The sequence below is a fragment of the Dunckerocampus dactyliophorus genome, chromosome 1, assembly GCF_027744805.1.
Source record: "Dunckerocampus dactyliophorus isolate RoL2022-P2 chromosome 1, RoL_Ddac_1.1, whole genome shotgun sequence".
Classification (NCBI taxonomy): Eukaryota; Metazoa; Chordata; class Actinopteri; order Syngnathiformes; family Syngnathidae; genus Dunckerocampus; species Dunckerocampus dactyliophorus.
Window position 1 is genome coordinate 41,997,745 of NC_072819.1, and position 116,394 is coordinate 42,114,138.

Sequence of the window (116,394 nt, forward strand, 5' to 3'; positions counted from 1 at the left end):
AATGTATGAAAACGGCCAGTTCAACTAAAAGGTAATGCTTCTTGGGTAGACTTTGTATAACCTCCACTTAGTCTTGCACGCACACACACATTTAACGCTGCTGCTGTTGTGTGAAACACTGGAGGATACTTGATGTCAGTCAGTCCATGTGTTTCACTGTAGCGTGAAGAAGCAGCAGTCAGTTGTACACAGATTGTATATAACTGTGCTACTTGCACCAGTTGGGTTATCTGTTGTAGAGACAACGCTGAACGCTTGTGACACTGTGTGTGTGTAAAATATGCCTGTTATAAAAGACTTTTTTTGACAGCATCTAACTTGTACTGTACAGGAACTGCAAATGAGTTGGAAGCACTGGCTACATTCCCACGTGGTTACATTCCTTTTTTTTTTTTTTTAAAGTCTTGACTTTTTTTGTGCTGTACATGGGCCAGTAGTGTATGATGATGATGATGATGATGACGACGACGCGCGGCTTGTTGAGCGTGTGTGACATTAACAGGACCACACCGCAGTCCAGCTTTTATTTAAATTTGTTTCTTACACTCACCTCAAATCAGTTAGTAGAAAATATACAGTACATTGTACCTTATTACATGTAATGGTTTTTAAACAAGGAAAAAAAAAGACCAGAAAACCAAATGTGGTGTTATGTGAATTTTTAATAATGTACAGTTTTGGTGACTTCAAATTTTGTTCCTTTATATTTTTAGGACCAATTCATTTTTAAAGAGGAGGTATTACAATATTCAGTTGTATTAAGGTGATGTAACACGTGTGCATCTGTAGAATGTACTGTTGAGTTGAATAAAAAACACATCTAGTAGTAGTATAGTCTTTGTCTTCTCTAAATGTTTCCAATACGTCCTTATGCTTAATGCATATTGGGAAGGAGATCATCCTATCTTTGCCAATTTTAATACAAGATTTTAGATGGCCAGGTTAACATAAGGCAAAGGTGAAAATACTTATAGTTAAAACCATCATTCACATGTTTTAGCACAGCTCAACCCATAGAGGTATCCACGCGCCTCATTGAACGGGTTGGGCCGTTTCTACATGGGGCACATCTATCCCGTTAACTAATTTATGGAAATGGGCCGTTAAGTGCATTTCTTCGTTGTTGGAATGCTGGTTTCGCCGCGTGAATCCACAGCAGGCTATCATGCGCGGACTTCATTGTATTAGCCACAATGTCAGCTAATTATGTTTGTAAAACTATGTTATAATAGCCAAGTACAGTCAAAAGTATTACCCGTGAAAGGCTAGCCCATGAGATTTGATGTGGACTATTTTGATGTAGACTGTCGACCGGTTGGCTACTTGGTACAATTCAATGCAGCGCATGAATAAGGAATCCACCCTGTTCGCGCTTGCCACATCCAAAATGGCGGCGACATTGACATATGATTCGGCGCCCAATGTGGCGTCTAAAAGCACGGTACGTCTGTGTCAACCGGTGGTAATTTTGCATGAGCAAAGGACAGTTGCTGACCAACTCCAGCAGATGGCACTGTGGCGATAAAAGCGTTTTACTTTTTCCTATAAAGTACTGTAGTGATTCAATCAATAGTGAACTATCCTAAATTGCATGAATATACTTGTATCATTATACTTTTGCGTCATAGCTTTTCCTAATATGTGTATTTCTCTTTGTATGACTCTCTTCCTGCTGGTTCTCCATGTTCTTTTTCTGCTGCATGGAGCAACACCAAGATGACAAGGAAAAAAAGCAGGGAATTATTCCGCCAGGCAACAAGTGGCGAAACAAAGTGTAAAAGAGAAAATAATCTGCCATAATAATCTATCGATGTTGTGCCTGTTGCCTGGACAACATTACTTTTTATATTTGTTGTCATGTTATTTGTCACCATTTATTTTCATATAAATAATATCTTTCATCTTTTTGGACATTTTTATGGAAACACAACCTCTTGAACCACTGAACCAGGGGTTTTCAAAGAGTGAGGCGGGCCTCTCCCGGGAGGTTGCAGATAACCTCAGCATGAGAAAAATAAAGAAAACTTTCTCAAAATCTGCCACCCTTAAATTAAAAAAATTAAGTGAGAGAAAATACAGATTGGGTTGAGCAGATGTGATAAGAAAATCCATAAAATGTCACATGACCTGCTTGATACGTGCTCGAAACAGTACACTCCTAAAACAACATTGCAAAAGATATGAAGTATTTGCAGATCCTGGAGCACCTCCCTGGAGACTCCTGTCGGAGGCACATGCTTCTCGGGAGGTGCTGCCGTCACTTCCAGCTGCTCTGCGCTCAAGCAGGACCCCCTGTCACTTTGATGGTCTTCCCTCACATGCACACACACAAACAATATACATAAGATAAAACGTCTCTCCTATACATCTCACCCCCTTTCACTCCCTCATATTCCAGAGCTGGCACTTTGTGTGTGGGTGAAATTGTGTTAGTGTCAGCACTTTGGGTGGAAGGGGGATGAAAACTCCCCACGCTAGCGGGTTCCAGTGAGCTGTCCCCACCCCACCCCACTCTACCCACCCGCCGCACTGACTGGCCTGCTGCACACATTTCAGCTTAGTTTCACAAAAGGGGGATAACAGTTTAACAGTTGTGGTGATAAGAAGTGGCTAATCCACCTGATAATGGGCCATCTCTCCCCCCCGCCAATGACCAGTTCATTCTGGACCCCTGACGCCCAGAAGGTCCAAGTCCAAACACCCCCAAATGTGGAGGCCCATGTAAGACCATCCTTTACATCTTGCAATGTCTATACCACTAACAAAAACAGTGTGTCTCTTTCAAGGCAAAGAAAGCGTTTGTTTGTTTGATATAAAAGGTGAAAAAACAGAAACGCATGTCCAGATGCAGCAGCACAATAGGCACCATGACAACAGCATCATGAAAGGGTTTGTCTCCTTGGAGATCAGAAGGACGCTGCACGGGTAATTTGGAGAAATGATGGAAATGGATGTTGTGGAGAGGGAGCAGATTTGGACTGTGCGCCAAAGCCGGTATTTAGGTGCGTTTAAAAATACTGCTCTTGAATGCAACATTAAGATTTTCCTCATAGCACTGTAATAAATAACATATTATGATTACTGGAGAATAATGATTAATTATTGGATGCTACCAAATCTGACAAAATTAATTTCAAGAAGGGTGACCGGAGGGTGTGTTTCAATTATAGGGGCATCACACTTGGGCTACGGGGGGTTCAATGTGGTTTCCGTCCTGTTCACGGAAAACTCGACCAGCTCTACACCCTTATGAGGGTAGTGCAGGGTACGTTTGGCCAAATGGTCTACATGTGCTTTGTGGACTTGGAAAAGGCATTCAACCATGTCCCTCACGGTGTCCCGTGGAGAGTGTTCTGGGGGTACGGGATTGGTGGCACGCTATTACGTGCCATTCAGTCCTTGTACAACCGGAGCAGGAGCCTGGTTTGCATTGACAGCAGATCGTAGTGAAGAGAGAGCTGAGCCGGAAGGCAAAGCTCTTTAAAAGTCAATCTATGTTCGTACCCTCACCTATGGTCATGAGCTTTGGTGTCGCGAACCGAAAGAATGAGATTGTGGATACAAGCGGCCGAAATGAGTTTCTGCTCTGATTCAATGCTTACTTATAGTTTCATGCTTGTCACCTGGGGAGGAAAGAATGGCGTAGTAGCAGATCATTAAGAGGCTATAGTATATGTATTTATTTAAAACAGGGAGGCAATATGTCATATTGTAGCACCAGAAATAATTGCAGTGTAAAAGTAGAGTTTCTGTGAAGCCAAATGTGTGATTGGACGATTGGACCCTCCAGTGTGATTCAGGCACACTGTGTACAAGTCTCTGAAGAGGACACAATCACTCCACGTTGAAGCTCCTTGAAGATATAAGAAATTGCTCAAGGTCGCCAACATGTGTGAGGAGGAATTTGTTGGACGAGACAGATGAGACACTACACACGCACGCACACAGTCCAAGCTTTAATGCCCACGATGACTCATGTGCACACTTTACAGACTGAGGTTTGTCAAAAGGAGGAGAGATGAGGGTGGAGGGTGGAGGGTGCAGTGTGGGAGGAGGCTGCGCTCATCAAAGGAGTGCTCGGACTCTAACGAGGGATGGAGCAATGACCCTGAACGCCTCACAGCCCGACAGGCGGACAGACAAGCAAAAGACGGGGCCCCCTCCTGACCGCACCTGAAGAGACACTCAGCGGGTGCGAAATGATGTGGCGTGAGGTGAGCGTCTTTACTTATTTACCGTCTTGCTGTTTCATTTCATTTCAACTTGCTTTTGCTTTGTGCTTTGATTTGTGTGAAGAATGCTTCAATGCAAGTAAAGTAACAAGCATTCTCTTTCAACTTCACCTTTAAAAGCACACTTTTCAGTATGTACTGAGCTAAACACCCCCCCACCCCCCCCCCCCACCCCCCTTTGTTTGTTTGCGTCTTTGCTCCGAGGAGCTGCGTAGTCGTCAGTTCTGGAGGGCCATGATGGCGGAGCTGCTCGGCACCCTGGTGCTGGTGAGCGCCGTGTTGGGTGCAACCGTGCCGGGCCCTGGAGAGTCCCCAGCGGGACCCTTGTACCCAGCGGTGGCGCTCGGTGTGGTGATTGTTGCACTGGGACACTGTTTTGGGGAAATAAGCGGAGCACAGGTCTCGCAGTCGACTTTATATTTTTGTTGGTGACCTGTGACCTGTGAATGTGAACTTGTGTGTGCGTGCTGCCTTCTCAGGTGAACCCTGCAGTCACTCTGTCCCTGCTGGCCACACGGAGGCTGGATGTCCTCAGGGCCTTTGTCTATATCACAGCCCAGTGTTTGGGGGCGTCTTTGGGGGCTGGGGCCCTCTACCTGGCTCTACCACTAAAAAGCACTGCAGACTACTTCGTCAACAAGGTTTGTTCTCACACAACATCGTGTAGAACCTCTGACGCTGAACATGTTATTTCCTGTGAAGCCTGTTGCCTTTGGGGTCAATAATATTAGAAATAACTAAACTGTTACCATCATAAATTATTATCTACCGTATATAGACGATGCTTTAGCACTGTAGAAAATGAAAACAAAGCAAAATGCCCCATTAACCTTCTTAACTGTCATACAAGTGTATAAATAAGTTAACTGCTTACCAAGTACTCACATAACTTTGATGATGCATTGGAAAATGTGGAGGACATTCACATGAAGCCCCCTATAACATTGTAAAGACACTCAACCCTTGGTTTTCCAATGCACCACTTTTTGGATGATTAAGTTGGTTTTCGTGCACCATCTCAGTTGTGCAAAAACGAGGGAGCCGCGGAATCGAGTGGCCAAACAACACCCTTCGTGTTGGTGACTCACTGTGTGCATTTTTTGACTGCGAAATAACTCTTCGAGAAAGTTGCGAGTGCCAGCAATTTGATAAAGAAGGTGAGAATCACTGCTGAATTTAAGTAATCTCATCACAAAGTACGAAGATGGCATCCCCTCCCCCCTTTTTCGCCGTCTTTGCCAAACAGAGGGATTCAGGTAAAAATTTGGTTAAATGTTCTTTTTTTTTATCAATTTCATTCATCATTTATAATTATTTTGTCTTGTTTTCTGCATGTAAAAACTATAATTAGTCACTATAACATTTATTTTGTTAATATTTTTGGGTGTCTGGAATGGTTTTATTGGATTGAAATTATTTTTTATAAGGAAAATTGCTTCAGTTTTTGGTTTTCATGTGACCTTTTGGAACAGAATTAATAAGGAAAACCGAGGTGCCACTGTACATGACATTTTTTTTGTATGAATGAAACTGGCTTACTGTCACTGTAGCAATATAGCATTTTGTTCACTAGCCAGGACAACACCGCTTTCTTGCATGGCACAAAACATTTCTATCACATTTTTCTTCTTTGCAATACCTCTTTGGTACATTTATTTGGCGATATCCAAAAAAGCCAAAGAAAAGCAAAACACTCTGGTGGAGTTAATCCCTCAACAGTGTTGTTCTATTGTGGTCAAACCATCAATATGTACCATAGCCTTGCCATGTGACAGTAATGCCTCGTTTATCACCGCGATAAGTGAATTTAGGATTCCTTCTTTATAAATGGAATATTTTCATAGTTATAGTATAGAAAACCTGTTTACAATCTACTAAATATGTTTTTTTTAACATTATTAGAGCCATCTAGACATGAAATAACAAGCATATAGTCAAATTTACATTCGTATTACCCAGCATAGTACATATAATCTGAGAAAATAAGCCGTTTAAGACAGTTTACCTTGGTAATGGTGACGGTTTAATCCATCCTGAACATGCATACGAGTCACACGGGAGCACATCCATCCATTTTCTATATCGCTTCTCCCCTGGAGCACATCACATAGCACAATTCACAATTTTGCATGTCCAAAAAGGAGTAGGAAGAAGCAAGGCTTATTTAATCCTACCCCTCATCAGTTTCACATCAGCTGCAATACATTTATTCACCTCTTGTTCCTCCAAGTGTACTTTGTAAGACTACATAACAATGTAGTGCAATCATAGTCAAGGTTTATACTTACTGAAAGGAAGCTACAGACTTAATGATAATAACTGATAAAATGGTTGACGGAATCAGAAAAGACAGAAAAGAGTTCCTTACTCAATCCGTTCCACAACTTGATTCCACATACGGAAATGCTGAGTAAGTGTTCAGTATTGTCCGTGCATATAGTAAGTGTTTTAGGTTTAATATTCCCCTAAGATCGTGTTTCTCCTGTCTTGTTGATAAGAACTGTTTGACGTTTTAGGGTAGATGGTTAAAAATGAAAAGAAGAAACAAATTTAGAATGAAAGATGAAGAAGTCAATCGTCTATGTTATTTCCAAGTTTTTGCAGGCCACATTAAATCATTTGCCCCGGGGGCCTTGATTTCGACACCCGCGTTTTAGATGCTCACCAAAAAAAGAAAGACGCTCATCCAGCTGAAGTTTTGTGTCATCTGCTGACTTCTCATTTGCATTATAACTGCTCGAGAGTTTTCCGCAAAGTTTGTTGCATATTTTTCCAGAAAACCGAATTCCAAATTGTACAACCTAAGAAGCATTTGACCTTGGAGGTTCCTTTTTATGTACTCCTTCTTCCTCCCTTTCTTTCCACTCAGGTGCCCATTGAGTTGAATGCAGCTCAGGCCCTCGGCATTGAGGTCTTATGCACCTTCCAGTTGGTCTTCACTGTCTTCTCAGTGGAGGACCAGCGACGAAGGGAAAGCCCAGAACCGGGAAACCTGGCCATTGGCCTGGCACACACTGCTGGAGTGATGATAGGGGTGAGATGAACTTTGGTTATATGAGCATCTTATAAAAAAAAGACGAAAGAATTTGTCGATAACCAGGCATCTGTTATCAAAGATGTTATCATCTGTACCAATTATCAGACTTTTTAACCTGGCAGGCGCGGTTCTCTGGTGCCAGTATGAACCCTGCACGATCTCTGGGTCCAGCCATTATCACGGGATTCTGGGAAAACCACTGGGTAAGTGTGAGAAAAATGTGTTATATTCACACTTATAAACTATTTCTCATAGTTGGGATTATATTCCTTATTAGCATCTTTCTTTGTGTCGTCCCTTGATATCATATGATGTCCACATAAGGTCCATATAATGTCTTCCTGGCAGCCTTCCTGGTGTTCTATAATATGATGTCCTTGGTTAGTAGCCTTCTTTGTATTATGTCATAGGATGTCCTTAGCCTTCTTCAGACGCCACCATGAGATGGTATGTTTTAACAAAGCCATTTGTTCAAGATGTCCTCCAATAAAGATTGTCTCCCGATCCATATAAGCCTTGGATGTCTGAATATGTGACAGACAGCTTGAACATCACTTTTGAGTACCGGTACCCCTCCCCTCACATATGCACACCCTATATCATGACATCGCACTCTGCAGAAGTAAGACGTTTCTTTCTTGAAGCCGTCCATTCAGGTTGTATTGATTTGTCTCCTTGCATGCAAGCTTTATTCAATTGTACCTCTCATTATTATCAAGCAACTTGTCTCTTGTCCATTTGGACCCACATCTGTAGAATGGCACCACACTGTGCCTAGAGATCTTACCACAATAAAAAAAAGTGTCTGCTCGTGTCCACCTGCAGGTGTACTGGATCGGACCAGTGCTGGGGGCAATGCTGGCCGGCGTGTCCCATGAGTTCTTCTTTGCGCAAAGCGCCCCCCGCCAGAAGCTGGTGGCATGTCTGACCTGTAAGGACATAGAGATTGTTGAGGCGACCAGCATGACCGGCTCGTCTCTGTCCACCGTCACCCAGAACGCCACCAGAGGCAAGCAGGCCCACAAACAAGACAACGCCTGAGCTCCCAGTCCGTGGAATTGATGCTGCCTCTTGTTTGTGTTAGTAAAAACGGAGCCAACGTTGTGCGATTGTCCGCATTTGCACATCATTAGAATACGTGGTGAAATACTCATTGAAATCCTGCTGCAAACAATCCCACGCTTGCTGTGTTTTTTGTTTCGTTGCATTCTGTAGCTTTGAAATGCTAAGAGGCCTCGGTGATGCTCTTAGTTGCTGCTCATGAGTGTTCGTCTCTTCTCTGAAGCTTTTTGTTCACAGTCAAATAGACCAGACCACACTAATGGCTCCATGGAGGGAAACTCATTCAATGAAAATAATCCTCCTGTGTTTGAGCATGTGAACCATTGGTTATGAATATTTTTGCAGTTTATATGTAAATATATACAGTGGTGTGAAAAAGTGTTCCTGATTTCTGATTTGTTGTAATGTTTGTCACGCTTAAATGTTTCAGATCATCAAACAAATTGAAATATTACTCAATGACAACACAACTGAACACAAAATGCAGTTTTTAAATTCAACTTTTTATTATTAAGGGATAAAAAAAATCCAAACCAAAACCAAATGGTCCTGTGTGAAAAAGTGATTGCCCCCTAAAACTAATAACTGGTTGGGCCAACCTTAGCAGCAACAACTGCAATCAAGCGTTTGCGACAACTTGCATATTACTTATATAACTTGAATTTTGGCCCACTCATCTTTGCAGAATTGTTGTAATTCAGCCACATTGGAGGGTTTTCCAGCATGAAGCGCCTTTTTTAAGGTCATGTCACAGCATCTCAATAGGATTCAGGTCAGGACTTTGACTAGGCCACTCCAAAGCCTTCATTTTGTTTTTCTTCAGCCATTCAGAGGTGGACTTGCTGGTGTGTTTTGGATCATTGTCCTGCTGCAGAACCCAAGTTAGTTTCAGCTTGAGGTCATGAACAGATAGCCGGACATTCTCCTTCAGGATTTTTTGGTAGACAACAGAATTCGTGGGTTTTATCACAGCAAGTCTTCCAGGTCCTGAAGTAGCAAAACGGCCCCAGACCACCACACTACCACCACCATATTTTATTGTTGGTATGATGTTCTTTTTCTGAAATGCTTTGTTACTTTTACACCAGATGTAATGAGACACATACTTTCAAAAAGTTCAACTTTTGTCTCGTCAGACCACAGAGTATTTTCCCAAAGGTCCTGGGGATCATCAAGATGTTTTCTGGCAAAATTGAGGCGAGCCTTAATGTTCTTTTCGTTCAGCAGTGGTTTTCATCTTGAAACTCTGCCATGCAGGTCGTTTTTGCCCAGTGTCTTTCTTATGGTGGAGTCATGAACACTGATCTTAACTGAGGCAAGTGAGGCTTGCAGTTCTTTGGACGTTGTTGTGGGGCCTTTTGTGACCTCTTAGATGAGTCGTCGCTGCGCTGTTGGGGTAATTTTGGTTGGCCGGCCACGCCTGGGAAGGTTCACCACTGTTCCATGTTTTCACCATTTGTGGATAATGGCTTTCACTGTGGTGCACCGGAGTCCCAAAGTTTTCAAAATGGCTTTATAACGTTTTCCAAACTGATAGATCTCAAGTTACAGTATGTTTAACTGGAGGCTGGGGGGGCAATCACTTTTTCACACAGGGCCATGTAGGTTTGGATTTTTTTTCCATCCCATCATCATTCCCATCATCCTGATACTGAAGTTGACGAGGGTTTTGTTTGTCCAAACAACCTGATACTGGAACACAGGAGGCTTTTTAAGATATTTTCAGTGGACGTGATCCCACCAGTGTTTTCTTTATTTCTAACAATATATCAAACTCTTGGTTTGGTCCCTTTTTTTCCTTCCATGTAGCTTGATGTTGTTTTTTTATGCCCTCATGATGATGTTCTTCACTTACTCACTTGAGGCCTCATTGGACTTCATATTGGTAGCTCCAGTCAGACATCTACCAAGCTGACTGACTGTTCCTGACCAGCTAACCTCGTATTTTTTATCAGAAAAAGCCCTTGTTAGTAGCCGGTTAGCTTGCTAATACATGGAAACAGGAACCAAAAGTCAGCTCAGTCGCCCCGTCAATGATGTCATCAGCGGGTGACTCCGTAGTTCTTTGCTAACTCAACACAGTTACACCACAAGACTGTCATTGTCTTTTGATTACAGCTGCAAAATAACCAAACAATGGAGCCAAAGAAAGTTGCAAGCGCCCGCATTTTGATAAAGAAGGTGAGAAACACTTGAATTCAAGAAATAACTCCTAGCAGACAAAGTTGGTGTCCAAGTGGCTCTTGCTGCTGCATTGCTGTCTTAGCCAACAATCACATCTTCAATCAAGGTGGAAGTTAAGTTAAATGTTCATCCCTTTCATTTGTCATTTATGTGCATTTTGAAGTGTTTTCTGCATATAAATAATTCTAAAACAATGAAAAGGTGTTTTGTGTTAACATTTTTGGCTTTCTGGAACAGATTAATTGGATTTACATGATTTCTTATGGGAATAATTGATGTGCTTAGAGTCAGCCCTTCTGCAGACGCTAACCAAGTTTCCACCCGGTGACAGTGCAGTCACGGGAGGCAGGTGAGGCAGCGCATCACCCGTATTAGTATTTGAAAACAATTTGAAAACAATTTGAATTTTTTTTTTTAAACAAAAGTTAATTATTGTGTTATTTTTCTTGCTATCCTCTTAATAAGCAACTTGCATTAACATAAAATAAAAAACCTTCCAAGAGAGTCAGCGCCTCACCAGCCATGGGTCACTAGTTCCACTGTACACTAAATGGGAGTCGTCTTCTTCTACTGCAGTTTCATTGTGACACATACACCTCGCACGAGCGGAGGAAGTATCGCATGAACAAGCACCTCTCTGGTTATACTGAATGGTTTACCTTATTTGGGTGATGTTTGGCGGGTCAAATGAAAACCTTTGGAGGGCTGGATGGGACCTGCAGGCCGCCTGTCGAGTCCCCCTGGTCTCTGGCGGTTCTAGAGACATGTGAATAAGTTCACTGACAATATCATTTGTCATTGCAATTATCATCATAAACTTTTGATAATGTTTTAATCGTGACAGCTATTAATAACAATACACAGGACGCACACTTACTTATCACGCTGCCTAAATGTGAAACATCCTAGAAACAAAACGACACCCTGTTTATCAATATATTTGCATCATTTATTGACATTTCTATAAACAAGACCACACTACAGGTCTGGTCAAGTCCCACAAAACAAGTTTGATCTACAGTAAACCATCTCCACACACACACACACACACGCACACACACAGCACATGCACAATAACCACATTGCTGCCAGCATTTTACATTGTGTGTCTTCTTTCCATAAAAGCTAGTTGAAATGGCACGCTCAGCGTTCTGCATTCAACTGCATTCACTCGCCCCCTCCCTCCAGCAGAAAGAGGGCTCTCGACTGGTCAGCGCCGCGGCCCTTGTGCTGCCCGCTAACCCCAGCATGCACCCTCCGCATCCCCAGTGGCCCAGTGCTCCTCCGATTGGCCTGCAGAAGCTTCACGGCTCAAGCAGCAGTTACATTGCAAAGCCATTTGGTGCAAAATTGTGTTACCGACTTTTCGGAATTGCTTTATGAAATGAGCTCGCTTCGTCCCCAAAGAGAAGCGGCGAAATCGTTGATAAGCTTTATTCTGCAGGCCAATGTCGTCTTTATGCGTGTGTCTTGTCTGTGCCTGTGCACAGCGCTCATGCCTGCTCCACACAATAGTTTCACAGGGTCAGGCTTTTCTCTGTATAGGTCACTTCAGCGCTGTTAGCTTTGGGCTCTTCCGTCTGGGGGGCCTCAACTGTATTATCTACATGTGTGTGTGTCTGTCAGCGTTTGTGTCCCCTGATTGTCACAGTTATGATAAGTCAACAGATGACATACGCCCCTGAGGAAGCCTACTTCTGTGGGCGGCAGCTGCTCTTGAGCCTGGTTGTTGTTCCTTCAAAGAAAGAAGACTTACGTTGTGTGGGTTTTTTTGTTCTCCTCACACTCATTCTCGTTTTTTCCTCACAGAGACAAACACACCTCTTTTGACCCTTGTCTATAACAGTGGGGGTTACATTTGTTTGATTTAGGATGTCCACTGATGCCTCCCCTCCCTCCCTTGTCCCTTCAGGGGGGATTATGGCGTCATTTGGGGGCCCCTGGGGGGCGTATTATAAAGCCCCTGTCTGGCCCTCTCTGCTCCGTCAGAGCTCAAGGTTTATCGGACACCGTACCACTCCATCCCTCAATCTCGACACTTCTTCACAGTTGGCGCCCACCTGCGTTCTCCACACACACACACCTGACACCTATGTCTTTGCAACAGGTGGACGCAGGTGGCAAGCGAGCACAGCAGCGTCACACCACTTGCTGAAGATCCCTCCAGTGGATTTTCCCAATTCCGCTTTCATTTTTGAGCTGACTTGAGGAGGACTGAAGAGGTTCAAGCTTCGTTTTCACTGCTGCCGTCTTCTTCTGGTGGAGAGCCTCAGCTAAATCGCAACCATGTGGGAGTTCCGCTCCATGAGTTTTTGGCGGGCAGTCTTTGCAGAGTTCTTCGGGACCATGTTTTTTGTATTTTTTGGCATGGGTGCCGCCCTCCGTTGGAGCGCCGGGCCTCATCATATCCTACATGTGGCCTTGTGTTTCGGACTGGCAGCTGCCACCCTCATCCAGTCCATCGGCCACATCAGCGGCGGCCATATTAACCCTGCCGTTACCTTCGCCTACCTTGTCGGGGCGCAGCTGTCTCTTTTCCGCGCCTTTTTCTACATCATCGCCCAGTGCCTCGGCGCTGTCGCTGGGGCCGCTGTGCTGTACGGGGTCACGCCTGGCAACATGAGGGGCAACATGGCATTGAATACGGTAGGAAGACAACATGGAGGTTTGAACTGGTGGGAGAGGAAGCTCTGAAGCTAAAAACGAGCAAAAAAAAACATCTGAAACCAACTTCTGACATCAAAACGGTTCTCCTGAATCCATTTTTCCATACACAGCTGCAGCCTGGCATCAGTCTGGGAATGGCCACCACTGTGGAGGTGTTCCTTACCATACAGCTCGTGGTGTGCATCTTCGCTGTGACGGATGAGAGGAGAAATGGCCGCCTGGGTTCCGCCGCACTCTCGATCGGCTTCTCCATCACCATCGGACATCTCATGGGGGTGAGACAAACACAACACGCACATGAGCTCACCCGCATGTCCATGTAGATCACACCTGTAGTGTGTTTCAGATGTACTACACAGGTGCTGGCATGAACCCTGCCAGGTCCTTCGCGCCTGCGGTGCTGTTCAGAAACTTCCTCAACCACTGGGTAAGACGCTCTCCTCCGTTGTCACCTTCTACGAATGAGACAGGGCGCGCTCACGCATAATTTCTGATTCCTTTCAGGTTTACTGGGTTGGACCCATGATCGGCGCTGCCGTGGGTGCCATCTTGTACGACTTCATGCTGTTCCCACGTATGAGGGGTCTTTCCGAACGCCTGGCCATGCTGAAGGGCACTCAGCCCCCGGAGAGGGAGAACCAGCAGGACGCCCGCGGGGAGCCCATCGAGCTCAAGACACAAGCCTTGTAAACCTGCCCTCTCGACACGCGAGGGACAAGACCCTGCACCGTTGCTCCCCATTAAGCCTTCACTCATCATCACACAAGACTTACATAAAGACTGAGAACACAACAGTCAGGTCCACAACAAGAGTTCTCCTCCCATCCCAGACCATACTCTGTGTTCAGACTTGGTGATAAAGGCTGCTTCTGTGATGTAGAGGAACATGCAAACTGGCAGAGAGGTTTTGGGAGTGGGTGGTGTTGGAATAGGGTGGGGTAGGACGCAGGGTGATAGGTCACTGTGGGTTTGTTTTCTGGTTAGACCAGTGAAGATGGTTTCCTATACGCATCACATTTATAATCTCCATTTTCGTTTTTTTTTTTAAGTTTTATTTTCATTTCTGCACTTCAGACGCAAGACGTGGATGTATGATTCAATTTGACCAGGATTTTTCAAATAGCTACATTTTATCTGTGCGTGTGTGAGAGACGGCATTGTTGGTTGCATGAGAGTAAACGTGTGTGTGTGTGTGTGCGTGTGTGTCTTTGCAGGAGTGTGTGTGTGTGCGTGTGTGAGATGACGATTGCTGATGCATCATTTTTTTTTCATTGCAGCTCTTCTGTTTTGTACCAATCACCTTTTTCGTCATCATGTTTTTAAGACACGACCATCTCCCCTCACTGTGATATTTGCTATGATATGGAATTTTTACATAAACCATCGCTTTTTTTCCTGTGAGCCAGCGCAAGCAAACAAAATGTTGAATTAGTCAATTGGAGAAACGTGAGGTCTCGTCACTGGAGACCAGCTGTTGACAGCTTCAGATTGAGTCTATTGCTATTTTTTCATCCCCTTACTGGGATTAAAAAAACGGTTTCAATAAAATTTCAGTTATAATAAATATGCAAGTATGATACCGGGCTTGAGTTATTTTCTTCTCTTGAAGCAGGCGTATCCAAAGTGTGCCTGCATACAAATTTAAAATGCATAGGCAAAAATGAAAAAACAGCAAAATGATGTGATTAACAAAAAAAAGTTAAAATGTTGATGCTTATAAACCTAATATAAATGCATTTTGTCACCTTTAAAAAACAAGGCCTGTTTTAACTTCAGTATAAATAACTTCTTAGCATATCTACATTGGACAAGTTTTAGCCTTTTTACACTATTAAAAGTACCAAGGTGAGCTCCGCATCCTTTCATTTTTCAGTATGTGGTCGTCAATGGAAAAAGTTCGGACACCCCTCCCTTAAAGAAAAACTGCACTTTTTGGGGGGAGTTTTGCCCATCATCCACAATCCTTATGTGAGACATGTGCGTCCTAAAGATATAAAAACAGACAAAAACAGACAGCTCAGTGCTGCACCTGTGGGACCCACTTATTCCGCCTATTACGAATTCTGAAAAATACTCCAAAAAGTGCCAACAATGCACCATTTTCATATAATGTGATGTGCATATTAACCAAGCTACAGCGACATTATTATTATTAACATTGTTACGCTGATCGAACTACGTTACTGGCGCATTGACACTTAGCCATACCACACCGAGTTGCCGGCTAGCGACGAGCTTCACCACAGACTCGCCCGCAGCGCATCAGTGCAGCGATCACAACGCCTCACACCACTACCAAAAGGTAAGGCTACATAGTCGAGATGCCACCAGCGCTGTTTTTATTTTAGAGTTTGTTAACGTTAGGTGTAGGTGTTCATTTCTATGCTGCTATGTGAAATCAATGCGCCGAGAAAGGAAGTTCCGGCAATCAACAAAATACACAAAATACTGTAAGTATTACGTTATCATGAATGTACCTGTTGCTACATGGTCACAGCATGTATATAAAACCATAAAACGCCGTTGGACAGCTCGAGCTATCTGTTTTGATCTGTTATTTTAGAACGTACAGAAAAGAGAAAGACGTACGTGTTTCCAAAAAAAGTGCAGTTTTCATTTAAAGGTGCTGTTTGTCGTGGTCATGTATTGCAATGGGGGCGCTAGCGCTCGAACGTAAACAATCCCGCCCGCTTCCTGCTCAGCGCGTGCAAGCCACACCCCACGTAACGAAAAGGTGACTTGTGCGTCTCTGTCTCTATGTGCGCCGTAGCCGTGAACGACGCGCCAACCTTTCCTTCCCGTAATTTTGAAAAAATATAGACATTTTTCATGTACAATATGTTAGATGAAACCACAGTTGGTAACACATGCTAGTCAATGGTGGTGTACTTACATATTTTGGGTGAAAAAGGTGGAATTTGGAGCCAAGCACGGTAGGATAACCTTTAAAGCAATGCAGCATATGAGTTGGTGCACTTTACACTTTAGCCAGTAGATGGCGATAAGAGTACATCCCTTATCAATAATAATGTAAGCGCATTCATTGTGGGTTGCATTTGTATAAAGTGTAGTAGCTACAGCTGTGCCTCGAGTTCATGGACTGCATTTGAAAGCTGGTTACAATCTTGAAATATGGCCGTATTACTGTTACTACTTCCTCCCCTACCCCAGTTTGCTTAACTTGGCCATACTTCCTTCCTTTTTACATGGCTCATTTGTTTTACAATATGACCTTTACCTCAATACATTTGAATGCATTAGTGTCCTTCTCAAAAAGAAATGTCTTCATGAGTCATGTGTGCCTCCTCAGGCTCAACATCATGCAACATTCATCCTGCACTGATACTGACCTCAATAAGCAAAAAAAAAAAGATCATCCAGCCTCAATCGTAATAGGAAACATTGCTTTTATTTTTGCATATTGGTACTAAAGGTTGATGTATGGCTTTGTTTAAGACAACAAATGTGGTTCCACATAAACAAGGGACGCCAATCCAGCTTGGCTAAAGCATCAGTCTGATTCTGCAGCTGGAAAAACAAAAGAAGAAACAAAGAAACAAATCTGAATAGGACAACGGCTTGCAGGAGGAGCTCCATCCTGACACTGCTGCACTCTTCTTTAACAATAGAACATTTACATCCAAAGTTAACAGCTTTGGAAGCGGTGTATCCAACAACAACTTTCCTGCTTTAAATGTAACCAAATGATATTATATTGACGATTTTATTGATTGACCAGAAAGATAATCTTAAAGAGGAGGTAATAAGAACTGCATTGGAGGAACGGAATGTTTCTAAACCTGCAATAAACTTTGCAGCATATAATCTAAGACATTTATTTTTCCTAATTTGCTGTGCATGAGCCATGTGATCGCCAGTCTCTGGGCTCATTCACTCCAGTCACTTTTCTCTTAGAAGAACATTCAGGTTGTATGAAGAAACAGTAGCAATAACATTTGTATTAATTATTACATCAAAATATACAAAAAGTCAGGAGTGCTTTCTATCAGCCCTTTTTGATTACAGCATCACCTCTTGTCCAGTCTCATCCTGATGATGTCACAGTCACATTGTATTGGCTCATCACTGTGCACGGTGGAGCTGTGGCACAGAGTAAGGGACCAGGGCCTGTGGGGGCACAGGAACCGTGGAGAGCGCGGCCAGAGGTGGGTGGGTGTTAGCCGGCGGGGTCGGGGATGCGGCGAGAGCGGGCACCGGCGTTCCAGGTGACAAGCTGTAGCTGAGGTAGCCTGGTGATGGACTGTACGGGTAGTGCTCCAGTCCTGAGGGAGTGAAGTGGGTGTAGGCGGAGCTGTAGTCCAGGTAAGGAGAGGGGAGCACCAGGTTGGGCTGGAGGAACGCTGGGGGGTAGATGTAAGGATGACCCAGCCTGAATGGACAGAAGGGACAAACAAGATTAGCATTTTTCTGTCCTACATTTAAAAAAGAAAAATTGTGACTCATTGCGTTGAATAACTGCTATTGTGAACTGACATGTATGCACGCAATAGATGCAGTGTACAACATGGTCACTGTTAGCACTCTTAGCTACATCAATGAAGGGAGAGGGGGGGAGAAAAAAAACACTTGAATTCAATGGTGCCCTTGCCCGAGGCTTCCCACTTAACCTGAATTGCCTGGGTTTCATCTGGCAACAGCAGCACAGATCATATCAGAAGAACTAGGTTACGCCCGCTGTGCTAAAATAGAAGCAACAGAACGTGACAGTAACACTCCTGTGACCAGCACCTGCAATAACGCCGTTTACCGGATGCTAACCTTTGCTGCTTACCCCTAAACACACTGAAGCTGGCGTGCATACACAACAAACTGGACCACTCTGCTGTATACACAACACACACATACAAGCATGCATGTCTGGCTGTCACACACAGTGTTCTGTGCACCTTTTAAAAATGACAGCTGCAAAATAAGCCAGCAACTTTGGTACAGAACAGACAGAACTCGTAGGGAAGTATGAAGGTTACATCGGTTCCAATAGGATTAGGAACCTTTACCACAGGTTGCCGAGGGAATGGTTTAAAAGAGACATAACATTAACTGATGGATAAAGGATGATTGCACCTGCTGTGGAAGCTGACAATAAAGTGAAGTGAACAAGTTCACAGCTCTAACCATCCACTCTTTAAAGTTAAGTTTGCAACGGATTAAAATGAAAGTGTCCGCGTGGCTCTTCCGTCCCGCCCTCCCACTCATCTATGTGCTTGCTGGTCTTCAATAAAGGTAAAAGTGATGTTAAATGTTCATTTATTCATTTCATTTGTCATTTATATGCATTTTGCATTGTGTTCTGCATGTAAATCTGGGAACGACACCGTGGAGGTGTTCCTTAGCATACAGCTCGTGTGCATGCTCGTGGTGTGCATATTAATTATTGTTTTGTGTTCATATTTTTGGGTGTCTGGAACAGATTCATTGGATTTACATTAATTCTTGTGGAAAAGCTTCCTTTGGTTTTCGTCAGACCTTTTGGAAAGGATCAGTGACAAAAACAGAGTTCGCATTTGATTGCCTTACTTAGCTACACAATAATATTCAAACTTTGGACACAGTTGTCAGTATAATAGAGTGTTCAGTTGTACACGGTATGTTGCAGAAAATATGTGAAGGACTAGTTTGCACATTCTGTGGTCCTTCTGAATGTAGTTGCATACCAAATATACCCATAATATTCTCTGCACAGCAAAGATGAGCGAACTCCCATTGTGTTTATTTGGGCTGTCAACTAATGGAGCACACGGTACATCATTACACAGTACACCTCTGGTAACTATTCTTTAAGACATTTTGGACAATTGTATGCTTTGTAGAAACAGCTTGTGGAAGGCACTTTTCTGTTCCAGCATGACTATGCCCCAGCGAGCAAAGCAAGGTGGGTGTAATTGTCAGGGTATTCACTGAGGTTCTAACCTCACTATCCATTGTTCAATCCCCCAAATGATTGTAATTTAAAAATGTTCAGAATTTCTTTTTTTTGTATTCAATTAAATTGTATTATATTCTTGCTGTCCAGATTCCGAAAGGTTCCAAAAATTTCCTTGCTGCATTGCATAAAGCCTTTTGTGTCAGTGTAATGTATTCTTAAATGCCACCAGGCAGAGATGTCCAAGCGGAGTCTTTTGAGTGGGCATCCTTGCCACCAGTTATACCACCTTGAGGTCACTTTGTGCTGAGGGCTGGTGTTGGTGTCAAGATGTGTTGAGCTGGAAACAAGCAGGGGTATCAGATCCATGTAGTTGTTCAGCATCTCTGCTTGTGGATGGCCCTGCACAACTATTATGTCTCTCAGAAGCCTGGGACCAACATTACCCACAATGCCCCACTGGGCTCCTTCTGCATCTGCTTTATGAGTCTGCTGCCTGACTGTCAGTTACATAATCTAAGTGGATAGTTGTGTTTACGTGAGGCCAGGACAAAAAAAGCAGCAGCGCAAGTACAAACCTAAAACTTGGAGGAACATGAAATCCAAACAACTGTAGTAAATGATGCCTTCGCCCCAACCCCACTCAGAATCCTGCGTCCCCTTGATTGCACGGCGACTCTCCCAGAGCAGAAGTGCAGTGTCATTCTCGAGGCCGCGTGCTGCCGTCTGACTTATCCAATGTGACAGCCGCATCGTACGAGAGAGCACTGCGCCTCGCCTCGCCTTTCCCCCATCCCGGGCATCGTTGCTAACTGTCAAGCGCACATTACTACACACACACAATATTAAAAAGCACACACGCATGGATATACTGTAGTCATCTATTTCATATATTTCAAAGTGCAAATGCTTCGACGAGTATGTGGATAGCAGTGTGTACTTGTATGTGTGTGTGACAGGCTCAGGCTAATTGGCGCAGCTGCATGGGTGTACGCTAACAGACCCATGAGAGCAGAATAACCTCCACAGACGGCACTCAGCCTCCTCTCTCGGTGGGTTCACTCCCTCACAGCCAGCTTCCTCTGTACTCCCACTCTACACTCCTCCCTTCAAAAAACATAAAAGATCTGCAGGATGAAGTGAATAGAGGGAAGACATAACAACCGTCGGGACTCCTTGGGCGAGTAAGCAGCATGAGAAGAGCGGGGAGACGTTCAGAGGTGAAGGATCAGCCATCATATCCCTCATGGCATAAGACAGCCACGCTTTTAATAGTTCAGATCCGGGATGTGAGGAGGGTGAGTCAGTCAGAGGAGAAAACACACACACACTGGAGAGGCACACAAATAACCCCCCCCGTCCTCATTCAACAAACGCACACTCAAAGCTTGAGGGAGGGAGAGAGACGATAAAGGCCAACATCTGAGCTGGACACTCTGCTGGCTCTGCTGTCAACATGCAAATGAATTTTAAATTTGACTCAGGGGATTCAGAATGAGAAAATATCCAACAAAACTGATCTTGACACAGGATGTCATAATAGCTGTGATGCATCTTAGATTGAAGTGCCTGCAAACCATGCAGAGGAAGAAAGGACAGCTTCATCAGCCTTACGCGCTACGTTTAACAGCTACATGATCCTGGCCTTTTTCCCACCAGTAGCAATGCTAATTTCAGCTTTTGAGGAACACACAGTATTTGTAAGTGAGTCACATCATTTCTGCTGTTAAACTTTCATACCTGTACTTGCATACATTTTTTGCATTTTTTGATAGACCGAATGTGGAAATTTATAAAGAAAAACACCATTTATTGTTACTAGTTGTCACAGATTGGTCATATAACAGACAAGTGAACAACATGGGAGATTCCCATGTTGTTATGTAACGCTACTCATCTGACAGATGTTACTCATTGGGGCCCTGGATGAGAGGAACAGACACCTACACTGAAAGCCCTCAAACAGTTCAAGCTAGTAGCTGAAAGCATCACTAGCTTTAATTTAATACAATGGAAAGTCCAAAGTGGGACGACGCTGAAGTCCTATGACCTCATTTCTTTTTTTTTTTGTTATTATTTAATGTGTATGATTCAAAAGTTGCACAAAGGCGACCAGTGAGATTTCAGATTATTGGACATCGACATGATTAACTCAGGTAGGGGTTCCTTTGCTTTTTGGTGTTTTTTTTTGTGGTGCCACCAAAAAATGGGTATAAGTGACGGCATAGAAGTTTACTGTACACCAGTTAACTTACTTGTATGCGATGTTCCCTCTGAGCATACATATAAACGACCTGAACATTCATTGGATCCATCCAAATCCTGAGAACTTCAGGTAGTCCAACTTCCATTGTGTGGTATTTTGTATATGAGAACAGCAAGGCGTATGTCACAATGTAGCTTTCTTTATTGTCAACCTCTGACAAAACAAGCTGTAGAACTATCTCATCCAATTAATGATCTGAATCTTGTAGGAAAACCCTAGCTTCATTTTTTCCTTGTTTACCATCTATTTTGTTAATGATTTCATTTCCTTTCTGTTTTGCAACAGCCTGTTGTGCCACAATTTCATCCTGGAAATGTACGTGAAATCGATTTACTTTAGTCTAAATAAAAAAAAATGTCAACCAAAAAACACCCATCTTCCAGTCTCTTCAGCAACACTCGGAAAAACTAGGCTACGCGTGACATTGAGTCCACACTTGCTACTTTTACAAAGCAGCCCTTTCTCATTTCGAAAAAGAGAACATCTCACCCAGATTCACCTCTACCAGTCCACCTTAAAAGAACCGCTTTGGCTTGGTGTGTAGATGTGCTGCTGCCCGTTTGTTTCGCCATAACAGGGGTTAGCGAGCACCTTGCAACTCTCTTAACTCGGCTGGCTGCCCAAAACAGCGGCATACACTACGTAACACAATGTTAATGCATTGATTGGCTGCGTAAGTAAAAAATACATCTTATCATATACTGTATGTTGTTACCGCTTGTTGTCGCCTATTATTCACGGAGTTGCACTGCAAACATGATTTTATTTACAGTTCATGTTGGATTTTAGAGGGAACATTGCTTGTATACCAGTAAAAAAATTTTTTTTTTTTTTTTTACAAATGTAAAGAGTGCAAAGTTGACTCATCTTCAGCAGTCCCCTAACTTCCATGCCTGCTCTCCCTTCGTCACATATCAAAGTTAGCAATTTTATTGTAATTTTAGTGTTATTATACAGCAGTTCATAGTTTAGAATTCATGAATTCATTTAGTACACCACTTGCCCACCCTCTTCAAAAACACCTGCAGCCATCTTTAAATTCTAATATAGTCTAAAATCGCCAAAAATTGTAAAAAAAAAAAAAGGTGAAAACATTAACCTAACGAATAAGAATGGGCGATATAAATGATAGGCCTCCGATAGATTGTAATTCTATCGCCCTATCACGATAATGCATTTTGATGATGGAATCTAGCAGTGACCCGCAAAAATGAGAGCGACAAGCTGCTTGGCTAAAGTATGTTCTTCTGCGGTGCAGAGCTACTCCTCCACATGACTTATGTTCACCTCCACGGCGGCAAATGAACTACATTTCTTTCAAGTATCATTGTTCCAGCCAAATGTGTGTTACATTTGTTTCTGCATTTTTGTTTTACTTGTCACTACTTTGTCTGGTCAGTAGAGGATGTTTTGGGTACACTGAATTGTTGATTAAGGGTCATTGTGATGTCTTTCCTGTGACGCTACTGTAAGGAATCATACAGTCTTACCGTTCGCGGGAAAGATGCCTGGTGTGCTTTATTACTTCATGGTTGAGCACTAAATTTTAACCAATAGGATTTGAATGGATGTTCAACAAAGCTGTAACCGTGATGTTATACTCAAGTACATGCCTGGACGTCCTTGATTGCTCACAGACACATCTTCCAGTAGCAAAGAAGTGTCCTGATAAGGTTTCAAAACAGGACAATAGAATCGTTATCACTGGAGGACAAGCAATAGCTAACCATGTGACAAAAGAGCTGGAGTTGACAGAAGCTATGCTAACACCTAAGCTAGTGTAATGGATGCCAACTGGTGTGGCTGTGCAATAATAGTTGGTAAAGCTTACTCCCTGAGGGCTTAAGAGCTGCGCTGGAAGAGTTGACTGCCCAAGGCTTTTCGCTCAATGGCTAGCGCTGCACTTAACTCTCATTCGGTGGGGTTCCAACCCCCAACGTGTGCATTGCCGGACTGCGCGGGTGTCCACTCTTTCACAAGCTTGAATGTGAAGTGACGACACAACAGAAGATTAAAATGCTAATGACACCAAAAAACAAATAACAGAATGAAAGTAGTCACTTAATAAAATTTTTTTGTCATACCGCTGTCATAGATAAACAAACAACTAAAAAATAGGAGGGAAATTAAGTGGTGATTTTGACACAATTTTGACACGGCCCCCCAGCAGGTTTCCTGAACCGACACCATCTTGGTTGTGACGTCACTGCCAGACTAAGTTCCGGGAACCAGATTCAAACACATGAACTCACAACAAAGCCAAGAAAATGACATATTCACAACAATAACACAATAACATTTACTGATGTTGTGTTGCGATAACTATAAGATAACACAAACAAACAAAAAAAAGGCCACGAGTATGTTTTTTTGTCAGTGACACAGACCACTGGAAAATAAAAGACCACTTAGACCTGGAATGAAACCCCATTGTATTATTCTAACATTCACAGAATAGATTTAGTAAAAAATATGTATTTACTTACGGAAATTGACACATAAGCTGCAAGATAGGCTAGAAAAACAAGTGACAGCAAGCAACTCAGGTCTACAACACTTGCGGGTGACACCGGCAACCAGGTGCAAACAAGCACAGCCATGAACACACGCAAAGTAAGCCAAATATTCCTAACAATAATACATTCACTGATATTGTGTTGTGTTTTACTGGCAGTGGTAGCTACGAGAGATAGCACATTAGCCACCTAGCTAGTGCGCCAGTTGGGAATCCACACTGCATTAGCCGCCATGAACTCTCAGCTGGATACTATGAAGCATTTCAGCAGGAGAAATGTGAATTGAATTTCTGCCACCTTGGCACGCTTTTCCACGGTCGAACGTCTTTGACTTTTTATTTCCATCTGCAGGGCCACACGGAGACTCAGTGGTTTAGCATGTTGGCCACACAGTCAGGAGATCGGGAAGACCTGGGTTTGAATCTCCCTTGGGCATTTCTGTGTGGAGTTTCCATGTTCTCCCCGTGCGTGCGTGGGTTTTCTCCGGGTACTCCGGTTTCCTCCCACATTCCAAAAACATGCATGTTTAGCATAGCGGTTAGCATGCGGCCATACTACCTTCCGGGGGAGTTTTCACATGTTATTGCTATGACTGTGTACATCCACATCCACACCATCGTCTCTCAACTTCAGAACCAGCACCCCCAATCCCTCCTCCTCATCTCCGGTGACTTCAATCATGCTTCCCTGTCCTCTGCTCTTCCCACCTTCACCCAGTACGTCAAATGCCACACAAGAGACAATAAAACTTTGGACCTCCTGTATGCAAACATCAAGGATGCATACACCTCATCCCCCCTACCCCCGCTGGGTCGTTCTGATCACAACCTCGTCCATCTCTTCACAGACTACACTCCAGTAGTGAATAGACAACCCCCTGTGAAGAGGCCTGTGAAGCAGTGGTCTGAGGAGAGCAGTGCTAGGCTCAGAGACTGCTTCCAGACAACAGACTGGGAAGCGCTCTGTAGTCCCCCTGGCAGTGACGTTGACAGCATGACTCACTGCATCACAGACTATATCAACTTCTGTGTGGAGAACACTGTGCCCTCCAAGTTGGTGCGGTGTTTTCCCAACAACAAACCCTGGGTGACCTCTGAGATTAAGGCCCTGCTGAATAAGAAGAAGAGGGTCTTCAACTCAGGGGACAAGGAGGAGCTGTGCAGAGTCCAGAGGGAACTCCGGCATAAGATCAGGAAGGGGAAGGACTGCTACAGGAGTAAACTGGAGAAGCGGCTGGAGCAGAATAATGCCAGGGAAGTCTGGAGAGGCCTGCAGACCATCACAGGCCATGGTAAAAGAGTGGGGAGAGACCAAGCCAGTGGGGACAAGATCTGGGCAGATGAACTCAATCTGTTTTTCAACAGATTTGAGTCTGCCCCCACTCCCTCCCCTACCCACTCACCACTCTTCACCCCCACATCCCCATCCCAGCCATCCTCTACCCCCCTCTCCATAACTGATGATCAGGTGAGGAGTCAGCTGAAGAAGATCAAGGCAAGGAAGGCCCCGGACGGCATCAGCCCTAGAATCCTCAAGGACTGTGCTGACCAGCTCTGTGGAGTTCTCAGGCACTTGTTCAATCTCAGCCTGAGCCTGGAGAAAGTCCCGGCCCTGTGGAAGACCTCCTGTGTGGTCCTGATACCAAAGACACTGCGTCCCAAAGAGCCTAACCACTTCAGGCCTGTTGCCTTGACCTCTCACCTGATGAAGACCATGGAGAGGATTATCCTGCAGCACCTGCAACCCCTGGTGGACACTCAGCTGGACCCCCTGCAGTTTGCTTACCGGCCTCAGATCGGAGTGGACGACGCAGTGATCTACCTGCTGCACAGATCACTGCTACAACTGGAGGACAGCGGGAGCGCTGTGAGGGTCATGTTTTTTTACTTCTCCAGTGCCTTTAACACCATCCAGCCGTCACTACTCAGAGTGAAGATGGAGAGTGTGGGAGTAGACAAACACCTGACTGCATGGGTTATAGACTACCTCACCAACAGACCACAGTATGTGAGGCTCCGTCACTGTGTGTCTGACATGGTACTCTGCAGCACAGGTGCCCCTCCGGGTACGGTGCTCTCCCCTTTCCTCTTCAACCTCTACACCTCGGACTTCATCCAGAAGTTCTCCGATGACACAGCCATTGTGGGTTGTGTTTCAGAGGGGAATGATCTGGAATACAGGATGGTCATCAAGGACTTTGTCAGCTGGAGTGAGCTTAACCAGCTACAACTCAACACCAGCAAGACAAAGGAGATGATCATTAACTTCCAGAGGAAAACATCCCATTACATACCGGTGAACATCCAGGGAGCGGACACAGAGTTGGTAGACAGCTACAAATTCCTGGGTGTTCACCTTAACAACAAACTGGACTGGTCCGTCAACACCCACGCCCTCTACAAGAAGGGCCAGAGTCGCCTCCACCTGCTGAGGAGACTGAGGTCCTTTGGTGTGTGCAGGACTCTTTTACGGACCTTTTATGACTCTGTGGTGGCCTCAGCCATCTTCTATGCTGTGGGCTGCTGGAGAGGGGGCAGAACGGACAGGGACAGGAGCAGGATCAATAGACTGATCAGGAGAGCGAGCTCTGTCCTGGACGGTCCTCTGGACTCCGTGGAGGAAGTGGGGGAGAGAAGGATGTTGGCTAAGCTGACATTCCATCATGGACAACACCTCTCACCCGCTACATGACACTGTGGTTTCCCTTAGCAGCTCCTTCAGCAGCAGACTGGTACACCCACGGTGTAAGAAGGAGAGGTTCCACAGGTCCTTCATACCGACCGCTGTCAGGCTCTACAACACCTGCACCACCTGAACCATGTTGTAGTCACTATGTATTCTTTACACTGTATTCTTTACTTGCGTATCTTGCTTGCTGCTGTAACAAGTGAATTTCCCCGCTGTGGGATAAATAAAGTACAAATACAAATACAAATGTTAGGTTAATTGGCGACTCTAAATTGTCAATAGGTATGAATGTGAGCGTGAATGGTTGTTTGTCTATATGTGCCCTGCGATTGGCTGGCGAACAGTCCAGGATGTCCCCCGCCTCTCGCCCGACGTGGGCTGGGATAGGCTCCAGCATACCCCCACGACCCAAATTAGGATAAGCGGCACAGAAAATGGATGGACAGATGCATTTCCATTTGCCCCACGAAGTTTGCCGATCTGATGAGGCAAATGTAAGCTTAATCCGTCTTGAGTGCTTCAGCAAAAGTCTTCAACACAACAAGCGGACATAATATAAAAAATATATAACAAACAACAGCAATTCATCCAGAACTGGACCACAGCATAGGACTGAGTTCCGGGTAGGACCGTCTAGTGTCGACATCACTTGCCCCAACTCCTCCAGACCCGGAAGAACTGCTGAGTTATTTAAAAAAAAAATATGATAAATGATTTAAAGATAAATACTTCAATATTTGAGTACACAACTAACACAGGAAATATGCTTTTCAATGTTAAATTTCATGGCGGAAATAAAAATATCAACATGTGTTTTGGTGTCATGAGCACTTTAAGTGCTTAGTACAAATAACGGACACCTTGCTGGAACCGTGTTACAGCTGAGAGTAAGCAGCTATGAACAGGAAATTAGCAAGTAGATTAATAAGATTCTAGAGAGAGAATAATAACACAACCTCATACTTCACAATTAATTTGACGGGCAATGTTTTTTGTGAAGGATTTGTCTTTGAGCTGTTCTCTAACAAAAGTCTTTCAATCACTCAAGAAATGTTTGGCTGTGGCAGTCACACTGATCATGTCACATACACGTGGCTTCAGAGCTCGGTCAGATCTACACTTAGTTAATACTAAATAGCAACTTCTTCTTCTCCTTTCGGCTTTTCCCTTCAGGGGTCGCCACAGCGAATCAATTGCCTCCATCTAACTTAGTCAATACTAAATAGCAACAGTCAGATTTATTTTAAGGTGCCATTGTTCGATACATTGCATCGCGATATCAAGTCACCGTTTTCTTTTGAAACATCTGTTTTAATTTGGGTTCTCACATTCAGAGAGGGGCTCATATACTGTACACCGTGTATGCCTGGGTCAGGCTCAAAATAAAAGTTACAGGAATTCCTGCCATTTGCTCGGTGCAGCTGTTTTCTCCTCATCTCCTCATCGCATCTCCTGAAGTGAATGAAGCTGCACATGAACAGTAACACTACGCCTTATGTAACACAGACCCATGTTTGCAGTCGCTCCAAAAACTGATGCCAAATGTGAAAAAACTACATTCAAGCTGCCTTTTTTAATATGGTGCCTGAACATTCAGGCACGTAGACAGTGAAACGAGGGTGAGCCGGAACTGCGGATTGAATGACTGGCTCATAAATTGTACCTTAGTTGCTCTACGTACGCTTTGCTGTATATTAAAGCAATATTTACTTACTTTACTTACTATGAATGGTGTACAGGCTGGTCTGCCAAATTCATAAAGCACTGAAGTATGTTATCCAAGGTCACCAGACGGACAATATTTTCGTTACTACAAGCCAGTGTGCCATCACATTATGGTACACATTATGATGACCACATGCCATCACGGCGCTGACAAGGCTGTTTCGGAAGTGCTGCTTAAAGGGATAGTTCACATTTTTTGACATTAAGTTGTACGACATCCCCATCAGCAGTGCAGAGCATCAACAGTGACTTACCCAACACTTGGTCGCGTGAGCAGAGTTCTAGTCGGATTTCGGTGATGAGGAAAGTAGTTCCGGTTAAAGAGTTTGCCTTCTCAAAACAATATGCGTTCAAAAGAGTCATACATCTGCAGCACAAAAATACCTCCAAAAAAACCCCCCAAAAAACTCAGACCTCACAATCGCTTGGCGTTACTTTCTCTCACTGTGCACTGCGTTCCTCAGTGACTCATAAGGTCTTCACCCGACCAGATAAAAGTACACATCCCATATTGAGTTGACAAAAGACATCCCTTATTACCGTGAGAATAAAAAAATAGTGTAAAATGTGGAGTCAATTGACAAGAGCTTGTCACAGTCTAAGCCTGTCATTGCCAGCGTGTGTGATGGCTCAGGTTTGAATATCATTGCAGTTCGACTTTTCTGAAATCTTTGTTTACACATTTTGCCGAGCTCCACTGTCTCTCTGATGGTAGCTAGCTAGCTAGCTAGCAGTACAAATTTCTATTAGAAAATTAATGAAATTCTTATTTTATCCTATTAATTGTGTTACTTTTACCTAAAAATATATTACTGAACAATGAATTCCCATGCATTAGTATTACTCTAAAAACAGGCATCAAATTAAATTCAGGTTTGTGTCAAACAGAACATTTGTTTCGCACAATTACAGGGCAAAAAAAACAAAACAGGTTGGTTGGCAACAAGATGTCCCTTATTTATTTTTGCAAAAGTTGGAAACCCTACCCGTTAACTTACCAATTTTATTTTATTATTGAATATTTTTGTTGCTGACAAACTTCTACTCAACACTTCAGCCCAGTAGTTGCAAGTCACGCGCAAATGAGCTACTTTACCAACCAACATTAACTCCCAAAGAAGAAGACGAACACCAAAGAAGAGGAATGAGGGTGGTATTGAAGCTATAATTTATATGATGTCACCAATGAAGCCTTCCAGAAGCTGGGGACAGAAACAGGATGGTTAAGGAACACAGTTGCCATTTAATGTTCAAGTATTTATCAGTAATACAGTGAAAACAATAGGCAATGTGAATATTTACTTTGGAAGTCGATTTCGGTGTGCTCCTGTAAATTATCTGCTTGCGCTTGTAAAATTGTAAGTAAAAAAAAAAAAAAAAAAGTTAGTCTGGAGCCCTGACAGGACAGTGGCAAAGATTCGTAAGCAAAAAAAGGGGCATTGTTTCTAAATAACAGCCTGGGCCTGTAATAGGAAGCAGGATTTCTCCTTATCCTAGATGACTTTGAGGATTAAGTCCGGATAAGCCGTACTATAAAACAGGATATGTGGCCACGGTAATGAGCTCAGCTGAGGTTAGGTTTCGAGATACAAGAGCCATAAACAGTACAGCCCACTGACCAATAAGAGCTCACATTCTATAAAAGCCCCGCCTACTGACCAATCAGTCGTCTCTGCAGGGTTTCGCCTAGGATTTTTTGAAGCTGTGGTGGTGGGCTGCATGGGAGGGCAGATTGCAGATGTGTCATGCCGCTGCTGTATCTGCATTTTTTTTAAAATGACAAATAGCAATTTTTTTTATGACTTATTTATTTATCAACTTATTTAACTTTTTTCAACAACCAGCAGAACATGAACTGAGAACATTGCAAAACTGTTAATTTCATGGAAAAGTTGCTGCGAGCACTTAAAGTGAGGGTCTAAAATGTCGAGCCTCCTTTTGTTAGTCCAATAGTACTATGTGAGTAGTACAAAGGTGCAACATTTTGTACTATTTGACACAAACCTATATTTAATTTGATGTCTGTTTTAGTGTAACACAAATACAATGAATATACATACAATGAATTGTTCAATAATATATTTAATTGAAAATAACAATTAACTTAAATATTTTTGTTATCAAAATCTATCTATAGTTGTATCCAAGAAGTGTATTCAACTTTCAGCACTATTAAAACTACTTTGACAAAAAGAAAGAAGAGGTGAGCTATGTGTTTTATGTGACTGCCAACATTTAAACTGCACTTGATTTACAAAGCACATCTCCACTCAGTGTGCTTATTTGCCATTAAATACAGGTGTCAGGTCTGAATAGAACACTTATAAAAATACTACAATGTGAAGCAAACATTCTTTGGTGGACTACTCAACATCAGCTGGTGAGCTACCTGTTGGAGACCCCTGTGATAATGTCAGTCTAAAGCTGTACACACTACGTGTTTCTTCGACAAAACAAAACTAGTGTTTTCAAGACAAGCCATAAGTATTTATAACGATAACATGAGCGCAAGATTGTTAAGTGACACTTAACAAAAAAGTAAGTTGTGATGATGATCGATAATTGATGTATCCCATAAACGTAATAGCCACTTGTAGCTGCGAGCTAGCTAGATGCTGCCAGCCAGGCAATATGTGTAAACAAAAATGCCAGAAAGTCAAATCAGATTGAAATGTCAGCGATCACACACACTGGCATAGATAGTCTTAGCATGTGACACGTTGTCGTCAATTGACTACACATTTTACAGGCTATTGCTCATTCTCCCGATAATGAGAAACAAAGTGAAAGTCAACAGTGTCGCGTATCTGGCCATACTGTATATGCGAAAGTGCCAGCAAGGCAGACAGGCGATTCCGGTGCATGCTTATTAAAATAAAGCACAGTGAAACATTTTCAGGATATTTTAAATAGTTTTCAAACCAACTGTGGTCAATATGTGCTTAAATAATGAGCTATATGTGGTTCTACATAGCATATACTGTATAGCCATTCCTACAATATATTACAGAAAATTGTTCTCCAAGTTTAAAAAAACACCTCAAAACACCTCAAACCCTAAGCTTTTATTTTGTTGTGGCGCACCTCCACGAACAATTACATGTAGTGGAATGCTCTGAAAAAATGACATCATCATGACAACGAACGTGCCAATTTAGCGCAGATAGCAAGACTAATTCAGTCTTTAAAAACAAGGATTTGACGAGATTGGGCTACAAAATCCTTTTCATTTCCTAGATCGTCCTAGGAGGGAATGGCTTATAGCATCTGGGCTCGTATTTTAAAGTGACACGTTGAAACTGTGCTGCTTGCAGTGCTCATGAAAAAGGACAGACAGTTTCCTTTCAAGTATTTTATTTTATTTCACATATCCAGCATCTGTTTTGTTGTTCCTCATTATTGCTGTTATGGCAGCTACTGAGCTCCTCTGCTGTAGGGTCTTTTCTTTATTATATTTTTATTTCTGTTAGCCATGTCAATGTCCACGTCATTTAAGTTTTTAAAGTGTGACCACGACCACCGACATACATAAGCATCATGCCATCATGACACGACTTTGAATATTATTTTTATTTAATTTTTATTTGCTCCCACGTTCACCTGACACCACCCGGGTTGCAATTGAAAGAAGAACAAAAACAGCCAATTACACAGTTAAACGTATAGTTCATATGTACAGTGTGTTAATGCATGTCACTAATGACGTGGCAAACTTAGGCATTCAAGTAGTCAGTAATTCACTGCCAGCCTTTTTCTTTTGCATTTAGCAGCTGCAGCCTTGTTTCCTTTAGCAAGCATAATATCTTTATATTCTTCATACTATCATAGATTGTTCTTCCTGAGTGAAGGCCCTGTGCTGCCGTTCATTATGGTTTCGCATTCGTGACGAGACAGAAAAATGGCACACAAAAGACTAATCAAGTTGGTATCCAGCTTTGTAATACCGCTTATCCTATATCGTCAATGTTTGGCTTGGTTAAGCAGGAAAACAAAGAAGAGATCCTGGATAAGGTAAACTTCATTCGTAGTACAAGCCCCAGGTGTAGCCCTAATCACATCACTGTTAAAGAGCAGCTATGTAGCATGGACAGTGAGCTACTGGCAGTCACCGTTCGGCCATACTACATCCCGCGAGAGATTTCACATGTAATTGCTGCTGCTGTGCGAGTGCCTACAGAGCATGGTGTCACAGCTGCAGACAAACCACCCACAAGCCCTTATTCTGATTCCTAGTGACTTTAATCATGCCACTCTCTCTGCAACTCTGCCCACCTTCACTCAGTATGTGAGGTGTCACACAAGGGACAATAAAACTCTGGTCTTCTTGAATGCAAATTTCAAGGAAGCATACACATCCACTCCCCTCCCCCCCTCTGATCACAACCTTATTCATCTGCTCCCACACTACAATCTCGAGAGGAAACAGCCACCGCAGAAGAAACGTGTGATGGATTGGTCTGAGGAGGCCTGTGAACGGTTGAGAGACTGTTTTAACACCATAAACTGGGACATGCTTTGCAGTCCACATGGGGAAGACATCATCCTGACAGAGTGCATCACGGACTACATCAACTTCTGTGTGGAAATCACTGTGCCCTCCAATAAGGTACAGTGATTCCCTAACAATAAACCCTGTTTCACTGCTGCCTTTCATCTCAGGGGACAAGGAGGAGCTGAGGAAAACTCAGTGGGAGCTCAAACACAAGATCAGGAGATGTAAAGGCACCTCAGCTTTGGTCAAACCTCGCTGACTTTCTCTTGACGGTACCAGACAGCCCCCACAACCCACCAGCCCACGTCAACCCTTCAGCCACCACCCTCCCCCTTCTCCATCAGTTCAGATCATGTGAGGAGGGAGTTTAGAAAGACCAAGCACAGGAAAGCTACATGTCCGGATGGCATCAGTTCCAGGCTGCTCAAGGAATGTGCGGACCAGCTCATTGGTGTGGTACAGTATATTTTAAACCTGAGCCTCTGTCTGAAAAAAGTCCCCATTCTGTGGAAGACCTCCTGTGTGGTCCCAAACCCCAAAATATCTCATCCACTTTACAGGAAGTGAAGAAAGTGAATAGATGTGAAGTGAATAAATGTACTGCAACAGATGTAAAATGGATGGGGAGAAGGATTAAATAAACTTTAATTCTTCCTACTCCTTTTGGACATGTGGAACTGTGAACTGTACTATGTGATGTATTCCATTGTAAATTGTATGCATGTTCAAATAAAATTAAACCATTACCATACCATTACCATCCTAAGGAGCCTTGACCTCCCACCTCATGAAGACCACAGAGAGGATTATCTGCCACATCCACCTACAGGCATAGTCAGCTATGGACATATTGCAGTTTTCTTATCATCCAGGCATCGGGGTGGGTGGATGATGCCATCATCTACCTGTTGCATGGGGCCTTGTTCCATCTGGAGACCACTGGGAGGGCGAAGAGAGCTCTCTTATCCAGCTCTTTTAACACCATCCAACCATCACTTCTGCGGGGGAAACTGGAGGAGGCAGGAGTGGACCATCAACTACCTTACCGACAGACCCCAGTACGCAAGGCTGCACAGCTATACATCAAGTGAGGTAGTTTGCAGCATTAGGGCTCCCCAGGGGACGGTGCGCTTACCCTTCCTGTTCACTCTCTACACCTCAGACTTCAGACACAATGTCAACCACTCCCCCCTGCAGAAGATCTGCATAACTTTTCAGAGGACTCCGCAGTGGAGGGTTGAGGGGAATGAGCAGGAATACAGGCATCATCTCTGCTGTCTCTTGTCCATTTGGACATTCGAAGAAGTGCAGAAGAAATTTGAAACAGTGACAAGAACCAGGCCAATACTGGAACACAGAGGCAAGATAGCTGCTGTGGGTTTTGTTCGGTCTTTCGAACAAATAAACTTAAGAAATTAAAGAAGGACCAAAAGAAAGACCTAGGCAGGAGTGGCAGTGGTCGACGGAGAGTGATGCCTTATTATGAGGAGCTCGACAAAGTTTTGGGCCACAGACACCAGTGTGCCAGCTTGCTGGTGCGTTAAATACCACAATGCTGGCAATTACAAAACAAAACCAACAAAACCCTGGAGGCCATTACAAAAGAAGACCCAGGCACAGTCAGGCCTGCCAGGACTCCCGTAATTTGTATTTGTTCAATTTAACGTTGACCAGACAGTTTTGGGTGTAAATACTAGCCTGCTGTTAACGTTAGAATGCTAGCTTGCTATTGTCGAATGAATGAAAGCCTCGCCACCCTCCCTTTCTCACTTGTGCGTACAGCAGCAAACTAGTTTAATTGTAAACCTATAGTCATGTAAGTAACATTCATTGTGCAACTGTGTTCTAGTTTAATATGTTTTTATTTTTCTGTCAGAAAACAGTGGCGATGAGATGGATCATCATCCTCCCCTCACTACGAGCTCCCCACAAACCCGAAGCCTGCATAACACCCGACAGACCCGAAGTGGAAATATTACATTTTTACCTGGAAATAGTGTGCAGTGCCAAGGACTATAGTGAGTTGTGTTTATAAAATGTTTTCATTAAAAAATGGTCAGCACTTGAAATTTCCTTATCGGAGGTCATTCCTCCCCACAGCCATGAGACTTTGACACATGATTGTAAATACTGTTATGTGCAATATGTGTATTATTCTAGTTTTATTCTTTTTTAATTTTATGACTTTTTACATTTTTCAGCACATTTGTATCAAGTATTTTTAATTTTTTGTCCTGTTTACATTGTATCCTTTTCCAACTGTATGTCAATTTAACATTGCAACTGTGGAACTTCCCCAATGTGGGATAAGTAATGTCTATCCTACCCTATTCTATCAACATGATTTAAAAATTGATAATTAAAATATGATGACATATTGTTGCCTTAAAGCATGAAAGTACATCTGCTCCACAGACCTTAATGCTTAAATATGAGCGTGTTTGTACACGAATAAACACAGAGCTGCCTCCTGTGTGTTTGTGGGTCTTTTGGGTGTGTGTGTGTTCTCTCCTCTTTGTTTCAGTGGAAAGTGTCAAAGCTGCAACTGAGATTCAGAAAAAAGGCGACTCCCGCTTTTACGTGAAAGTACACCCTAGCTGTAGGAGATTTCCAATCAACCCATCATCACTCATTCAAGGACTCATCTGGGTCAGCCTCAGTTCCCTCATCACTCATTCAGAAAATGAGGACTGCAATATTAATAGCACTTGGGGCAGTTGAGGTTTTTAATGGACTTTTTTTTTGTAGCCTCCAGATCAGAACTTGGAATCTAGCAGAAAGGATGCACACGCAACACAAACACTGCATATACTGCTAGTTGCTGACCAAAGAGCGTTCTTTTTGGTGAAATCCAAAGTGAAAATGCAACAGCACCTCCTTAAAACGTAAACCGACAGTTGTGACCGTGGTCAACCATGTCATCACCAAAGCGACATGAAGCCATGTCAAGTCAGCGTATCGTCTGACTCATCTGTTCTCAGCTTACACAACAGGACGCCACTCTGTGCATTTTCTTAACAGCTCTGGCAATGAATCATCCTCCTTGTTTCACTGAGTCATTAGTGTTCTCCATTGGATGTGGCAGCCTAAACCCTTTCCCCCCCATCAAGCAGGACAGTTTGGTTCAGTTGGGTAAGGTATCACTTTGTGTGAGCGTCCGTTGTCAAAAGCTGCAAAGGGTACCAAAATGCTCAACCTGTGCTGTCACACATATCCTATTTGTACTAAAGTACCTAATGATTTGAGCATCAACACAAGGAACAACTGAGCATCTATCCCTTTTTCTCTCTGGACTAATGTATTGAGAGGCCATTACAGTTGTTCGCCATTTGCAGCTATAGCTAGCGAGTTGATACAGAGTTCAAGTCTGCCAGGTTAGCATAAGCACAAGTTAGCGTCGTGAGCAAGGGAATGCAAAAATGAATGAAGGAACAAAAGCAATGGTTTCTAAGACAAACGCCACAGCCCCAGTGTGGGAATATTTCACTTTTAAACAGAATAAACAGGTGAGTGCATGAACACCGACGTGCCATTTGTTGGAAAGTAGACGATGAAGAAGGGCAATACGAGCAACTTGCATGCGCACCTCAAACATAACCATCCTGTCCAGTTTTCCCAACTAGGAAAAAAACTACCGCAGCAGAGCCTTCGTCCCGACTGTGATTTCTATTAAAGTGCCAGATGCCATACAAGTAATGAAAAAATGGTCTCAAAATATGTTGTCAATAATATCGATTATCGATGATAATTTGTGGGACAATTATCATCCAGCAAAATTTGTTATCGTGACAGGCCTAAGTACATATAAAACATTGAATCAAATTGGGATGTTTTAGTGACTGCAAGAGTGTGATTGGATAATAGCAGCTGTGTGAGTGTGAGTGTGCGTGTGCATGTGCATGTGTGTGTGTGCAGGGACGTTTAACTAAGTGGCTTGCTGCATCAGTGAAGCCCAAGTCAACCATGAGTGAAATCCAGAACCCAGTGTCTCGTGTGTTTAATAGACCAGAAGAAGAGAAAGTCAACATCGCAAATACAAGTATTGAGTCTTACCCGTAGTGCCTCTGAGCCCATGCAGGGTGGACTTGCTGAACCCTAGCAGAGAGACCTGCGGACAAATGAGAAGCAGTCGTGAGGCGAGAGGCATTCTGTCACTTTCTGCTTGTTCAGATACAAGCTTGTACACAAGGATATTGCTGACTGACTGCCAGGCCCTTGACACACAACGTCTGTGACCTCGCTGCCTCCAAGGTTCATCTGGAATGAGCTGATTCTGAGTAAGAAGGGGAAATGCATCCCTCGCTTCATTCCTCCAGCCAAATGTCCTTCTGTTGCTTCTCCTGTTCTCCATCATTTCAGCATCCCTTCTCTTTGGTCCAACTTAAAACAGAAATCTTTTTTTTCTTGCTTGCACAAAACACAAAGAGGCAACAGACCCATCCCCACTTGCTCTTCTTATTCTTTCCCTTTCACTCGTTGCTCTCAAACACAAATAATACCAAGCACTGCCATGTCCCATCAGCTGCATGCATCACAGCACTGGCCCACCGACGAAGACACACACTCAGTTGTTGTTGGCTGTTAGTCAATCGCACCTACACGCAACTGTTTTAGCCGGAGAGCTCCAAAGGGGGGCTGTCAAGGTTTGGTGTGCAGCAGGACGTTGGAGGGAAAACGTGAAGCATGTGCTCTGGTGGTTCACACTGAAAATGCCCAGCGGCATGCAAGCTGTGCATGAACCCGAGTGGAAAACGTACGGACAACAAAGACTGGATGAATGGTGGCCATGAATGTTTTAACTTGATTGTTACACACGATTTTACTGCTTTTTTAGGTTAATCTCTTCTTTTGATTCAGGCTGTGTCCTTAAAATTCCAGCAGAGGTTAAAAACCAACACATACTTTTGTTATTTTTGTTAAGTTTACACTTTGTTAGCAATGTCAGCAGGAACACTTTAGCTTATTCACATAGTATGCCATTTAATATTATCATATAGCTACATTTTTTTCTGTAGTTTATGCCGCAATGATTAAATATACTGCATGTATATACACTGTACAATACAGTAAATTCCGGTGTACAAGCCACTACTTTTTCCTCAAACTTTGAACCCTGCGGCTTATACATCGGTGCAGCTAATTTATGGCTAAAAGCTACATTTCCCATGATGCTTGGTGTGGTCGTGTTCTATTCTTGGGAAATCTCCTATAGTTCAGAACTACTACTAATCCTTTAAATATGTATCTCTAAGCGCAAAAAAAAAAACGTTCAGAAAACAACCATAAAACGCTGAGAAGCCACCATTCTCGGCGTTTGCTAACCCTCTGCTCTCGCTGAGTGGAGCTGGTTATGCATGCACACACTCCAGTTTACAATGAGCACAATTTATACTGAAATCAAATGTAAAACATTGTTGGATTTTGTTTATACCAAAAATACCATAAATATACCGCCAATTAATCACGACATCCTAACAACAAAATTAGAAAGGTACGGAATCAGAGGATTCATTTTGAAATAGGAAGCAATTTCTAAAGCTAGGAGAATACACATCTGCAAGTTTACATGTTACGTGTGGAGTACCACAGGGGTCAATATTGGGACCAAAACTGTTCAATTTGTATATCAATGACATCTGTAAAGTGACAAAAGACTTAAAGTTGGTATTATTTTCGGATGATACTACTGCCTTTTCTTCTAGGGAAAGCACACAAGAGCTAATTTAAAAAAGTCACGTGTAGACGCGTTGTGCACATTCGCAGTGATAACCCAGTAGTGACAAGCTTCCATTCATTCCATATTTTAATATAATATCTGAAGAATGTTCGTCATTGTTACTCAGCCAAAGATATGAGATAAAGATAAAACAACAAATTCAGATGGGGTCAAGGAGCACAAACAGGTTGATGAAGGTTGGTGACAGTAAAAACAGAAAGTTGTTTCCAGAAGAAAGAAGTGTACAACAGTTGACAGGGAGGAGACTGAGGGCATAGAATGTCTTGAAAAACACACTCACTTGTCTGTGAGCTGCGTGGTTTGGCTCCCAAGTACGCCAGGTTGACATTGGCCTTCCTGCCATCAATGATGGGGTTTGCATCCTTGCACGCCTGCTCTGCGGCCACTCTGTCCGCCATGGTTACCTGTTGACACAATATCCCGTGGGTTAAAACCGCCCCAAAAAACAGCCTTAAGTGGACTGGCCCAAAGGGAGCTGCTGTCCTTGTCTCTCTGCAAAAGACAGGTACAAATATACGATGGGGGGGTTATTAATATGTTTCCAGCTGAAGTTCAGCTGCATGTTAAGTTAGCGTAGGCTGCTACAGTATGTGGGAGGGTTTTTTTTTTCCCCAGAGTGGGATAGCAAAGATGAGCAACTGGAATCTACCTTGAGGGAGTGAGTTTGAGGAGTGGGCAGATAGCGTGGGAAGGGGAGAGCTCAAGGTCAAGACACAACAAACACATCACACTGTACTGCAGCAAACACAAATAGATGCTCAGCGCGAGACTTTTGCAGCATCCTCTGCAAACAAGGAAACACAGTTTGAGATCTGCTGGAGTTCGCCATGCTGCTGCAGGGAAGCAGGCTGCTTCGGGATATCAGGAATGAAATGACCATGCTATGGCTCAGTATAAACACACACACACACACACACACACAGCATCCTGGCAGTGGGGGAAGTAAAAATGAAACTAACGCCACATTTAAGCAGTACAGGAAGGGTAAACCCTGATCTGGTTTATGTTCCCCCACAGCGTAAGCAGGATGGCCATAGCTGTTTCTGCTATGTCTCGAGACGCTGCCAATGAATTCAACTAGGAAGTATATTTTGGCAGGGAGCAGAATGCTCGGTTTCTGTGTAAAAAAAACAAAATAAGCAAAAAGCATCTTGATGTCTATAGTATTGGTTTTTTTTTAAATAGTGCTCTTTGTGTTCTTCTCAATGTTACACTGAAGTGATTATTTCTATCAATCAGTGGAAAAATTACTGTGGGGGGCAGAATAGTAGTATGTTTACTTTCCACTGATATAGTCACCCATACGGGAATCACCACAACACTTGTGTACTTGGGCGCATATATACAAACAAGTGTCAAGTGTAAAATATATGGCGTGAATGAATTATCAGTAATAGATATAGGATGAAATAAGACATGGTCAATTGTGCAGATGTAACCAAGTGATGCTCCTTAATGTAACTTGTTAAAGCAGGGATGTCCAAACTTTTTCTAGAGAGGGCTGCATATGTTCAATTCAAAAGGATGCGGGGGGCCAATTACATATTTTTTTGCAAAAAGGCTAAAAAAAAAAAAAAAAAAAAAAAAGAGAAGTTTTATATGTATTTAAAGAAAAAACTTTGTGTTAGCTTTGTGTTATAGGTGACATAGCATGTTATTATTAACTATTTTTACACCTTTTAGGTCCTTTTTCCCCATTGTCGCTGTTCTTTTTTGTTTGTTAAATATCTAGAATGTGCCACAAGCCAATAAAAAAAACAAGCTGCGGGCCACAAATTGCCCCCGGACTGTAGTTCAGACACCCCTGTGTTAAAGGAATCATTTGCAACTTGCTCCAAATGGCATCTTTTTAAGCCAAAAAGCTAGTATAGGATACCATTAGTGGTTTAGACTGAACAAAATCTAAACCACCTTAGACTGAACAAAATCTAAACCACTAATGGTTGAACAAAAATGTCACAATTACTAATTAAATTGCATACAAATTGTCATTCAGTCCGAGTAGATAAAATGACTAGAAGTCTGAGAGATGCTACCAACAATTTGCAATCATGCTGTTGTTACGACAGGCTACACATTCAATTGAAGCAATGAGTATATTCAATTAGAAGCTAAACTTTGTCAAATTGCTATAATTAGCTGACGACTATCATAACTAATGTGTGTATGCTTGAAGCACGTTCCAAAGTCAGTGCCTTCAAAAAGTCCCTTTGAGCATGTGTGAAACAAATAAACCAAACCATACACTTTATGGAGATTACAATTAAACTAACATGCATGTTTTGGGGATTTGTGAGGAAGCCAGGGTAATCAGAGAATAAAAAAAAAACCCACCCACACACACACACACAAACAGAAAGCACATGCGAACTCCACACAGAGATGTTCCAAAAAGAGGATTCCAAATCGGATCTCCACACTACTATGCCCCTGTGCTTCTTTCAGTGTTTCACAATATTTTTTCCAGTAAACAATGTTAAAATGTTGCTTTAAAAATGCATAGAAATGTTTTGGGATGGCCACAGTTTGACTTGGGAACAAATTATTTCTATCACCATACTTTCTAATGACAAAACCAGTTTAAAAGCAAAACAAATCTAGGGTCAAGCAGCATCCCTGTTGTGGTTAAGGGTCAAGGGTCCCGCCTGCCGTACTAAGGTTCGTTTGTTAACATGACAATTAAGTTTCATTCAATTTTGATATCCTCCCATGCACAGAAAGACATCTGTCCCCTACTGCAGCACTGGTTCCCAAATTAACACACAAGAGCATAGTTTGTCGTCCTCGGGTTAATGTGTAGATAATGAATGACACACTTATTAAAAATAACCTGCTTATACGAGCACGTGACTGGCACCAGCACACACAGAGACGATGCTCGGGACTCAAAATGTACAAAGTGAAAGTAGCTTTAGCGTCAGAACATGTAGGCTACTTACAAAGCCGTATCCCCTGGACTTGCCGGTATGTTTGTCCGTGATCACCACCGCCTCGTCGATGTCCCCGAAAGTCTGGAAATATTTCCGAAGTGAGGTGTCGTCAGTGTGATAAGGTAACCCACCGACGAAAATCTTCGTGTAAGTTGTGTCTTTCTCCGCGGTGTTGGGCTCCATTATTTCTAAAGGAACCCCGAGCAGCTGACTAAAGAAGAGGGGCGATGTCATTAGTGTGGAATAAATGAGGACAAAAGAATAGAAAGACAAATCCAAAAAAAGAGGAGAGGAACACTCGCCGACACGGAGATGCTACAGTAAAATAGCCATGGCTACGCATGTAGCAGGACACAGCTTTTGGATGGCAAGTGATAGTGTGTGAGCGGAGTGTTCGCTTGTCTCCAGTTCCGTCAAAAAAAGACAAAATATTGAAGCGTGGCGAGGCGGTGAGGCGTGTTCTTGTGCACTTGCTGTCCAATAGACGAGCCGTGCGTCTCCTCCATGCTAACGCCTGCTGCTCCACCTATGGAACGCCACACTCAGTCACTTCCTGTAGACGAGGCCTTGATCAGTTAATCATTCAGTTAAGGATTCAGTTAGTTAAAGGACAAAAAGACAACTTTTCTGAAAAATAAACCTATTGTAGCATATTTCTTGTATTTTCATTCCCTGGGTCTGAAATGAAAACATGAAAACCGTAAAACACTCAGTTTAATTGACAAAAGGTGTAAGTGTGAATGCAAATTTTATGTATAAACCCCATCCATTTTCTGGTCCTCTTTTGGATCACAAGTCAGCTGGAGTTTATGGATTATAAACCAAAAAATCGTTTTTAAAGTGACTTTTATTGGGCCGACTAGCAGTGCTAGTCCTACAGTTCAGTGTGAGATCTTCTCGCGTGGGCGCCAAGTCATTAACAGTAGGAAATAAAAAGGGCTAATTCATGACAATGGGCCATATTGGCGGGGGTATGACCATGCAGATACAGGAAACAAATAGATGAAAGCCAGCCTGCAGACGGCTCAGCAGCCAGTCTGAGAGGAAGACCTTTCTCAGCTGGTTTCTTCTGATGATTTGGCCTGACAGATGTCCTTCACACTCTTGATCCTTTCACACAAACATTCATTTCCCACATCACACACAGACAGACAGTCTCCAGGCATCAACACATTACATTTAGTACTCACATCAGACCGGCTTTCCCGTCCTCACACTTGAAACATTTTAAGGTCAAAAGAATATAAGAGTTCAGTCCCAGGTGCCTATTTATTCATTTAGAACATTTGATTAATTTTAACAGACAGACTATTGTATCACTTTGTTTTTAAACTGTAGAAGACTGATTGACAGGAAGGGAAGTTGATTGAATGGTATTGACTGGATGGACTGAAAGATAACCTCTTCTGCCTCCAATTACCCGTTCGCAAGATTTGATTCATTGATTCGTCCATCTTCTATACCGCTTGTCCTCATTCGTGTCATGGATGAGCCAGAGCCTACCCCAGCTGACTTAGGGCAAGAGGCGGGGTACACCTTGGACTGGTCCCCATAGTCAGTCGCATGGACCCATATAAACCAGTCACCTTTTAAAATTCATTTTTCAGCAAGCTGAAAAGGTACACGTCTACATCAAGGATGACAAAACACAACGCTGACATCGCCTAGAAAGCACACAACTTAAGGAAGCGGTGGGAAATTCAAGGTGCTTGGATCTACATCAAGTTGGAGGAAGCCAAAATACATATTGCCAAAGACATCAAAGAACTGGACAAATATTCATGATGACAAGGAAATTGTAGACAGAACTCACATAGACTTGATGCAGCTGGAAGTCATCAACAGGCGACAATAACAACTCCACAGTAACATGAATTAAGGAGTTCCAGGCATGCCCAGCCGAGAGGAGGCCCGGGGCAGACCTAGGACACTCTGGAGGGATTATGTCTCACAGCTGGCCTGGGAACGCCTTGGTGGAACTGGAAGAGTTAGCCAGGGACCGGGAAGTCTGGACTTCCCCACTGAGACTGCTGCCCTCGCGACTCGGACCCGGACCCCGGATAAGCAGAAGAAAATAGATGGATGGCAAATTCACCATTAAGAAACACATTTACTGGTAATTTAGTGACTGTCATCAATAGGTTCTTGCTGAATATATATGCAGAAATTACTTGTAAATTGTGAGATTCGTCATATATTTATCCTCAGTGTTTTGGATTTACTTGTCACACTTAATGCCTCCGCATATTTCTATTCACGAACGATGTTCTCATATTTTATCACTTCAATTACATTTTAATTTTATTTTAAATGTGATTTCTTCCTTGTCCTTAACACCACACAAGGTTTGTAGCGTCATTATTTTAACCCTTATTTCATCTTGATTAGGGCTGTCAAATTATGACATTATTTAATTTAATTATTTAATCCGATGAATGAGTTTTAAAATTAATCATGATTAATTAACATTAGCCACTGTCTGAAACGTGCCCATTTTTACCGCATTTAATGAACAGAAAGATAAATGACAGGACAGGATTAGATATACAGTATATGTGTACAGTATGTATTAACAGCTCCAAATGAACTGAATATGTCAATCAAGCAAAAAGACACCACGCAAGTCTAAAAATCTATTTGTCTAACGCCAGTCTCTTTAATAGTAGCAGAACGTCTGAATCTCACATTAAACCTTGTTATTATGAGCAATCAGCGGTTGAGTTTCAAGAAATCACATAATTTAAGATAAATTGTCTTGTTTTCAATGTGTTTTCCAGCATACTTAAATGTAGCAAATTGTACATCCGGATTATTACAAAGTGAGTGATAAGAACGTCCACTGTTTTTCTGTGTATTTACACACACAAACACGCATTATAAAGTCGTTTTTATGATGTTCGGAGTGCCCCTGAATGCATCTCACGTTCTTGTAATGAGAACGAGGAAATGTCGTTCCCGGGATGAATGGACAAGAGACGTGTGTGAGTTGGAGATACATACAGCATATGGTGTTGGAATTGTACTGCTGTTGATGTGTTCAGGTCAGAATGAAGTTACAAAAGAGCGTCAGACTCTGTGTGACTGTGTGGGGACGCTCGGCTGTGCTTATGCTGTCATCACAGAGGCGTGCTTGCTCTGGTGCGCATGCGTTCAGTACACACACAAAACATTGACGTAATTAATGAAATAAAATAGTTACCGCCGTTAACGGGTTACTTTATTTTTGACAGCCCTAATCTTGATATATTTTTCACCTTCCTGTCTTTTCACACAGGAAGTAAAGCAAATGTAAATGATAAAATGCGTCAACATGTACAAGTTATGGTGTGAATGAATTATCAGTAACAAACACGGAGAAGGGCGATAGATAAATAAGCTCTGCTTCTTCCCTCTCCTTTTCAGACATGAACTGTGCAAATGTAACCACGTGATGTTCCACTTGCTTCAGCATGTCTGAAACAAACCAAGCCATACAACACTAATGACATATTATTAGATGATGTTGCTGTGTTCAAACAGCTTAGCATGTATTGACTCACATTGGATTGGTTTTAGCATCTTTAATGCACAAAATGTGTAAGAGTGATGGGTTAGAGTTAAGTTCATTTTTCTGTATGTGGCCCTCGCTGGAAAAAACTTGCCCAAGGGATTGTGGACCACCTGTTGACTACCACTGTAGACAGAAACAGAAATATTTCAAAGACAGTGGAACCTTGGTTAGGGTCATTAAGAAGGTCCAAATGTAAATGAAACATACGCTAACCAAATACATTTTCCCCATAAAAATATCACATAATAATAATAATAATAATAAATCATGTAAATCTAATTAATCTGTGCCAGAAAACAACACAAAAGACGTTTATAGTTTTACATTTATTGTTTTACATGCATAAAACAATCCGAAATGCATATAAATAATGAATGAAAGGGATAAATGAACATTCAAGGTTACTTTTACCTTCACTAAGGACGTGATTGTTGCCAGAGACGCAATGTGGCAGCCAGCTCAACACAGACATCACCTTTGTGTTTTGCTACGAATTATTTCTTGAACTCAGTAGTGTTACTCACCTCAAGTCTCTGCTTTGCGTTTGATCACGGCTGCAAAATAACCCAAAATGAAGCCAAAGAAAATTGCAATGCCAGCATCTTGATAAAGGTGAGAGACACTATTGAATTCAAGAAATAAATCATGGCAAAACACGAAGATGGTGTTCATGTTGATCTCGCTGCTACATTGTGTGTTTGTCAACAAGCACGTCTTCAATGAAGGTAAAAGTAACCTTAATGTCCATTTATCTCTTTCATTCGTCATTTATATGCATTGAGGATGGTTTTATTAACGAAAAATTATAAAGATCTGTTCTGTGTGAACATTTTTGAGACTTGTAGCGTAACCGTGTCATGAGTCAACTACTGATGACATCATAGACGGGCGACGGAGCTGACTTCCGGTTCCTGTTTCCATTGTAGTAGCAAGCTAATAAGCTGCTAACAAGGACGTTTTGTGATGAAAATACATTAAGAACAGAGTCGCACTCACGCAGCGTATTAACATAACAAGTCGGGCACCATATTGTACGCCAACTGGCAAATGTATGCAAAATTATGGCAGAAATTTCTTACCCTAACCGAAAAACACTAACCGGAGCGGACGCTAACCCAGGTTCCACTGTGCTAATAAGGAAATCATATCATAATCAATATGTGAAAACACTATTTGGCACAGGTGAAAAAGACAGCGGAGACAAGCGTTTTAAATATAAATTTGTATTTACAACAATATTAACATCAAGAACAAGGTAAGAAAAGAACAGTATTTTACATCCTGTAATTTCTCTTTTCGTCGCTCCAACCATGAACTGATAGGAGTTTCTCGTTTTCAGATCAAAACATTGTTTGAATAATCTTCGTTTGGACTGGGACAAAAACAACTCCAATTTAGATCAATCCTAACAATCTCTTGTGAAGTAACTTGCATTGCAGTTCTGGCCAGAACAGAACAGAAATTCAGAAAGAAAGGAAAAATCTGAAAGAAAGAAGCTCAGCAGAACCAGACTGTTACTCTCTACTCTAATCTTTTATGAGAGGGGATATCATATATGCAATCATATTCAAGGAATATCATAGGCGCAACAGTAAAAGCCCACATGAGTACAATCTAGTACAGGAAGTGTCTCTAAGCAGTGCAGAACGACAAAAACAAAAAAACTCTTTGGACTGAGCATGTCGTCATAGGTAGATTACTCCAATAGAAGCTTCACAGGGACTAAAGAAAAACATTTGAAGAGGGACCAAGTCACACATTTAAAAAAGACTAACATGAGATTTACCAGACTTGTGTCACTTCTAGTGGATTTTCAAATCAACAATCCAAAAAGGTAGCCACAGGATGAAACATTTGGAGGCAAAAACCAAGGAATGCAGTGTTAATCCCAGGTGAGAATCACATGGAATAATGGCATTCCGTTAAGAGAATATGAATGAGACATCTAAGCGTAAAGTGAAGCCTTAAATAATCATGTGTTGACTTTGTTGGGATATGTTTTCCCTCCGAGTAATTCCTTTGAAATGAACATGTTTGTTCACTAGCACCTCTATATGTCCTCATGAAATAAAGAGAAATTATTGTAAAATTACAACAAAAAAGTGCTTTTTTTGAGAAGAGAGAAGTGGCAGTATGAAAGAAGTTATACACATACTGCTTAAAAAAAAAAAAAAAATCGGAGGCCCTTTTCTCTCAATAAGAAAAAAGCTGACCTATGATGGAATGCGAAAAATTACACTTATTAAATATTAAGCCTTGCAATCTGTGCAAAAAAAGTATGTGACCTACAAAAGCATATATATATTTATATATAGTACATTTGAAGCCTATTTACAATTTCTATCAACAATAAAGGAAAACATCTCCAAACAACACATCGTGTCTAATACTGCAGTACCGCCGCTATGAGGAAATGTTGCTTCAACACAGACGAGAACCAGGAGGAAGGATTATTGCTAGAAATTGAGTTATCTTACAGTGTGAGCTTATACACACACATCTGCTTCACACTTGGCCAGTTTTCTAGTTCTGTACTTTGAAACATCGAAATTTGTATTTTAGATAACCAAAATATCTTCAACTTTCTGATTTAAAATATTTCCTCTGGATTGATAAAACAATCGCCTCTTGAATCTGTATAAATATACGTCAGTTGAGTTTTTAAAATGATCTTTTTTTCCCCCCTCAATTACTACTCCCATAATAAATCACTGACGACAAGAGTGTTGGATAAAATCTGTGCTTGCTACTTTCCCACTGGTTCCCACATTAAAGACCACAGACCCTTTTCCCATGAACCCCCCCCCCCCAATTTCTCCACAAATCCTGGAGAAAACATGTGAAAATAAACTGTTAATATCTGCTGCTATTGGGTCATTCTTGGGTAAAGGCCTCTTTTGCCACAATCCTTTCAATATTGGCCTCTCCTTAAAGTGCAATCAGCCAACGAGTAATTCATTTGTACGCTAGCCCGCCCAGCCTTGGAGGTCAAAACAATGTGTTGCTGCTTGCTGACATTCATCTGAGTGTCACAATCTGGTGGCTTTCTTACAACCATCTTCACTGTCGGCACCTCCTCTGGGAGCGAGACGGCCGAGGAAACATGAGAAAGATCGGGAATGAGAACAAATGCACATTTCTAATGCAGTTTCATAGTACATTCGACAAAGGAGGCTTCGCACTCACACACAAACACACGGGTCTCATAGCACCTCAAGCCTAGAGACAATGGTATGACCCGACAAGTGCAGCCACCTGTTAGGAGAGCACGATCTAACGGCAGTCAGCAAGAAGGACTGCAAACGTGTGTGTGTGTGTGTGTGTGTGTGTTTGTGTCTCTCACGCAGTGTTTCTGAGTTTCATCAGCACTGTTATATTTCCACATTGACACTTCTCCTTAGGTGGCTAGATTGCCAAGGCATCAATCAAAGGGAATCTTGCGCCCCCATGTGGCGGGTATCAAGCACACCAACATGTCCTCCTGCAGGTTTCACTGGGGATTACAGCGAGGAAAATGCTTCCAGCATCAGGTTCAGCAGTATTTCTGGTTTGAAGAAATGTGAAAAATATATTAGTCAAGACTCCCGTTGTGCATTCAAATAAGCATCTCTTTGAACTTGTGCACCTACCTGATCTGGTCCCATCATGCGCCCCATTACCATTGGATTCATGCCCATCTGACCCATGTGACCACCACCTCCACCGGTGGCCATGCCGCCGTTCATCATCATGCCCCCGTATTGGCCTGGATTTCCTTGCTGCCCAAACTGCTGCTGCCCTGGTGGAACTTGTTGGCCAAACTGCTGCTGAGGGTACGAACTGATGTGAGAGCAGACAAGATGGAGACATGTCAAGTGAAATGTTTTTAACCGATACCGTCAGACAACAGTGGCAGCATTTGCAAACCTGTTGCGTCCCATGCCTCCCTGTGACCAGCCCTTCATATCCGCACCCTGGTACATCGGACCACCCTGCGGATGCTGTTGCATCATGGGATTTTGAGGCCCCAGGCGGCCTGGCATCATGGCGTTTGGAGGACTGTTGCCAGAAGGGCCAAATGAGGGGTCTCCCTGCTGGCTCATGCCTGTAAAGATAAAAGTGTAGTGGAAAAAGTTAGCAAAATCCCTACAGTTCAGAGAGTCACCACCAGAGAGCAGCATTGTTCTGCTCAGTAAACTCACCATAATTCCCTCCATAGCCGAACTGCTGGGGACCAGGCTGAACCATGTTTGGCCCCCCCACAGGATTGTCCATGCCGCCAGGAGCTGTGACGTTTGGTGGGGGGCTGAATCCACCTGCGGCCGCCTGCTGCTGCTGCTGCTGCTGTTGCTGCATCAGCATCATCATGCGCTGCCTCCTCATCTGCATTGTCACCATCTCCCTGCTGCGCTGAGCCATCATCTGAGCATTCAAGAAACCCTGCTGGGGGGAAAAAAAACAACATATTCTGAGCATTAGACTTTTAAACAGATAAACCTGCACACAGACTATTACCTACTCTTAATTGCCATATCTTTAGAGTTGCTATTGCCGTTTGCACACATCCTATTTGCACATTGCTTACTGACACATCTTTAACCACTGCATATACAGTGGTGTGAAAAAGTGTTTGCGCCCTTCCTGATTTCTTATTTTTAGTCACACTTAAATTTTTTAAGATCAGACTAATTTAAATATTAGTCAATGACAACACAACTGAACACAAAATGCAGTTTTTAAATGAAACTTTTTATCATTAAGGGTGAAAAAAAATCCAAACCTGCATGGCCCTGTGTGAAAATTTAAACATAACTTAACTGAGATTAATTGAGATCTATCAGTATGGAAAAGGTTATAAAGCCATTTCTAAAGCTTTGGGACTCCAGAGAGCCACAGTGAGAGCCATTATACACAAATGGCGAAAATATGGAACAGTGGTGAACCCTCACAGGAGTGGCTGGCCAACCAAAATTACCCAACAGTGCAGCGGCGACTAATCCAAGAGGTCACAAAAGACCCCACAACAACATCCAAAGAACTGCAGGCCTCACTTGCCTGAGTTAAGGTCAGTGTTCATGACTCCACCATAAGAAAGACACTGGGCAAAAACAGCCTGCATGGCAGAGTTCCAAGATAAAAGCCACTGCTGAACAAAAAGAACATTAAGGCTTGTCTCAATTTTGCCAGAAAAGATCTTGATCATCCCTCCGCAAGACCTTTGGAGAAATACTCTGTGGTCTGATGAGACAAAAGTTTAACTTTTTGGAAGGTGTGTGTCTCAGTACATCTGGTGTAAAAGTAAGACCGCATTTCAGAAAATGGACTACGATCCAAAACACACCAGCAAGTCCAAGTCCTCTGAATGGCTGAAGAAAAACAAAAGAGACAAAAGAGAAGACTTCGGAGTGGCCCAGTCAAAGTCCTGACCTGAATCCCTTTGAGATGCTGTGGCATGAACTTAAAAAGGTGCTTCATGCTGGAAAATGTGGCTGAATTACAACAATTCTGCAAAGATGAGTGGACCAAATTTCCTCCACAGCGCTGTAAGAGACTCCTTGCAAGCTAGTCAGTTATTAGGTTTAGGGAGCAATCACTTTTTCACACTGAGCCATGTAGGTTTGGATTTTTTTTCTCCCGTATAATAAAAAGTTTCATTTAGAAGTTAAACTGCACTTTATGTTCAGTTGTGTTTACATTGACTAATATTTAAATTTGTTTGATGATCTGAAACATTTAAGTGTGACAAACATGCAAAAAAATAAATCAGGAATCACACCACTGCACATTAGCGGTGGGAATTTCATGATTCGATGCGATTACGATTCAGAGGCCTGCGATGTGATGATAAAATGATTATAAATGCATCTCGATGCATCTTCTTTTGTGATCAATAGTTTGTCAATTTTTTCATGCACAATTTTTTTCTATATAAAATTTATTTTTACTCACTGTGTACTACTATTTATTCACAAATAAATAATAGACTTCTAAATTCAAAAAAATTAGTTATCACCTGCTCGATGGTCCTGTGGTTGGCAGCAACTTCAGCTGGCTGATTTTCCTAATGGTTTGGGTGGAAACGTGCTATGTGGTTTCACATATTTGTCGAGTTGCCAAAATATTTTCAGCTTGTATGACAAAGCTTGCATATTGTCTGGCTCTTGTCCAGCTCAATTTTAAATGCTTCCTCGCTTCAAATCCAGCGGGTGCGGGTCGGAGTTTTCACTCAGCCATTCTGGTAGAGTCTTACACTCAGGTACACCACCATGAAATGTCTGGGCTGCACGTCTGCTTTCCGTCTTTTTGTTTCATTTTTTTGTTCCGTCAGCATCGATCATTGACATTTATGAATCGATTAATAATCGTCCATGTCCGCATCGCAATGCATCTAAAAATCAATTATTTCCCCCACCCCTACTGTACATACATACATACATACAGTACACTTTGCACACAGATGTACAGAGTGTATGTGCAGTGTATACATAGTGTATACATCATGTATACATTTCTACACTGTTCATTTTATTTTTCTGCATTTCTTACTGTATATATATTTACCTTTTTTATCTTTTCAATTACTTCTTGTGTTAGTGGCATTCATTGTGCAAAGCAAAGGAAGAATGTCATTGGAAAATTGTTTCCTGACTGTGCATCCGGCAATAAACAATATCCTAATCCTAATTTGAGGAGGCTCACACCATGCACTGATATTTTTGTTTGAAACCTTTTTTTTTTTTTTTAACAGTCATAAAAATGGTGCCTACCTGTCCAGCCATGCCTGGTTGTATGGCGGGCCGCATGGCGGGATTGCCTCCAGGATTCTCCATCTTCATGCCCATGGCCTGGCGGGTCTGATTCATGAACTGAACAAGGAAAAAGGAAACATACATAAAAACTGTATTAAAGGCTGATTATCAGGGGTGTCACGAGACACTCAGTTCACGAGACAAGACGATACAAGAGATTGGGTCTGCGAGGATGAGACTGAACGAGACTGAACATTGAACATTACTTTTAAGAAAAGTACAATGAAAAAATACAAAAAAAAAGATGACAATATATTGCGATCTACTGATTTAATTTCTACTACGTTATACTCTCCTGCACTCTGTGTGTATGCTAGGGGTCCCGCCTCCACCCACCGAGACAAAGAGACTGACAAAAGGGCTCACTCCGTTCATGCTGCTGTTCTATGGAATGCGCCAAGTTGCTGAAACCAATGCACACAGTGAACCCTCTTCCTGCCTGTTTTGAGGCAGGACTTGAGGAAAACAGACATGCATGCACATGGCAATATATTGAGGCCAGCAAAATTATCAAGTTCATTTTCTGTGTGATAAATTAATTTATTTATTATCGTCCCAGGCCTAGTGCCCACGGGACAGTTTTTCCTGAACGAGAAATCTTGTCTTGTATAATCTCGCAAGATCTTGTGACACCCCTACTGATTACGTATAAAAATGCTTGTCATATTTGGGTCAAACCTGCTGTCCCTGCAGCCTCTGTTGCAGCTGGAGCCTCATGGGCTTATTAGCACTCATCATCCTGGGCCTCATCATGTTTGCACGAGGATGCCCCATGCCCCCCATTCCACCCATGCCGGGGAAGCTGTTGCTTTGGCCCATTTGAGACAGCATGGGCCCAAATCCTCCCTGCTGAGGTTGTCCCTGCATTGGGTTCCCTCCGTAGCCAGGCTGCATGGCCATGGTCGGGGGTCCGGGATAGCCTTGTCCATAGAGAGGCTTCTGGTCCAGCACAATTGATGGTTCCTGTCCAGTAAAAGGCTCCAGCTGCTGCTCTGCTCCCTGTGTCTGCAACAGGCAGGGAGGATGTTAGCAAACTTTTTGATCTTACTGATACATTTTCAGTGTGTTCATGCAGTATAACTATATCTCTATGGGCTAATTTATGTACTTCATCAAAAGAACAGCCAATGCACCCAGAGTACATTTTAATCACAGTTATGAGTCATAATTGTATTACTATTATGCAGAGGGATCTGTCTCAGCTCAGAGATTCTTTCATCTATTCTACCTGGCTGACAAGGTCTGGGATGCCAAGAGCCCTGTCTATCTCCTCAAGGGCGATGCCATCTGTGTTGTTCAAAAGGGAATCCAGCTGGTCCAAGAGTGCCCGCTCGTCACTTTGACCCTCAGTGGTAGTGGGTGGCACCAGAAGTTCATCCAGGGTGTTGGCAAATTGCCGTCTACAGTAAACAAACACATACCAATACATCCATGATGGAACAATTTGTTTCCTAGGAAAGAACTCAAAGGTGGGCTGTGCTCACCTGTTGCCCTCCATGCCCATGAGAGTGTCTGACCATGAAGGGGACTGGTTGGGCTGACCTTGCTGGCTGAAGGAGTTCACACCCATCATGTCAGCGGAGCCACCTTAATGATAGGACACCGCAGAGTTATTTTGAAACTTCCAAAATCGTTGTGATGGAATTGACAGGCAAGCATGAACACTGTATCATACCCATGTCCATCAGCTGCTGCTGAAGGATAGACCTGGATCCTGGAATGCTGTTGGAGCGGCTCACCATGGAGCCTGTCATCATTCCCTTGCTACCGCTGTACTCCATGTTGGGACGCATCATGGAGGGGTGGCCAGCTGAACCCACTGGACTGGTACTGGATCGAGGTATCCCCCAGTCTCCAGATCCAGCCATGGGGGATCTCTGGGGAACCATTCCCCTATTCAGCGGTCCTGGTTAAAATGAATATGTGCACACATCAGTCATTAAATGTGACATGGTGTATTTCAGCCTTCTCGACGACAAAAAGAAGTGGAAAAATTGGAATAGTACATATACTGTTCATACATGAAGTAACAAAAATGTCCAAACACACACCCATGTTTCCTGAGTAACCATCTGGGCTACCAATCATACTCTCCTGCTTGACAAGCATGGGGCGTCTTCCTGGTCCTCCAAGCCCACCAGGAGGCTTCCCCTCAACAGACAAGGCCTTCTGGAAGGGCCCTCGAGGTCCTGAACCCATACCTGGACTCCCTAAGTAAACAGAGAAAGTCTTAACCTCCCATATCTACACAAGGACAATTAGAACAACAAACGTCATGACAGTACAACCATGGTAGTGGGGAGGAAATAGAAAGTCAAGATATGGTGTTTGACGGTGACTGATGAACTGATGTCTTACTCTGTAGGTTGTCATCAAGGCAACCCTGTGGTTTGTTGACTGTGTCATTTGGCCCAGCACCTCCTGCCTGATCAGAGTAAAAGTCAGAGCTTGACCCCCTCAGATCTCCCAGGATAGACTCAAGGTTGTGCAACTGGTCAAAAAATAACCCATATTAGTTATTATGTAAAGATCCAACTACCTTGTGTGTATTTAATGCTACACACAAGAACTGAACTTACATCATCAGGTGGCTCTGACTTGATCTTGCTCTCATGATGTTCAGGTGCATGGCCAGGTCCAGATCCAGATCCAGGGCCTCCCCGTGGAGGACCGCCAGCGGTCCCAGAGGGTCCCTTGCCATCTAAATCCTCCAGTTTGGGCTTTACATCCAATGGCTCTTTAGAATCATCCTTGTTGAGTAGATAGTGGAGGAGGGCGTGGGTTTTCTCCTTTTTGGGGCTAAGCTGCTCCTGCTTGGGCTCAGTGATTAAGCCGGGCCCACTCCCTACACCCGATCCTCCAGTACCTACTTCACCACCCTCTTGGTTCCCGAGTGCCACCTTTCCCGTAGCCTCCGCTGTGATCTTTGCTACTTCATCAGGTGTATTGCCATTCTGGAGAAGCTTGTGAAGGATTTTATGCTTTTCCTGCAGTGAGCCTGTGTAGCTAGCTGATGTGGACACACCCGCAAGCCCACTTGTCTGGCCTGAATTGGCACTGGCCGAGGACGAAGAGGACACGCCAGTGGATGAGGGGCTAGTCATCCCCCCATTGGGGTCCTTACTTTCTGAGGTCACCGGAGTACTGCTGTTGGTTGATGGTGGTGGAATAGGAGGCCCTGTTGGTCCACTGCCTCCTATTGCGAGCTCCTCGGTTGGCGAGGTTAGCAGCTGGAGCAACTTCTTATGACCCTTACTGTCTGGTAACCTTCTAGTGGGCTCTGATGTTGCCCCACCCGCCTCATTGCTTCCCTCTCCAGATTCTTTAGGTGCTGTAGTTGCTTGGCTGTCAGGTCTGTCCCCAGAGCTCTCAGCCTGAGGATGCTGATGATTGTGATGATGGTGCATTGGGTGGTGATGTTCACCAAGCCCGAGCCCCAAGCCTCCCGCTGGGCTTTTGGATCCATCCTGGGCTGGTTTGGCCATTTGGTTTGGCTGGGAGGAAGAGGAGGAGTGGACACTAGGAGAGGTATCAGGTTTATGTACTGGCGAAGGAGACATCAGAGTGGTGGCGATGGAGTTCCCTACTCCTTCACTGATGGCTTGTAAGGCATTTAGGGAGCTGCTGGAGTAAGTTGTCGTGTTCCCACTGCCTCCTCCACCACTGCAAATGCCACTCATGGGAGAGTGCATGCCTGAAGACAATCACAACACCATTTAGCAAACATGTTGTCAAATTAACAACTGTTACTTATGCTGGGCTGTTCAACAATGACAGACTCACCTCCTGGAGAAAACTGATTGGCGCCCATCTTTGGACTACCTCTATTTCGGGGTGACATTAAGAGTCCTGATTGGGGACCGCCCATCCGGGGGCTTCCCGAAGGGCTGTTCAAGCCACTCAACCCAAAACCACCACTGCTCTGGAAGGGGGGCTGCTGTGGGTGCTGCTGCATGCCTTGGCCTGGGTTATTCATGGCACCCATTTGATTCGTATGTCCCATCTGGCCCATCTGCATCATGCGGTTGGCCATGCCTCCGCCCCCTCCACCACTGCTTCCTCCGTATGTGGAGCAGCCGCTCATCTGGCCCATATGACCCATGTGGCCTTGCTCGTTCATACCGAAGCCCCTGTTCATTCCACCCATGCCCCCCATGCCCATCCCCCCACTGGCGTTCATGTTGATTTGGGCATTGGGGTTGGGACCTCCCATGGTTTGCTGTCTCATGGTGTTGGGCATCATGTTCCCACCCTGAGCTGAGCGGTAGCCATTTGGTTCTCTGGTTGAAGGTAGAGAAAATACATCAGAATAAAAGCAAAACCTTGTAATTCATCAAGTCACATTTTTTTGTAAATTGCAGAAGCACAGTATGAATATAATAACATCTGTTGCTGGTGCCGAATCTTCTCTCTGTTCACATGCCTTTGTTATATAAAAAGCTACATCAGCTGCTACGTCAGCTTCAGAGAATGCCTGATATGTCTGACATTAGATGTGCTAGATGTGCTTTTCCTTTTTAAGATGATAAATTACATATCCGCTGCCGACTGTTTTCAGTCAAATTTTCAGTATCTGACCTCTGAAGGAGGTGAGTGGAGATGAAGCCTTGCGGCTCGTTGTTCATAGGGTGACGGTACAGTTTGCTCTTTGTCTGCGCTGTGACCGGAGTGCCATCGGACAGAGAGAATCGATAAAGTGGCGTCTCTGCATGACCCTGCAAAAAAGCTGTGCAAAAGAAAATGGCACATTGACACCGTGGTACGACGCTCTGATGGTACATCATTATCCTTAATGTCAAATCCACCTTTGATATTGATTTGAGGAGCCCTATAACAGCAAAAACAAAGAAAAAAAAGCAGTTTCTGGGTTGGCAATGCACCTTCGTGATAGTGGCGTTTGTGCGACCAGGGTTGCCCGTCACTGTGCTGAAGGAACATCTGAATGCATCGCCTCAATAAATCCTCCCAGCCTGGACGCATCGATGCTCGCAGGGAGTTCTGGTCAATCTGGATGAGTTTACCTGATCGAGGGAGGGAAGGGTTAAGTGGGACAAATGCGAAGAATACATTTCACTTAAGAATTTGACTTGTGCTGTGTTGGTCCTCACCTGAGAGCTCATGCCTCGTATTGAAACTCTCTGTTCTCTCCATGGCTGTAACCCGACGGGCCACACATATCATACATGACTGCAGATCTGCAAGTACAGAGAGAGTAATGTGTTACTTTTTACACAGTAGTGTGACAAAAGTCACCAGTACCGATCTTACTGTTATTATTAACTTTTTCACAGCAATCATTTAGGCATGTTACAAGAGTAACACAATTTGCAGGACTCCACTAGAAAACAAAACCAAAGTTGACTTTACTTCGTAGAGGAGGCGCACAATCTGTAGACCAACAATACGTGTCATAATTGCGTTTTTAGTTCAAGAAAAACTTTTTTTTTTTTTGCCCATCATCCACAATCTCTATGTGAGACAAGAACACACACATTTCCCTTTTGTATGTGTTCTAGACGGACAACTGTCCATCAAGTAGGTCACCATTAAATTGATTCTGATACATGGAGCACATAGTGCTTGATATCACAGCTACAGTACTGTATATACACAATCCATCGACCTACGCACTACAGCAGAAAAGTAGTTCCTTGGTATTAGCTCACACAAAAACAATGCCGCTATAGCTTTGCTAACATGCAGGACACGTAAAGTAAATGGAGCATTGTTGGTGGTTTTTTTATGTTTTATTAGCGGGCTTTATAGGTGGAATGGGTAAACCCCAATTATGTCCATTCTTAGTGGAAAAACTGCCAGCATGAGGCAGCTATCTAGCAGAAGATGTGTGGGACTGTGGATGATGGGCAAAATTCCAAATTCCAAAATAAGTGCATTTTTCTAAAAAGTCTAAAACTTACATTTACTGAAGGCTCTAGATTTTTTGTTTGTTCCCCCAAAATGACTGATTTTTAAAAATATTTTTTTAACATTTGGTAAGATGACCTATCAATAGATTCATTGGAATTTCTATGATGTAGCACATATTCATGATTGTACTAACCAGGCCAGAAATCAAAGAGAAAGGACCATTTTTTCTGATGCGTCGATTTGTTAGGCTTCACTGTTGTGCCTGAAGTGTGTGTTCTGGCTCATTTTTTTCATTTTTTATGTTTTATACAAATTTTAATCCAAGTTGAAGTCTTTTTCGTGGTAGACAAATTTAGTTAAATCTTTTTTTTTTTTTTTAAACTCCATTCTGACAGTGGTGATTAAATCATACCTTCCCCCTCCTCAATCATGGCCTTAGGCTGTGTGAGGGCAAAACACTGCATGGTCTCATAGCGTGGCCCTCCTGGCCCCTCCTCCATGGCTCCGTGCCCGTGGCCAAATTTGACAAGCATTCGGCAATTGAAGGTGTGACTCTTCTGTCTGGTTGCCTCATTTCCCCACGACACTCCATTTACTAGAGGGCAGGACAAAAACATAAAACCCATGAGAATTGAAACAACATTGACCCAAATTCTTCCAACTCCCAGTACCGAAAAATAGCACACAGGTATAAACTGACAGCTTGAAATTAAATGTCACAAACCGTATCCTGGCACACACGCACGCCATACTGAAACATGTATTTCCCCACTCAGATTGAGAAGCAGGTGCCTCTACTGCTATTCGGTTTCCCAGCTAAATGGACCATGGGATTATTGTAGCTAAGGTGTCGATTTCCGATATCTCTCCTTCTAAGTGTACTCGGGCGGGCAGAGGCCAGGGACACTCTGCCATCTATTCTCATTAGGGTCCTGGCTCTTCATTACAATGCACACACACATTACACACATACTGGACAAGGGTCACCTTCAGGAGAGCGGAGAGGCAGAGCAGGAGAGTGAGGCAACCTTAAAAGTGAAACCAAACTGTTCTGCAAGGTCTGTGTGAAGTCTCATCAAGGCCTTGAGTTGTTAGCAGGTGGATTGTGTTTGGCAAGTGCAGGGAGGATACAAGACTCTGGGGATATGTCAGGATAGCGATTTGTGGGGTTGACATGGCCTTGTTTTTTCCACCTCAGCACAGCATAGCCACAAGAGAAAACGATGACCCTCATATAAAACTAGTCCAAAAACAACATCACATATGCACATGTTATTGTTGCTGAGATTTAGTGCATTTTACTGTTAGTGGCGTGGTCAGTGGCAGTCATCCTGCAGGAATGTGCAGCGAGAGCTCGTTTCATTCACGGCTCCAAAAGCCTAATGATGTGAGGAGCAGCAGAGCGAGACACAATGAGGGGTGGGAGTGTGGACACAAGCATGTTGAGAAACACACAACTGTAAGAGTCAGCTCATTTGGCAGTCATCTCAGGCAGGAATGAGGCCGAGACAGTTTGGAGAGGCGTAGGAGGAAAGGTATGATAGGGACGGTGTAGGAGAAAAGGAAGAACATGTGAGATGTTTCAAAGAGCAGTTGGAGCCTGTGCTGTTTAAAAGTAATGTTGTGGTGTTTATGGAGTGGGGGGCTCAGTCAAACACGCATTCATATGCCATCAGCTTCATAAACAATACAGTGTGCATGCTCATGGGGCTTAATGGAAAAACACCAAAGACACAATCCCATGTCTGCCTTCTAAATATAAGAAGTGAGACACATACACAAACAAACTCATTGATGTGAGGGGGAGGAGCGTGCGGAGGTGCATTATTCAGCACTAAGTACTTTCCAGATGGCTGCCATGGGATCTGAAATAGAGCTCAGGCCTGTTTTACACTGTCTGGACCACTGAGTGTGACTGGCAGCTGTGCTGCGCTCTGCCTGCATCGCACCAAGTGGGCGGGTGCTTTCGTGCACATGTGTGTTTGTGTCAGGTGTGTTGTGTATCTCTCTGAAAAGATACTTCCCCGGAGCACGTCATTATGTTGGGGAGTTAAACACAAAGAAGGATAATACATAACTGAGTGAGTTTACACTGGTGCTCAAGTGGAGGTGGCATATTCGCTTGTTTTATACCGTTGCTCTGTGGAAGATGTTGTGATAGGTACTGTAAGGTCTGTGTGTGTGTACAGTGGGGCCTCCAAAGTCCAACCCCAAAAAAGTATAATAAATGTATAAAAATGAGTACTTTAATGAAATTAAAATAAACATGCGTGTCCTGTGACTGACTGGTGACCAGTTCAGGGTGTACCCTGCTTCAGTCAGCTGGGGTAGGCTCCGACCATAATGAGGACAAGCTGTGTATATAATAGATAATAGATGGGTAGAAGTCAACCAGCACCACAGAACAGGTTGTGTTTGACTTTGGAGGTTCCACTGGATCAGGTACTTGCAATGCCGTAACATTCATCTCTGAGCTGCTGCTACTATATACGGACTAAAGTAAGAGAACTGCTGCAGGAAGGGAAAATGGAAGAAAATTTGGAGTGGATCCTCCTTAGCAGCAAGCTTTCACTCTTCTATGAAGACTTGTGTGTATCTGCTAAAAAACGAAAAGGGCCTTCCCCAAACTGTTCCCACAAAATTGGAGGCATGTGATTGTACAAATTATTCCTGTCAGCTGCTGAATTGGGATTCAGTTGGTACTGCTAAGCTGTCGTCCTAACTCTTATTAATTTGTCCATATGGAAGAAACTCGGCTTCTCTTAACCAGCGAAAAGCTGGTTTGCGTCATCATAGTAATATCGGGTTGGAGAGAATGCATCAAAATAAATCCCACAAGGTCAGTGCCTAAGTCAGACAGGATGTTCATTAGTACAGGTGTACAGTTTATACTTTTTCCAGAAGGATTTCTGATCCACTCGGAAAAACAAACCATCTTAACAGGCCGTGCTTAGTTCTACACTAAAAACTAGAGCAACTAGAGTTAGAAACCAATAATCAAAGAATTTAAGATTTAAGAGGAAATGATTTGGTGTTGAATATGCAAATAAATGCGGGATTAAGCCGCTGTTTTGAAGAGGCCTTTGAACATACAACAGTCTTTCAACCACTGCTCAGTGGAAACTCACTGTTGGTCTTGGGCAGGTTCTTGTGGAACTCATCCCTGTCTTCCTCGTGCAGAATGTTGTACACGCTGGTGTTAATGAGCTCGTCCTGTTTGTACTGCAGGTACTGTGTCACGTTGTCCGACACAAACACAATGCTGCCCTCGCGGTTCACCACAAACAGGAAGCCGTCCAATGCCTGGTGGCGCAGTGACAGGAAGGCACCACTTGTCAAAAACAGAAGCTTGAATTCACAGTAAGGTGGGGGAGCTGGACTCACCTGCAGCAGGAGCGGCCCGAGGTGGTCCTTGTCAATGACTCCTTGACCTGTTGAGGAAACATCTGATTTCTGAACATCGTCGTCACTGGTTGAAGCTTTGCCTGTAAGGGAAGAGAATGAAACTGTATTAAAACACGTGGAATATCCCAGTCCAAAAATAGAGTACAACGCAAGCTGAGAGCAAATGTACCAGAAACTATCACAAGACATTCCCTACTGAAGTCAATCCAGCAGGGGGCAGTGTTTCTCAAGCTTCAGTATATACAGTATATATTTTTAAGTACAGGTAAAGGAGGGAGGCATACGAGGGGGCAGGTTTCTGTAAGAAGCCCATCAGGAGGAGTCGAGGGCTGGGCGCATGTGAAGCAGGTAGCAGCCGTCCTCATGCTTTATATTCAGTGTCAGACTCAGAGGAAGTGTCTGGTAGGCTGAGTCGGAGAGAGGGAGCGTGGGAGAGAGCGAGAGAGGCTCTGTGAGCTGTAATGGTGAAGGGGCAGGAGTCGAGACACCTGAATTAAGAGTGGGGGGATCGTTGTGTAGAAACAGACTGCTTTTCAAATAAACGATGTGTGAAATATACATATGGCATTTTGGTTGTTGTAATAGTGGCTGCCTGTCGCCTGCAGCAATTATACTATCTGATTAGCTCCTGGGGGGGCACAGATACCCACACAAAGAAAACACACAGCGCTGCCTTAAGCTGGGCACTTTGAAGTTAAGACAAGGAAGTAGAGGTTACAAACAAAACCAGGCAGAGAAATAGATGAAAAAGATAACTGCAACTTAACATAAAAGCAGAGAGCCAAATAAAAATCTGCATGGCAAGCAAGTGACAGTGAGACAGAGAGAAGTAGAACAGGTAGGACGCAAGAGACGAGTCCAAAAGCCCGTGTCATGTCTGTCTCCACTTCCTGTAACTATGGCAACCTGTCAGCAGCCAGTCAGGGCCAGCTGTAGCCTCTTCCCCTTCCTGTCGAGGTGGCAGACTGACTGAGCCACACAGAAACAAAAACAACCAGCACTAATTCCCCCTTTAATATACCCCTTACAGATCAAATTTAAACGGGGTTAAATCTAAAAGTTAGTTGATTTTCACCAACAGAACCAAAAGCAGCTGTAATACAACTGATGATTTGACACTTTGGCAAAATGAATGCGATTACCTGCGAAACGCTCAATTAAACAGCCCCTTGTGAGGCCAGCACGCAGCTGTGTGTGCACCTAGTGTACACACACACACACACACACACACACACACACACACACACACACACACACACACACACACACACACAATGTGCATAAATGACAGGTTGACAAAGCACTGCCAATGTTTCCTTCCAAACAAACAGTTGAAGCTGTGAAATTTGAGGGAGATGAATGACTGATTCACCCTTGCACCTGGGCTCTGTAGTATATGCACGTGTGTGTGTGTGTGTGTGTGTGTGTGTGCCCCAAGAGATGTGTCGTACCACTTGCTTCGCTCCACACCACCTTTTGTCACACAACTTCCCAACAATTCATCAGACAACTCACCCTGCTCTTTGATCTGGCGGATCTGGCGGACTGTCTCTTTGAGGATGGCACATTTGTCTGGTTTGACATTGAAACTGTCGATGTCGCTGAGGTTGGCCGAGATCAGCTCCGCCAGCTCCTCGATATATTTGCTTTCCTGCTCCCGCCGCTTCCTCTCACTCCTACAGGGGGCAACATGCAAAGTAATTACCCTCCTTCCAAGAAATGTGCTGCAAGCATGTGACCACAGCGACTAATAATATTCCTGCAGATTTTGGATGAAAATCAGTACAGACATAACATATTAAGTAATGAAGTAATCCCTTGTTTATTGCGGTTCAGTGGTTCCAAACCCGACCGTAATAAATGAAAAATAACTGATAAGTGGAATGTATGACTCCTTATTTAGTGAGAGAACAAAAAACCTGTTCATGACCGTATAAATACAGTTGTTAACATCCCTATACATGAACTAACATCCCTATAGTCACATTTATACCCATGTTACACAATATCGTAGACATAATAAGAGTAAATAAGCCATTTAAGACATACTGTAAATTTAAGACTTGTGCTCGTGTATGTTGCTATAAATGTATTTCGTAGGGGAGCAGAGTAAGCGAAGGACATAAAGTGAAGTCGGGAGTTCCAAGTTGAGTTTCTCTGTGTTACTGCCGCAACAGTAGCCCATCTTTTGATTAGGGATTATTGTGGCTGTTGTGAGATAATTCAAACCTGTAATAACAGCCTGTTGCTCCAGAGATCAAGTCTGGCGATTGTGTGTCTCACCGAACATTACAGTGACATTACTGACAAAGAGTGACTAGTGTAGAATACTGCGTCAACGTCTTTTGAATGCCTTATATTTGTATTTTACTTCATTTTGCCATTTTTACTCTTGGAAATGCTTAACTTAGGCAGAAAAAAATTAACATTAGTATAAATATATATATGTTTTGACTAATAATAGGCTGTATTCAACAAAGAAACAGCGTGATTTAATTATATATATTTGAAAAACTGTGATAGTGAAGTCACAAAATTCCAACCGCAAAGTGGCGAGGGACAACGTTTAAATAGTAGATTGAGGACCGTTCGTACAACAAAACAAATTTTTGTGCCATATTTCACAAAGCAATATGCAGAAATAAACATTTCTACCATGCATCACACACAAAAAAATTGAAAAACTGCAATATGATGTTACTGTCATGTGTTGTGCTTTCTACTGGGTCAGTGGGAACAGGGTTGCCGTACTGTGCCCAACTAAACTAAGCAAAAGCCTACAGAATGCACAAAAAAACACTTTCATTGCATATGATACAATGCCAAAATGACCTCTCACTTGATTTACCACTTAAACAATTCCCTGGTGAATTTTCTGTCTCAAAAAGAAGTTTGAGCTAGCAACTGGACTGTGTTAGTGTCAGAGTCTCTTTATGACAATTTTTGAAATTTAAACAACAGCAGAGAAAATAAGCCTGCTCTTGATCAAAATGTCAAAGTCAAAGCTTATACATGAAAGTAGATGAATGCTGCTTAATTCCCTCCTTTTGTACTCTACATTACAACAATAAACGATTCCGACATGCAAGACTCCAAACTGATGAGATACAGTATATTAGCTGGATAAGTCAGAGAAAAATGCTTAAAAATACTGGGAAAGGACCGACATGATCTTCTCTATTTTGCTGATCAGTCACACTCACCCAAGACCAGGCGTGTCACAAGTGGAGAGTTTGCGTTTCCGGTTTTCTGAGCTCAGAGGTTCCATGGAGTTCTCCCCCAAACCGCTCATCGTGTACACATATCAGCACCTGCATAGAAGCATGAAAATAAGACGTTAAAAGCACTGCAGAGCAGCTATGTATTGCAAAGTGTGTGAATTGTGAATTTTCCTATTGAAGTTGGCAGGAATAATGACCGCAGGGGCCAGTTGCACATTGTATATAGCACAGAAAAGTACACATCAGAACAAAATATGCTCATATCACGCATGTCATCTTCTCCTGGCAGCCAGTGACGAACACAAACACGTCTGGTCGATCTTTTCCGCTGAGAAAATGAGCATAATAATGTGAGATTTTGTTTGTTTGTGTGTGTGTGTGGGCCTGTGCACATGGGAGTGAGTTCATCAGCTCATATGGTGATCACACACACACACACGCATGCACGCACACACGCACGCATGCACGCACGCACGCACGCACACGCAGGATTAGCAGTGTCTGATGAAAAGCCATGCTGCACAACTAACCCCGTTAGACAGCCGTCTGTCTCCCATAATGCATCACGTTTCTCCAGGAAGTGAGCTGATAAAGGTTGTTGGAAGGCGAGGCAGATGGGAAGAGAGGAGGAGGAGGAGAAGGAAAGGAAGATATAAAGGAGGGAGGGAGAAGCCGCTGCTGTGACGTGGGATCTGATTGGTCACTTTCTTTGCCACAGTGACAGCGACAGGCACTTGGGAGAGGTGAGAGGAAGGGGGAGACACAGGGGGGATGGAGCAGAGTGATCACAACTACAGCAGGAGATAGAGAAAATGTAGAGGAGTAAAAATAAAAGGTGTGGGGGGTGGTTGAGAGTGAAAATAGGCAGCAGGAGGAGGGGAGTGAGCAGGGAGAAAGAGATACTGTAAATGCATGTCAACACAGGAACAGGTGAGAGGGAACGCAGGAAGAGGAGGAGATTGAGTGTGCATGCATGCATGTGCAGTGCAATGAGTGGCCTGAAAGCCTCCAGTACCCCACTTAACCTTCACAGCCAGAGAAGCTTTTTCATTCCATTGATTACATGGTTATCCTCTGACCAGAGTGCCGCCTCTGCTGCATAGCAAATCAGGCCAATGGTAGCAGGGAGACGATGGCCTCTTATTTAGTCATCACGCGCTGCCGTCTTCTGATGCCCCCTCCAACATGTCTCATTTATTTCTGAGAATAATCTTCAAAATCAGCACGGAACATCATCTTTAGTTGATGTGAGCAGCAAACACCCAGCTAGGAAATGGGGTTAATGTGTTAACGTTGCAATGCGGCCATTTTAAAGAGGAATAATATAAGAGCCAGTTTCAGGCATGTCTCCAAGCACAGGTGAAGCTGTTGTGTTCCCTCACAAGGCAACAAGAGGGAATTCTCTCAAATCTAACTCTAAAGCCGTGCAGATCCTCTCGCTAAATCTCCTTCCTGCTTTTGAGTTTCTCTCAGATTTCTCTTTAATCTCTCCCATGAGCACCTCCTTCCATCTGTCTGTCGGCCTCATTGCTTTTGTCTGCTTGCTACCTGGTTGTCTTGCTGCTTCTCCACCTGTCTGCCTCCTTGCATGCTGCTCACCAGCACACAACCACTCACACACTTGCTGCTGAGGAGGGGCAAAAGCAGAGGCATAAAGTCAGAGGGTTAGAGTAGAAGTCCGTCTTTGCTGCTACCCTTCCAGTTTGCCTGCCTGCCAACCTCTTGATGGAGCTCTACAAACGGGAGTCGCTCTAATTGTGGAGTGAATGAGGCAGCCCTAGAGAATGGTTGATTATGAGGCTGCTGAATGCCCGGGGGAAATGGGTCACCTCCAGCCTGGCGCGGGCCGCCCGCTTTTTCCAGTGTAGGGAGAAAGTCAATTACACGCCACAGGCAGTGGGACCTGGTGGCACAGAGGCAGGGCTGTACTGGGCACAATGCAGCAGCAGGGGGCAGTGGGAAGGAGACGCCGAGCTAGGCAATGGGAGATGGAGTTGGCAGCACGGAAGGAAGATGGAAATTTAAAGAAGCCATACAGATAAAGTAGGTAAGTAATAAAGTACGGCCTTATGAAATCTCTTTTGTCCCCCCAAATTCCGCTTTTTGCCTAACATGTTTTCATATCGATAAGTGTCACAAAAAACAGACAATCCGTGGACAAACAGTCCAGCCTGAATGCCTGAGCCTGTTGGCCGAACCATGTCAAAAAAAACACAGCAAACTCAACAGTCCTCTGCAAACACACACACACACACACACACACACACACACACACACACACACACGCACACACAGCACACATCATGTTCAGAAACGGTCGGAAATTACAAAATTATTTAAATGACACATAATTGGCAGGGCGCTGATCCTCTGAAATTGACAGTAATAACAAAGCAGTGTAGTGGTCTTATTAGTGAGATGGAAAAGTTGCTGGTTCCTTTTATTTTTTCATTACTGTTTCATTTAATTTATGTACTTTGTGTTTTACTTGTCTTTTTTATGTCCTTCATGTGTTCTGTGTACAGTGTGAGTGACTTAATTTGAGTTAATTCAGGTATAATTTAGGTGCAAGATCCAACTTACAGTACATCAAACTTACACCACTGTCTAGGAACAAGACTTAACATACATACATACATACATACATACATACAGTAACATGAGGACCACCTATACATTTCTACTTATTCTTACAAGCTGAGAGGAACATACACGACCCATGAATGTACCTGTATTGTACCGCTTCATCATAGGAAGCAAAAGTATTTTGCTTCCAAATATCAATACATTCAAATGTACAAGTAATGTCAAAACATTTTTCTGGTAGTAAATCTGTATAACGGTCAATTGTGGTGTGTTTTTAAGAAGTACATAGAATCTTCACTTGCACTCTGCGTGGACATGACATGTTGAAAGAAAAAAATCATGTGGTTGAAGAGGACTCATACGTATTACAGTAATCAGACTTGGGGTAGATGTTGGGAAGCAGCTCATACGAGTGGTTGCAAAGCAGCAGCGTGTGGCTGGGCCATAGGAGTAGATTTTATTGCAGTAGTAAGACATGCAATACAGTGTAGATAAGTGTAGCATGCACCACGTAGATGTGCAGACCTACTGTATGGTAGCTTAACACTTGAGGCCCCTTCCAAAAAGTCTTTGCTACAGTGACCAAAAATCACTGAAGTTGAAAGGGGCTGGTCATTTTGTTAAAGTAAGTCAAACTTCGTATTTTTTTACAGTTCGGACTTGCCACCGAGTGTCAAATTTATGAATTATGAAGGTCGAGCTGCTGTTTAAAAATGACAGCTAAATCGTACTTTTGGGCAGTCTGAAAGTAAATAGCAGAGACAGCCCACTTCCCACGTGAGTCACAGTAGAGGGGAAATAAAGACAATGCAACAAACGCCCGTAGTGAAATTATTTCATTTTTTAGTCAGTTCATATTTTTATTAATACAAAGTTAAGTACTGGGTTTTCCCATAATGTATTCAGTTAATGATTCGATTCAGGGTCAAACTCTTGGGTTTGTCTGCTTTTACACAGACAAGTGTGTGCCAGAGCGTCAAGGTTAACACTGGGAACTGAGTAAATGAAAATTAAAAAGAAAAAAAAAAAAAAAAAAGCAAAGTGTTTTGTTGTCTCTGCCGCACCGGCTGGCATGCCATTTCCTGTTTTCATTCGATGAACGTAGCGTTTAAGGTAGTGGGAATCGGTGTGCTCAGTCTCATGGTGGCCACCCCTTCATGCCACTCATTCTTTCATAATCTCTGTTGACAAAACAGGAGGCACATGGCCCTGTTGGCCATGCAAACACCAGTGTCACACTAGTGTCGCACCAGTGACATAAGATGTTTAGAATCACCTTAAAATAAATATGAGTATAAAATAATAACCTACTTTAGCGCTCTATGACATTGGTGGACCAATGTACTAAGGCAAACACTATTGTTGAGACTTGTGTGCAGTGCTGGTACAAGCTTGTCTTCATACTATAATGATCAGACAATATTAATTTCAAGACATGATGCTGTAACAAACACGTAAGTTCAGCAGTTATTGGCTTCACCGTGTATTTACATATGTATTTAATTTACAGTTCTCAAAAGTATTATTTGGTCTCAAAAAACATTGACAATAATAATATTATTTAGCGTCAACTGGTGGGACAATAAAAATGTAAAAAAACGCATGAATGAATAAAAAAGTTTGTCTGTCCAGTCATATTTCATTGTACTTTTTAAACAAATTTATGTTAAAAACACGTCTCATCTCCTGGACCCCATTTCCTTTTTCTATTCTCGGTGCATCTGTATTGGAGTCATCCCTGGTGAACGAGAGGGTCACTTCCCTACACCTTCGGGTTGGGGAAGGGGTCCTGATGTCGTTTGTGCGTACCCAGCCCAGCCTACTTGGAGTCTATCGGGGGGTGCTGGAGAGCATCCCTGCTGGTGACTCCGTAGTTCTACTGGGAGACTTCAATGCCCATGTGGGCAATGATAGTATGACCTGGAGGGGCGTGATTGGGAGGAACGGCCTCCTTTACCTAAACTTGTAAGGGGTAGTGTTAAGGACTTCTGTGCAAACCACAGTTCGTCCATAACAAACACCATGTTCGAAAATATGGATGTCCATAAGCGCACCTGGCATCAGGACACCCTACGCCGCAGATCTATGATCGACTTTGTAGTGGTATCATCAGACCTGCACCTGCATGTTTTGGACACGCGGGTAAATAGAGGGGCTGAGCTGTCAGACCACCCGGTGATGAGTTGGACTAGATGGCGGGCGAGGATGCCGAACAGACCTAGCAGACCCAAACGTGTAGTGTGGGTGTACTGGGAACATCTGGCAGAGCCTCCCACTCATTAAGTCTTCAACTTTCACTTTTGGCAGAGTTTCACCTGCATCCCAGGGGAACACAAGGATATCAAGTCCAAATGGGCCATATTCCGTACCTCCTTTGCTGAGGCAGCCGATCTGAGCTGTGGCCGCAAGTTGGTTGGTGCCAGTCGTGGCGGCAAATCCCGAACCTGATGATGGACACCGGAGTGTAGGGCTGCCATCAAGCTGAGGAAGGAGTCCCATCGAGCATGGATTGCTTGTGGGGCTCCTAAAGCAGCTGACAGGTACCGTCAGGCTAAGCGGCACACGGTTTCGGTAAAGGTTGAGACAAAAACTCGGGTGTGGCAGGAGTTTGGTGAGGCCATGGAGCACAAGTTTCAGTCGGCCTCAGAGGTTCTGGCAAACCATTCGACGACTCAGACAGGGGAAGCAATGCCCGGTCCACACTCTTTACTGTGAAGATAGAGGAGGCCTGCTGACCTTGACTGAGGATATAGTGGGGCGGTGGAAGGAATACTTTGAGGCCCTTCTCATGGAGGAAGCAGAGTCTGAGGACACAAACACAGACAGGTCCATCACTGATGTATCTGGGGTAGTCGGAGGTGGACGAGTTTCGCCCTGAATTCCTAAAGGCTCTGGATGTTGAGGGACTGTCTTGGCTGACACGTTTCTTCAACATTGCGTGGAAGTCGGGAACAGTACCTCTGGTTTGGCAGAGCGGGGTGGTGGTCCCCCTTTTCAAGAAGGATGACTTGAGGGTGTGTTCCAACTATTAGGGAAAATTTTTGTATTTTAACATGTTTATTGTTCCACAAATTGACACTAAACCATATTATTGTCAACATTTTTGGAGACCAAATAAACCACTGTTATGATAATACTAATACAAAATATAATAATGCAACATTTCCTTTGATATGTCACCTTTTACTCTGTAAAGTTGCGGAATTGGCTTTTTATGTCATTTCTGCAATGAGCCATGTTCCACAGGTTTCCAGGTGATAGCCAAGTGTGTCCAAGCTCTGCCTTCTTGGCTCTGTTGAGTTGGTTTGCATTGTAGAGGGGTTTATGCAGCTCTCGGAGGCGAAGCTCCACTCCAGCTCGCCTGTGCAGTGGATACTTCACCTTTGTTGACCGCTTGTATTTAATTACCACATAAATGCATGACGCCTGAAACACTTAGTGTCTTTCATTTTAATGCGCACCCCTACTTGCCAAATATAGCTGCCAACATGGACCTCTTCTTTGTACAAGGTGTGTTATGAAGTTGGTGCTCAGCCAAAGCTGAACGTAAATACAACCGCTTGGTGAGTAAGTACATAATACGTTACCAGTAGTTGTGAATTGCAGATGACTGGGATGTTTATTACAATTTTAATAGTCTGCTGCCTTAACTTACCTTCCAAACACATCTGCTCTACTGAGCTTCCTCACCTGTAAAAGTTTGTTTTGTCTTGCTTGTCAGTCAGCACCATGCATGTACAGCTTTCACTGTTGATTGGCTGTTAACCGTGACATGGCTCTGCGTGTAACCAATCAGATGACAGATGACGGAGAACTGCAAGACAGAGCTGCTCGGCTCCGTCAGAGCCAAAATAACCAAGTTTTAAATTGATCTGTTATCGTCCGTCAGAGTAAGAACAAGGCAGTCGCCAATATGTGTCAAAATGCCGAATATCGGTTGATCACTAGCCCACCCGTGTCTGGTCCTCCCCCACTGCCACACACACATACATTGAAGGAGACGCCTTGACCAGGTGACATCACACAAAACTATCGCAAGATTTAAAATACAGCAACAAATGGGGCGAAATAAGAGGATACACGTGCTCTTCACAGGATTTGTTACTTGGGTTACAACAAGTATCAGTCATCGTGATTTTTTAACAATATAAGCATGTACAGGTATATGTACAGTACCTGTGCAACTGCTGCGATGAACAACCAGCTTTTGAAAAATGCCGATAAGCTAATGTACGCAAAAATAAGTAGAGCGTTTTTTGTTTCTAAATGCGGTTCAATCCTGTCTTTCCGCTGGCCTTACATTTATTCACCCGTTATCTGCGCGACAACAGAGCATGAACAACACCCTGTGAACCAAAGTGTGAGTGTGGTTTGGTTAAGTCTGCGCACGCGCTCCTGTGGTGTCACCTGCAGACGGAGGTAAAAGATTAATGCTCTCCTTCGGCTACAGTGGCAGGCACAGCACAAAAAATAATTTGATTTCTCCTCCTGTGTCTATGCTGCCTCCTTACACTTCATTTTTTCATCTGCCTGAAAAGCATCCTCTTTTGTTTCCCCTCATGTTCGCGCCGCTACTGAGCAATCCCACCTCCCATCTTGTTGTAAACCGTGAAAACATCCAAAAAGACTCAAACCCACCAAAACACCTCCATAAAACATTAGCATCAGAAAACAAATGCAGCTCTCTGTATTTCAGGACAGGATGTTGCAAGAATGTGGCAACAAAAAGAAACTGTCTCTGGTAAATGGCTCAACCTAGCTGGCCGTTGCCATGCCAACCATATGGGATGATAGCCCACCTTGTGATAGTGCTGAGGCAATGGACAGATTCTCCCCCCACTCTCTGGGGGTGTGGTCCTATCGGGGTTGGTCAGTGGAATCTGGACGTAAAAGAGAAAAACATAGTTGATATTAACAAATATTTAATACACATAATTTATTAGTCCCCAACACCTTTATTTATCCAGGTTTGATCCCATTTTGCAAGTGGGACCTGGCCAAGAAGGCAGCAGCAGTTGCATTTAAAACAAGCAAAAAAACAACACATACAGTCAATACACATAATGTACAATCACAACAAGCGCACATAAAACATTTAAATAAACTGCAAACACTTTATGACAAGCAGCAACACACACATTTGGAAAAAAAATGTTTGCAAAGACACCAAAGTTTAAATATGTGTTCTTTACAACTGTTGATTTATCAATGAAATGGTACAACATAGTCATTACATCCTTTCCCTAATCCGCAAATATCATATAACACTGGCCAAAGACCAAAAAAAGCAGATTGGGCAATTTGTGCTCTAATTCCACAAGTACCTATTAGGGTAATTTGTGTCAATTTAAACCCTGATAAGAAACAACGTGTGTGTATTTTGGTCACACTGGGTTGTTAAGTGCTCAACAATCACAGGAGAGATCCCATGGGGGAATTGAGTGTGTAACCATGGAGAACGCTGGGCGTTTCCATGACACCCTGTCATCAGTAAAGCACACCACCAGGATGTCTCATGTTCACTTTTCTGCTGTATCGGAGTGCGTGTACAATAAGGAAATACAAATTAGGGCATCACTGAATTTCAGGACAAAGTGCATATTTACAACCGAGCACTGCTTGCATACACCTTTCCCAAGAGTGTGTGCCTAACTGGTGTAATGTGTTTACACGTGTGCATGTGCTTTCATGTGCCATTGACCGTCAGTGACCTGACCGCTGGTTGCACTCATGATTAGGAGCAGATGGGGGATGTCAGAGTATGTGTGTGTGTCGGAAGGAGGAGGGAGGCGGCTGCTCTACTTTAGGTGATGTATGGGCTCTAACACACTAACAAAAGACCCTCCGTCAACCTGTGTTTCCGATTAATTGAGAGTGGGGACAAATCGAGCTGGAGACCGCCATCTTAAGCGCGCACCAGCAGGAACAAGAGAGCCTGCGTGTTGATTACTGCTCCTCGTGCTAACTTTGAAACAGCCATGAAAAGCGGAGTGAATAAAAATGTTAGTTAATGGCCTGTGGTGCCGCTCATGCAGGCGTAAGGAATATAAAAGGCGCTGTGAAAGCGCTGGAACATGTACAGATTTAGTGGCAGAGGCCTTTTCACGTCAAACTCTCCCTCTCTCATCACAAGCATGTTTACCTCAATTACTCATCACGGAGGGGCCTTGCTGCATGAATGTCTACATGCGTGCATTTCACCACTGCACTTGAGCAATAAATACCTTACACAACAGCATCTTCCTCTTGTATAAGAGGTTTAAAGACGCAATAAAGACGCGGCCAGTTTACAGTTTAGTGAAGACGTTCATAGAGAAGCCAATAATTTCATGAACTTAAACTATGGAGTGCGTTATTAGGGTGCTTTTCAGAACATATAAAAATATGTTCGGAGAAGCTGCAATAACACGGCAGCAAGTTGGATTTGACATTACAGTAGCAATATGATGCAATGCGTGTTACTCTTTATAAGCAAGTTGTTAAACTGCTCATGACACCAAAAAAGGTTCATACTCCTGTCACAGGTAAATAAGATGGATTTGCTGATTTTGAAACTCCCCCCGCTCGCTTTCTGAAGCGACACCATCTTGGCTGTGACGTCTCTACCAGAATACGTTCAGGAAACCGAATGCAAACAAATGCAGCCTTGAAAGTGACATATTCACAACAATAACACAATAATAACATTCACTGATATTGTGTTGGGATGACTATGATATAACACACACACACAAAATTGGCCACAAGTATGTTTGACTGTCTGTCAGTAACAATGACAGCTCTATGCACACGCAAAATACAATACCAGAGAGCAGCCGATAGCTGCTTATCTAGCCCTGAAACCCCATATTATTATTCAAAGAGTCGTATAATAGGTCTAGTAAAAAAAATATGGATTTACTTACTGAAACTGACAGATCAACTTGAAGATATCAAGATAGGCTAAAAAGACAAGTCACTGCGATCTATGCTTAGCATGAAAACCCACGGTATTATTCTAAGATTCATAGTGACGCTGCAATCAAAGACAACCATTTGAATTTATTTGCAATTGATGTGAAACGGATGTGGGGTAGGATTAAATAAGCTTTGCTTCTTCCTACTCCTTTTTGGATATGTACAACAGTAAATTGTACTATGTGATGTATTCCAATGTAACATGTATGCAAGTTCAAAATAAATTAAACTATTACCATTAACATGTCTGAAATACGCCCATTGGTACACCTGTTACCACACAGACGAGGGCCCTCAGTCATGAGGGATGCCCGCTGCAACATCTGCACGTAAGCAGCTGCCGTTTGACGACCCTGCACCACCTGAAGCTCCAGTGTTCTACTGAATGAAAAAGCACCCCAGATCATGATGGACCCCCCTCCACTGTGCCAGATTGAAAACATCTCAGGTGGGATCTCCTTGTCATGCCAGTAACGTTGGAAGCGAGGTTACATTTTTTCTCATCAGAGAATAAAACTTTTTTCCACCTTTCAATGTCCCATGTTTGACGCTCCCTGGCAAAGTCTAAACGGGCAGTTTTGTGGCGTTGAAGGAGACGAGGTCTTTGAATTTGTTTTTTCAAAACCCTTTTCCCGCAGATGCTGTCTGATGGTTATTGCGCTGCAGTCGGCATCAGTTAGGGCCTTAATTTGGGTCAAAGACCACCCTGTGTCTTGATGGACAGCTAATCGGTTCCTCCAGCTCAGCGCAGATGTGATTTTTTTGGGTCTACCACTTATTTATTAATTTTTTTCCATAATGCTCAGGATCTCAGGACGAGGCGAATGTTGTTTTTTTGGAAATGTGAACCAGCTTACTCCGTCTTCTCGAGTTTTCCAGCAAAAGCCTTCAACACAACGAGCGGCCATAATATAAGAATATATAACATCAACATATAACATCAATAAACATAACTATAACATATTAGACTTGTTGAAACATGTGCTTTTTGGGGTTAAGTTACAAAAAAAAAAACACTACAAAAAAAGCCGGCAAAATCCCGGAGGGACTGATTAGTGCATGGTCATAGGATGCTGTTGTGCAGTAGTTGCCGAACTTTTCACAGTTGCGTACCCCTTCAGACATTTGACTTGAAGCCATTTACGCCCTGCTTACTTAGATGATATAAACCTTTTTTTCATCTTTATTAATTTGACAGGTTGAACATGATTAATTAAAGTAAGTAATTCTGGTTCAAAGATTTGTATTTTGCATCGTCAAATTTTGAGAAAAGTTTTACATGATAAATTGATAAACATTCATCCTACACATCTTTTATTTCAGCCGGATGTTGGGATCCTTCCGCTTGAATGGCTCAACTTTGAAGCTTTACTTTTGTCCACTCGCAATTCCTGTGATTTAAGTCTGCATACTAATTTGAAACGGGAAAGTTTACCACTTTGGGAACCTAGGCTGTGGTGTTTGCTTGAAGCTACTGGCCAGACAGAATATGACTGAATAACATAGAAATAAGAGCTGGCAAAGTAAAAGTGACGTAGCCCAAAAAAAAGGTAACAACCCATGATGGTCACAATGAGAATGATCTCAAGTCAGCACCTGACCAGACCAGAATGTATGACACGAGTGAGGCAACAAACAAAACCTGTAACATGACACTTATTCATTTGACAAAATGTCATCAAGACCCACGTCTGCATTTCGCACTTGCCCACCTCGCGAGTGATGGTGTACAGTAGCTTTTTATTGAATGATAATCCCATATTCTATCCTCTTATTAAATTCAAATCCACGTGAATCCCTTACCACACCTGATTAGATTTCATCTCAAACATCTGCTATCTGAAGTTATAAATAACAAAAACTCCTGGATTCACTTCAGATCTTTAATCACCTTTTGTTTGCTGAGATGGTAGATGTGCTGGCGCTTTTAAGAGGCGGCATAAGTCGCAATACTCTGAAATGAGGCGAGCAACAGGAGAGAATCAAATGTTGAGTAAGTGGATGTGATACAATGAAAGCGATTGTAAATTTTTCTATTTATTTTTAAAACTCTGCACACCTAATTGTTCATGAGCTGCTTGATCAGGGGTGTCCTGGCCAGCTTCACTTATTTGATTTAGTATTTAGGTGGGTGATACACGTTATCTTGAGGCATTTTTTTCCCTCCGTTTTAGGGCTGCAACTAACGATTATTTTCTTAGTCGATTAATCGAGTAATCAGATAGGCCCTAGACGGACCAAATCAATATGAACCAAACACAAATGGTTTGTGGTTTGGTCCGCAGCGTATCAGAAGAGAGGCAAAAATGTGGATCACTGTTTTCCAAAGTCAAAGCCGATACGTGTGAATACCTTTTTGCCTTGTGATCGAACGAAACAACGAACAAAAGATACAGTAATGGGTCTGCTTTCATGGATGACTAGGGAAATAAAAGAAACCGAGAGGCTGAAATCAGAGGATATTGACATTTTTAAATAAAAAAAACAAACAATTAATAGAAACCAAAATATGTGTCGATTAATTGGATAATTGATGAATCATTGATTCATTAACTGTTAACTGCAGCTCTTTGTATGGCCTGTCAGTCATGATTAATACAGGATTTAATTTGTGAAAAAACCTTGACAATTATATTACCACATTGTTACATTACCTCATCTTTTGCCCGTGTATTAACTGGTAAAGACTACATTTGGAATACAGGAAGAGAATAAATGTATTGCAATTGATGTGAAACAGATCAGGGGTAGGATTAAATAAGCTTTGCTTCTTCCTACTTTGGACATGTGGAACTGTGAATTGTGCTATGTGATGTATTACACTGTAACTTGTATGCATGTTCAAATAAAATTAAATCATTTCCATTACCAATTTCACATGTTAATAACAATGTACTGGCTGATGCATGTCAACATAACCAGAATCGAAACCAAAATTATCCGTTGCTCGCAGATTTACTTCTGACTTTCGCCAGAGACGTATAAAGAACGGGCAATAAAGGATTTGACGAAAATGACAATAAAGCTTCATACATGCAAGCACCTTCCTTCCGGTTCCTAATAATCTAAAAAAATTAATAAAATGGGTGCATTGCGTTAGTTGGTGTGGTAGAATTCGGGTTAATACTGCCGTGCTTTTATTTTGATGCATACTGCGCACCGAACAAGGAGTCATTGTGTACACATTTTAAAGATGTGTATCTAGACAGGAGTTATGTTGCAGTTGTTGTTTCATGCTGCTTAGCGATAATGGGAAATAATGCTCCAACACGTTGACATCTACGGAACAACTTTCATAGAAATTCCCCTTTTGGGTCTCTAATTATTATTATTATTTATGTCAACAATAGCGATCGACCATGTACAGTATGTTGACGTTAAGCAGGTAATGCAATAAAAACACTGTGGACCGGGACTTGAGTTGATCGACAGATGGGTTGTCGACATAAACGGGATCGACTTGAGCGTGTTCCACTGTATTGAGCTTTAGAACACTATTATGTATAATAGCAATATTATTTTTTTTTACACATTTTACATAATATTTTATCCTGGAATACCAATAAATAATTCTAACAAGGATTGATACACTATGCAATAATGCATACTTTGTCTTCAATTAATCTTGCTGTTGAAATTGAACATCCTGGCATAATGCAATTTTGAAATTGAAGCATGTTTTTTTTTTTCTTTTGCTAAAACAAAATGTTTACTTTTCTCAAGTTCATTTCCCCCCCGTGGACCATCGACCCCAACAAGTTAAAGTATGTTCAAAGTTAAAGTTTGTCAAACATTTTAATTCAACACTGGATCTTTATAGTCCCCCTTTTTGATTTTCCTGTGTCCATCTGTGATGAGTATGAAAAAAGAGAAATAGCTTGCCAGGGTACGTACTGAAACACCGAAGAACACATCGAAGCACATTGTGTGTACTTGGGGTGACCGTTTCATCTTTGCTTCCTCCAGCAATGACACTGGAGTAAAATAGGAGACAAGCCACATGTTGGCTCTCTGCCTTCGTTAAAGAGGCTAATAAAAAAACCTCCACATCCAAAGCTTGCCTGTGTAGACGAGGGGCTACCAAAGAGGGGAAAAATGCTGAAGACAGAATGACTTTCAACTCGATCAAGAAAGTCTTGAACCAAAGCCATTTGCATGCTGAACACTCTTTAGAAGCAAACTACTTCCAAGATGAGTGACAAAGTGAACGTGAACTTTCCAACATGAGAACAATTACTGCGATCGCAGCACACAACCTGCTGCTTCCAACCTCACACTTCATCGAGGAAGATGAGAGTGGAGAAAGCATCTGCCTTGCTGAAGTCTTACAGGAGCATTTGCATATTCAAAACAGGAAATACGTGTGCGTATGAGTCACTGTTTCCAAGAAGGTAAAGGAAGACAAACGCCACCGCTTAGCAGATGAACATTGGACCATTTTGAAGACTTCAGCATAGAAGGACTTTAGGCTGCAATGCTTGACAGTAGCAACAATTTTGTTCTTTAAAATTTAAGAACTATAAAGTTCTACAAATTCGCGACTGCCCATACATACAATCTGCCCACAAATCCAATACATATAGCTTCACAAGTGTTTGTATGGAGAAAGTAGAAAGTGAATTTATGTGTATGGAAGCTACAATTGAAGTTGCATATACATCGTCAATTATTTATTTAGGTCAGCGTTTCCCAGAGAACGGTCATCTATCTGTGGCAGTGGGCTCTGGGCACCCTGACCATGATGCATGTGCACATCATTTTTATGGACGCTGTGTGCATATCGGTCAACATTTGCTTTGGAAAAAGCAGGATGTTTTCCGGAAAACAAGGGAAAATAGCAGGGATGCTTCAATCAATCGGCCACCGATCAGTATCGGCCGATTCCCCCTCCCCCTTAAAAATGGCTTAAATGGGGTTTAACTACTCCCTTAACTACTCCCTATTGCTGTTTGACTTTTCAAGCATTTTCGTTTGCATGCTTTGCCTAGCTGTCACTGGTGGCAGCTAGGTAGCTAGCAAGTTATCCGCCTAGCTTCTGGTCTTCAAACTCCAAATGTGACTTTTTACCACAGTGACATTTTGGGTTTTAAAAAAACCAACAAGCAATGTAGTTAGTTCAGAGCTCGTTTTTGGCCCACGGGGAAGTGGATATCATGTTTATGGGGTACGTGACTTTTTCAAGTGTCACTGAATAATGTTGCTCTCTTGTCGTCATTATACTAATTTTGTCTTGTCCTCAAAACACTATTTGTGTGCCACTGTTTAACGAACATAAGCACATAATGCGTCCAGTCTTATGATGTTGATACTATTCCAGTCTCCTATCTCGTCAGCTGATTCTTAGTAGCGCAACTCTTAGTAGTTTTTTTTACCATAACTGTTGAATTCAGACTTTATGCCTTTATATAATGACCACAAAATAGTTAAAGACGATGGCCACACTGTAGGTTGTTGGTAAATAAAGTCATGTACAATTTAAATGTTGCCAGTCAAAAATAAAACAAATAGTTGGCATCTCTAACAGTGATAAACGCCGGAGATCCCTGCACCCTGGACACTGAATGTATTCTGTTTTAAGTTAAGTAGGACAGATTTCGAATGAATAAAGATATTAATTTGTATTATTTTATTATGTAATGTTGATATCTTGAACTAATAAATACATTGTTGAACAATTTATTTCCCATGTATCTGTATTACTCCAAAACATGTATTAGATTAAATTCAGGTTTTTGTTAAATAGTACAAAATTAATTTCACACAAATAAAGGCAAAAAAAAAAAAAGTTAATTTTTAAAAAATAATTACCTATTTGACATGGGGCCCTTGGAATTGTGTCACAGCAGCCCTGGACAATAGCACTCATAATTAAATTGACAAATATACAGTTAAGCCACATGATCGGTATCATTCTTGGATGATCGGTATCAGAACTGGCAGCATAAAACTCCCTACAAAATAGGGAAAATTCCTCTTTTGGAGTTTTGGAGCACATTTTGGAGCGACCTTTTATTGTGTAAAGCACAATAATGTCTAATCAGAATCTTGATATGCTACACCTGTGAGGTGAATGAATTATCTCGGCAAAAGAGAAGTGCTCACCAGGACAGATTTAGACACATTTGTGAACAATATTTGATGGAAATAGGCCTTTTGCAGTTTTAGATGTTTGAGTTCAGCTCAGGAAAGATGAAAGCAAAAACAAAAGTGTTATAAATATATCTTTTAAAGAGTTAGAAAACTTACATTGACAATGTTTCGGCACCAATAGAAGCGGCCGAAAGAATGGCATTACTGATGGTAATGTAAGCAAAACTGAAGCGGAAGTGATACTTTCAAAGTGAAAGGTTTCAAAATAAGAATGTGCACATAAACACGCATAAACATGGAGAATTCTTAACATAGAGTGCCAAATCTCTCTGTGGCGGTTCAAATGTATTTGTGGTGAGCTGCGAGAAATAAATTAATGTGTGGGAAACACTTAAAAGTGATGAGGATGCTATACATCACAAACACAGGCAGTGCTAAAAACATATCTAAAAAGGCAACTATTCCCTGCAGCTACTTTTGCATCAAGAGTGTTAAATACCAAAGACCTTAAAATGTTCTGTTACGAGGGCACTGAACAAATCATGAAGTATGTGCATCATCTTAAGGCAGATGTCAAAATGATGATGATCAGAAGCAACGGATGTCCCGATTCAATATTGATTTGGGATATATGTCCGATATCAGTCCAAAAACAAACAAAAAAACCCAGTATCAGATTATATCGACCGGCATCTAAAATGCCCGATATTGGCACTTTGATATAAGCAGCCCATTCCCGACTCCGCACCAGAACCCACGTGATCGCAACAGCAGCTTGTGGTAGCATGTTTAGCAAGGAGTACGAGTGCTGTCAGCCGTGTGGCTCTGTTTTTCGTAAAAGTCCAAAAAATATGTTTCAGCCGAGTACACACCTCGCCGTGTACAAGTTTTCCCTGGAGGCAGAGAAATGGGGAAGTGACCTCATCACGCATTTGGCGAAGATTTTTCACAACACCCGCCACTGTTTAACACATTTGCAAGCGTGAGAAACTCCCACGGGACGGCCAAAAGTCATTGGGTGTAAGAGAGCCCCTGTGATGAGTAATATCGATTTTAAATGCTTCATTGAGCATGTCGAGCCTTGCTACATTATGCCTAGTGTCGATAAGACTATACACCAGATGCATCAAGAAGTACATGGGTCAGTTTTTCTCATACCTGCTGTTGCTGGCTAGTATTCTCAGGTTGAGTAACATAAGTTGATCAAGCCTTTTCCATTCATTCCACGCTACTAAACAGGTAACAAAAGCATGTACGATCTGTGCTGAAATTGAATCAATATCGATATCGGCCAATATTCAAGGCTGCAGTATCAGAATCGGATCGAAAGTTTAAAAGTTGTATCGGGACATCCCGATCAGAGGCAACCATAAATGTGAAACATTAACAAAAGCACCAACTCGTGATATGTCACCAAAACAAACCAAGCTTAATGAGTGGGGACAAACAAAAAAAAAATCAAGGTCTTGGTATAATAAAAAAGTACGAATAAAAAGTGCATCATAAAAATGGAAGCATACAGTAGATGGATCCTGGAGTAAAAGGGAGGGAAGTTAATATTGTTGCATGCATTAAATAGTATGCCACGGACCTAGGCGGGTATACAGTCTCTGTTTAATCGGAAGGAAGGAAGCTGCACACTCAATGAAGAATGACATGAGTCATTATAAACTTTAATCTCACATTTCAGAGTAACATGTTTTCAACAGCTACTCTTTGGACATTGAAAGAATCGACGCATTCTTGTGCATGCAAGCATGCAGAGCCAGAGAAATAACCCTGATAAGATAAACAACGTAAAGCTCATGTCCTCAGCTGTCACCTTCAGCTGACCCAGGAAGACAACACATACTGTATATACGAGGACCAACTTTGTGTTTGCAGCAGTATTGTAGTTAAATTATTTTCTCCTACTGGTCATGTGTCGCAGAGGTGCATTTATTGTTCAAAGTTCATAGACATTTTATGACGAGCCAAAATCAAAGCTGCCAAGGCACGACTCTTCCAGGCAACGTTATTCGGCTCAATATGGCACCGGTGTGGAAAAAGGAGCTCAGAACATTCAGAGAGATACTCCCATACCTACACACGGATGGAAAGTGACTAGAGTGAGTTAATCAAATGGCTGTCTGTAGTGTAAACTACTAGATTAAGTTTGCCATGTCATGCTCCTTTGCAACAAATCGCACAATCTGACAAGACTGCACAGTCGAACAGTATAGTAAGTGAAACAAAAAGGCCTCAATGGAAGACATCAATTATGCAGGGGCTGCACATTATGATAGCATGGAGGACCATTTCTGGGAGTTAATTAACGCTGCGCTGAGATGCATGGCTGTCATATCTCAAAGCGATGGATGACATGAGCTTCAGTGACTCGAGGGTACAAGCTTTGATATAAATTTGAAATAAGAAAAAACAAGGCCCTTCCTTTATTGTTGTTAAGCACAGGCATGACAAGGCTACAGAGGCGCAGGAAAGGGAGGAAGGGGCAATTTCCAGTCCAATTAGTGTAACACATCAATCAATAAACCACTCCCTTTCATCTCAAGTGATGCTCATTTTGCGACCGGTGCGACAATATGGCACAATTATACATACACTACAACCTCAATACAATAAAACTGTCTGAAAGAGTACTTCATCTATGTGGGACAATAATCTACCTCGATTTCTGTAATACTGCATGTCACTAGGCAGGTGCTTTGCGTCTATTTATGACTTTATTATTTTTTTGTTTTTATTTATTCTAAACACTTCAAACTAAGGAGCAAGGCATCATTTGACTGTGCACTAATTCACAGCCCGCCACGTGTAGCACTACATATTTCTACGGCAACCCAGGACAGACAAACGAGACACCAATTTTGCAAGCCGTCCATCTGTTTCCTCATGCGCACAACGTGGCTTTTTAAAATGTCAAAATAAACACTGCATGATAAAATTCCTGTGTAGTATCTATATAATGGTTTGGTAGCAACACTGACCTTTCCGATTGAATGACACATGTTATTCTGCCTCAAGGCTTTTTTTTAATGTTCTACTATGTGCTTGAAAAGGGGCTGATGGGGAGGGGGCATTCAGCTGGCTGCAAGCTGCAAACACAATGCTAAATGGCTCCAAGTTCTGCATGCTTGTCCTTTTTAAAGCGACCCAAAGCATATTCTGGGATTGATTACAGGTGTTTCTCGTTTGGCAATGCTCAGTATTACGACGTTTCGTGGTTACAAACACAATCCCATAAATTATTAATACTGTACAAAAAGAGAACTAGTTACGTGGGCGTGGCGGAAGAATACGTAAGCGGAAAAATATGCAGTCACGTTGCTAGACTGAGAAAAGACAACATTACTTTTATTCTTTTTTGTTAACTTTTTAACTTCAACTTCTACTACGTGTCCCAAGCGTGAGGCAAACTCTTCTTGCGGCAGAGCGTAAAAGAAAAGTAAAGTGAAAAGTGAAGTGAAATTAGACATTTCGGTGCAGAGGAGTGTGGAGAAATAAAAAGCCGCTCAAACGCAGCGACCCTCATCAAGGATAAAGACGGTACCTTTCGACATGTGAAAGAATCTGTTCCTATGAAATGGACAGTGATAACTAAGCAGCGTAGTGGTCTCATTATTGAGAATTCCTCCACCCAATAAGCATGTCTCTCCCTCATTGAAGCGTCCCTTCCAATGTGGAAGACGACCACAGTACTAAAAATAAGGAGTTCTCTTTTTTTAATTACAGTTTTGTTTAATTTTTATATTTAATCTTTTGATACTGTATTTTATGTGTCCTTCATTTTTTCTGTGTACAGGGAGTGACTTGGGTGTTAAATTAGAATCTGAAAAGAAATATACCATTACACCCCCAAGTTAGATTAGTTTAGACTTTGAATTGTCCATACGTGAATGTGATTGAATGGTTGTCTGTTTCAACGGTACGTTTGAATCTTGTAATTGACAGTTGATTAGTTCAGGTGGTTCTAACAGGTTTCTCACAGAGCACGATTACTACTGCAACAACACATTGTAGATTTATAACACTGGTAGTTGTAAATAAACAGGACAGTGGCCAAGACTTAAAGTGTCGTCCCACACAATAAAGCTTAAAGCTACTTTGGAGATTAGTTGAATTAATGACAGTTCAGTGATGATTATGATTTAGGCTACAGTCTATCAAATGTATTAACAATGCCATTACTGAAATAAATGTTGCATTGTGTAAATAATTCCAGTTAATTATCCATATAAATACTTTTAAATCAAATGTATTTATTTGTGCCTTATGATCATGAAAAAAAAACCCCAATTGTATCAAGTTACTGGAATGGGAATTAATGATCGCAAGCGTGGTTCTACCCACACTTGCAGGTCAGTAGAGTACATCTTATCTGTGTATGGTCTATTGCCCGTGTATAAAAGTTTATGTCCAAAATGTTTCCCATGATGTTTTGAGGTAAAACATTTTCTGAAAAGAATAAAAATATAAATTCATTGATGTTTTCTATCTCAAATGTATAAATCCAAGTTCAGTTCCAATTTATGAATTACTTATTTTTATTTTGTATCTTGCCTGTTAAATGTTAAGTGTTTTGGTAACACTGTAAGAAAGGAAAAAAGTTAAATAAAGACAGAAAAAGTTTCTTTCATCCTGCTTCTCAGGTTTTTATTGACATCTGCAAGAAGGTCATATTTCTGCAGTATAATGGATTTTTACACAATCATACATACATAGTCATATTGTGTGCAATATTGTGTTTTTTCCAGAAATGAATTAATTAGTAATCGCTGTTTCATAGTAGACTATGGTCTATTATTAGTCAAAACATTGAAATACAAGTGATATGTAGTATTCTGGTCACTAGGTGGCAGTAATGACACAAAATACTGAGACATTATGTTACCTTAAAACTGCATGAAGTCATAAAGTCAGCCATGGCATGTCCGCCATGATAGAGTGGAGAAAAAAAGGGTCTCCTCCCATTGCATGTGAAAGTGGTAAGTTTTTTGGCCTCTTAAGTTTAGAAGAAATAAATTTGAGGCTAACTGGTTAGCTCACAAGCTTGCTTAGTGGCCATCTCGAGTTGTAAACACTCAATAACAGGAGTATAAAACTGTCTATAGGCGTGTTATTTCATGTCTACACAGCTCTAATAATGTTAAAAACCGTATTTACAAAGTCATAAACAGGTTTTCTATGCTCTATCTCCGAAAATACTCCATTTATTAACATTGGATCCTATATAATTCATTTATCGCGGTCAGGTCTGGAACCTATTACCCGCTATAAAACGAGGGACGACTATACATATATAGTCACGGAAAAAATTATGACACCGCCCTTGTTTCTTCAGTTTATTGATCCATTTTAATGCCAGGTACAAATAAAGGTACGTTTGTTTGGACAAATATAATGATGATAAGCTAATAAGAGTTTAATTTAAGAGCTGATATCTAGCAACTTCCATGGTTTTTTTGATATTAACCAAAATCACTTAGGTTCTTAGATGAATAGCTATAGCATTGTACTGCCAAAAGATTGAACTCTTATGAGCTATTTTTGTTGTCATTGTTATGTCTGTCCAAACAAAAAGGTACCTTGAGTTGTATCAGGCATTAAAATGAAGAAACAAGGGTGGTCTAATCATTTTTTCCATGACTGCACTGTACATTCCTGATGAAAATGTTAAGACCAGTTGAAAAATTGCAAGGCTTTACATTTTGCACTGTTGGATCTTAAAGGAAGACTGCACCTTTTTTTTTCTTTTTTTTTAAAAATTTTTGCCCATCATCACAATCCTCATGTGAGACACATGTCTTTCTCTTTTCTGTGTTCTAAAGATATAAAAACAGACAAAAATAGACAGCTCATTACTGCACGTAATGGGATACAACTATGCCGCTGACAAAGACAGCTATTAAAACACCTCCAACGAGATTTTATGGTTTTGTATCTCTGCTGTAACCATGTACTAACAGGTACATTAATGATAACATGTAATACATGGTTTCCGCTACATGTCATTGATTGTGGCGGCCCTCCACTACAAAATAAAAGCCGCCCTACCTTAAAAATGTGTTGTTTTTTTTAAACTTGAAAACAATTTTAATATATTGTACAAATAGATATATAGATACATATATAGCTAATTATTTAGGCAAATATTGTCCACAATTAGTTTTAAAATGTTATAAAAATGTTTCACTGCACTTTATTTTGATAAGCATGCATCAGAATTACCTCTCGGTCTTGCTGGCACTTGCGTACGTCTACCCCAGGGGTCACCAACACAGTGCCCGCGGGCACCAGGTAGCCCCCCACGACCACATGAGGTGCCCGCAGGCCTGCTTTTCATTCAGGTTTTCAGTTAATAATGTGAGAACACTAGAAAGAAAAGTATTCTGAAACATAAAATGTGAGTTGTGGATACCAGCATTTTGTGAATGTTTTGGTAAAACAAGCATATTTGATCTGTTTGGGTTGAAATAAGGTATGAAAATCGTTTCTACAAAAATGAGTAGCTCGTGGCCATTTTCATTTTCTAAAAGTAGCTCTTGCAAGAAAAAACGTTGGTGACCCCTGGTCTAACCAGATACGCGACACGTCTTTGGTTGACTTTCACTTTGTTTCTTATTATCGGAGAATGAACAACAGCCCATAAAATGTGTAGTCAATTGACGGCAGCTTGTCACATATCAATACTTATGGCTTGTCTTCAAAACATTAGTTGTCTGTTGTGAACCTGAAACACGTAGGGTGTACACCTTTAGACAGTGACGCTATCACAGTGGTCTCCAACAGGTAGCTCATAAGCTAGCAGTAGATCACCAGCTGATGTTGGAGTAGCTCACCAATGTACTATCACAACCTTACTAGGTGGCATCCATTACACATGCACACCACACTTCTGATTCTATTGTTGTAACAAGTAAAATGAAGAAGTATTCAAACTTTTAAAAGTTCATAAGCTGTGTCATATTTTCCGTCTCCAGACCTTTTTTTCTTGAGTGGAGGAGGGGGCAAAACGGCTCTTTTGATAGTAAAGGTCGTCGACCTCTGCCCTGCCCCTGGACCAAATCAATATGGACCAAACACAAGCAGTTAGCGGTTTGTCCGCAATATATCAGAAAAGAGGCACAAATGTGGATCATTGTTTCCCAAAGTCAAAGCTCTGATACAGTATGTTTCAATATCTTGTTTTGCCTAAAACACAAAGATAATAGGTTTGCATTCATGGATGACGAAGGAAATGTAAAAATATTCACATCTGAGAGACTGAAATCAGAGGCTATTTAAATGTTTAAAGAAAAAAAACTATAACTCCAATCCTAAAATAATTGTCTATTAATTGGATAATCGATTCATCAAGTTGGAGCTTTGAAAGAAAGAATCCGAAACTTTCCACAATGGCATTGAAGATGTTGTTGCTATTCCCATCCAAGACTAGATGTTTGGCGTCTACCAAACAATGGGCGCTAAAAACACTGCCTGTCACCCACACATCAAACAATGTTCTAATCTTCTCCATGGAAAACAAACTCCAGGCACATACCGACGGAGAGTATGTATTCATTTTGTGCTTCTAATTTGAAATTGTGCTTGTTTTTGGTTTCTTCACAATACATAATAAATAAATAAATAGGTACATAAACACCAGTTTGCGGAAACGCCCAAGGGCTCAAAAAGGTTGGGGACCCCTGGTGTAGAACATATTCAACCAGTAACTCCCACCCCCAAATCTTTTTCTTTACACTTCCAAAAATGGACAGTACGGGGAAAAAAGAGGAACAGGAGTGAAAGGGGAGTCGGAGTGGAGACGACGGTGCAACAAAATGTACATCACATACAGCTGCACAGATATAGGACACACACGCACACTCTTGGCAGAGCATCTAAATCACATTAGCTGCCTGTCTGTCATCCATCACTCCCACAGACAAAATAACATGGTGGCCAGGCAGGGAAACTGCAAGACAACATGCACAACCACAAACACTTTGAGGTCTCAGTCACCACGCCGCACCACAGTCCTGTATTTAATATTTCCCAGTTATAAACCACCTTTCATTCACCTGCACCTGGTTTGTGTTCACTCGACTGCAACAATTCCATAGCTGAAACCTGATTTGGTCCTTATCAATCTTTTGATCATTGATTATCAGTCAATTTTGCCATTAAAGAGGGATACGCCTTTTATCAAGCAATGTGTGAAGAACCATTTTTTCTCGCCGGTGATTCGACGGTGAGGGTGCACCCCCTCACCTAATGGGAGTGCGTGTGTTTTCAATCTAAAAGGCTGTCTCCTGGGTGAGGTAATTAGCTGGCAGAGTACAGAGGGGTGGGTGAGACGAAGAGGAAGGCTGCAAGATAGATACAGCCTTCCAAAACTGCGCTGCACTCCATACATTACGAGGCCATATGGCACCCTCACTGTGAAGCAGCAACCGGCAGAGAAGCGCTGCTCGACTCTCATGCGCTCAAGCCCGACTCATAGAGTCTCTGTACCCACCCTTTCTCCAGCACCGTCTGTTTAACTCAATAACATCCGCTGTCTCATCTCCTAACTCAGCAGTGATATTATCCTAGTCATCCTCCTGCAGCTTCCTCTTTATCTCATCTCCTACACCCGTTTTCTATCTCGGCCGGACCTCGGCTCATTGTGGCCTTTAATCCCAGCCAAAAAGGATTAGTTCAATCGCATTATAAACTAAAAACTGATGGTTCCTCTCTGTGCCACCTGAATGATGACAGGAATGTGCATGTGGAGAACAAGAGGGTGATAGGTGTTGAAGCAGTCACTGTGCACATATGTACAGTATGAGCATGTCTGCAGAGAGACGCTCAAGAACTAATTTTAAATAAAATCAGCCTGCTTAACACACATACACAAACTGGACCCCCACCCAGAGTGTTTGATGTGTAATGAGAGAAACCATTAGCAGTAAAAATGGGCTCTTCCCGCCCCACTGCTCAGCAGTCAGAGCGGCGGTTGCAGGGTCTATTTATACATCCGCTCCTCAGATTTTCTTTACCGTGGAGCAGTGTGTGCGCGCGAGTGTGGCACACGCTCAAGTACATTCCTCATGCCCTTCTCTCCCCATGTCTTCCTCTGCCGCTTCTCTCGCTATGTCTATACTCCCATCCCCCTCTCCGCCTGTCTCCTCCCCCTCTGTACCCTCCCCCCAGCTTTTTCCCTGCTCCCTCCCTCCCGCTCATCAGACTACATGCAGCAAGGCACAAATTCATTGGGGATAGAGAAACAGAAACAGAGCTGGAGCCTAAGAGGGGGGAGTTTGATACTTTGCACCGAAAGGAAGCAAAAAGTAGAGTGAATGATGGAATAATTGGGAATGAGAAGAGGAGGAAGGGGATGGGAGGAGGGAAAAGCTCACTCTCGCTACAGTGATGGGCGTTCCTATGCCGGCTCCTGCGAGGTCAAAAGTTTACCATGGTTTTAATTTCACCTTTCCGCAGCCAATCACAGCGAGTCTCTGGTTGCTACAGGAACTTTGACCCACACACAGAATTTCACTGTAAAGATCCACTGCCAGTGTTTTGCCTCCAACTCAACTGTTATTTTTTCACCGATGGCATTTTTAAAATGATCAATATACCTCTTTTTGGAGACAATACATCATGAAGAACGGCAGTGATGCCGGAGTTAATGTCAATGCCAGCACAGTTAATGTATATCTTGACCAAGCAACTGCAGAGACACACCCCGCTCACTCCCAACGTGCTCAGCAGCAGGGTGCATAAGTGTGTGTGCGTGCTTACAGGCATGCGAGGTAAGCGTGTGTGTCTACCAAGGGGGAGGAGGCTGCATTTTGATCATAGCATCAGGAAGGGGAGGGGCGGCTCTGCAAAGTGAGCAAGCAGAGAGTCAGCATGGCTGCTGAATGGAAATGCTTCAAGCCTCCGTGTATCTGTGTGTGTTTTCAATTGCCTCTCCATCACACCCTTGGTGTGTGTGTGTGTGTGTGTGAGCACATGCGTGTTTGATTAATTAACAGCCATGGCCACAGAAGAAGCTACCTGTTGTTCAATTCTGCCTATAAATCAACTGTACAACTGGCTCCCAGCCCATAGAGACAGCAACGGGTTACAGTTCTCACATGCAAATGCCAAAATGTGACACATGATCACCAAAACTGAAGCTATCCTGCATACATACAGACAGTATGTATTAGGGGTGATGAAAACTTGGAAAGATTTCTTGTCGATAATAAATAAATTTGATTAATCATATGGTAAATGAAAATGAACTTGATAATTTTGCTGGCCTCCATTTACAGTGGAACCTTGGTTAGCACCATTAATTCATTCCAGGCCCGACTCTAACCGAAACAAACGTTAACCGAATACATTTTTCCCCACACACAATAATGTAAATGCAATTAATCCAGAAAGCCAACACAAATCACATTTTTATAGTTTGACAATTATAATTTTACAGGCATAAAACAATTCAAAATGTATTTAAATACATATAAATGATGAATGAAAGGTGGTGGGAGTTGATCTCGCTGCCACAGCGAACAGCGAACTCTCACATCTTCAATGAAGGCAAAAGCCATAAATATCCATTTATCCTTTTCATTTGTAATTTATATGCATTTACAATTGTTGTAAATTGTAAATTGTTGTATGTATCGGAAAAACTATAAAAACATGTGTTAACACTTTTGAGAGTCGAACACTGATGACATCATATACGGCAATGTAACTTCCGGTTGCCATTTTGTTTAGCCAATAGGATGCTAACAAGGAAGTACAGTTTGTGATTAAAAAAAAAAAAAACATTAAAAGGGATAGTTCGGATTTTTTGACATGACGTTGTAAGTCAACAATATGCGTTCAAAAGACTAATACTGTGGATGAAGACCGCTGCGAAACTAACTCTGCGGCCTTCATCTGCGTAAACACCGGAACACATACACAACAAAGGCCAAGCGGCAGCGCCCAGTGATAGGAACGGAGAGAAAATAATGCCGAGTGATTGAGGTATCTGAGTCACTTTGTCTCTGTGGGGGAGGCGGCGCTGCTAGCATACACACACGGCAAAAGAGTGGAGCTTCACGAGGAGCAATGCAAGGTAACGTAGTAGAAGTTAGGAGGGAAAAAAGATTCTTGCAAAGCCAAATGCCACAGCGCCTGTGTGGGAATAATAATGAGCAAGGTGAGCCTATCAACACGCTCTAGATGCAGAACCTTCGTCCCAACAGCCAACGGAACAATGCAAAACTGTGTGCATTCACAGTTGTCGCAAAATAAATGCTGCTCTTTATTACAGTTGAAAAACCAGCATTTTAAGAAATGCTGCAAACATTAGACAGTATGAACTGCCTGTGAGAAAATACATCACAAACAACAATTCCACAATTTTACAGAATGAAAGGTGACTTGTGAAAAGGAAATACTGCATTATTATGACATATTATCATATGTGATAACATCAGTGGATTATTTGGTCTCAAAATAACAACATCGTTAAGCCTCAATTTGTAGGACAATAAACATTTAAAAACGCACCTGCATTGTTCTGTAATCCAGTTAAATAAAAGCTTGTTTGTCCAGTCATACATTTTCTGTGTACTTTGCTTAACATGATTATTAAAATCTTGTCTCGCCTTCAATCTCGTGCATTGTCTCATTTCGTGAGTTGGATGTCACGATGTCTACAAGTATAATCTGTCGAGAGGAACAGTGATGCTCTTGAAAGGTTTCATCAATGTGAAATTGATGTTCATCAGGCCTATTTTTATTCAGCTGAGAGCATGTTCTTGATTATGGATGGACCAACTGCAGCATCATCCTCATCTAAAGACTGATGAAAGTGATGGTATATATTTTTTAAAAGGAGCATTCATCCCTCCAGTGGAGTTCTGCACGCGAGGAGCTGCAATTGCCAGCATTTTGATAATGAAGGTGATAAACACTATGGAATTCAAGATATAAATCAAAACACAAAAGGTGGTATCCATGTGGATCTCGCTGCCTCATAGCAGTCAAGTCTTCAATCAAGGCAAAAGTGATGTTACATGTTCATTTATCCCTTTAATTAGTTTTTTTATATGCAGTTTGAATTTTTTTTTGTATGTAAAACTATAATTGTGTGTTGTGTGTTAATATTTTTGACTGTCCGGAACAGATTTTTTATTGAAAAACCTAATTCAGTTAGAGTACGTTTTGGTTTGAGTTGGTCCTTCTGGAATGGATTATGGTAACTGAGGTTCCACTGTATTTATCTCGAATGTTGAAATGACAGCATGAAACGTTTCCTTACTTATAAGAGATCTAGTAAGTCAGTTTCATGCATTAAAAATAAATTGTAATGGCTAAAACCCAGCAATATTTGGTTGAAAGAAAACTTTTGCCTGACAAAAACGTGACATGAAAGTTCAATTTCTGATGCGAAGAGAAAAACGCATTTCTCCACTGACCAGTAACAATGAATAAAAGGTCTCAGCGTTTCACATAGACAGATCACCTTACGTCTCAGTCTTTCTGCCTCAGTGGGCTTCCATCAATCTTTCCCCAATTTGGCCACTTTTCTAACCAGTTCTCAGGTCTCAATGGGGGGAAGCTCAGCGGGCGTGTGACACTCAGGGACGGCTGATAATGCTGGTGAAGGTCGGCGTTGACAGCAACTGATGACTTGCTAAGAGGAACATTTTATCAGTCTTTTCTAACTTTTTTCTTTCTGATTGAGTATCAGGTAAATAATCCTGCAGCAACAAGATCCATATTATGTGCTTTTTGTTCTTCTATTTTAGGAGCTACTGCTTATCCTCTTCATGGCCACATGGAAGCAGAAGTCTATTCCAGCTGACTTGAAGTTGGAGACTCCTTGGACTAATCGCCTGTCAACCACAAGACAAGCAGCAAAAAAACTACAGCATTCAAATATACATTCACAGCGTAATGGTAAACACGGTGAAACTCTGTCGAAGTTGCTACAGTACAGCCGGAGACATCCTTGCTTTCCTTGGGTAAGAGACCTCAGTGTTACACAAAGGTGGTGTAACGTTACACACTAAATGGACACTTGAAATGTAATGTTGTCCATTGTTCTGCAGCTTCAAATCCCTGAGTGGTGCTACAACTGTAGAACGAAACTGAATTTTTTCCAAAAAAACATCCTTAACCCTGTTCAGGACTAGGGGTGAGACTCTCTGGCCACTTCATTATTCGATGTGATTATGATTCGGGCCTGCGATGCGATGATAAAACGATTATCGATGCATCTTTTGTGATCAATAGTCCAATTTTTCATGCACAATTTTTTTAACTCACTCTGTACTACTAAAACAAAGCATATTTGTAATGATCCACAATTAAAACAAACATGAAACAGATTAACTGACTTCCATTATCTTTTAATAATTGAAAGGTTCCATCTACCATATTTCCCATTGCACAGGACCAGCAGGAAAGGTAAAGTGCACCAGTAGCAGCATGTATAAAATTAACAAACTTCAGCATCTTCTGAGTAAACGACATTATTCACAAATAAATAATAGACTTCTGAATTCAAACTAAAATCCTGAGCATCAAAATCTCTGGCAAAATAGAAAAGTCAAAAACAGCTTTCATACAAAATATAGATTTCTGTACCAGCAGCTCTCATACAAGAATAAGGCTTGCAGACATCAGTATATTATAAACAACCAAAAAAAACTAGGCGGTCCATATTCACAATTGCAGTGTCAGTGAAATAACGTTGCAATGGGATGTTGTATTTGGGTTCCAAAGTGCGCAACAAAGCACGAAAGCCCTGCTTCTCAACCACTGAATTCGGCCACAAATCCTTCACAATACAAGTTGCGACTGACTCTGTGATTCGCTTCGCCTTTTCCGAGTTGGGTGGAAAATTAGTTACCACCTGCTCTGTGGTTCACTGGTTGGCAGCAACTTCAGCTGGCTGTTTTTCTTCCTGGTTCAGGTGCAAACGTGCCATGTGGTTTCTCATATTTGTCGTGTTCCCAAAATATTTTAAGCTTGCAACACTTGCATATTGTCTGGCTCTTGTCCAGCTCATTTTTACCTTCAGCTACATGAAAGCCAAAGTGTTTTCAGACACTGGCTTTAAATACAGCAGGTGTGGGTCGAAGTTTACACTCAGCCATACTGGTAGCGCCTTACGCTTAGGTGCACCACCATAAACTGTCCAAGCGGCACTTCACCTTTCCGTCTTTTTTTTCTTTTTTTTGTTCCGTCAGTATCGATTGACATTTATGAATAGATTAATAATTGTCAATATCCACATCGCGATGCATCTAAGAATCGATTATTTCCTCATCCCTATTCAGGACTTGGGGCCCATCGCACAAAAGTAGGATTCAGACATCCAGGATAAACGACTGAACTGAGCTCAACCACACCAAAACATCAAGGCTTAATTGGTTGAACAAAACCAAGCCAGGATGAACAGACACGCCAAGTGAAACCAATCCCAGATCAGTGCACGTACGCGGCTTCCTTAAATAGATCCCGCTATCAATCAGAGAGTCACTGATTCACCATGGTGCTTTCCCCCGACGGAAATGGAAATCCTCTGAGGTTTACGAGGAGGCAAAACAGCAAATAAAAAAGAAAGGTAACACAGCCACGGTCATAAAACAAAGAGGGAAAGCGTGGCAAAGTATTGCAGATGTGATCTACAATACTTTGTGTCTAAGTAGTGCACAAATTCACACTCAGTGCTCCGCTGGAACCGTCCTAATTAAAATCCAAATAGTTAATTAATACTATGTTTGTTGCTTGTTTAACAAATCAGGAACAGCGGTGTACAGTAATATCGATGAACTCTTTATTGCTTTATTAGCACATCACCATTACCCGTTCATAGCTTCAACAGCATGTTAACTTCCGGTTTCCTCTCGAGTGACAAGCGTTCTGGGTAATGGAGTACACATCCACATTAACCAACACAATTGATATCTCTGAAAACGCAGTCACACTAGTTGAAATTTTAGGTGAAACTGACTGCAGATGTGAGTGAAATTGTGCAAATGTAACCCCATCATAGTGTATGACTTATCTTGTAGATGTGTATTTGTAATTATATGAGCTGTGGATTTTATATATAGAGTGGGAGATAGTAAATTATCTAATAAATGATCTAATGACTGCAATTTAATCTAAAATAATTTCTCTAAAATGATTGAAATGCATGATGACAAATGTTGAAATAATGACAGTGGGTGTAGTTGAATGTGATAATGTGTAATGGGCAGTGAAATAATTATTGGTTTCAATTTATGGTGACTGATGATTGAGATAAGGGATGAGATTAAATAGATCCTGGACCTTAGCCTGATCTGGAGCAGGCTAACTCCACAGAATAAATCTCCATGGGAACTTATGTCAGGACATATACCACCTCCACACTACCTGGAAACTGGATCACGGATAAGTTGAGCCAGGATAACCAAGATATCCCGGCTTAAAACCCTTTTCCTAGTTTTGTGCAATGGGCCCTTGTTTATTTTGTTGGTAAATAGAAACACTCAATACACAGAAAACAAACATGGCACACTGTCTGTCAAAGTAACACAATTTAATTGTAACAACCTGGCCTCCTACTGAAACCACTGGGCTGTATTTCACTTCTTTGTGCAGCTGAATTGTGTGACCACAAAGTTTAAATGGGGAGTGGTCACAAATTAGTACAGTCAAAACCGTACAGAGCAGCTTCAAAATCACGGTGACTGTACATTGGTTTGTAATATGAAGAATGTCTCTGTCATTGCTTTAGATTGGATTGCCTTCTATTGGTAGATCATGCAGACACGAGAGTAGCTAACAACACTCTGAGTTGTGTACAAGGCTTGCACAAACTTTAAATGGCAGAGTTGGGGTCAGGCATACACTTGTCTTCAAATAAAATAGAAAAAATGTCAGGTTTGAGCAACAAGTGCTTTGAGTATGGGGGAAAATATGAAGCCACTTGTTATTACCCTTTATATTACATTTCTCCATCTTAATCATGCACACACATTGCAATGGCATCCAGAAACACTCCACTGTGCAAAGTGGTGCAACGGCAAATTCCTGGTGGTTAATCTGTCAATTTGCCACAATTTTTTAGGTAAATGATAAAGTTCTGTTTTGGATGTGGATGTCAGTCACATCCCCAGTAGGATCATCAACAATTTCCCAGCACGACAGCACTCTGCACAACATTGTTCCCCGCTGAACACCACTGGTCAGAGCTAAAGGTCGACCCAGAAGTGTCTTGTAGGTAAATTATTAATGACTTGTTTTCTTTTTCTCCCTGCCCCCTTGCTCATTCTCCTCTCCTATACAGTATTTTTCTTTCTGATTGGTGTTTACTCATGCTGCCCTCTTCTCATCCCAACATCCTAGCCGTCTCCTTCTACCATCCTGCCTACACACCCTTTGTGTTCTAGTCAGTGCAGACATGTAGATATTTTAGACCTTGGTAGATTAGAGAGAGTGACTCTTCAACTGTATACAGCACCACATGCCACTATAGTGTATAAGGTCCTGCAGGTATACAAAACAATGCCTAATGTTGTATTTATGGAGGGTTTACAATTTGACATGCAACATGTGGCCCTCGGTTCATATCGTTCCGACTTTCGTTGCTTCGTGGTTACGTACACGTCCCCATAAATTAATTACTCCGTAAATACTGGTATAACTTGTTTCAACACGCACAGCGGACGAATACACGCTGAACGTTGCAAAGCTGCTTGGAGCAGCACCAAGAAGGGGCAAGGCGAGGCGAGGCGTGGATGGATGGATCCTGTACAATGTGTCTCATTCAAAGTTAAGTGGAGTGAATGATGTCGCTTATTAATTAACTTTTTGCACTTCATTATGTCTACCAAGCGTAAGGCAGGCTCTTCTGGGGAAGTGCGCTGAGAAAACGAAAAGCCATCACCATGGAAGTGAAAGTAGACATCAGAAGCTCTGGGAGAGGAGAAACGCCCATCAATATGGCTGCACTTTTGGTCTTAGCCGTTCAACTATGACGTCTATCATTAAGGATAGAGATCGTATCGCATAGGATTGGCTACTATGAAAGAGACAGTGATAACCAAACAACATAGTCGTCTTATTATTGAGAAGGAAAGGTTGCTTATGCTCTTGCTGGAAAACCAGAAACGCTGTATTCCAGTGAGCCTTATGTTGATTCACAAAGTGGTCCTGTACCTTCTACCTGAGCACCTTCTGCAGATCCTCCTGCCTCTTCTTCCTCCTCCTCCTCAGTTAATTCTTGTTTTATTACTGTATTGTATATTCTTCATGTGTTCTGTGTGCAGTGTGGGTGACTTAGGAGTTGATTTAGTTTCAATTTAGGTATAGCTTCGACTTACATCAAAACACGGCTTACATCACAGTCTAGGAACGGAACTCGTACGTAACAAGAGGACCACCTGCATTCTAAGACACTCTGTTTTCAAAGGTCTGTGCTTTGGCCTCTAAAATGCTGTTGTGTAAATGAATAGCAAAAAAAAAAAAAAAAACATCCAGAGCTCTTAACGTAATTGTCTAAAAACCTAAAACAGCAAAACTACGGATTACACATTGGGAGGACAGAACAATTTCCTCCTCGCTATACACATAAAACAGATACTAAACACACCGGATACTTTGTGATGAGATGTATAGATAAATATGAATAGATAAATACTGTAGGCAGGTAGGCAGTTGGCCCAAACAATGGCAGTTAAAAAGCCCCTTGAGAAAGATATCACCGCATCTTTTTTCTCATATTGCATGAAATCAATATTTATATTCTGGCCCCCTTTCCCTGCAAAGAGACTGTCACAGTTGTTTACTACGACTCAGATCTTACTGGACTAACAGGTTTGTTGTGGGAAGGCGAAAAAAAAAAAAAGAAGAAAGGGGTGTGGAGAGCTGGCAATAAAGAACTGATGCAACCAAAGATGCACCCTCTGTTTCTTTCCACTTGCCAGCATGGCAGAATTGCATGCTAAAGGCAGTAATTGTGCTGAGTCCTTATCAACAATGTGTAATTCAGCACTTTGGTTGAAGCCTAAGCCAGCGTCTTGTCTGCGCGTCATTTGAAAATCTCCTTAGTCACGTGTGTCACAGAGATTCCCAGGAAGTCACATCAGCTTCTGAGCCGAAGGCAAGCAGACACAACTAAGGAAAGGGGATTGATGATGGGGTTTTTTGTTCCCCAGTGTTACCGTTGAGAAAATATTGCAATAACACATTTTTTTGTGTGCTTAAATGCCAGGAAAGTTATCACTCACGACACCCTGTATATACGATACTGTGATCTGTTTAACATGGTACAGTTGACAGGGGACACACAGTCCTCCTGTGACATCACACCAGCAACACTGTGAATCAGGAAGGGAAGCAGAGGGGTGGCCAATGGAATGAAATTCACTTGGCCCAGCGCGCTGCTCCAAATCAAGGTGATGAGGTGAATGCAGTGGACCTTGGCGTCGCTATCATGCTATGCTGAAATGAGTGATGCTGCTGACACCGGAGAGAGGAACTGGTGGAAGGAGATGAGTGTGTGCATTAGGGGCAGAGCAATTGAGGAGGAGTGGCGGCAGAGGGGAAGGCAGGACGGGGGTGAACTGAGTTGAGGAGGTGGTCACATAACAGGCGGGTTCAGGCAGAGTTGAAGCCGCTGCCTCGCTGGGCTGCATCTGGTAACATTTACCTAAACTTCTGCCCTGTAAATGTTTTTGTGTGTGCGTGTATGGGTATGTAAAAGACACCTCAAAGGCATGAACTATGCCTGGATTTTTTTTTTTTTTTTAACAATGGAAAATGAGTAAAAACACAGAACTTCCCTTCTTTCAGCCACAACACCTCCCTCTTAGGACCCCTTTTACAAGCAACTATTAGCTTAAACCAAGGAAAAACATGCAAACTATACCCCCCTCCATACCCAACATCAACTCAGTTTTGCTTGGGGCAAACACAAACAGGACCAATGTTTGGCCAAGACGCATTTATACAAAAGTGATTTAAAAACATGAAAAGTGAAACAAATATGTTTACAACTACAAATGACACCATTCTTCTGTTGCTGCTATATGTTATTTTTTGTTTTTAAGTCACAAACAAAACCTGTGAGTGCTTTGAGATGGAGGGAACGACTCTTCTCTAGTCGCATTTTTGAAAGAGTATTTAGGAAGGTTTGATTACTTGCTAAATATAGCGACAAAGTCACTATGTTGATAACACTGAGCCCTCCGGCTCAGTCCTCTTATTGTCTGGCAGAACCGATGCATTTTAATGCGTCTATGAGTGAGGGAGAACAGGTAGCACCAATCTATTTGTAGCAGTTCAAATACCACCACAAATTAATTCATGTATGACAAACACTGACCTGACTCTGTGAGCAAGTTTAATATGGTTCAAAGAAGTTATTTGCTGTAAATTCTCACTACACAATTAAGCTCATTTTTCATGTTGTTAAATCAATGGGATGTGTGGTCAGGCAGAGAACCACACCGGTATGTCAACTTAATTTAGCCAACGTGTAGTGGCCTACTGTACTAATGGTGGCGGCAAACAGGGAGAAGTGTTTCCCGAGGGACTTCACAGCCCTCAGAGAAGAAGGAGAGAGGGAAGGGGTGCTTGGAGGTAGAGGACATATACACATCATTTATTGCTTTATTGACAAAAATAACAGTATGTCAATGGGAGAGGTGGAGGGTGCTGTGCTCGTTTAAACACGTCACCAAAGCGCTTTCTATTGGTCACTTTGAAGCAGTTTGTCTCATTTCCCCCCACTCCCACATCTAGCATGCAGACTACAGTATGTGCAGCACGATGCTCAGTTCAGTGCTGGCTGAACGACCTTGAGCAGGCGCGCAGGGTTGCGTTGCTGTGGCAACCAAGCCTCGCGCAACCAGTAACAGCTGGATGCAACAGCACTCACTGGATTTTTTCGGTAGTTGTCTCTTAACAAAACGACTCTTCCCTTCTTATTTTCTTCCTCCTCCTCTTCCCTTCCTCACAGTCGCCCATCTGTCATCTCTATTTCACACAAACACACAAGAAAATTGCGATCGCTTTACACAAAAGAAGAAAGCCTGGTCACACAATAACAATAACTCCAACTTAGCATCAGTACTGCGCTTCAGAAATACAATTTAGTCCTGTCTGCCCGCTACTGTAATTATGTGCAAAGAGTGAGAAGAAGCTACTACTACAGGGAGCAGAAAAAAACAGGAAGCAGGCACCACAGGCAACTAACAAACGCAAACTCTCACATAAGAAAGGCATTGAGATGGCCACTTGACATTCCTCTCACAGAAAAATGAAGCGAGCGAAAGGAGACATGAGCTGTACCGAAGCGTTCCGATGAGAGCCAGGAAAAGCAAAGTGAACACACTTAAAATAGTTGCCCTGAGGTTGTGCCCAGCGACACTTCTTTCATCACCATTTAGCATGTCAATTTTGCACACACATAAATGTCCTTTATGAAATATATTCCTGAATTAACCTAATTTCCAGTCCACAAACTACAACCATGCTGCATAGTTCAGCTCTCACAAAAAGGTATGATTTAGAGATGCAGCATGTGTAGATAGTACAGTTGGGACAAGGCAGCACATTACAATCAGAAATCATTACGGTCACATGCAATGAACTTTTTGAAGATTTTGAATTTTTAATGTGAAGCAAATTTTTGTAATGTAATGTGGAAACACTTAGCAAAATATTGTGATAATCAGGGGTGTCCTGATTCAATATTGATATCAGATATTGGGCCGATATCAGCCAAAAAAAAAAAAAGAGTATCGGATTATATCGGCCCGCATCTAAAATCTTTGATATTGGCACTCTGATACAAGCAGTTGATTCCCGACTCCAGCTCAACATGTCTATCCAGCAGCAGCCGAATAGAGGCCACGTGGTCACAACAGCAGCGTGTCCTATAGTGTTAACGTAGTAATAAGGAGTAGAAGTCATGTCGGTCGTGTGTATTTTTTGTTAAAGTCCAAAAAAGATGTTGCAGCTGAGTGCAAAACTTCCATCCATCCATTTATTTTCTACGTCGCTTATCCTCACGAGGGTCGCGGGTGAGTGCAAAACTTGTTCTGCACAATAGTCCGATGAGGTTCATTTGGTCTAACATGCATACATTCTAAACAGTTATTTTTTTTTACAGACTAGACAGAGTTAGCTAGTTTTTTCGTACCGGACGGTTTCGACTTGCAGTCTTCCTCAAAGTTCAACATCACGTGACCACTCTGAGGAAGACTGCAAGCGAGTAGTCAAAATTCTCAGGTTTAGCTTGTTATACACAACTTTCCCTGTAGTGGAACCGAACCAGGGAAGTTTAATATGACCAAAACTCATCGCACATTTGAAGCAGCATCACACGGGAAACTCCCATGGTACGACAAGAAGTCATTAGATATCACAGAAAAAAGACGACAAGCCCTGTCGGTCGTGAGTAACGTCGGGTTTAAACGCTGAATTCAGCACCTCAAACCTCGCTATATTATACTGAGCTGCCACTACATTTTTGATAAAAAAAACACAGTTTCCGCTACATGTAATGGATCATGGCGGGGCGCCACGGCTCAATATAAAGCCGCCACACCTTGGAATTTTTTTTTTTTTTAACGTGAAAACAATGTTAACTAATGCAATGTACAAATGGACATATGTGCTGTATCAGGGGTGCCTGTTACAGCAATCGCAAAGATAGTGTTGGTCATAACTGCTGCCTGCCTCATCATAATCACTTCGTAGATGTCATATGACATCAGTCAGCTGACATTCAGCCCCCTCCTGATTTGCTCTTGGCATAAAAAATGGAGAACAGTTGTCTGCAGCCACACACACACACGGATAATGCAACTTTCATCTTTATTATTCCGATCACAGATAAACTAACTCAGCAGTAAGATGCCTATATCTATAACAAAAGTTATCTGTTCACTTGCAGCGGCTACTTTTGTACAAAAAAATAGTCAGTTGTTTCATGGCTGCGATTCGTGTCATGAACTCTACTGTATAAATGTGTTTTCTCCACGTTCGTTTGTTAAACTACTATTTCACGATGAATTGGAAAATGTGCCCATTGCTGAAAGCTTTTTAATATGCTGCTTTGACTATGGCTGCATTGTATTTTGCATAATCCTTTTAATTTCTCATATACAGTATCTGTAATGTTGTATAGCAAACGCTAACTGGACGTAATACATGATGAACGCTACGTGGCTATTTTCACTGACATATTACTTAGTTTATGTACACAACTATTGAGGAATTATGTGTAATTATCTTTATTGCCAGTGAATTACTGAATGATATCAACTATTTTGATGACCTGGAAACTTTGAAACTGTAAATGTGAAATACTAATCATTAGTATTTAGTATAGTATTTGCAAAGTTTACCAGTTACATTTTATATATGTTATATGTTTTATAGTAAAAGGTAGATCATGATCAGATAGATACAGTACATGTATAGCCGATTATTTACATATTGACCACAATTAATTTGACATAAAATATCTATCAAATATCATAGAAACGTTTCACTACACTTTAGTTTGAAAAACATGCACCGGAATCACCTGTCTGCCCTGTTGGCACTTGACAGATAAAGAGTGGAAGAAAAGACAGAGAGAAAGGCATTTAAAGTTAATTAATACATTTGTTTTCAAGCCTGTGAAAACGACCCTAATGTTGACATTATTAGCAGTAAATTTAAACATTAAAAAACAAATTCCTGCCACAGCGACGCAGCAGTGGCACGACACGGCGGCGGCAGTCCGCCTCCCATGCAGCCAGCCACCACAGCTTAAAAAAAATGCTGGGGGAAATCCTGAAAATCACGACCCAGATACATAAAGAAGTGAATCGGACAGCACAGCCAGTAAGTGCAACCACCAAACAAAGCAGCTGGTGTCTACTTCTGGCTTATTCAAGTACCCATTGCTTCCAAGAAAACAAATATTAGACACGTGTGCTGATGCAAAGCTTGAGGCACAATGAAATCTCTCTCGATAGCGAGCGCGACAGTTTGTAGCACTATCCTTAAGTACGCCTCGACTCCGTACTGGAATCAAGTATCCCACGATGCATTCTGAAAAGTAATGTTTAACCATGCACTTTGCAGACTCACTTACCATACATACTCCACAAGTGGTGGCTGGGTAAATACATGGTAAGCATGCATATCTGGTTAAATGATGAGTAGTCAGTAGTGAACACAAAATATATACATTTTTTTATGCCTTTTGTCTACCACCTAGGGGGAGTTCATCCACACATACACTTTAGGAAACCCTTTTAAGCTATTAATGAGTCCATCAGTCTGCTTTGATCCAAGATGTTTTAATTGCATGCGAGCAATGAATTCATTAGCAGCACAGAGAAAATAATCTGAATCGCCTTCAAGAGGGTTTCTTCCCCCATCTTGCCAAAGAGCTCCTCTATTGCCAACTTCGGCACACCCTAAAGGCTGAGGGAATGATCCCTTGTATTCTTGTACACTTACTCTTTGAAAATGCTCATACTTTAGTGTGTGACTAATGCACCTGCTGCTCTTTCCTTATGATTTTATTTTATTATTATCATCATCATCACACAAAAATGAGACCTACTAGTGTGTATTATTTTATTGTATGAAAAATTTGGTTACAGATTATTGGTCTGGTGTTATTGGTGGTAAAAAACGGTGTGACTGTATTAAATAAAGCTAAGAGGCATCAACCACTGGATAGCAGGACAAAAATGAGTGAGATAAAAAAAATTTAAAAAAAAAACGACCCCTCCTACATAGAGCCAAATCAATGTGAGCCAGTGAAGATTAATTCCTGTTTAACACATCCTGACACATGGAGAAAGGGCCTCAATAACAACAGGACAACAGTTCAGTCGTCACACTACGGCTAACGGGGGAGGGCAAGGGACATGGGGAGAAATACCCAAGAGAGAAAAAGCGAGAATAGAATAAAGAATGTGGAGTGTTCCAGTCAGAAAGCTTCCTGATTCCACAGCAGCGGGAAAAGGACTGAGCAGAATAGAGAGAGGGGATAACAAAAGGACACAAAACAATGGAAGAATTCTAGGTAGAATTCCAGCAAGAGGCTCCACCTGGGCCCCTCCTCCCTTCGATACCCACGTTCCCTTCATTTTCACAAGCTTCCCAGACTGGTGGGTGAGGACTAGCCTCTCTGGAGCCCTGCCCCCACTGTAGGACCGAGTCACCAGCATCCCCTGCTAACCTCTGTAGCCTTGTTGCCTCCATTCAGCAAACATTGTGCATCACTGTCACCCACCTCCTCTTCTCATTCAGGTCTCCATCCACTTATAGCAAAGACCACACCATTTCTGTTCTATTCCTCACCACGTGCTACCATGTTGTGCCAAAGACCTGGATCACAGGGTGGACTGTAAATCTGAGAGGTGACGTGCAGAGGAGGGTGACTGACTACTCCCTGCCACACCTATTCACTTGAGCAGTAAGCGGCCATGTTAGACGCTGCTTTGTCCAACTGTACATTTCTTTGTAAGAGGAACAAATCACATTGCCTTATGCTGTCCAGTTATGTATGTATGACACTGCATGTGTCACTGGTTTAGGTTTGATTATTCCTGACTTGTAAAGTAAAAAGTAAACAATAACAACTGACCCTTTTTTTTTTTTTAAATTAAAAAGGACCTACAGGGCATCCGCAAAGTACGCACAGCGCTTCGCTTTCTCCACATTTATGCATTATTCCATTAATTTTTCTTTCAACACTTTACACAAAATAGCCCATAATGGCAACATTACAAATGTATTGTAATTGATGTGAAACTGAAAAGGGGATGGATTAAATAACCTTTGGTTCTTCCTACTCCTTTTTGCACAAGTGGAACTGTGAATGGTAGTGTACATGTTCAAAATAAAACATTGTCATTAACATTACCATATTCACAAACGTCGCCCCGGGGCTAAACATTGAGCTCAGGTGCATCCTTTTTCCACCGATCATCCTTGAGATGTTTCTACATCTTAATTGGAGCCCACCTGTGGTAAATTTAGTTGATTTGACATGATTTGAAAAAGCACACACCTGTCGGTCCCACAAGTGACATTGAATGTCAGACCACAAACCAAGCATGAAGTCAAAGGAATTGTCTGTAGACTTCCAAGGCAGGATTGTCTGGAGGTACAAATTTGGGAAGGGTATATAAACCTCTCTGTTGCTTTGAAGGCCCCAATGAGCACCATGGCTTCCATCATCCAGATGATGTTCGGAACCACCAGGACTCATCCAAGAATTGGCCGGCCGTCTTAGAGAGCCGGGCCTGAGTCGAGCAGGTGACTAAGAACCCGATGCTCATCGGGCCAATAGCATCCTTGACAGTGAAGCATGGTGGCGGCAGTATCATGCTGTGAGGATGATTTTCAGCGTCAGGAATAGGAATGGGTACATTTGACATTTGAACCGATATGGTACCAATACCTGGTACCTGGGAATCGATACCGTGACTCAACGGTACCAGTTTTCTGTACCTTCGTCTGTGTTTGTGTGGTAAGAAATGCTAATTTACTCATTTTATGAATGAATTATTATTCATTTTTTATTTAAGACATTTATCTCGCAATATATAAACTTTAGGTTTAAAACAAACGAGCAAAAGGAGTTAGTACAAATAAAAAGGTATATTTTAGAACTTGAATTGTACTGTAATACAAAACAAATGAAAGTGAAGCAAACTTCAATGCTACTACAAAGCGATTGTGGTCTTTGAATTGCTTTGAGCATAGAAGAATACGAAGCTACATGCTATAGCTTTCCTTGTCAAAGTCTGCCGGATAGTATAACTTTCTACAGCTCTTTCGTGTTGTCGGTAATGTTTTAATGTGTGCTTCAATGACATCTGCTTTGGTCCGTGTGGTTGTGGCGCTCCTGAGAGGCATAGAAAGAGATCAACTTCACTATACAAGCTGTCTGCTATTTGTACATAGTGAATGATTTTTAATTGCTGGATTACATGTCAATGTTATCTAAATCGTTCTACATGGACATTCCAAATGTACTTTACTAAATGAAGTATTACTAAAAGATGTTGGATGTGAATGTTCTTTATCACATACTTTTTCGTATTATCTACCAACCTGCTATTGTTGTTGTATACTTATCACTGACTAACAAAATACACATCTATGATTTTCAGTCTGTTTAAATTCATTTTTTAATACAAAAATGACGTTTTGGTGGTTTTGTTTGGTTAAAATACAGATGTTTGGTTGTTTCTACACATCGGGGTGCATTCATCCAGGCGTCATGTCTCGTATTAAAAGTGTCTTCTTCCAGAAAATTGACATTTATTAAACAGGTAGGTTTTATTGTCGCCGTATTAAAAATAGGACTTCTTTCAGCTTCTGTAGCTTTAATTTGTCTCTTTGTTGGTGTAAACATTACCTCGTCCCTCTGGCTTCGTCTTGTTCTCTTGTGAATTTACTTGCATTAGGTTCGGCCCCACGACACTCCGCAGAGACTGCCGAAACATGGTACCTTTTGATTTTACATGAATCGGTGCTCGGTCGGTGCCTATAAAAGTACCGTTTTTGGTACCCATCTCTAGTCAGGAACTCGGAGACTGTCAAGATTGAGGGTAAAATGAAAGTAGAAATGTACAGAAACATCCTGGAAGAAAATCTGCTCCAGAACAATCTTGACCATTCCGGCAACGGTTCAGCTTTCAGCAGGACAACAATCTTGAGCACCCATGCAGCCAAGGTCTCAAAGGAGTGGCTTCAGGTCAACTCTGTGAATGTCCTCGATCCGAGACTTAAATCCGATTGAACATCTCTGGAGAGATGTGAAAATGGCTGTTAACCAATACTTCTCATACAAACTGATGGTGCTTGAGAGGTGTGGCAAAGAGGAATGGGCGAAACAGCCAAATATAGGTGTGCCAAGCTTGTGGTATCATATTCAAAAAGACTTGAGACATAACAGTAGAGCGGACATTTATTCATGTGTATCTTTCACACAGAACCCAGTGAAACGGTACATTTGCGTGCGGCACGCAGTGACTTGGCTTCTGGCAATAGGATCTGGTGCGATGTTGACGATACATGTTGGATCATTGCTTTCAATGCAACAGGGCGAGAAAAGTTAGTTACAACACTCTGATAAGACCTAAAGCTGGCAACTTCCACTACCCATTCTGATCACAGAAAATTCCTGGCTCTAACAGGCAGAGTGAAAGGGGCTTCGGACACAAATAAAGCCCAGACATGCTCTGTCTCTCTTGTTCAAACAGCACTGTGCACATAACCCAGCCAATCATCCAACAGGTGCGCTAGAATTAGTGATCCTAGTGCTCCCTTTATATGTATTGAAATGTGATCATTTTAAAAAACAACCAATAATTCCATATATGTAATAAAGATCAATAATAATAATACATTATTATATATTATAACGTATGCGTAACTTGCACTTTATGAATCTGCAGCTGAACCACCGGAGAGCTCCTAAACTGCATTTCATAACTGACAAAGTTAGATTCTATTGTAACATAGGCCTTGTCCTGTCAGTGCAGGATAATGATCCTTACTGAGAACCTTCACACTGTTATTAAAAGGAAAAAAATAATGCAATTATGCTGAAGTGCACGCCTGACCACAATGACGTATATATAGAGGTAGACTACATGTATTTCAAATCTGTTTGCACACACTGGAGAGCAGACAGTGCAAAGTAGGCTCAGATGCTCAAGCACAGGGCTCCACACGCACACACACCTTCAGGCATCAAACCAGCGAGCTCCAGTGTTACAGGGGAGAGTGTTTGTACACGGCCACGGTGCTGCCCCCTGCAGATATGCAAAGCGAGACGCCTTACGGAGGATACGAGCAGATGACAGACTCAAGCGAGGCAAAAACAAGCACGCTCACTCTTTCCCCTACTATATTTGCACGTAAAGCGTCCGCGATACAATGCACAAACATGCACTTTGGAGCCAGACCACTTTTTGTGTTACTGCACCGTGCAGGACTCCAGCTGGCTACGACAGTCAGACAGCCAGACAGTCCGCATCTTAACATATTGCACACAACAGTAAAACACAGCCTTGATCTGAAACATGATGCATATAGTATATCATATGAACGATCGTGTGTGCACTGATCACATCAAGAAACCTTTGGCTCCATCGCGTCGACACCGCATCGTGCACATCATGTCTGCAAGCTGCCAGCCGACCACCATGGTCAAGCCGGGCTAAAATGTACAGTTGTGTTCGCAAGCTGGTGGCATGCGTGTATGTGGGTCTGCAAATGCGTGCAGAGAGAAAATAAAGCATGCTCTTCCTAAACTTTGCGACATATTAAGCGGAAGCACTTACCGCCAGCAGTTTGTGTGTAAACTACACAGCTTGCGTGAAGTTCACTTGGTTAAATAAAGATACACAAAATGAATTCAATCATCTCCAAGGCTGTATGACAAACAGTATGCAGTATCTCACATGCACACGTGAAATGAAATGTTTGGTGTCATTTACAAGAGTGTGCACTATGCCCTCCGCACGGTACGGATACCAATTTGTGTGCACTGCCGCAGGGAACACAAGTCAGCGGGCTACATTTCTGCCCTCTATCGCATTGCAAACCAAACACAAAGTCACGTTAAATTCGTGTCTGAATGCCAACAAACACCCACAGAGGGCTTACCTTGTAAACGTATCTCTCTACCGGATCAATATTTCTTCTTTACACCATTAACTCTCCGCCATCTTCGGTACTGTTTGTTTAAATGAGAAACACTCCCGGAGCCTAAAGGAGCCAGTTCTGTAAGTTGAGGTGTTGCGAGGGATTGTGGGTAATGTAGTTTAGTGACGAAAAGCACCACGCTTCCGACTTCTCCTGTCAACCAGGATATGGACTACAGGCAGACGACACCACTGTACCGGGCGAAGCAGGGGAGGTGAGAGGATTTCTGGGGGCGTTCGCTGTCTGTCTCGCCGCCTGCAGACGAGTGTCAGCGACGAAAGCAGGTCGGCCAAAGGTGACAACGTGTGAACCTTCACTTGACCTCCAGACATTTTCAGAATGTTGTTCATTTACTGACAACCACAGCAAGTTAAACGTGAATAACAGACATTATTTCCCTTCTAAATTGAACAGAACAGTTATCAAATACGATTTAAGCAAAAGTACCCTAACTACAGCAATGCCATAATGATCTTTACTATTAATTTCGCTCTGCCTTTGTTGTTATAATACACTATCTGAAAAACTTGTCTTTCCTTCTGTTTACTGTTTTACTATGTCTAAAACACTGCTAAAAAAAGACATGCTGGAATAGTGGTTTGCGCGACTGTCTCACAGTCAGGAGATCTGTGTCAGAATCTCAGATGGAACATATCATATATACAGTAAATATATATATATATATATATATATATATATATATATATATATATATACTGTACATATATATAGCGAGCCATCCATCCATTTTCTATGCGGCTTGTCCTCACTACAGTCGAAGGGGTATGCTGTAGCCAATCCCAGCTGACTTTGGAGACAAATATATATATGTATATATTATATAATATATGTATTATATATTATATAATATCAATAATAATAATATAAATACTTAATAATTAATTAAATTAATACATTATTAATATTGTATGTATAATTTTTCGGGTTATTTGCTTTAGACTTCTGACTGTCCTGCACATACGGGCGAATGTTGGCTACATTAACTGCCGTTTGCTGATGATCATATCATGAACTTGGAAAAGTCACCATACTCCGTCAAGTGTTTGTTCTTCAAATGCCATATTAAATTAAAGCTTGCTACCCCAGTGAGATATTTTTCGTGGCATGTTTTGCAGGGTGCAAAATGGATATCATTCTCACAAACGGCAGGTAAGTTCCACACGGCAGACATGTTTGGCACACCTGTGCTATGTGAAGGAAAGTGGGCAAGGGACAATCTCTACAGGCTGCATGCTGCAATAGTACGAGCCAGAGGTGATCGGCATTTGTGATCGGCATTTGTGATTGGCATTTGTGATCGCCGTTGAAAGGCATTTATTGGCATATGCCAATCACATGCTTTTTCACGGAAATCGGCCGATATTGATCAATTGGAGCACGGCTAAAAATATATACAATATACACACTCCTGATCACAATTTCAAGACCAGTTGAAAAATAATTTACATTTTGCACTGTTGGATCTTAAAGGAAAACTACATTTTTTGGGAAATTTTGCCCATCATCCACAATCCTTATGTGAGACATGAACACGTATGTCTTTCTATTTTCTGTGCCTTTTAAAGATAGAAAAACAGATTAAAAAAAGCTAGAGCTCAGTAGTGCACATAATGGGATAGACCTATGCCGTCTACAAAGACCGCTATTAAAGGGATGGTTCGGGTTTTTTTTACATGAAGTTGTATGACATCACCCTCAGCAGTGTAGTCCATCAACAGTGACTTACCCTGCACTTGGCCCCTTGAGCCCAGTTCTGGTTGGATTTTGGTGATAAGAAACTTAGTTCCTGTTTGTTATTGGGGTTACTTAAGTAAAGAGTTCGGCCTCTCAAAACAATATGTGTTCGAAAGACAAAAATGACAAAAATGCCTCCTAAAAAAAATCAAACCTTACAAATCGCTCCGCTTTACTTTCTCTGACGTCGTATTAATGCGCGCTATCGTTTGTCCATTGTTGTGTATGTGATGAAAATGGCTGCAATCCTCTCATTTTCACCGCTGTGGAACACATACGTAAACAAGATGGCTACGATGTCGCGGTGGATGCACCTTCACCACATACACAACAACGGACAGCCGATGAATGCAGTATTTATATGAAACTTTTTATTATTAAGGGAGAAAAAAAATCCAAACGTACATGGCACTGTGTGAAAAAGTGAAAAAAAAGGGCCACCTTTAGCAGTGACAACTGCAATCAAGCGTTTGCGATATCTTGCAATGGGTCTCTTACAGCGTTGTGGAGGAATTATGGCCCACTCATCTTTGCAGAATTGTTGTAATTCAGCCACATTGGAGGGTTTTACAGCATGAACCAGGAAACAACAACAAGCGGAACATATAACACAATGGTGAGCACTGTCCAACCAATGATTTTGTTTGCACGCATTTACAACCACAGCCAATCAATTTATTAACAGCACGTACATGGTACATGCCGGGTGTTTATGGCAGGTTAGCATATAGCTAATGCTGCTTGCTAACCCTGTATTATGGCGAAACAAACGAACAGAGCAACAGTGTCTGCAAAAGCGCTGCTTTATAAAACATGCTGCAAAGCCGAAGTAGCAAGCCGGTTTTCTGAGTGAAAAGTGTGGAGTGAATGTGTGGCATAACTGTGCATGTTTTACTGCCGCGCTTTTATTTTGATGGCCGGACTTACCGCATACAGGAAGTGTTACGCCGAAAGGTCGCTTGTGAGTTAATTTTATTTTGTTTTAATCTTGACAAAAGTAAACATATACAACAAACATGGCATCAATTTCAAGTAAATTTTCAGGATGAAATAGTGCCACAACAGGCGCCTTTAAATCTGAAAGTGAAATTAAAGTATACCTATTTAACAATATAAATGGTCAACAAGATAATACTTGTAAATAAAATAATAAATTAGGGGTTTTCTACAAGATTCAGATGGTTAATTGTATGAGACCATAGCTTATTTTGTCTGAGATATAAAATAAAGAAAGCTACACTGTGGAATCCTCCTTGCCATCTGTTTGAAACCACTCAAAATATAACAGAATCAAAGTTCTCAGTTCTTCAACAAACTCAGGTTTTGCGATACTACAGTGTGCACGTCTGATGCCGCTCACAGAGTGTTTTTTGTGTATGCTCAGATACTTGAAAAATTAGAGGGAACATTGGACACACACCTTCCAAAATGTTCAACTTTTGTCTCGTCAGACCACAGAGTATTTTCCTAAAGGTCTTGGGGATCATCAAGATGTTTTCCGTCAAAACTGAGACGAGCCTTAATATTCTTTTTGTTCAGCAGTGGTTTTCATCTTGGAACTCTCCCATGCAGACCATTTTTGTCCAGTGTCTTTCTGATGGTGGAGTCATGAACACTGACCTTAACTGAGGCAAGTGAGGACTGTAGTTCTTTGGATGTTGTTGTGGGGTCTTTTGTGACCTCTTGGATGAGTGGTCGCTGCGCTCTTGGGGTAATTTTGGTTGGCCAGCCACGCCTGGTAAGGTTCACCACTGTTTCATGTTTTTGCCATTTGCGAATAATGATACTCCGCCTGTCGCCCGAAGTCAGCTGGGATAGGCTCCGGCATGCCCCCGCGGCCCTAAAGAGGAGAAGCGGTATAGAAAATGGATGGATGGGCTCCCACTGTGGTCCGGTGGAGTCTTAATAATGAAAAGTTTCATTTAAAAACAGAATTTTGTGTTCAGTTGTGTTGTCATTGATTAATATTTAAATTTGTTTGATGATTTGAAACATCTAAGCATGACAAACATGCAAAAAATAAGAAATCAGGAAGGGGGCAAACACTTTTTCACAACACTGTATGTGTATATTACATACCGTCAACACCCACGCCCTCTACAAGAAGGGCCAGAGTCGCCTCCACCTGCTGAGGAGACTGAGGTCCTTTGGTGTGTGCAGGACTCTTTTACTGACCTTTTATGACTCTGTGGTGGCATCAGCCATCTTCTATGATGTGGGCTGCTGGAGAGGGGGCAGCACGGACAGGGACAGGAGCAGGATCAATAGGCTGATCAGGAGAGCGAGCTCTGTCCTGGACGGTCCTCTGGACTCTGTGGAGGAAGTGGGGGAGAGAAGGATGTTGGCTAAGCTGACATCCATCATGGACAACACCTCTCACCCGCTACATGACACTGTGGGTTCCCTTAGCAGCTCCTTCAGCAGCAGACTGTTACACCCACGGTGTAAGAAGGAGAGGTTCCGCAGGTCCTTCATACCGACCGCTGTCAGGCTCTACAACACCTGCACCACCTGAACCATGTTGTAGTCACGATGCTTTACTTTACTTTACTTTACTGTTCTCTTTACTTGTCTTGCTTGCTTGCTGCTGTAACAAGTAAATTTCCCCGCTGTGGGATGAATAAAGTACATACAATACAATACAATACAATACAATACAAGCTTTCCATGAAATCTAAGGTGGTAAATACAGCAACATATAAAAGTAAGACGCGCATTCAACCCAGCAGACAGCATTTTTTTTTAAATATGTGAGTTATGTCACACGATATGTCCCAAAAGCTGTCTTATCATGTCTTTACTTTTCTTGTGCTTATGTCCTTTCCTGCTCAGCCTTTGGGCCAATGACAACAATACCAGTGTGAACATTAAGAAAACCACATAAAAGTCACACAAGTAGATATTTTTACATTTTTGAGAGTACTGAACCACAATTGTGAACGCAGCCTTAAAGAAAAAAACACTAATGGTGGCCGAAGACTTTTGCAAAGTGCTCTACCATTCCTACATAGGCCCAATTAAGGATGTTATGTTGACTTAATTATTTTGTTCATTCCTAACTTACTGGCATGAAAAAGAACAGCTGTCCAGAATGGTAGAAAAGAAACATCAGAAAAAATATTGGAACATAGTGTAATTATTATTCAAATGAACTTCCAAATTGTAGTGATGAAAACGTCTTGTGATGTACATAACACAAACAAAGAGTCTATTTTCTCATCATACATCAAGGCAAACCCTGAAATGATATTCAGCAGTCGTTTTTTCACTGGCGCCAGCCCTCTGTGAACTGGCTTTGTGTGTTTGTGACTAGAGGGACTGTAGCTCCTCCAGGCCAGCCATCACTTAAAGATGAGGCCCATATGCAGGCTCCATATGCGAGCTGGCGTCTCCAGCATGGACCTCTGACGTCTTTGCCAGGTGGCCTATGAATTGGGACGCATCGACACAGCGCCTTGACTGCTGCCAAGATACACGAGGCAGGGACAGGCAGCAGCAGAATTCGTCGCCATGGTGATACCAAGCAACAGCACAGATAGACGGATAGAGGCACATGCACAAATGCACACACACGCACAGCCAATAGATTTTGTTGTGTCAGTGACAGTGTGAAGGGAGGAGACAGCTGAGAAGAGAAGAGGAGGGTGAGTGAGAAACGGGACAAGATGATGAGATAGTGGCATTTAGTTTAAAGTAAGTAAAAGACGAGATCACAGATAATGATAAATGCCGCCTATTTCCCGGAGAGAGGGGTAGTTGGGACACCAATAAGTGTTAAAAAAAATCAGAGAAGAAAAAAGAGAGAAGAAGTCTTGTAACAGGAGTGAAAGTAAGGTAGACGTGTACAAAAGTAACTCAGAAAGTTAGCAAAAGTGTAAGCCTGCAGAGAGTAAGGAAATGTTAAAATGGGGGTTGTGCAGGAGGTTTAAAGCAATTAGCCTTGTGGGTCAGGCTTAATTCATCAGACAAAATGAAAGGGCCTGCCTGGGAGAAGAAAAGGAGATTAGAACATAACTCAGTGAGGGATTCGGAAATGCGACTGTTCTTGGAAAGCAAATTTACACAAGAAAGGTTTTGGGAGTATAATACTGACATTTTTGAAAAAAAAAAAAAGTGCCCTGAACTGACTTAATTACATCATCTTAAACTTTCAGTTAGATTTGTGCAAAATTTGTATCCATTGCCACAACAGATGCAAATCGAGACTACTACATCTATCCAGCTCTTGGCTGATTTTCACAGTAAACTATTCATTTTGTGATATCAGACAGGACATAATGTCAAATATGTACATATTTTTCAGGAATCATTCATCTTTATGAAAAGAAGAGCAACAGATTTTGATGGATGTCAGGAGAGCTGAAGTAGCTCAGTTTAAAGGTCAAAGCAAAGCTTTGCTGATGTACTTTTTTTGAGTGCCCTACCACCCACAATTTGTCATTTCTTGTCACGATAGCAATCCTTTATATAAAACAGAAGCTGCTTCTGTCTAAGTAACACAATTTTACATCACAAAGGAAAACACACAACACAACTTAATAATATTTCAATTAGTCTCAATAAGATATTCTTATGACCTACTTTTGATTTATTAGACGAGTACATTCCAAAGTAAAGAACATTGTCTTTTCATTTACCTATGTGGTGTTTATTGTTGAGAGTCCCTACAGTGAGGATTTTGGAGACTGCAGAGTGAGGTGTGGGAGTGGGAGAGGAACGGGAAGCTGCTTAACATTCTTAACGGGTAGAGATGAGGTTTCAGGAGGATCGTGGTACAGCGAATACATGCATACACACATTACAGTTTTCACCATTAGAAGAACATTACTGAGGGGAAGTTTGTTGTCTGAAAAACTTACAATCGTTCACCTTCAGTTATTTTATCTCATCAGTCCAATCATGTTGAGGCAATCATGAGTAGATCAATCAGCATCCTTTGGGCATAGCATAGATGAACACTTACTATCTCAAAAAGTAGTAGAACATAGTAGTAGTGACTATTGTAAGTATATATTCAATTGTCAAACATTACAGAGGAGACTGAGATTCCTTTATGGTCTTGAGGCAATCACCTCCACTCCCTCTTCCAGTTAGCCAGCAATCCAATCGCATCATCCAATGCATAATCAATAAATATAATCAATCACAAAGTGGGGCAGTTGTAGAACCACCAACCCCAAAGCCTCTGGGATCATTAAGCTTAGTGTGTGTAAAGAGAATATACCAATCAAGGTGGAAGAGGATTAGGACATATGAACTCTGGAAATGTGTGCTGAGTGTCACATTGCTACTGCAATCAGGTCGTCAAAAGACTTTTTTTCCCCAACACACGTGACTTCGTCTTAGTGCCATCAGCCGACTCTGTATGCACATGCGTGTATATGGGAGTCAAAATCCATGTGGCACAGAGGACATGCATAAATCATGCCAATAACCCCCCAACCCCCCATGCATGTTTGTTGATCTCCGCTTTGTTCAGTGTGATTGCTTCAGGCGACAGTGTGACACGTGCTGACTTTAATACTGAGGCCACAAGCTCACACTGCAACATTCCACCCAGTATCATGATTTGCTATGGTCTGGTTAACAGCCATAGGCAGCACAGAGGGAGCACTGTGGCAAGGATGTACAGTTCATCTGCTGTCTGATCACATGATGTTCTGCTATCATTGTATGGGCACACGCTAAGATACCACTGAACAATGGCTGTGTTTTAGCTCACAAATACGTGTTTTGTGTCTCATCGTTGCACAGCATTAAACTGGATGGCAATATTCAAGTTTGCAGTTTAAAGTGCATAATAGACTGCACTTAAATGATTCTGTAAATTGTTCCTTTTTCTGGGGCATTATGTGACTTTGCTAAATTAAAGTAAGCGGTGCAATAAGCCAAGTCCACCAATGTACAAGTATAAAGGACAAAGACAGCTTTGCTCCACTGTTTGGTTCCCTCAAAGGTCAGCACTGTCAAATTTGTGAGGATTTACTTTTACTACTGCACATCCACATGAGTTCTGCTGGTGTGAGCGCAAACGATGCAGACCCCGTGTGGAACAGGAA

General features: G+C 42.2%; 4 protein-coding genes across 10 annotated transcripts; 2 read left to right on the forward strand and 2 right to left on the reverse strand.

The window, feature by feature from the left end:
* The first annotated feature begins 3,938 nt into the window (after positions 1-3,938).
* Positions 3,939-10,666, forward strand: LOC129186292 (aquaporin AQPAe.a). Of its 3 annotated transcripts, none has more exons than XM_054784405.1 (6): positions 3,939-4,214; positions 4,448-4,631; positions 4,712-4,873; positions 7,102-7,266; positions 7,392-7,472; positions 8,095-10,666. In XM_054784405.1, the coding sequence occupies exons 2-6, from the start codon at positions 4,467-4,469 to the stop codon at positions 8,308-8,310; spliced, it is 789 nt and encodes a 262-aa protein (XP_054640380.1). In that variant the 5' UTR covers positions 3,939-4,214; positions 4,448-4,466; the 3' UTR covers positions 8,311-10,666. The 3 variants fall into 3 exon arrangements, with proteins under 3 accessions (XP_054640380.1, XP_054640379.1, XP_054640375.1); XM_054784404.1 differs by having other exon boundaries at positions 3,940-4,214; positions 4,440-4,631; XM_054784400.1 differs by having other exon boundaries at positions 4,137-4,214; positions 4,437-4,631.
* A 1,814-nt stretch (positions 10,667-12,480) lies between these two features.
* Positions 12,481-14,759, forward strand: LOC129186299 (lens fiber major intrinsic protein-like). The gene is made up of 4 exons (XM_054784416.1): positions 12,481-13,161; positions 13,293-13,457; positions 13,529-13,609; positions 13,687-14,759. The coding sequence occupies exons 1-4, from the start codon at positions 12,802-12,804 to the stop codon at positions 13,870-13,872; spliced, it is 792 nt and encodes a 263-aa protein (XP_054640391.1). The 5' UTR covers positions 12,481-12,801; the 3' UTR covers positions 13,873-14,759.
* Positions 14,760-16,544: 1,785 nt separating this feature from the next.
* LOC129186304 (RNA-binding protein 38-like) lies at positions 16,545-41,997 on the reverse strand. The gene is made up of 4 exons (XM_054784430.1): positions 41,430-41,997; positions 38,771-38,894; positions 36,807-36,861; positions 16,545-17,572 (listed from the first exon to the last, which is right to left on the reverse strand). Exons 1-4 carry the CDS (start codon positions 41,652-41,654, stop codon positions 17,266-17,268), a joined length of 711 nt encoding a protein of 236 aa, XP_054640405.1. The 5' UTR covers positions 41,655-41,997; the 3' UTR covers positions 16,545-17,265.
* A 4,189-nt stretch (positions 41,998-46,186) lies between these two features.
* LOC129182706 (nuclear receptor coactivator 3-like) lies at positions 46,187-108,675 on the reverse strand. 5 transcript variants are annotated; one of them, XM_054779174.1, is made up of 23 exons: positions 108,542-108,675; positions 71,638-71,718; positions 64,235-64,342; positions 62,547-62,707; positions 61,011-61,111; positions 60,755-60,929; positions 58,039-58,221; positions 56,867-56,953; positions 56,639-56,779; positions 56,337-56,484; positions 55,542-56,038; positions 54,338-55,452; positions 54,117-54,183; positions 53,810-53,968; positions 53,434-53,664; positions 53,243-53,345; positions 52,987-53,158; positions 52,437-52,763; positions 51,717-51,815; positions 49,152-49,392; positions 48,877-49,054; positions 48,600-48,789; positions 46,187-48,514 (listed from the first exon to the last, which is right to left on the reverse strand). In XM_054779174.1, exons 3-23 carry the CDS (start codon positions 64,321-64,323, stop codon positions 48,503-48,505), a joined length of 4,476 nt encoding a protein of 1,491 aa, XP_054635149.1. In that variant the 5' UTR covers positions 64,324-64,342; positions 71,638-71,718; positions 108,542-108,675; the 3' UTR covers positions 46,187-48,502. The 5 variants fall into 5 exon arrangements, with proteins under 5 accessions (XP_054635149.1, XP_054635143.1, XP_054635118.1 ...); XM_054779168.1 differs by having other exon boundaries at positions 46,188-48,514; positions 49,152-49,389; positions 54,117-54,249; XM_054779143.1 differs by having other exon boundaries at positions 46,188-48,514; positions 54,117-54,249.
* Positions 108,676-116,394: the final 7,719 nt, after the last annotated feature.

Excerpts from the sequence above, each read along its gene's own strand:
- LOC129186292 (XM_054784400.1), top strand. Across the intron at positions 7,267-7,391 it reads CTGCTGGAGTGATGATAGGG|GCGCGGTTCTCTGGTGCCAG; the intron begins GTGAGATGAACT and ends TTAACCTGGCAG. Across the intron at positions 7,473-8,094 it reads GATTCTGGGAAAACCACTGG|GTGTACTGGATCGGACCAGT; the intron begins GTAAGTGTGAGA and ends GTCCACCTGCAG.
- LOC129186299 (XM_054784416.1), top strand. The coding sequence starts at position 12,802 with ATGTGGGAGTTCCGCTCCATGAGTTTTTGGCGGGCAGTCTTTGCAGAG. Across the intron at positions 13,162-13,292 it reads GCAACATGGCATTGAATACG|CTGCAGCCTGGCATCAGTCT; the intron begins GTAGGAAGACAA and ends TTCCATACACAG. Across the intron at positions 13,458-13,528 it reads CCATCGGACATCTCATGGGG|ATGTACTACACAGGTGCTGG; the intron begins GTGAGACAAACA and ends AGTGTGTTTCAG.
- LOC129186304 (XM_054784430.1), bottom strand. The coding sequence starts at position 41,654 with ATGACATCGCCCCTCTTCTTTAGTCAGCTGCTCGGGGTTCCTTTAGAA. Across the intron at positions 38,895-41,429 it reads AGTCCAGGGGATACGGCTTT|GTAACCATGGCGGACAGAGT; the intron begins GTAAGTAGCCTA and ends TTGTGTCAACAG. Across the intron at positions 36,862-38,770 it reads ACCACGCAGCTCACAGACAA|GTCTCTCTGCTAGGGTTCAG; the intron begins GTGAGTGTGTTT and ends ATTTGTCCGCAG.
- LOC129182706 (XM_054779143.1), bottom strand. The coding sequence starts at position 64,323 with ATGAGCGGTTTGGGGGAGAACTCCATGGAACCTCTGAGCTCAGAAAAC. Across the intron at positions 58,222-60,754 it reads GAACCTGCCCAAGACCAACA|TAAATGGAGTGTCGTGGGGA; the intron begins GTGAGTTTCCAC and ends CCTGCCCTCTAG. Across the intron at positions 54,250-54,337 it reads AGTCAGAGCCACCTGATGAT|TTGCACAACCTTGAGTCTAT; the intron begins GTAAGTTCAGTT and ends TTTTTTGACCAG.